Source organism: Oncorhynchus masou, chromosome 13 (genome assembly GCF_036934945.1).
Source record: "Oncorhynchus masou masou isolate Uvic2021 chromosome 13, UVic_Omas_1.1, whole genome shotgun sequence".
Lineage (NCBI taxonomy): Eukaryota > Metazoa > Chordata > Actinopteri > Salmoniformes > Salmonidae > Oncorhynchus > Oncorhynchus masou.
Genome location: NC_088224.1, coordinates 35,030,992 through 35,175,170, shown reverse-complemented (window position 1 = coordinate 35,175,170; position 144,179 = coordinate 35,030,992). Strand labels below are relative to the sequence as shown.

Genomic DNA, 144,179 nt, shown 5'->3' with positions numbered 1-144,179 from the left:
TCTGGTCAGGCTTCGTAAATGGGCATATCGCTCACCGCTCCCGAGTATACTACTCGCCAATGTCCAGTCTCTTGACAACAAGGTAGACTAAATTCGAGCAGGGGTTGCCTTCCAGAGAGACATCAGAGATTGTAACATTCTCTGTTTCACAGAAACATGGCTCTCTCGGGATATGTTGTCGGAATCGGACCAGCCACCGGGCTTCTCCATGCATTGCGCCGACAGAGATAAACACCTCTCTGGGAAGAGGAAGGGCAGTGGTGTATGCTTTATGATTAACAACTCATGGTGTGATAGTAATAACAGACAGGAACTCAAGTCCTTCTGCTCACCAAACCTAGAATTCCTTACAATCAAATGCCGGCAATTATACCTACCAAGAGAATTCTCGTCAGTTATAGTCCCAGCTTTGTACATCCCCCATCAAACGAACACCAAGACGGCTTATAGGCAAAAGCTCAAACAAGATGTACCTGTGACCAGAACCATTCAACACTGGTCTGACCAATCGGAAGCCATGCTCCAAGATGGTTTTGATCACGCGGACTGGAATATGTTCCAGTCAGCCTCAGAGAACGACAATGCTGACTCGGTGAGTGCGTCTATACAGTGCCTTGTGAAAGTATTCGGCCCCCTTGAACTTTGCGACCTTTTGCCACATTTCAGGCTGAAATTAAATGAAATATCCAATAAATGTCGTTCCACTTCATGATTGTGTCCCACTTGTTGTTGATTCTTCACAAAAAAATACAGTTTTATATCTTTATGTTTGAAGCCTGAAATGTGGCAAAAGGTCGCAAAGTTCAAGGGGGCCGAATACTTTCGCAAGGCACTGTAAATAAGTGCATTGGAGATGTCGTAACCACTGTGACTTTAAAACCTACCCTAACCAGAAACCATGGATGGATGGCGGCATTCGCGAAAAACTGAAAGCGTGATCCATTGCATTTAACCATGGAAAGGGGTCTGGTGATATGGCTGAATATAAACCGTGTAGTTATTCCCTCCGCAAGGCAATCAAACAAGCGAAATGCCGGTACAGGGACAAGGTGGAGTCGCAGTTCAATGGCAGGGGCTACAGGAAATCACAGTACAAAAAATACAAAAACAGCCACGTCACGGATACTGACGTCACACCTCCAGACAAACTAAACACCTTCTTTGCCCGCTTTGAGGATAATACAGTACCACCGTCGCGGCTCGCTAACAAAGACTGCACCCCCTCCCCTCTTCTCCTTCTCAGTGGCTGATGTGAGTAAAACATTTAAACATGTTAACCCTCGCAAGGCTGCTGGCCCAGACGGCATCCCTAGCCGCATCCTCAGAGCATGGGCAGACGAGCTGGCTGGTGTGTTTACGGACATATTTAATCGCTCCCTATCCCAGTCTGTTGTCCCCATATGCTTCAAGATGGCTACCATTGTTCCTATACCCAAGAAGGCAAAGAAAATGGATCTAAATGACTACTACCCTGTAGCACTCACTTCTGTCATCATGAAGTGCTTTGAGAGGCTAGTCATATCACCGCCACCTTACCGGCCACCCAAGACCCACTTCAGTTTGCATATCACCCCAACAGGTCCACAGATGACGTAATCGCCATCGTACTGCACACTGCCCTATTCCATCTGGACAAAAAGGAATACCTATGTAAGAATGCTGTTGATTGACTACAGCTCAGCATTCAACACCATAGTACCCTCCAAGCTCATCATCAAGCGTGAGACCCTGGGTCTCAAACCCTCCGTGTGCGACTGGGTCCTGGAGTTTCTGACGGGCCACGCCCATGTGGTGAAGGTAGGAAACAACCAACAACTACGAGACAGCCTACAGGGAGGAGGTGAGGACACTCGGAGTGTGGTGTCAGGAAAACAACCTCTCCTTCAACGTCAACAAAACAAAGAAGATGATCGTGGACTTCAGGAAACAGCAGAGGGAGCACCCCGCTATCCACATTGAAGGATCAGCAGAGGAGAAGGTGGACAATTTTAAGTTCCTGTGCATACACATCACAGACAAACTGAAATGGTCCACCCACACAGGAGGCTGAAGAAATTTGGCTTGTCATCCAAAACCCTGACAAACTTTTACAGATGCACAATTGAGAGTATCCTGTCGGGTTGTATCACAGCCTGGAACGGCAACTGCACCACCCTAAACCGCAAGGTTCTCCAGGGGGTGGTGCGGTCTGCACAATGCATCACTGGGGACAAACTACCTGCCCTCCATGACACGTACAGCACCCGATGTCACAGGAAGGCCAAAAACACGATCAAGGACAACAACCACTCGAGCCACTGCCTGTTCACACAGCTATCATCCAGAAGGTGAGGTCAGTACAGGTGCATGAAAGCTGGGACCGAGAGATTGAGAAACATCTTCTATCTCAAGGCCATCAGACTGCTAAACAGTAATCACTAGCACAGAGCGGCGGCTGCCCACATTGAGACCCAATCACTGTACACTTTAATAAATGGTTCACTAGTCACTTTACAATGCCACTTTAATAAAGTTTACATATCTTACATTACTCATATCACATGTATATATACTGTATTTTATACCATCTACTGCACCTTGCCTATGGACCTTGCCTCGCTCATCCATATATTGAAATATGTACATATTCTCATTCACCCCTTTAGATTTGTGTTTATTAGGTAGTTGTTGGGGAATTGTTAGATTACTGTTTAGATTTGTGTGTATTAGGTAGTTGTTGGGAATTGTTAGATGATTTGGTAGATATTAATGCACTGCTGGAACTAGAAGAACAAGCATTTCGCTACACTCGCATTAACATCTGCTAACCATGTGTATGTGACCAATAAAATTAGATTTGACTTTTTCACATTTTGTTGTGTTACAAAGCTGAGCAGGGGGCCTCCCCCAGGGGGGCATGGAGCTGGGCAGTCAGGACGGTTCCGGTGGAAAGCCAGGATCATGGCTGGGTCGAGGATGACCTGAGGAGGACCCAGGACCGTTCATCGGGTCCGTACCCCTCCCAATCCACCAGGTAGTAGATGCGACCACCCAGGCGCTTGGTGTCAAGGAGAGCTTGGATGGAATAAGCCGGTGCACCGCCAATGTCAAATGGCAGGTTGGAGAGGGCTGTACCTCACAGGCTTGAGGAGGTAGGCGACGGTAGGTGACAGGATTGATGAGGTGTGTTATTTTGAAGGGACCAATGAACCGGGCACTGAACTTTTTTCAGGGGTCACGACGCCAGATGTCCCGGGTAGAGAGCCACACACGTTGCCCAGGGTGGAAGAGTGCAGTAGGTCGGCGACGCCGGTCAGCGAACCGTTTCTGGGAGAGTGACGCTTGATGGAGGTGCCGATGTGTGGTCTCCCAAACCTGCTCACTCCATCAAAACCACTCGACGGCAGGCACAGTTCCGGGCTTGGTCTCCCATGGGAACACGCGGGGTTGGTACCCGAGGACACACTGAAAAGGAGTGAGATGGAGTGAGGAGGAATGCACCGGGGAGTTCTGTGCGTATTCGGTCCAGGCTAGATAGCGACTCCACTTGTGTGGTTGGTGGGTGCAGTGTTGACGAAGGTATTTCCCTATTTCCAGATTCAGATTCTCCGTCTGCCCGTTGGTTTGGGGATGGTATCCGAAGGATAGGCTGATGGAGAGGTGGGGGGGGTCATGCACTTGGCCATTTCACTTGGAACATGCACTCAGCCATTTCCATGGCATTAGTTAGATGCGGAAGGGGGATGTGTCGGCACATCTTGGAGAACCGGTCCACTACAACTAAAATAGTCGTGAAGCCTGAAGAGTCCACCAGATCCGTGAAGAAATCCATGGCGATGTGAGACCATGGTCTGTGTGGTGTAGGTAAAGGCTTGAGCTTACCGGTAAGTAGTTGGCAAGGGCTCTTGCCCATGCACAGACGAGACAGGAGAGAATGTAAGGGATGACCACCTGAACTTGCGTGTCAGTATCTCCGTGGTCCGCGTGATTCCGGGATGGTCAGAACTCAGCGAGGAATGGCACCACTGCATTTGATCCCCTGCTGATTTTGTACGTTTGCCCACTGACAAAGAAATTATCATTCTATAATTTTAATGGTAGGTTTATTTGAACAGTGAGAGACAGAATAACAACAACAAAAATCCAGAAAAAAACACATGTCAAAAATGTTATTAAGTGATTTGCATTTTAATGAGGGAAATAAGTATTTGACCCCCTCTCAATCAGAAAGATATCTGGCTCCCAGGTGTCTTTTATACAGGTAACGAGCTAAGATTAGGACCACACTCTTAAAGGGAGTGCTCCTAATCTCAGTTTGTTACCTGTATAAAAGACACCTGTCCACAGAAGCAATCAATCAATCAGATTCCAAACTCTCCACCATGGCCAAGACCAAAGAGCTCTCTGAGGATGTCAGGGACAACATTGTAGACCTACACAAGGCTGGAATGGGCTACAATACCATCGCCAAGCAGCTTGGTGAGAAGGTGACAACAGTTGGTGCGATTATTCGCAAATAGAAAAAACACAGAAGAACTGTCAATCTCCCTCGGCCTGGGGCTCCATGCAAGATCTCACCTCAATGATCTGCAATGATCATGAGAAGGGTGAGGAATCAGCCCAGAACTACACAGGAGGATCTTGTCAATGATTTCAAGGCAGTTGGGAACATAGTCACCAAGAAAACAATTGGTAACACACTCTGCCGTGAAGGACTGAAATCCTGCAGCGCCCGCAAGGTCCCCGTGTTCAAGAAAGCACATATACATGCCCGATTGATCAAATACTTTTGATACGTCCTGGTACGGAAATTTCTACATCAATGACCGTACATATCATAACGTCCTCTGTTACAGAAAATCTCAATATGGGAAACACCAGATGATTTGAAAGCCGGCCAGCCACATAAAAAATTGCAGGGGAAAGACAATACGCCTATTAATGAAATACAAATACTAAGGCAAAACACATCCTAAACAAAGTACTTTTTGGTAACTCTAGATGGAATATATTTTTAAAGAAAGTTAGACTAGGACAAACTTGCAGATAGCATTTATTTCCTGTATTAAAAATAGTCTGAATGGTCACCCATTGTTATGTTGCTCCATTTTTGACAATTATCTGTGAAGGCAGATACAAAAATGGGCTCCTAACCCATTGAAAAGCGGAATCATTCATTAATTTCACGCTGTTGAGACACATTTGTCACACTCTGTTAGCTAAAGGCATTACGCTCTGCCCTCCATTTACATTGGCTCACAGTTGATCAGCCGGCACCTGCCGAGAAGAAGAAGCTCTGAGTCTAAAGATGACTCGAACCATTGAAAATAGCTCTCTTCACCACACAAGTTGCAAGTTTTCAGAAATTTCGTTCTATATACAACCAGGCCTGGCTTCAGATGGTATGGTATTTGTTGTCTTTCAAATACTTCGGCTGCACTTGAGTGCACTTCTCTGGCTAAATGGAATAGTCCCAAAAGTACAAACACCATCAATTTGGCATTCCTGGCATGATCAATCAAATGCCCAAATATTTGAAAGAAAACTAGTAAACTGTTTGATTCTAGATCTACACACAACACTTCTGTTAGAATAAACAGAATAAGAATAACTGGGCCCAAAATCTTTCTTCTCGAGCAGGTGGCGTCTTTTCTTTTTTTCGTCTCTTCAAGCGAGGAGTGTTTGTATGGAGGTCAATGAGACGGTTGAATTTGGTTAACAAAAAATGTAATTGCTTATTTGCTTAATGTGGCTTATTTGATTGAATAGAAGTTTCATAATGATTAGGTTGTGACCAGTGTACTGATTATACAGTGCATTTGGGAAGGTGTTCAGACCCCTTGACTTTTTCCACATTTTGTTAAGTTACAGCCTTATTCTCAAATTGATTGAATTGTTTTTTTCCCACCTCATCAATCTACACACAATACGCCATAATAACAAAGCAAAAACATGTTTGTTAGACATTTTTGTTGTTGTATTACAAATAAAAAACTAATATCACATTTACATAAGCATTCAGACCCTTTACTATCAATCAATCAATCAATCGGTACTTTGTTGAAGCACCTTTGCAAGCGATTACAGCCTACAGTCTTCTTGGGTATGACACCAAAAGCTTGGCACACCTGTATTTGGGGAGTTTGTCCCATTCTCTGCAAATTCTCTCAAGCTCTGTGAGGTTGGATGGGGAGCGTCGCTGCACATCCATTTTCAGGTCTCTTTGGAGATGTTCAACCGGGTTCAAGTCCGGGTACTGGTTAGGCCACTCAAGGACATTCAGAGACTTGTCCCGAAGCCACTCCTGCATTGTCTTGGCTGTGTGCTTAGGGTCATTGACCTGTTGGAAGGTGAACCTTCACCAGAGTCTGAGGTCTTGAGCATTCTGGAACAGGTTTTCATCAAGGATCTCTCTCTCTTTTGGCAAACTCCAAGCGGGCTGCCATGTGCCTTTTACTGAGGAGTGGCTTCCATCTGGCAACTCTACCATAAAGCCCTGATTGGTGGAGTGCTGCAGAGATGGTTGTCCTACTGGATGGTTCTCCCATCTCCACAGAGGTTCTCCCATCTCCATAGAGGAACTCTGGAGCTCTGTCAGAGTGACCATCGGGTTCTTGGTCACCTCCCTGACCAAGGGCCTTCTCCCCCGATTGCTCAGTTTGGCCAGGTGGGCAGCTCTAGGAGGAGTCTTGGTGGTTCCAAACTTCTCCATTTAAGAATGATGGAGGCCACTGTGTTCTTGGGGACCTTCAATGCTGCAGAAATGTTTTTGGTACACTTCCCCAGCTCTACAGACAATTCCTTCGACCTCATGGCTTGGTTTTTGCTCTGACATGCACTGTCAACTGCGGGGCCTTATATAGACAGGTGTGTGCCTTTCCAAATCATGTCCAATCAATAGAATATCTCACAGGTGGATTCTAATCAAGTTGTAGAAACATCGCAAGGATGATCAATGGAAACAGGAAGCACCTGAGCTCAATTTAGCATCTAATAGCAAAGGGTCTGAATACTTATGTAAATAAGGTATTTCTGTTTTTTATAATTATAAATCTGCAAAAAGTTTTAACTTGTTTTTGGTTTGTCATTATTGGGTATTGTGGGTAGATGGATGCAGAAAACAATTAATTTAATCAATTTTAGAATAAGACTGTAATATAACAAAATATGTAAAAAGGTAAGGGATCTGAATGCTTTCCGAATGCACTGTAAGTATGACATGTGACATCCCGGCAACTTTGAGAAAAAACACTTTTTATCAGTGTTTTGCCTGGTCATCACAAGTTACCAAAAAGCAAACCCTACCTAATTCTACAGTTTCTCTTATTAAAATTTGATTTTAAACCTAACCCCAACCACACTGCTAACCGTATGCCTAACCCTATTTAACATTTTTATTTTCATGAATTATTACAATACAGACAATTTTGATGTTGTGCCTGTTGTTCACACGCATTTCTGCCCTCTCATTGGCTAGAAGGGTCCAAACTGATCTTGCCTCCTCCCTACTGCCTTCCATTTTTTAATACACCTATTCAGTATTAGAGCGGCCATTTGAGTATCTGGTCAATATAATGGATAATCTGTGGCATAAATCTACCTTTCCTGACCCTGAAAGAATCCATATTATACCTGGCAAAACAACCAGATGTACAGTCGTGGCCAAAAGTTTTGAGAATGACACAAATATTAATTTCACAAAGTCTAATGCCTCAGTTTGTATGCATATTTGCATATACTCCAGAATGTTATGAAGAGTGATCAGATGAATTGCAATTAAGTCCCTCTTTGCCATGTAAATGAACTGAATCCCAAAAAACATTTCCACTGCATTTCAGTCTTGCCACAAAAGGACCAGCTGACATCATGTCAGTGATTCTCTCGTTAATTAACACAGTGAGTGTTGATGAGGACAAGGCTGGAGATCACTCTGTCATGCTGATTGAGTTCTAATAACTGACTGGAAGCTTCAAAAGGAGGGTGGTGCTTGGAATCATTGTTCTTCCTCTGTCAACAATGGTTACCTGCAAGGAAACACGTGCCGTCTTCATTGCTTTGCACAAAAAGGATATTGCTGCCAGTAAGATTGCACCTAAATCAACCATTTATCGGATCATCAAGAACTTCAAGGAGAGCGGTTCAATTGTTGTGAAGAAGGCTTCAGGGCACCCAAGGAAGTCCAGCAAGTGCCAGGACCGTCTCCTAAAGTTGATTCTGCTGCGGGATCGGGGCACCACCAGTACATAGCTTGCTCAGGAATGGCAGCAGACATGTGTGAGTGCATCTGCACGCACAGTGAGGTGAAGACTTTTGGAGGATGGCCTGGTGTCAAGAAGGGCAGCAAAGAAGCCACTTCTCTCCAGGAAAAGCATCAGGGGCAGACTGATATTCTGCAAAAGGTACAGGGATTGGACTACTGAGGACGGGGGTAAAGTCATTTTCCCTGATGAATCCCCTTTCCGATTGTTTGGGGCATCTGTAAAAAAGCTTCTCCGGAGAAGACAAGGTGAGCGCTACCATCAGTCCTGTGTCATGACAACAGTAAAGCATCCTGAGGCCATTCATGTGTGGGGTTGCTTCTCAGCCAAGGGAGTGGGCTCACTCACAATTTTGCCTAAGAACACAGCCACGAATAAAGAATGGTACCAACACATCCTCAGAGAGCATCTTCTCCCAACCATCCAGGAACAGTTTGGTGATGAACAATGCCTTTTCATGATGGAGCACCTTGCCATAAGGCAAAAGTGATAACTAAGTGGCTCGGGGAACAAAACATTGATATTTTGGGTCCATGGCCAGGAAACTCCTCAGACCTTAATCCCATTGAGATCGTGTGGTCAATCCTCAAGAGGTGGGTGGACAAACAAAAACCCACAAATTCTGACAAACTCCAAGCATTGATTATGCAAGAATGGGCTGCCGTCAGTCAGGATGTGGCCCAGAAGTTAATTGACAACATGCCAGGGAGGATTGTAGAGGTTTTGAAAAAGAAGGGTTAACACTGCAAATAATTACTCTTTGCATTAACTTCATGTAATTGTCAATGAAAGCCTTTGACACTTATGAAAGTGTCACGACTTCTACCGAAGGTAACTCCTCACCCTGTTCGGGCGGCGCTCGGCGGCGCCGGTTTACTAGCCGCCACCATCACTTTTTCCTTTTCTGGTTGTTTTGTCTGTGTTCCTTTTCATACCTGGTTTCATTTGCGTTTACTTCTGTGTGTATATAGGGCACCTGTTGCCTGCCTTAGTTCGTGCAGGATTAAGCTTGTATGTATTTGCGCTCGATTATCTTTGATGTTTATTGTTTTCACTATTACGCACGTGTATGTAAGTGTAGGAACGGAGTTTGTTCCTCCGTGCGTTTTGCACAAGTTTCTGAATTGTTTTCACTATTACGCACGTGTATGTAAGTGTCTGAACTGTGGTTGTTCCTCCGTGCGTTTGCACAAGTTTCTGATTCTTCGAGAGTGTAGTTTTTGGATTTTCGTCTGTGCCATTTTTGTTTTGGTGGACTATATGATTAAACACGCTTCTCAAAATTCCCTGCTCTCCTGCGCCTGGCTCCTACACCTCTCACCGAGATGCACCTTATCACAGAAAGGCTTGTCTTTATACTTCAGTATTCCATAGTAACATCTGACAAAAAGATCTAAAGACACTGAAGCAGCAAACTTTGTGGAAATTAATATTTGTGTCATTCTCAAAACTTTTGGCCACGACTGTACAGTTGAAGTCGGAAGTTTACATACACTTAGGTTGGAGTCATTAAAACTCGTTTTTCAACTACTCCACAAATTTCTTGATAACAATCTATAGTTTGGCAAGTCGGTTAGGACATCTACCTTGTGCATGACACAAGTAATTTTTCCAACAATTGTTTAAAGACAGATTATTTAACTTATAATTCACTGTATCACAATTCCAGTGGATCAGAAGTATACATACACTGAGTTGACTGTGCCTTTAAACAGCTTGGAAAATTCCAGAAAATTACGTAATTGCTTTAGATGCTTCTGATAGGCTAATTGACATTATTTGAGTCAATTGGAGGTGCACCTGTTGATGTATTTCAAGGCCTACCTTCAAACTCAGTGCCTCTTTGCTTGACATCATGGGAAAATCAAAAGAAATCAGTCCAAGACCTCCGCAAGCCTGGTTCATTCTTGGGAGCAATTTACAAATGCCTGAAGGTACCAAGTTCATCTGTACAAACAATAGTATGCAAGCTTAACACCATGGGATCATGCTGCTGTCATACCGCTCAGGAAGGAGATGCGTTCTGTCTCCTAGAGATGAACATACTTTGGTGCGAAAGGTGCAAATCAAGCCCAGAAGAAGAGCAAAGGACCTTTTGAAAATGCTGGAGAAAACTGGTACAAAGTATCTATATCCACAGTCAAACGAGTCCTATGTCGACATAAACTGAAAGGCCACTCAGCAAGGAAGAAGCCACTGCTCCAAAACCACCATAAAAAAGCCAAACTACAGTTTACAACTGCACATGGGGACAAAGATCATACTTTTTGGAAAAATGTCCTCTGGTCTGATGAAACAAAAATAGACCTGTTTGGCCATAATGACCATCGTTATGTTTGGAGGAAAAAGGGGGATGCTTGCAAGCCGAAGAACACCATCCCAACCGTGAAGCACAGGGGTGGCAGAATCATGTTGTGGGTGTGCTTTGCTGCAGGAGGGACTGGTGCACTTCACAAAATAGATGGCATCATGAGGAAGGAAAATTATGTGGATATATTTAAGCAACATCTCAAGACATTAATCAGGAAGTTAAAGCTTGGTCGCAAATGGGTCTTCCAAATGGACAATGACCCCAAGCATAATTCCAAAGTTGTGTCAAAATGGCTTAAGGACAACAAAGTCAAGCTATTGGAGTGGCCATCACAAAGCCCTGACCTCAATCCTATAGAAAATGTGTGGGCAGAACTGAAAAAGCGTGTGCGAGCAAGGAGGCCTACAAACCTGACTCAGTTACACCAGCTCTGTCAGGAGGAATGGGCCAAAATTCACCCAACTTATTGTGGAAAGCTTGTGGAAGGCTATCCGAAACGTTTGACCCAAGTTTAATAATTTAAAGGCAATGCTACGAATACTAATTGAGTGTATGCAAACTTCTGACCCCCTGGGAATGTGATGAAAGAAATAAAAGCTGAAATAAATAATTCTCTCTACTATAATTCTGACATTTCACATTCTTAAAATAAAATGGTGATCCTCACTGACCTAAGACAGGGAATTTTTACTAGGATTAAATGTCAGGAATTGTGAAAAACTGAGTTGAAATGTGTTTGGCTAAGGTGTATGTAAACTTCCGACTTCAACTGTATGTGGACAAAAACAATACCTCAACTGCTACAAGCAATTCCCTACCCTGAAACAACCTATGCGTTAACGCCAAATGTAAAGCATCCAAGAAAGAGTCATTATTCTTAACAAATCCTGCCTGATTAAATTATTCTACTGGATGTGGTCATGAGGCGGGCTTGCGTAAATTAGACGGGGTGAGGGACTTAGGACTGAGGAGCTGGGAGACCACTTCATTACTGGAGGACGAGCTGCTCCATTTCTCACACACATTCGGTCTCTATTTATCTCTCCTTGTCCTCTCCTTCTTTATAATCACTCTCATTACTTATACGCCGTCGTCTATCTCCTCTTTCTCTTCCATCCCTCTCTCTCTCTTTGCCTGTCTCTCTCTCTCTTTCTTTTTCCTTTCCCCCTCGTGCCCTTTTTCTCCGTCTCTCATATGGTCTCGCTTTCCATCTCGCCCCTCTCCCGTTCCCCTTCCTGTCCTCTCTGGGTAGATGTGGATGATGTCGATGGGGTGGGGATGTCCTCTGAGTGTCATCTGTCAGTGTTGATTTGTGGCTGCCCCGTGGAGAGGATTAATGAGGGTTGGGATGGGTGAGGGTTGCCAGATCTGTAGGATCATTTCTGGTTCAGAAAGCCACATGTCAAACAGACTATTAACAATACATTGAAAAGGATCTGAAAAACTGGATTTTATATAGCAGTATTAAACCTGCCAATCTTAATCACTATCCTATATACATGGATTTGTGTTGGTAAGATGCTTTTGTTTCACATAAGTGAAATGCAAAGTGCCCTAAGTATTCTGTAACCAATCAATACATCGACTAGGATATAAAACCTCACAATCTAAATGTCTACTTATCTTATCTTGAACAATCTCACATTCGCTCTTCGAAGGGGAAGGCTGGGTCAAAGCTACTATCAATATAATATACAGGGATTTGCATGATTTAATATGCATTATCTTTACATACTGCAAAGTGCCCTGCCTAAATAATTTACAACCACAAACTGTACCTGGCTCGATGTACATAATACATCTCTTCTAGGGGTGAAGGTGAACAAGGACTGACTTTGTGTTAGTAAGTCATTTTATATTTGCTTCTTGCCAGGGAATATTAGCAGGTTGACTAAGCTCTCCGACATCGTTAAAATGTTTAGCTCAGTGGAACATTTCCATTCCGTCAAATCCATTTCTCTTGTGTCGAGGAAGCATCTCAGGCAGAGTTAGATTCTAGGTGGTGAAAGAAATGCAGCAGCAGGCCCATGTTGTTTACACACTACGTCCAGCACGTTGATGACGAGCGATGGCGGGCCTTGCATACGGCACACAGAAGCAATAACTGCCTCCCGTGTTTTGGCACATGCCACGTAGGCCTCACATCTCCAGCGGCAACAGATGGTCCCCTTTATTAGAGCCCACAAAAATGTCAGGAGCGTTTGCCAGGCTAATCGGACCAGCAATCTTTCTATCCATGTCATTCTCTACTGTATCAGCCGTTATAAATCAGGTAGGGTTAGACCCATCGCTCCTCTGTGTGTGTGTGTGCTGTGCCATTTAGCGAGGCATCCCCCCGGAGCCGTGCTTCTGTGGTCCTTCAGCCAAACAACACGCTCCGTCTGTTGTGTAGCTGCACCGCTGTCCAGGTGCATCGTCCTGAGTGTTAGGCCGAAACACTGACCCCCTCAAGTAGATTCCTCTTCAGCTATGTCTGGTCAAACTGCCCATCTAAGTTGGCTTTCACACCTGGTTCCATTGGAGGTCATGTTAGATTCAGGGTGTGTTTAGGGCTGTGGTGGTCACAAAATTTCATCAGCCAGTGACTGTCGAGCAAATAACTTCCGGTCTCACGGTAATTGACCGTTAGTTAACATAAACACATTTATCATCTTCTGGCTTCCACACATATCCTACAAGCCACTGATGCAGACCTTTGGAACATCTGCATTTTAAAAAGTCTAATTAATTAATGTAATATAGGCTACACCATCACAATGAATCCATTATTTATTTTAGACAGGTCTAAAGAAACATGATGTGAATAAAATGTAGTCTATTTCAGAAGAACAGAATAACATACTCTGAGTTGTGCTTATGTTAGGTACTGATCTGGCTATGCCATATGGCTGTGGGCTACACTAGTTCCATTTAGCAGATAAGATTTGCTTAGAATTTCATGGCATTATTTTGTAGTATGAAGAATACAATTGAATAAAATAGAAAGGATATTTTCTCCCAATGATTTGAGGGAGTGCGCACATGCGGCTATTCTGTATTGAACGGTTAACAACTAAACAGGTACCTCTATATGCTTAATTTAGTGTTATTTATGTAGCTTAGTCATGATACAAACGTTGGGCTATATCTTTTGATTTTCAATACATTCTAAGGCTGCATGACGCGACTCTAATGATGATTTGAAAAACGTTGCACGAAAGGCATGAGCTCTTATTTTTTGGACAGGCTGTACACACTTCATCAGTCTCTCATTCACAATTTGACAAGCACTTGGTAATGCCTCGAATTTTCCGACAGCATCCCCTTTGTGTGGCCGTAATGCCCCCCAAAAAAATCCATGCTTTTGTGGCCAGTGGCTGTTGTGCCTTTGGGCTTAATATAATAACAATCATAATAATAATAATTACCACCTTCTACCTGCGTGGTGTTTGCACCTCTCACTCACGTGGCTCTCCATCACGTGATCAGGTCTTTCTCACAGACTACAAGTGAAAAAGGACACATCCTGGACGGAACTGCGCACGTCCTTATCCAATTCCGAGGCAAATATTGAAGATATTGGAAGAACTGTCCACATTTACTTTTAGTCCGTCAACAAGACTAAAAGTAAATGTGTACTTCATTCCCATACTGACTTCCATGGGCCATCTAAGGTGGGTATCTGTCAAAGCTGGATATTTGAAAGGGGTTGTTTGTTTTGTTTGAACAGGTGTGATAGCATTTTCATGCCAAAATGAGAAGAAAGAAAAGGCAACCTAGTTTGCCAATACAAGAATGTGTTAGATTCCCAGCTGGTGTGAAAGTAATTTACACCAATTCAGAAAAGTTGGCCAATATCATATCATTTTGCCCCAGTGCACAAGGCATCGGGTTACCTTTTCAGTCGATATAGCAACTCAACCAATGATAAACCTCTGTTCAAGCAATTTGCAATGATGATAGGGAGCGTATTCACTCCAAAACGTGTATCCATTCTATTGACATCAAACAGTTGTGAGATAGTGGCAAATAAACAATTCCACAGAATCAGATGCGTCGATAAAATTTTACACAGCATAATGAATGGTAATGGTTGCTTTATTTTACATTATTTAATTTATGTGACAACACTTCTAGTGATGCCCTTGCTTGCACATCCAATTTGTAGTTCAAATTAAGTCATGCAAATCAAATCCAGGCAAGTTTATAAAAAAGTAAATACAGTGCATTCAGAAAGTATTCAGACCCCTTCATTTTCCACTTTGTTACGTTACAGTCTTATTCTAAAATTGATTCAATATTTGTTGTTCTTCATCAAACAATACCACATAAATACAAAGCAAAAATAAGTTTAGACATTTCTGCAAATGTATATATGTAAAAAAATGAAATATCACATTTACATAAGTATTCAGACCCTTTACTCAGTACTTTGTTGAAGCACCTTTGGCAGTGATTACAGCCTCGAGTCTTCAGCTACAAGCTGGGCACACCTGTATTTGGGGAGTTTCTCTCATTATTCTCTGCAGATTCAATCAAGCTCTGTCAGGTTGGATGGGGAGGCGTCACAGTGCAGCTATTTTCTGGTCTCTCCAAAAATGTTAGATCATGTTCAAGTCTGAACTCTGGCTGGGCCACTCAAGGACATTCAGAGACTTGTCCCGAAGCCACTCCTACGTTGCCTTGGATGTGTGCTCAGTGTCGTTGTCCTGTTGGAAGGTGAACCTTCGTCCCAGTCTGAGCTCCTGAGTGCTCTGGAGTAGGTTTTCATCAAGGATCTCTGTACTTCGCTCCGTTCATCTTTCCCTCGATTCTGACTAGTCTCCCAGTTCCCACAGCATGATGCTGCCACCACCATGCTTCAAAGTAGAGATGGTGCCATGTTTCCTCCAGACGTGACGCTTGGCATTCAGGTCAAAGAGTTCGAACTTGGTTTCATCAGACCAGAGAATCTTGTTTCTCATGGTCTGAGAGTCCTTTAGGTGTCATGTGCCTTTTCCTGAAGAGTGGCTTCCGTCTGGCCACTCTACCATAAAGGCCTGATTGGTGGAGTGCTGCAGAGATGGTTGTCCTTCTGGAAGGTTCTCCCATCTCCACAGAGGAACACTGGAGCTCTGTCAGAGTGACCATCGGGTTCTTGGTCACCTCCCTGACCAAGGCCCTTCCCCCCCTGATTGCTCAGTTTGGCCGGGCGTCCAGCTCTAGGAAGAGTCTTGGTGGTTCCAGACTTCTTCCATTTAAGAATGATGAAGGCCACTGTTTTCATGGGGACCTTCAATGCTGCAGACATTTTTTGGTACCCTTCCCCAGATCTGTGCCTCCACACAATCCTGTCTCGGAGCTCTACGGACAATTCCTTCGACCTCATGGCTTGGTTTTTGCTCTGACATGCACTGTTAACTGTGGGACCTTATGTAGATAGGTGGGTGCATTTCAAAATCATGTACAATCAATTGAATTTACCACAGGTGCAGTTCAATCAAGTTGTAGAAACATCTCAAGGATGATCAATGGAAACATGATGCACCTGAGCAAAATGTAAAGTCTCAAAGCAAATGGTCTGAATACTTATGTAAATAAGGTATTTCAGTTTTTATGTTTAATAAACTTGTTAAAGTGTCTAAAAACCTGTTTGTGCTTTGTCATTATGGGGTATTGTGTGTACATGTATAAGGAAAACCCTTAATTTAATCCATTTTACAATAAGGCTGTAACGTAACAAAATATGGAAAAAGTGAAGGGGTCTGAATACTTTTCCCAAATGCACTGTATATGTCCGTTCTCAAAGTCCTGTCTTGTAAATCGTCTAGAGCAATTGCACGCCTTTTTTCTCATAATTTTTTCTCAAAAGCTTAGCCTGCGAATTTGATCAACATTCAGATGTGTGGCTGCTATGTATCTGGGAGTATTAGACATCTACACATCATTAGTCCACATGCATTAAATGTACCTTGTCAGATGCACATACATACACAGTAAGTAAGTATTCGGCGCACGTGACAAATAAACCTAATTTAATATGACATGAATTCGAACCTATGGTTATTGTGTGATTTACAAAAGATTGAATCATACTCTGCCACTTGTATGTATTTGAATGTGGTGTGTGTGAGAGACAGACTGAGTGTTTCTGTGTGTTTGAGAGCAGGTGAAAGAGAGCGAGAGGGAATAGGAGAGAGCGACAATCTGCTGGTCACACTGACAGTTCCAATGTGCGCCAGAGGAAAATATACGACACAGGAGGGCAGGTGATCGCTCCTGTCACGCCCACCTGTTCCTGCGCTCTGGCGCAGATGCTGCCCGTATCCATGGAAACTATCTCCTCAGCTCAGCCATGCTTGCAGATTCTCCTCTCCGTCAAACTTTCATCCTGGCACATCAGGAGGAGAATTTCAAAAATGGACCGTCTATCCAAATACCTTGAAGGGTAAACTCTCAAATCCAGCTAAGCTGAGGTTTAGACATAGTGAGCATTACAAAGCAGCTCTGTGCTTTCATTCACACTCCATTTGCGTTTCTCCAGTTCTCTGTCTTGGCTATCTTGGTCTTTTCCTTTCTTTCTCCGAGTCAGCCCTCATTGGCCAAGCCTCCGCCATCTCTTTATGTCTTTATTTCTCACACTCATTTCTATGTTTTGAACAGATTGTTTTTGCAACTTTGTTTGCATAGCCCCAGGGTAGGTAATATTTAAAGTAAATTATTACCATTGGTGGAACATTTTACTTGGATGGGAAGATAAACAGCCAGAACTAAATCATTTGGAATGTGATTAAAGAAATACAATGCATATTTCCCTGGGAGCAAGATAGGACAAACTGTTTTCTCATTGCCCCTCGGGCTGTGTTTGACAAGCTGCCACATTCTGGCTCACTCTGTCTCCCCTTCTGGTGAGATTTATGACTCTACGGCAAATTAACGTTCTGATCCAAATACTCTTTACCGGCATAACTGTGACAGGTGAACGCTGCCAGGGCATTTACAAGTAATAATGGAACAAAGAGGAGGCTGGTGGGAGGAACTATAGGAGGACGGCTCATTGTAATGGCTGGAACGGAATCAATGGAACGTTACCAAACACGTCAAACAACGTGTTTGACACCATTCCATTGATTCCATTTCAGCCACTACAATGAGCCCGTCCCTCCCATAGCTCCTCCCACCAGTCTCATCTGATGGAACAGCATTACAAAAGCTCTCACCGCTAGCACATTTCGTTCCTTGCAAATTGTGGGAACGTATGTTTTTGGTTTAACATTGGTTGTGGGAACAAAGCCACATGTTTCCTGACTGGTAAAACTTCTTTTTTTTTATGTTCTGAGAACAGAAGTGAACATTTTGCCTGTTCTGGGGATATTTATTTTTACGTTACAGGTTGGTTCTGAGAACTTTTTCTCTGGCTCCTTGATAGTTTTCCTCTAAGGTTTTCTTATTAATGCTCTGAGAAATGGGAGTTTTTTTTAGTAACTTCCTTAAAGCTTTCACTGAATATTTCAATAAGACTTTTTTTTAAACTGCTAGCTCCTTTTGGGTGAACTTTTTTGTTTTGTTTTACACCAAGCACAGATAGGACACATGGAAATTAATTTCCTTAGGCAGTAAATCATGCAAACACATGTATTTTTTACTGTGACATGGCATCAGTGAAATTTCAACCTATAATCTTCTTAAAATCAGGTGTGGCCAATTAGTGAGTGCAGCCAACACACCTGGACACACTTAACAAGATAGAAAATAGTTGTGTTGATGCTGAGAAGGGAATGTATATGCTTTTAAATAACATTCTTAGAATGTTCACTGAATTTTACTTTTTTATGGAAGGTTCTTAATGTTCTCGGAACAATTTGAGAACATTACTTGAAATAGATGACACCTGTTGAAAACGTTATGCCGAAGTACTGAAATTCTCACAGAAGAACATTGTTTCTTAATGTTCTCTGAACTATTTGAAAACATTTTCAATGTCAAACAAGTTGAAGATTATTCCTAGAACATTACCAAAATTGAAATAAAAATAGAACTATGTTTGAACTTTTAGGAAACATTATGTTAAAGTAATGAAATACCAAGAAAATTATGTATTTTTGTCAGGTTCTTTAAAATGTGTTGAGAATGTTCCGAAGTCAAGTAACTATCCTCCACCATTCCCAGAAAGTTGGGTTGTATGTAGAATTTTTTTAAAAAGACAACCAGGCTTTTACCATGCTCTAAGAAACATATGGTTCTCAGAACATTATATGCTAGCTGGGCTCTCTTTCTATGTTTAAATGTCTTTCTAACAGTATCGCTCTTAATCTCTCTCTCTCTCAGGCCCCTTCTCTTGCCTTCCAGTCTAACAAACCGACACAATCCCCAGCTGTGATTTGCTAAATGCTGCTGGGGGGGTAAACACGACGGAAGAGACAGCCACAGCACCACCAAGTAATCCCACACTGGAAGTCTCCACGCTGTATGAATTAGGGGAGCTCTCCGCCTCCACTGCAACTCAAAGCACCAGAGAAACCAGGCTTATTTTTCTTCCTTTTAAATGGGACTGCTGGCTCTGATATAGAGCGCTGCTTGCAAATCACTTTATCAAATGACGTTGTTTCCTTTTACCATCAGGCTTATATCATTCCAGAGGCCCTGGGCTTGGACAGGCTACAGCCGGGAAAAACACAACAGGAAAACAACAATGGGATATTGTCTGCAGGGCTAGCATATTGATATAATTATACATTTTAAACTGTTGATTCTGACCAATTAAGAGTGGTTCCCAGGGCCTCCCGGGTGGCTCAGTGGTTAAGGGCGGTGGACTGCAGCGCTAGCTGTGCCATCAGAGACTCTGGGTTCGTGCCCAGGCTCTGTCGTAACCGGCCGCGACCGGGAAGTCCGTGGGGCGACGCACAATTGGCCTAGCGTCGTCCGGGTTAGGGAGGGCTTGGTCGGTAGGGATGTCCTTGTCTCATCGCGCACCAGCGACTCCTGTGGCGGGACGGGTGCAGTGTGCGCTAACCAAGGTTGCCAGGTACACAGTATTTCCTCTGGCACATTGGTGCGGCTGGCTTCCGGGTTGGATGTGCGCTGTGTTAAGAAGCAGTGTGGCTGGTTGGGTGTGTATCGGAGGACGCATGACTTTCAACCTTCGTCTCTCCCGAGCCCGTACGGGAGTTGTAGCGCTGAGACAAGATAGTAGCTACTACAACAATTGGATACCACGGAATTGGGGAGAAAAAGGGGTAAAAAAAAAAAAAAAGAGTGGTTCCCATTGGTTTCCTAATCTCTTGAAGCGGTGATTGGTGGAGGGATTCTGAGGGGACACTGATGGTACGGTCTTATTTTGACCAACCACGAAACGTTTAGGCTCCTGGTGAGGGAGGGTGAGTGCAGCGAAGATCATGTGAGAACTGAGCATCCTTCAACAATGGACTGGGATAAAGCAGAGGAGCCAGCCATCCCTCTTCTCTCTCCTTCTCTCTCCCACCCACCATCACTCCGCCCCCAGCCTGGTCAGCTTAGCCTGCGAATTGATTCCCGGTTGCTTGGGAGACAAATGACTGTTTGACACAGTCAATAAACTCAGATGGTGGTCATATGGGGCCGAAACCCGAAATAGCCTTATAAAACAGTGGCCAAGAAGAACAAAAAGTCAGGACAAATTATGATTCGCAGGAAATACCTTTGTGTCAGAAATGTCCTGAGCAGTTTCCCTTATAAAGTCAAAGAGGGGCCACTGGCTACATCTCTTGCTTAAGTTTGGGACTTTTAATTAAGAATGTTGTTGTACCCATGTGGGAACTGGGGGAGTGGAATACAGGAAACTGGCTGGGGCTGGGCATGGTGTGAGGAGGGAGGTCGTTCCCAACAGGGCAGTTATACCACCTACATTCTAATATTCAAGTTCAAGTAATGTCCTCTGTCTCAGAAACTACGAGCCACACTTCCACACTATCAAATTTCCACATTTACATCTGTGCAGCCAGTCAAATAAAATGACAGGCCATGTTAGTATATGACCAAATAGAGGAAGTCAAAACTAAAAATCTATGGATAACGATGAGTTCTGATCATTCAGTGCGCTTTCAAGTACCTTCTTCAGCGTGTCCCGAGGCTAAGAAGAAAAAGTAATGGAGCCACAAAGTACTGGCAACAGAAATGCATGTGTCTGCATGTGTCAAAGAAAACAGACAACACATTCTCCATTCCAATTAAACTCGCACCGATCAAGCATTCCCATTGACACATTCCTTTCAATCAATACATGGACGCCTCGCCCAACTAAAGACAGTTACTTTCTGGGTTAATTCCAAAATCAATAATGATATGGTGTGAGAAAATGCAAATGACAGCGCATGTCAACACCTGAACTAGCCAATTATCGAATTAAAGCGACATCCATTAACTGCACTCTCAAACTTCATATTGGAGATATTGATTGCTTGGTGGCGGTTCAGTTAAGGGGGCTGGCCAGGGAGCACTTAATTGGTTACAGATTTGAAATAACAATGAAGCGCTCGAGTACCTAATAAGGTTATCTGTATGCCAAGTGGAGTTGCCTCTGTTGAAGTTTCCCGCAACTTAAGAGTGTGTGTGTGTGTGTGTGTGTGTGTGTGTGTGTGTGTGTGTGTGTGTGTGTGTGTGTGTGTGTGTGTGTGTGTGTGTGTGTGTGTGTGTGTGTGTGCGTGTGTGTGTGTGTGTGTGTGTGTGTGTGTGTGTGTGTGTGTGTGCGTGTGTGTGTGTGTGTGCGTGTGTGTGTGTGTGTGTGTGTGTGTGTGCGTGTGTGTGTGTGTGTGCGTGTGTGAGAGTTTTCAGGAACATGTTCTGTCAGCATTTCCTAGACGTCTCTACTTCTCTCCTAGACTTTAGCGCTTGTGGAGGCACCTTTAATGGTCTCGGCAGCAGCAAGGCGATGCCAGCTGAACTTCCTGCACATCTGAGCAGAAACAGCGAGGCATCTCACACCTGCAGACACAGTCCCAGACGCATCATCTCTTTATGGGAAGAAATGTGGTAGGTTGTGGTGTCAGAATGTGCACAGGGTTTTCCCTGCTGCCATGTGGATAGGACCACTGACACACACAGAGGTGGAGGGGGTGGACTCGTTATGATTCATCCATAGCCCAACAAAGCAGAGAGCACTATTCTATTCCCACACCATATGATTCAATATTTTAACCCTTTCAACACCATTATATTTTAACACTTGCCATCTCTCGGTTAGTAGACCTACGCCCTCTTACTATTTGCAATCTCTCTCACACTATCCTGTTTCCTCCATTGTACTGTATCTTTCACAGACCTATCGCTTTGCTTGTGCACACCCTCTCTTTTTCACTCTCTCTAACTCCCTGCCATGATTTATTGTTCCCCACGCTGAAATCAGGGAGGGGACTGAGGACTTGTCAGTATGTTAGTACGTTAGTACATTAGTCACATGTGACATCTCAGACAGCACTGGCCCGATTTTGACGAATTTTGGGTGAGTGATGCGTAGAGATCCGGCATTTACAAAATGAGGCCGATTGGCCAGATGGTGGAGCTATGACAAGAGATTGAAAATGCAAACTTTGAAAGGTCACGCCCCTCACCCTGTTTGAGCTAAAGTCATGAAATTCGGTACGAAGGTCCCTCTCCTCACAAGGAAACAATGTGCCACAGGGACCCGTAAGGTCCGCCATTATGGATTTTTAGCCATTTCTCTTCCTACATTGTCATGCTGTCTGTTAAATGTGCGTTAACAGAAGTCCGTTTTCTCTCCCTCAATGTGTTGTGTGTTAATTGACATTGTGGCAAGTTAACAACTTTTCTCGCTCTGCCAGTACCATGCATTAATACACTTTTGGTCAAATTCTAGGTCTATCTGTTTATTGACTCACTCGGTCAATAAAACTTTAGCTCAAATATTATCATTCAATCTACTGGATTTAAACTGCGCATGTGAACTTAGTCCTGCATCTGGTAATTGAGACAATTAGTAAGTTGACAGGTCAATTTACAATAATGAAAAGAGTGGTTGCAAATGAAAACAGCATACACATGTGGTCTTGAAATAAGGACCAACTGGGATTGACTGCTCTCTCCAGATTACTGAAATAATGGAATCAAAATACCATTACTGCCAAACAGCAATTAGTCAGGCCACTTATTTTCACATTCTACACATATGGCTTTAATGTGCGGACATTAACGTTCAGGCAAATCTTCTGCAAGCTGGGTTTGTGACCGATTGGGAGCTATTTTCTCAGGTTTTTGATAAAACCATGTCAACATGTATGTATCTGTAAGCAATTGTAAGAAGAAAGAAAACTGGATCAAGATGAGAACAAGGCTTAAACAGTCACCCAGATCAAGAGAGAGGGTGTCCAGCATACTTTAGGTAGAAATAGGACAGAGGTCAGATGGACAGAGATTGGACTGGGAGCTCACCTCGGGCACTCTGGCTTATGTCACTGATGAGGTCATCATACTGGACGGGTCCAGTCTGCTCATTGAAGACCTTGTCTGCTGTGGTGATGTTGTCCAGCTGCAGCTGCGTGTACAGCCCCTCTGCCGTAAAGTAGTATGGCCGGTCGTCGTCTTTGTTGTCACTGAACATGAGCATGGCGTGCCTGTGCCAGCCAAAATGGCGATGCAGGCGCACCCCAAACTCGCCCAGCTTCTTGTGTGTGGGGCCCGTGTTGGTGATGGAGGTGTACATGTTGAAGCCGATGGCCGCTGCCCCGGCCGTCACCATGGGAACGTCCCAGTGGGTGGTGAAGCGACCCACAGGAGACGAAGCATAGTCGCAGCCAGGCCCGATGAAGGCCCACGGGTCGTAGGAGAACTTGAGGTCCACGGCCACCAACGGCGCCACTGAGTCGGAGCAGACTCCATCTTTGCTTTCGCTGCTGTCGTAGACGATGCGGAGGCGGTGGCCTGGCAGCAGGGTGGGTTCGTCATTGACTCGCTCCAGAGCTCTGATCAGAGCGGGTCCCACGCGAGGCCAGGCCCATGGGTATTCAGTGTTGTGCAAAGGCAGGATAGCAGCCAGTGTCACATTCTGGGGCTCCGAAAGTCCATTGAACGACAGGTCGAGTTGGAGCGGTTCGGTCCTGAGGAGCGGGAAAACCAGAAACAGCAGAGGAACTCCCAGTCGACCCTGCCACCACAGAGTTCTCGTCTTCTGCATTGCTGGGTTGGGCTCAGGCATCACCATCAACCACAGGGGGGCTGGCAGGAACAAACACACAGAGTGCATGAGGTGGCCTGTTAGTAATGATTTATAACATTATGACACCAGCCCCAACCCCCAGAGGTATTTGTGGCCTTCTAGTTTGAATGATTCTTCGGTTCAGGTCAATTCTGTAGCAGGAATTTGAATAACCACTAGATGAGGCTATCAAAGTAGTGTTGAATTTATTCTACGTCAAATATCATGGGATTTGGATGGATGGAAGACTGAAAGAATAAGGGGGAAATAGAACGAGGGGATAAGGTAAGTATCATGATATTAACAGGTTCTAATCTACTTATTTGGTGTGTGTGGATAAGACACATGCTATGATAAAGTTTGGCATTTGACTGGTTTGTGAGTGAGGCTGGCTACTAGATCTGTCACTGTATACTTAACTTATATCTTATCTAGTAATTGCATAAGTTACTTTCTTACTTGAGACACCAACAAATTAAGCATATCCCGTAGTCAACCTGTGATGTATTTGTGAGTGTGAAGCCAAAGCTAACCGAGCTGTCAGCAAAGTGCGTCCTCATCTTTGCAAAGAAATAGGCTACGCCAAGTGTTTTATTTATTTATCAGATTACCTATGCAGGGATCATCAACTAGTTTCAGCCAAAGGCCAATCATTTTTCAGATGGTCAGGTCGGGAACTTAATTAGAAATAATGTGTAGACTAAATAAATTGACCGCAAGAAGCCCAAACAGATATAACATTTGACCAAAATATAATCATTTCAAACCTGGCTTAAACTTGTATACGATCACATATATTTTTTATTGAAACTTTATTTTATCAGGGAATCATACTGAGACCAAGGTATATTTTACAGATGAGCCCTGAATTACAGAAAATACACACATAAAAATATAAATACAAAATGCATGCAGAGAGAAAAATATGGTAATTTAAAAAAAACATTCACCAGTAAAAAGATCCTCAATCAGCTTTATGATTTCTGAATATCTCTATTATGCGTGGGTATACTTTGGAGCGGATTACCAAAATTAAAATCACTTGGAGCTGATTTGCTGGTATTTTAATAGTCGTTTATGTCCAACAAATAAAAACATATAATAAAAATAAAACCTTTTTATTTATTATTTTTTTGCGCAGAAAACTTGGGGGTGGGGGCAAATAAAATAACCCCGCGGTCTGCCAAGTATTGCTTTAAACTTGACAGAATTAGCCAACATTTAATTAAAAGTACATTTTTACCTCAATATCGATGGTTATGTCTCGCCATTTTGTGTATCTCTTCCACAGATTGTCTCTGGACAGCCTATCGAGTTTCTTGGTAGAAGGTCTCCCGGTGACACTCCCAGCAACTGTCCTGTCAATGGAAGATGCGAAGCTGTAAAGACATTGCGCCTCATGAGAGGGACATTTCTTTGCGCACCACTCGCACTAGAGTGCAAATCATTGATCTCCTAACTCCTTCAATTCAGGTTGAACTGTTGTCTTCTTGAATTGCCTACTTTAAAAAAAAACCCGCAGAAACCGTTTTATATAAGAGTTATTGTATGTATGCCAGGAGCGTCTGCCAAGTAGGCTAGGCTATAAACTAAATGGTCAACATTAGGCTGTAGGAAAACGTACTCTTAGCTCTGGCTGATATTTGGGATCATTAATAACACAATAGTTAGGTGAATATCTGCAGCAGGCGACTGAATTATATCTTAATGCCTATCACGTTCGTTATTTAGAATCTGAAGCCGCTGCTTCTTAGACTAAATTCCAACACATTGTTTTGCTGTTCCTGTGAAGGCGGCGATTGTACTAGTCTCTTGTTGATTCCATTGAAGAAAAAGCTAAAAAGTCGACATCAGCTAAACATCCAAAGTTAATCGAAGACGTCCGATGAACCGAGCTTGTCATTCTTTGAGGTGCGTGCGGTGGTTTCCTCTCTCCGCACATCGCCAACATTGAACTCAACTCAATCGCACAGCAGCACACAAGGATCGATCTCTCACTCGCGCTGATGAATACGCAAGCGCTGGGGAGCTCCGGTCACAAGGGTAACCGGTGTGTGCGTGCGGCAGTGTGATATATTTGCTTTTGTGCACAGGGTTGGGAAGGGGGGGGGGGGCATATACCATTACATTACCATGTGCCATCAATAACAAGACATGTGTGCTGAATGGTTGGATGGGGAGCTGTGTCATTGCAGGCTAATTTATGCCAAAACTAACCTAAACATGATGTGTGTGTGTGTGTGTGTGTGTGTGTGTGTGTGTGTGTGTGTGTGTGTGTGTGTGTGTGTGTGTGTGTGTGTGTGTGTGTGTGTGTGTGTGTGTGTGTGTGTGTGCGTGCGTGCGTGTGTGTGTGTGTGTATTCCCAGATGCATGTAAGGTAATAGTTTGGATATCAGGGCTGGTGATCTGATTTCCAGATAAATGCTTGATTGGTTGAGCTTGGTTGATGTGCACATCTGGAACCATTGTTCCTCAATCTGAGTATGCCAGCTGAGTTGGACCTTTGCAAAATATGCATTGTAAGGTTAACTGTGATTGCATATGGTAATCCAGTCACTCCTATTATGACCGGATACTATTGTAGGCTACTGTTCGTGACTTCTGCAAATGGACTCATATCAACAAAAATGTATCGAACAATTGCCTACTACCGACTGTCACTAAGCTAGGCTAAAAGCTCTTAAGAGTGAACCAAGGTAGAGCGGAGTTTCTGCCCAACCCCCACTGACCTCGTGCATTTTAATCACATGCTCCTCTTCCTTTTCATTGTTCCACGTTTTTCCCCCCCTTCCTCTCAATTAAAGTGTGCTATTTTTGTACGTCCATTAAGCTTTTATTGCCACTTAGTCCCTCTCCCCCTCTCTCGTCTTCACTGCACTTTGTTTAATTTCACCTTGCCCCATCTTGGATCTTACATCACTTACATGCGTGCTCTGCTCGCTGACAAACAACTTCCAGATCAATAAAGGGAAAACACAAGGAGCTCGTTGGCTTCCCGGAAGCACGGCGGTGGGAAGAACGTGTGTATGCAGGGTGCCAAATGCCATGGCGGCTCATAAATCACCCGCAGTATATGTGCTGCCTGTACCTCCCACAGAGGAGGAGTGAGGTCACCACACTCCTCTTACCCCCACAGGCGTTTCCCTTGGCTAACATACGACCCTCCCCCACTGCTGTTCACCCATCTCGCCCCTTATCCTCTGGCCAAACCATCCCAAGCTGCACTCCAAAAAGGTTACAGGATATGGTTTACAAAACAGGATGGGGCACAGTGGCGTACTCCCTCTCTGCCCTGTGCCTCTTCCTGGATATTATCTCTGCCCCCCCCCCCGCATCCCCCCCCTCCCCGAACAGACCCTGCTCCCCCACATACATACTCATCCACCCCCCCTCCCTCCCTCTTCCACTAGGCCTGTGCTCTCAGGTTATTAGTCATCACACTGTTCTAACAATTATACACATGCTTCTCTCTCCCCTACATATACACACATGCACACACACACACACGCGATTAACTGGTGGAAGACCACATAATACCTCAGGATAAATAAAAGGTTAAATAAACAAATAAAACATCATGATCCCAGTATCGTACACACTAACGTAAAGACATAGGACCAAAAAACTCCACAATTCCTTCATGTTTTGCTTTACTCCCTCTCTTGATGACTCTTTCCCTGCACTCCCACTAGCATTTCTTGCCCAGAGCATATCATGTGATGATGCCTCACCTCTCTGGGTCCTCTTCCTTTCTCTTGGTCTCTGTCCCTTTGAACCTGCCGACTCACACTGTTCCAAAGCTGCTAATAGTCTCAATGAGTGAAATGACGAGCCGAACATCGCTGTGGTGGCAGAAATTGATGTTGTTAGTGTGTGGTCGCGCACACACATTTGTGGGTGTGTGGGTGTGAGAGAGTGCCTTGATCTTACTATAGAAGAAAATTAATTTCTGGCTACTTGCTTCAATGATTCTGACATGATGGAGCTTCACTAATGAGGCTTTTCTTCACTATGTTTGTGTGTGTGTGTGTGTGTGTTTGCCTGTGTGTGGGAGTAAGCTACAGTCTAGTAAAAATCATCAGCTGACACCACCCAAAAAAAATATTTTTGTAGAGGTGCTGACTAACAGAGAGTAATCTGTATGAAAATAAAGAAAGTCAGAGACTTTCCTAATCCTAACCAACATAACTTAAATTTAAATGACATTTCTTAAATTATAGGGAGTATATACAGTACTAGTAAAGACATTGAGAACGCCTACTCATTCAAGGGTTTTTCTTTATTTGGATTATTTTCTATATTGCAGAATAATAGTGAACACATCAAAACTATGAAATAACACATGGAATCATGTAGTAAGCAAAAAAGTGTTGAAACAAATCTAAATATATTTTGTTTTAGTTTCTTCAAAGTAGCCACCCTTTGCCTTGATGACAGCTTTGCACTCTTGGCATTCTCTGAACCAGCTTCATTAGGTAGTCACCTGGAATGCATTTCAATTAACAGGTGTGCCTTGTTGAAAGTAAATGTGTGGAATTTCTTTCCTTCTTAATGCGTTTGAGCCAATCAGTTGTGTTGTGACAAGGTAGGGGTGTTATATAGAAGATAGCCCTATTTGGTAGAAGACAAAGTCCATATTATGGCAAGAACAGCTCAAATACTCAAAGAGAAATGACAGTCCATCATTACTTTAAGAGATCAAGGTCAGACGATATAGAACATTTCAAAAACGTTGAAAGTTTCTTCAAGTGCAGTCGCAAAAACCATCAAGCGCTATGATGAAACTGTCTCTTATGAGGACCGCCACAGGAAAGGAAGACCCAGAGTTACCTCTGCTGCAGAGGACAAGTTCGTTAGTTACCAGCGTCAGAAATTGCAGCCCAAATAAATTCTTCACAGAGTTCAAGTAACAGACACATCTCAACATCAACTGTCAGAGGAGACTGCGTGAATCAGGACTTCATGGTCGAATTGCTGCAAAGAAACCACTACTAAAGGACACCAATAAGAAGAAGAGACTTGCTTGAGAAGAGACTTGGCCAAGAACCACACCAACCACCCGTATCTGCAGATACCGGTGCCACAGCACATTGACTCTGTACCTGTACCCCCTGTATATAGCCTCACTATTGTTATTGTACTGTTGCTCTTTAATTATTTGTAACTTTTTATTTGTTATTCTTATTTTTTATAATTATTTTTTAAATGTAATTGTTGGTTAGGGCTTTTAAGTAAGCATTTCACTGTAAGGTCTAACACCTGTAACACCTGTTGTATTCGGAGCATGTCTTACTAATACAAATTGATTTTAAACACGAGCAATCGACATTAGACCAGTAGAAATCAGCAGCAAGGATCAAATGCTCAAATGCATTTACAGAACTTCTGATATTTTTTTTTGCCTTCGTATCAGTGAATACAAAAGTCACTGAATTCTAAATCACTCCAGGTATACTACCTATGTTGTTGCTATGGCGTCTCAAGAGAGACAAACCGCAATATTGCGGCCCACCCACTTGGGAGCCAGGCCCACCCACTGGGGAACCAGCCCCGACAAATCAGAACGAGTTTTTCCCCACAAAAGGGCATTATTACAGACAGAAATACTCCTCAGTTTCATCAGCTGTCCAGTTGGCTGGCCTCAGATGATCCCGCAGGTGAAGAACCCGGATGTGGAGGTCCTGGGCTGGTGTGGTTGCATGTGGTCTGCAGTTGTGAGGCTGGTTGGACGTACTGCCAAATTCTATAAAACAACATTGGAGGCGGTTTATGATAGAGAAATGCACATTAAATTCTCTGGCAATAGCTCTGGTGGACATTCCTACAGTAAGCATGCAAATTGCACGCTCCCTCAAAACTCTGTGGCATTGTGTTGTGTGACAAAACTGCACATTTTAGTGGCCTTTTGTCCCCATCACAATGTGCACCTGTGTAATGATCACCGTGTTTAATCAGCTTCTTGATATGCCACACCTGTCAGGTGGATTATCTTGGCAAAGGAGAAATGCTCACTAACAGGGATGTAAACAAATCAAATTTGAGTGAAATAATATTTTTGTGCATATGGAACATTTCTGGGATCATTTAAGCTCATGAAACATGGGACCAAGACTTTACATGTTGCGTTTATATTCTTGTTCAGTATATTTGCAATTTTGACGGTATAATATAATTTCGATGAATGTATTGGTTTTGTGAAGGCAACTACATTTTGAAAACACATTTACTGTTTTTGCAAAAGGGCCACAGAGTTCTGTGTCTCGTGAAATCTGTTTTGAAAATCGACAACATTGTTCCAAAGAAATGTTTGCACGTGATTGAGGAAAAACTGTTATAGATCTGTCATATAAATGGAAAAAAAAGAGCAGTCCACACAGAACCTATACAGAGAAGTGTGGGGAGTGGGGACTAACCTACGGCCTTAATTAATGCTAGGGAATGTACCACACGTTCAGGTATCCCATGGAAACCATCTTGGCTTAGCTGAAAACGGACAATGACATATTAACCACATTCACCTCTCCTTTGGTAAATACCGTATGTAGCAAGACCTTTCACTTTCCCATCCATTCATTTCCCCACCTCATTGAGTCCGTGCAAGATAATTGCAACTAATTAGGAACAAAACACTGTTATCCATCGCAAATCGTCACTGGGCAGAAGCTGATGTAAATGTAAACCAAAAAAGCTACAAATAACAGATGTCCAATATGAATATAAACACACTGCAGGCCTATGCAATATGTATATGTCGTAGGATGCAACAAGTCAGTTACAGCAGTTCATTTGCTGACTTTTTCAGACTCTTTGCCCTCAATCAGAGGAGGCCATAGCCTGTAGGAGGCATCACAGCTGACAAGCTCAACTAAACTATGCATTTCTGATTACAGTTAGACCCCAAGAGGGAGCGCTGGAAACTGCCGCGTCCCGTAAGGGTGACTTGTTGTGCTATGGGTTTGTGCAGCTGCAAACCATGGGTAATCTGTGGCACAGCAGTACAAGTTCCTGGTAGCAGCTGGAATCGTTGAATTTGAGAGAAGGCAGCCAATTGCACAAGGCTTTGATCACTTTCCAGAGGGCATGGAGACAAGAAGTGTGGACAAGAAACAGCGAAACGAGGAGTGATATTGAGATAGCGAGGCTGCCACATTCGAGCTGTTATGTAGCAAGCAGTGAATTCGGAAAGTATTCAGACCCATTAACTTTTTCCACATTTTGTAACTTTACATTCTTATTCTAAAACAGATTAAATTATTGTTTACCCTCATCAATCTACACACAATACCCCATAATGACAAAGCAAATGTATTAATAATAAAAATGAGATACCTTATTTACATAACTATTCAGACCCTTTGCTATGAGACTCGAAATTGAGCTCAGGTTCATCTTGTTTCCATTAATCACCCTTAAGATGTTTCTACAACTTGATTGGAGTCTTCCTGTGGTACATTCAATTGATTGGGCATGATTTGGAAAGGCGCACACCTGTCTATATAAAGTCCCACAGTTGACAGTGCACAGAGAAAAATCCAAGCCATGAGGTTGAAGGAATTGTCTGTAGAGCTCTGAGACATGATTTTGTCGAGGCACAGATTAGGGGAAGGGTATAAAAAAGATTCTGCAGCATTGCAGGTCCCCAAGAACACAGTGGCCTCCATCATTCTTAAATGGAAGAAGTTTGGAACCACCAAGACTATTCCTAGAGCTGCCCGCCCAGCCAAACTGAGCAATCGGAGGAGAAGGGCCTTGGTCTGGGAGGTGACCAAGAACCTGATGGTCACTGAAAGAGCTCCAGAGTTCCTCTGTGGAGATGGGAGAACCTTCCTGAAGTACAACCATCTCGGCAGCACTCCACCAATCAGGCCTTTATGGTAGTGACCAGACAGAAGCCACTCCTCAGTAAAAAGGCACATGACAGCCCGCTTGGAGTTTATCAAAAGACACCTAGACACCTAAAGGACTCTCAGACCATGAGAAACAAGATTCTCTGGTCTGATGAAATCAGGATTGAACTATTTGGCCTGAATGCCAAGCGTCACTTCTGGAGGAAACCTGGCCACATTCCTACAGTGAAGCTTGGTGGTGGTGGCAGCATCATGCTGTTGGTATGTTTTCAGTGACAGGGACTGGGAGACTAGAACATTTCTACAAACCTGTTTTGCTTTGTCATTATGGTGTGTAGATTGATGAGGGGGAAATTTAAAAAAAAATCAATTTTAGAATAAGGCTGTAACGTAACAAAATGTGGAAAAAGTTGTGGGGTCTGAATACTTTCCGAATGCACTGTAAAGTGACAACAGTACCTGCCATGGACACTTCCTTGCTGCTTTGAATGTTCAAAATCATAGTGTAAGAACACTTTTAAAGCCTCAAAATATAAGATTATCCAACTTTCAAAACAAGTAATTTTTGGCTAACTACAGCAGTCAACTAGTTAGTTAGCTGCTTGGCTGTCTGGCACATTCACTAATTTGTTTGTAAACCATAAACACGCTAGTTAGCTACCACATTTTCTTGTCAAACTGCCAAATAACAGTCTAAAAACCACTTGAGGCCAAATAAATCAGATTTGACTGTTCAGACACATGGTCAGGAATCAGATTTAAATCTGACTTAAAACCACTTACAAAGGTGGTTTGAAATGTGACTTAACAAAACAAAATAATAGTATGAGTCAATCAAACTGTATGCATGCCCGGGTTGCAGTGAAAGGGTGCAACCAACCAATCAAAAGACACAGTTAATTGGTTGCCCTTTAGCCAGTTTAGGAAATTTCAGACTGACACCAGACATGGTTTTGATTTGACCCTACTTTTGAATAGTAACATTTTCATCATTAAATTCCTAATTGGTCAAGATGAAAACTTTCGTACTGTACACGGTGATCCAGAGGAGAAGAGATGAGAAATCAGTCATTCAACTAAAGACTGAGAATAAAGTTACAGTTTTTGGAATAATGTTGTTGATTTTCAAAACAAGAGTTCACAAGATACAGAACTCTGTGTTCTTTTGCAAAACAGTACGTTTATTTTCAAAATGTAGTTGCCTTCTTGAAACAAATGCATGAACCAAAACTATTATACTGTCAAAATTGCAAATACATTCATAAATACAACTGCGAGCAGCAATGAATGGGGTTCACATGATGACGGATAGGACACAATATTAGTTGGATAACAAAGCAAGCACCCTAACATGTAGGAACTAACCTCCTTCATGTGCAATCTGTAAAAGCATGACCATGTTTATCAAATCCACAAGGATGATGCAAGTGAAGTTTAGTCTAGTGCTGTAGGTTGGTTCTTTGAATGGAGCAAGTAATCATTCTTAAAGTCATTACTTAATGTATCGGGTTTGTATAGCAATTCTGGGGTCAATTTGACTAATGGTTTATGTTAAGATTTGTGAAATATTTTCAGTATTATTTTCACAATATTTCACATTGTTCATCTGCATAATTAAAATTTAACATTCATTTGCACGAGACAAAGTCCACTGGATCAATAGTTATTGCTGTAGTATCCTATGGTGCCAATGACATCTATATTGCCACCAACTGGTCTGGTGCAGCCATCTATGGTTGCAGTGACTTTATATTCACACAGCTTCTAAGGAAATATACATACATTTTAAATACCAAATGTCATGGCCCCATGTCCATCAGTTCTGTTCTTATAGCCCTGTCGTGATATGGTGCCATCTAGGGGTATAGTGTTTGCCGACTTTGAATGCAGAAACTAATCATTCTTAAATTCATTAGAGGCTAATTAATTGAGTCTATATACCAAATCTGGAGTCAATCTAACTTATGGCTTATGGAATAAGGTGCATCTATAGGTGAAGGTGTGTCTATAGGTGAAAGTGCATCTATAGGTACAGTGCAATAATATTTGAATGCAGCAACAATTTTTTCTCCCAAAACCATTAAGGACTGATGTAGTGATTCTACATACAAAATCTGAGAATCTGACGCATGGATCAATGAGAAGATGATTGCAGAGGATTTTGAGCATCAGCGTTAATAGTTTCCTTATTTATTTATTTTTAAACACCAATGCCATACATGGTTCATCGTGGTGATGGCTTTGGTGACCCTAAAGAGTTTCATGTTGATAGGCCATTGTGGAGTGGATTTACATAGCTGTTCTCAAACTAAGTTTAGAGATGTACCAGAGATGTGCTATTTGGTTTTCCAAAATCTATCTAGGCGGACCTTATGGGTCCTTGAGGCAAATTTGTTCAGCATGAGGAAAGAAACCTACATACAAAGTTTCAAGGTCAACGGGTATGAGGGTATAAGTGAGACTGGTTATAACAGCACCACACCATCTACAGGCCAATCGGTACCATTCTTTTTGACTAAGTTGTTCATTTACATTTTAGTCATTTAGCAGACACTCTTATCTAGAGTGACTTACAGGAGCAATGAGGTTTAAGTGCCTTGCTCCAAGGCACATCAACCGAGTTTTCACCTAGTCAGCTCTGGGATTCAAACCACTGACATTTTGTTACTGGCCCCAACGCTCTTAACCGTTGGTCTACCTGCCACCCTAATGGCCTCAAATTTCTGTGTGCAAAATTAGAAAAAAAGTGAACAAATCTATGCTTGAGTTATTTGGCCATGTACATTAAAAAACAGAGAATAAGTAGGTTTCACAGCTTCACTGTGAACCCCTAAAAATAACATGAATGCCTGCAAAAAGATTCATGCAACCATACTTATCTATTGAGTCCAAGTTACTAAATCATGATGATCAAAATTAGAAGTCAACTATCCAAAGGTACAGAATTCTGAGCAATTACTCTCATTTTATGTATATTTAACCAAACAATTCCGTACACATCAAAACAAATACTGAAAATAGTTGTATTTAATGTTTTGCAAAAAGCGGTCTAAGAGACACATAGAACGTCTGATCATTTTCTTGCTTTCGTACCTGAGATGCTGAGAAGAACTGTAATACTAGAGAGGAGTCAAACATACATGTGTGTCTTGAGACAACAGGGATATTCTTGGAGTTAGGTTCCCAGGTATTGATGAGGAAATGTTGGCGCTATTGATGGGAAGAAAGAGCAACTGTCTAGAGATGTTCTGTGTGGGAGGAGACAGGAGGTACTATTGATTACAAATAGCAGACGAGCTACTGCCTAACAGGGCTTAGAATAGAGAGCCCCACCACCCTCCTCCCAACCACTGGTCCAAGTCTGATGTCCTCCTCATGGGTATAAGGTCAGTATTTGGTATTGGGGAAATTAGGATCAGGGGCAACTTCTACATCAAGTTCCTGACCCTGAAGATTATTTCTACTCATGTGGATGACAAATATGTTGTTTCTCGTTTAGCGCTAAGCTAATGGCCAGTCGACACACTATTTTCATCTGGACAAAGTACAAATTAGCATCACCGTGGTGTGAAGCATGGGAATTATGGATGTGACATATGTAGATGATAAGCATCAACTGTGTGGCCAAAATCAAATGGAGGACATGCGTCAATGTCAAACCCTCATGTCTCAGACAAGGTTACTGTCATGTGATGGTAGTTCAAAAACAATGTTGTTGCACATTTAACCATTACTACCTTGGCCTAAGTATATAGGGTATTGGGTAAAAGTACTGTAATTAACCAAGCAGATTGTAAAGATCAACTAGGCACTTTGTTTAAATGGCACCCTTACCAGTCACTCATTTATGGCCATTTGCTATGACTGCAAGCTAATGATGTAGATTTCACATTATGAGACTCCGACAGCAGCTGCATGTCCTTCCCGTTTCATTTCAATTACTATCATTGACACAGCGCCATTGAAAAACTGTTCCCTCTGAGTGAGAGACGAGATGAGTCACCAGGACAGTGATTATAGAGAGGGGGGTGTCGAAGTTGACTCCTGGAGGTTTTCATCCTCTGAATTAAGAGTCTGATCTGGACCTGAGATATTGAAAGATTACATTACGTACAGTATGTAACCAAGGTTCTCTGAAGGAACAGGTGAGACAACGCTCACTCTATGGGAAATAATGCTGGAAAAACGTACTGTATATAAGGCTACATGGGACTAAATGTCCAGTTTTGCGGACTAATGTCCAGGGTTTAAGCCAATGACAAGACTGATTGTACCATCATGCTGCCTCCAAATGCTCTCTAGCAGTCTGAGAACACTTGTTCCTATTTTCTGCACTATTTTAATAAGTGTCTGAGTGAGGGTGATGCATCTAGGCTACTTTCAGCTCACAATTGTGTCGATCTTCACAATCCCAGCCATTGAGTACACTGAGATTTTGTCCCGCTGACAACTCATTTCACGCCATGTGAATTTTTCCCCCGCTGACAATCAGTTCATTTCCAGTCCTTTATAAGGTTCCATTAACCGAGCGAGATATGAATTGGTATGAGTTTCAAGGGAAATTATTTTCTCAGCAGGGAAATGTCGGCTCAAACAATAATTTTTTCTGATATCGTCATTGTGATTGAGGTGCTTAATCCATGTCTTTCCTCTGTTCCTGGTGTCATTGGAACAGCTGGGCGCCCCTGTGTGACTCAATAGGATCCCAGATTCCGAGTGCCAGTTTTATTCGACTGAGTAAATTGCGTCTCACTCCTATTCAAACATCCCTGCTTATCTCCTGCTGGGGGGGGGGGGGGGGGGAATAGGCTGTTCCAGGCAATTGCTTCAGAAAGGAGGGAAATGGAAAGTGAACAAGATGTGGCATTTACAGATATGGCTCAGTTGTTAGAAAATTGGAAGGAAGATGTCATGTTTGTTTGAAAAGGAGCTGTTGAGGGATCTATGCAATACAATAAACTATGATATAGCTAACTGTGACAAACTAAGTTTGAAGGAGCTGGTTGTTGAAGGCTGAAAGACTGTTCTATAAGACCTGGGCTTGGAGAGTTAAGGCCTAACCCGTTTATAAGATAGGATGACTAAACTATAGTGCTTTACCACCACACTGTCTCTGTTTAATGCTAAAACATAAATGTCTTTATAATCAGCATTGGGAAATGTAGGTTTTTGTACATTTTACATAGCAAAGTCAGGGGTTAGTCCCGACTGGGGCCTGAACCCATGCTACTGTCAACCCAACACCTTAGCTGTAATGCCAAGAGGTTAGAATGTCTTGACGATCTCACTGTTAGGTTAATAAGATCGACTGCATCAAAAACAAGACCACTTGGAGGCCATCTCGAACAGACACTAATTCACTGCAACGAAGTGTCTAAATTAATTCAGTCAACACACCATTGGATGGACTTGAGCCTTTATATGTAAGAATACAATCCAATATCATGAATATCCTGTTTCGGATTAAATTCTTGAGAATAGCATTAGATTTGGTAAATGATAAGATCATGGTACAGAGTGTAATGAGCTACCTTTAGAATCGTAGGGTTGATAGATAGACCATAAGTGGGATTTCAGCAACAGTCACTTGAGCTTGGCTGCAATACGCTGATGCCATCTACAGGCATGCAATGCTACTTGTGGCTGGTCATCAATTGTTCTAATGTTATGCAGTCTTCAGAGTTACCTCATTAGGCCCTATTGTATTACTGTAAGTCCTATTTCTATTGTGATGGCTACAACTTTTTTTTTTTTAAGAAGAGAAAAGATGACACAGAATTAGAATAATAGAATGGACATTAACCTTGTCAGGGAGTTTGTCAACTATGGTTTACCAGTCCTGTGATAAATTCTTCACATTCATTGTTTTACACAAATCTTATCTGCACTGCATGCGAGTTAGCTTGCTAGCCAGACAGTTTTAAGAGGAATTATTCAAATGATTCCTTAAATGTGTCAAATTAACTGCCAATATGCCAACATTCCATTCAAACAATGCAGTCAACCCACAGCCATACATCGGCTGAAATCAGTTGATGACAGGACTTAGACAAGCTGTAAATGCAACAAGTACTGATATAGTATCATATAATAGCACTCACAGCTTTCCAAGAAAACACAAATCAGACATGTATGGTCTGTTTACATATATTTAAAAGACTATTTATACAGAAAATGTGTATAAAACCCATATAAAACTGTATTTATAAATGACATTTTGAGTTGACTATTCCATTACACACTTTCAAATACATCACATGCATTGCTTTGATTTCCTGCATAAGTAAAAGCAGGAAACACACTACCTATGCCTCTACTGCTTTTCAATTCCAATTAAGACTGGTTTTGGATTTCTCCCTGACCAAGATGGCTGCTATTTTCACCCCATTATGGAACGTTGAGGGAGGTTTTAGTGACAGAGAGCCACTCAAGCATTTTAATAGGATATGTTGAGTCCAATCAAAAGATCCAGGTATTTTCCAATGCCAACTTAAGAGCATTATTTGGAGACGTTTGGTTATTAGCAAGGTAACCAAAAACAATAAGCCTACCTATAACTGATACCAAGTCGTCTAACACTTGCATCAATTAAATCATGATCCTTATTCAGTGACGTGTTTATGAGTTTTGATATAAAAAGTTTTTCACAAGTTACATGGCATCTTATGATCAGATTGTTTTGTTGGCAATTATGTTTTGAATTAAATGCTCCTCTTACCAGTAACCTCTCAAATTTGTACTGCAAAACAGCATTTAAGTTTAACTGTGATCCAATAAATTAAATACTAAAAAAGGTTTGTCAAATTTAGGGTACCTAGACTGGAAATGATCTGTGGAGGTAATTACACGACCAGATCTAACCTCTGAAAATGAAGTATGTCTTTTCACAAGCATGGGGCCTACATTTTCTATCCAGCCAGGCACACATTTGAAAAAAAATAATTGAAAAAGTATGAATTACTGTATTTACGTAAAGAGGCATTACATTTTATATAAAAAAAAAGCTGTTTAATTTAGTCATCATTGCTGCTACAAAGTAAAAACCAGACAAAGACACGGAATACAAATAGATAGCAACACCCATCCCTTTCTGGAAAGGCTGTGAATTTCATTTTTGTTGATGGCGTTGAGGGACCAGTAACAGTCTATGCGAGTCTCTCCGTCCAGTGGGAGAACTTTGGTCCAGGTCGTTGCAGTCAATTCATTAGTGGACATGAACTTCATTGAAGGACAAAGGGGCGAGTGAAGGGTCTCAAAGGGTCAGGGGTAAACGTTCATTTAAAAAGATGTGGCACAGGATCCTCTAGATGGCGACAAGAGGGGGGGGGGGGGGATAAAAAGTTGTTAAGCCTCAGATCACATTGTACGGGTAAAAGAGTGAATTGGATCCCACCATGAACAACATTTGTTACTCCCCGTCACTTGCAACGCTAATGGTGCTGCCCGTCTTCCATTAACCAATTGATCATTGACCATTTTTTTTTCTTCCTCAAGAAAATATCTGGCTCCACCATCACTGCGGACAGGGTTAGAATTGAAGCCGAACTTCAGGTGGTTCTCAAAGACAAAAGAATGTCCTTCGTAAACCCTGTCGTATTATACTCTGTAAAGCGGAGCGGATTTCGCAGAATTCTCGCCTGTAACAGTGATACAGCAGATGGCTCCATGCACTATATCGCCGGCTAGTCTCTGGCTGGTGAGTTGTTCATGTGTGGCAGCTACATAGCTTACTGTGTTATGACTTGGCATTACAGTGATATATTTCCATAAACAAAAAAATTATGTTGATTTTTTAAACTCTTAAATACATTAATGGGATTTGCTACTAGCAACTAGGCTAATTTATAGAACGTTACATTAATGTGCTAACTAAGCTACTGTTGGAAATGTAACAATAAGCTAGGCAGCTAGCCTGGTAATGAGCCTGGTTTTCTGACTGGCTACTGGTACCTGGCAGCTCACTGATGGCGCATCACTTTCCGGGTTCTTCCTCACTCCTGTGTCTCCATGCTTTCATCCTCGACATCTCCTCCTTCCTCCAGCGCCTCATCCTCCTCTTCCTTCCTCTCTGGCGGCTTCTCGTAGGCCTTCTCAGAGGGTGTGACGATCACGCCGTCCCATGTGGACATTTCCGAAGCCAGGTCTGGGGGGGTGAGGTATATTTGTTTAATATTTACTTTGAGAAAAAGGGTGTGAGTGAGAGCGAGAGATGAGGTACTCACAGCTGGCATCACCCTCCAGGCCCAGGATCTTCCTGTACCCTCCATGAGAGAGGACCCTGACCAACGTCTGAGCAGTGAAACAAACCATGTCCTACAAAAAACAGACACACACTTTCAACTAATATACCTATGTGAATCATCTGACAGTAATCCTAACGAAACACATGATCATGGGTGATTTAGTGCTGGGCTGGAGCAAACCCTGTCACCAGGACCAAGGTTCCCCACACCTGTACCATGAAGGCAGCTAAAGCGAAGATATTACCTGCTGCTCGAGGGTCATAACAGTGTGCACCCGGAAGTTTCCACTCTCACAGGGGTCAGTGATGCCCACTGAGCCTGGCAGGAAAAGTCCGGCGGCCAACATCTGTAGGCAGCGTCTGAAACAAACAAACAAACAAATTAACAAACAAAAAATAATGAAGGCACCGCCAGAAAGTATCACAAAGTCATGTTTTGGAAATGAGACAGTCAACAAAAGACACCTACAGTTGAAAAACAACTGACTGAGGGAATGAGAAGACTCACCTGTAAGCCACATTGAGTGACAGGGGCTGTCTGGAGGGGTTGTTCATGACCGCAGAATGACCCTGAGCAGAAACACTTAATTCCTTATTCATTCCTCCTTTAGTTATGCAGTGATAGATACAAGCTTTCAGTTAGGGACAATACAATAGCAAAGACAGAGAATCACAAAAAACATAACATATAAGCCAGGTGACTTGCTCGGTGTGTGGTAATTCGCAACAAAAAGCTAAATCATCCATTATCGTGCCTCACAAGTATTACATTCTAATGGTTTACCAGTAGTTGTGCTAATGGTAGGTGTGGTGTCCCCACCAGTAGAACTGAACATTAGCATAACTATGATGAATGCAGTGGGCTAACTACGATCACATGTTAAGTGTTGAGTCGTGAGAATGGGGGATGTAGTGCCCTAACCGGTACATCCAGTAGAACTATGGTCAGTGCAATGGACTCACCAGTAGATCCAGGATCCAGGGGGTGAGAGGTTCGAACCCGGGGAAACGCACCCTCAGATCCTTCAGCAGGCGAATCAGCACTTTCACCCTAAATAACAACAATAACCAGGACACGAGTTGAACGCTTTAAAGAAGATAAGTTCGTCAGCGCTTTGCTGTATTGGAATTTACAATGCACACAGGATAATAAAAGGGACAAAATGTCATTATGGCTGAAACATTTAGGATAAAAAGTCTCCCTTTATTCCTCCTTTACTTGTGAGAAATATTGAGGATGTGAAAGGTTCAAGAAAAAAAGGAGACGAGGACCTATTCTGTATACTTCTGGCCCTTCTTTGGACACTGTGTTAACAACCCTCCAGGCAAGCTTCAATGCCATACAACTCTCCTTCCGTGGCCTCCAATTGCTCTTAAATACAAGTAAAACTAAATGCATGCTCTTCAACCAATCCATACCTGCACCTGCCCAACATCACTACTCTGGACGGCTCTGACTTAGAATACGTGGACAACTACAAATACGTAGGTGTCTGGTTAGACTGTAAACTCTCCTTCCAGACCCATATCAAATATCTCCAATCCAAAGTTAAATCTAGAATTGGCTTCCTATTTCACAACAAAGCATCCTTCACTCTTGCTGCCAAACATACCCTTGTAAAACTGACCATTCTACCAATCCTCGACTTTGGCAATGTCATTTACAAAATAGCCTCCAATACCCTACTCAACAAATTGGATGCAGTCTATCACAGTGCAATCCGTTTTGTCACCTAAGCCCCATATACTACCCACCATTGCGACCTGTACGCTCTCGTTGGCTGGCCCTCGATTCATACTCGTCGCCAAACCCACTGGCTCCATGTCATCTGCAAGACCCTGCTAGGTAAAGTCCCCCCTTATCTCAGCTCGCTGGTCACCATAGCTTCTCCCACCTGTAGCACACGTTCCAGCAGGTATATCTCTCTAGTCACCCCCAAAACCAATTCTTTCTTTGGCCGCCTCTCCTTCCAGTTCTCTGCTGCCAATGACTGGAACGAACTACAAAAATCTCTGAAACTGGAAACACTCCCACATCTCCCTCACTAGCTTAAAGCACCAACTGTCAGAGCAGCTCACAGATTACTGCACCTGTACATAGCCCACCTATAATTTAGCCCAAACAACTACCTCTTTCCCTACTGTATTTAATTAATTGATTAATTTTGCTCCTTTGCACCCCATTATTTTTATTTCTACTTTGCACATTCTTCCATTGCAAATCTACCATTCCAGTGTTTTACTTGCTATATTGTATTTACTTTGCCACCATGGCCTTTTTTTTGCCTTTACCTCCCTTATCTCACCTCATTTGCTCACATCGTATATAGACTTGTTTATACTGTATTATTGACTGTATGTTTGTTTTACTCCATGTGTAACTCTGTGTCGTTGTATGTGTCGAACTGCTTTGCTTTATCTTGGCCAGGTCGCAATTGTAAATGAGAACTTGTTCTCAACTTGCCTACCTGGTTAAATAAAGGTGAAATAAGAATAAAATAAATAAAAACATCATTTGAGACACATACTGAGGAGACATCGGTTTGAGAGGCTAAACAGGCTGAGAGGTAAAAGACCTTTTAAAAAAGGTGCCTTACGTAGATTGGGAGGCGTTCTCCTCAAACCAGCGGGCATGGCGGATGGCGGCCAGAGCACTCTGCAGCACCTTGATGTCCACTGGGGAGAAAGAGACCATGTCACCGACACCATGATGACCACTTACAGCACCATTGTCTAGCTGAAAACAGATACTACATCTACATTAAAAAACACAAACACAAGCTGCCTCCAGTCTACAATGAATGCTTATGGCATGCACGACAGAGAGCTTTGTGCCAATCACAGTGCATCTACCTGAGTGTTTTGACTTCTTTTTATGTAGCTCTATGAGTGCAGTTATGAGGGTAGCTCATGTTTACATTCTATCACATTGTACTGTGTGTGTGTGTGTGTGTCTGAATGTACATACAGTGCAGTTCGGGGTCCAGCTTGCGCAGGTTGGGGGGAACAGTGGTGATGAGGATTTTCACTGTTGCATCGGCAGAGCTGATCTCAAAACCTGTCTCATTCGTCAGCATGGAGAGAACTAGGGCAAAGAGGGAGTCAGTTGGCAACATTACATCATAACCACTGAAGATGTAGAATACCCTGTATCCTATTACACAGTATGCCTACATTATCCTTGTATTTACACTTTTGAATGAATTCGTTGCTAAAACAACATGGCACGACCTATCAACAAAGGTAAATAGAAGCAGAATTTATGCTATTGAAAGCTAAATCGAACTTCAGTGACTGATGTTGCAATGTGGCTACATGAAAACAAACGCAGCTGTGTAATATCGGTCACCTTCAGCAGGGTCTTGTGTGCGAAGGGTCTCCACCACTTTGTTGCCGAGAGCCGCAACAGCCTCCACTGCAAGAGACAACTTTCATTATGGGGGCTCAGTACAACCAATAGAGACAATTTCAAAATGGCTGCTATGGGAAATACAGCCCAGGATGAGGAGTGACTTATATTAGGGCGGCAGGTAGCCTCGCGGTATTAGGCTAGTAAACGAAAAGTTGCTTGTTCGAATACCCAAGCTGATAAGGTAAAAAAAAAAAAAAAACCTGTCCATGTCCCCTTGAGCAAGGCACTTAACCCTAATTGCTGCTGTAAGTTGCTCTGGATAAGAGCTTCTGCTAAATGACTCAAATGTAGATGTATTATAACCCAGCAATATTGCAAAATGCTGTGCAGCAATCAACGTCGTTGACATTTGAAGACCAATCAAATAATGTATCAAATGGGCTTTGCTTTGTTGGCACACACACAGAACTCACGCGTGGGCAAGATCTTGAGGATGACCACCAGGTCAGCGACATTGTGTCCCGTTGTCATGGTGCCTTTCTTGTATGAGCCCACCTGACGTACCTCTTCAATTTGCTGGAATGAGAGGAGAAAGAAATTCCCATTGTTATTGTACATGGTTAAATATGTTATCCAAGATACAGATACATTTCGGCACGTTATTCTCCACTAAGGTCTGGAACTCACCACTTCAAAGTTGCCGGGGGCGACGATGAGGTTGTCGATGACGTTGTTGATCTTGGTGACCAGGGACAAGATAGAGGACTGAAAGGGGGAGCAGAGAGTTTGCATGTAGTCAATGGAAATAAGCATAGCGTAGGAGTGTGTTGTTTAACACATAACCTAAAGGAATATGCTGATGTGTGCATACAACAGCTTGAGTTAAATTATCCAGCAAGTGTGGTTTGAGTGAGGTTGACCGAGTGAGAGTAGTGCGTTGAATGTTTGAGAGAGAGGTCTGTGTGCGTGTTCTCCACCTGCTCTGCGGGTGTGGGGCTGAGGTCCTGGTTCCTCTTCAGCAGACACTCGCTGAAGGCAGTCTCATCCGCTGCTGCCTTCACTCTGGGGAAGGCCATCTCACACTGGGGGAACCAGAGAGACAGCTTAGCACTGTCCACTCGGCATCCCTATCTGCGCTACTGTATTACTTTGACAAGATCCGTGTAGTTTTGACTAGAGCATTAGACTATTCTGTATGAGTAGGTGAGCTGATCTCCATCGATTACAGTCTGCCTGTACAGTCTGACTCAGGAGAATGAGACAATGAGAAATGGTTGATTTCAATGAAAGTGAGCTACATGCTGCACCACTGATATGCTCTCTTCAAAATAACCATTGGTGCAAGAGCTCATGTATACGGGAAGGATGCTTGACATAAAGTGGCAAATACTCACCACATAGAAGTCAAAGGGAATGTGGGGGACAAATGGCCGATACCTGAAACAAGGGGCCAATAAACATTGACGCATCTTATATTGCACCAGACATTCAGATACAGATACAGAGGTGGTGAGGGCTCTAGGAGTGTGGTGCCTGGAAAACAACCTCTCACTCAACGTCAACAAAACAAAGGAGAGGATTGTGGACTTCAGGAAACAGGAGTGGGTGCACCCTTAAATCTACATCAACGGGACCGCAGTGGAGAAGGTGGAAAGCTTCAAGTTTCTTGGCGTACACATTACTGACAAACTGAAATGGACCACCGACACAGACAGCATGGTGAAGAAGGCGCAACAGAGCCTCTTCAACCTCAGGATGCTAAAGAAATTTGGCTTGTCACCTAAAACTTTTACAGATGCACAATTGAAAGCATCCTGTCGGGCTATATAACCGCATGGTACGGCAACTGCACCGCCCGCAACCGCAAGGCTCTCCAGAGGGTGATAGGTCTGCCCCACGCATTACCGGGGGCAAACTACCCACCCTCCAGGATAGCTACAGCACCCGATGTCACAGGAAGGCCAAAAGGATCATCAAGGACATCAACCACCTGAGCCACTGCATGTTCACCCCGCTATCATCCAGAAGGTGAGGTCAGTACAGGTGCATCAAAGCTGGAGCTGAGAGACTGAAAAACAGCTTCTATCTCAAGGCCATCAGACTGTTAAACAGCCATCACTAGCACATTAGAGGCTGCTGCCTATAGGATTAGACTAGAAATCACTGCCCACTTTAGGGAATGGAACACTAGTCACTTAAATAAGGTTTACATATCTTGCATTACTCATCTCATATGTATATACTGTATTCTATACTATTCTACGGCATTCTTAGTCACTTAATATTAATTCCTACTTAGATGTGTGTATATGTTGTGTAATTTGTTGGATATTACTGTACTGTCGGCAGTATGCGACCAATAACATTTGATTTGACATTCTTCTATGAATTTTAGAAAAGTTACCTCAAAGTTACCTCATGAACCTTACATCTCATTGGCCTAAATCATAAATGGGACTGATTAACTTTACAGTTGTGGGCATAGTAAATCAACTATTATGGCATCACACAAAACTAAAAGCAGGCATGCTCAATTTGAAGTGGTATACCAATATTATTATTCTAGCAACTGGCTGACTAGCTACTCACCCTTGCACCAGTCCACCGCGTGACCCGAACCGGCCACCCCGGCCCCTGCCCCTATCGCCTCTGGAATTGGTTACATTATCAATACAGTAGTTAGTTGGGTGATAGCAATTACCACATTAACTCATTTGCTGAAGAGGCAGCAGCAGCTAACTAGCTAGCTGCTTCCATAGCATGGCTAACGGGGCTAGCTACTGACTGTTCATTCATTAATTTTACCAAGACATAACAATGCACATCTAGCTAGCTACATAATCATACATTAACAATGATATTTGATGGATAGCTTTGTATATAGGTAACTAACTAGTTAGCTACCTATCAGTAAAGCTATGCTACAGGCCACCTGGCTAACAAAGACGGCTAGATGTGAAGAAAAAAAGGCTAGTTGGGCTAACGTTAGCACGCTACACGTTGCTAGCTAATACAACCTCCCCTCAACCACCCCTTTAAATTCCACCTGTCTACACATCTTTTACAGTTGGATACTGTATAAATATAATCTAACATTGTGGTTTTATCAGATGTATGAAACTACCTCATCGCGTAAGACGTTTTGATGTTTTAATGTAGATGTTCACAGAAAAATCACCAGCATCCAATGCCGGTCAGGCAGACTACTAATGGAGTCAGGGTTGCCAGGTCTAGATAAAAAAAAATTCTACTCCAATTACCCGATACCAGTATATAAGGCCTGAAAACTACCCACCACAAAAAAAAGTTCGCAGAAAGAAAGGACACATGTATCCAATAAATCCCTTTCCTCATAACGTTATCGAACGAATTAAGATGGAATATCGACGTAACTTGTTTTGATACAGGCTAAGAAGCTATATTCGGTTTTCCATCAAAATACAAATTCTTGCGAGTTTAAAAATATGTCACAAGAGAAAATATCATTTGCCTTTCTTAACACCCCTGATAATTTTCCATCAATGGATGTCGATTTAACTTGTTTTGGCTGCTTTAATTAAGCAATAACTCAAAGGAGGTGTGGTATACAGCCAATGTCAACAGTGAAGAGCCGGGATGCTGGCCTTCTAGACAAAGTTCCTCTATCCAGTGTCTGTGTTCTTTTGACCATATTTTATTTTTATTGGCCAGTCTGAGATATGGCTTTTTCTTTGCAACCCTGCCTAGAAGGCCAGCACCCCGGAGTTGCCTCATCACTGTTGACGTTGAGACTGGTGTTTTGCGGGTACTATTTAATGAAGCTGCCAGTTGAGGACTTCTGAGGCGTCTGTTTCTCAAACTAGACACTAACGTACTTGTCTTCTTGCTCAGTTGTGCACTGGGGCCTCCCACTCCTCTCTATATTCTGGTTAAAGCCAGTTTGTGCTGTTCTTTGAAGGCAGTAGTACACAGTGTTGGACGAGATCTTCAGTTTCTTGGCAATTTCTCGCATGGAATAGCCTTCATTTCTCAGAACAAGAATAGACGGATGAGTTTCAGAAGAAAGTTCTTTGTTTCTGGTCATTTTGAACCTGTAATCGAACCCACAAATGCTGATGCTCTGATACTCATCTAGTCTTAAAGAAGGCTAGTTTTGTTGAAGGAAAAGTGAAGGAAAAGCAGCCAACAAGCATGTGTGGGAACTCCTTCAAGATTGTTGGAAAAGCATTCCAGGTGAAGCTGGTTGAGAGTATGCCAGAGTGTACAAAGCTGTCATCAAGGCAAAGGGTGGCAACTTTGAAGAATCTCAAATATATATACACTGCTCAAAAAAATAAAGGGAACACTTAAACAACACAATGTAACTCCAAGTCAATCACACTTCTGTGAAATCAAACTGTCCACTTAGGAAGCAACACTGAGCAACAATTTCAATTGCAAATGGAATCGACAACAGGTGGAAATTATAGGCAATTAGCAAGACACCCCCAATAAAGGTGTGGTTCTGCAGGTGGTGACCACAGACCACTTCTCAGTTCCTATGCTTCCTGGCTGATGTTTTGGTCACTTTTGAATGCTGGCGGTGCTTTCACTCTAGTGGTAGCATGAGACGGAGTCTACAACCCACACAAGTGGCTCAGGTAGTGCAGCTCATCCAAGATGGAACATCAATGCGAGCTGTGGCAAGAAGGTTTGCTGTGTCTGTCAGCGTAGTGTCCAGAACATGGAGGTGCTACCAGGAGACAGGGCAGTACATCAGGAGGTCGTAGGAGGGCAACAACCCAGCAGCAGGACCGCTACCTCCGCCTTTGTGAAAGGAGGAGGAGCACTACCAGAGCCCTGCAAAATGACCTCCAGCAGGCCACAAATGTGCATGTGTCTGCTCAAATGGTCAGAAACAGACTCCATGTGGGTGGTATGAGGGCCCGACGTCCACAGGTGGGGGTTGTGCTTACAGCCCAACACCGTGCAGGACGTTTAGCATTTGCCAGAGAAGACCAAGATTTGCAAATTCGCCACTGGTGCCCTGTGCTCTTCACAGATGAAAGCAGGTTCACACTGAGCACATGTGTCAGACGTGAAAGAGTCTGGAGACGCCGTGGAGAACGTTCTGCTGCCTGCAACATCCTCCAGCATGACCGGTTTGGCGGTGGGTCAGTCACTGTCCAGGAGTTGGCGGATGCTTTAGTCCAGGTCTGGGAGGAGATCCCTCAGGAGACCATCCGCCACCTCATCAGGAGCATGCCCAGGCATTGTAGGGAGGTCATACAGGCACGTGGAGGCCACACACACTACTGAGCCTCATTTTGACTTGTTTAAAGGACATTACATCAAAGTTGGATCAGCCTGTAGTGTGGTTTTCCACTTTAATGTTGAGTGTGACTCCAAATCCAGACCTCCATGGGTTGATAAATTTGATTTCCATTGATAATTTTTGTTTGATTTTGTTGTCAGCACATTCAACTATGGAAAGAAAAAAGTATTTAATAAGAATATTTCATTCATTCAGATCTAGGATGTGTTATTTTAGTGTTCCCTTTATTTTTTTGAGCTGTGTATATTTTTAATTTGTTTAACACTTTTTTGGTTACTATTCCATGTGTTTTTTCATAGTTTTGATATCTTCACTATTATTATATGATGAAGAAACTAGTAAAAATAAAGAAAAACCCTTGAATAAGTAGGTGATCTAAAACTTTTGACCTGTAGTGTAGGTGTCTTCATGATGACAATCTAAATAGCCTACCTACAACTGGTAAAAAAAAGTTGTCACGAAGTTGCAACGCTATCTCAATACACACACACCTTCCGCCCCTCTCCCCACCATTCACCCACTCAGTAACAGCCAGCTCACTGCTTAATAGTCAGCAGCTGCAGGTCACAACGAAATATATAAAAATATGCTACCTGCGACCAATAGTCTACATTTTCACCCGCGACTTCGTTTTCAAAGTGGCCCAAATTTAAGAAAACTGCGGACATGGCAACCCTGGATGGAGTACTGCTACCGACGGAAGTCAGAACCCAAAATGGAACTCATTGTTGCTGGTTACAAAGGCACAATGTCAACGTGTAGACTGCCATCAGAAAGACTGAATAAATATCCAGGATCTTCTTAACGCCGACTGGGGCAGAGTGGCGCAACGGAACCGTGCTGGGCCCATAACCCAGAGGTCGATGGATAGCAACCATCCTCACCTGGGCGTTTTCTTGAATTTTGACAATATGTTTTGCTTATTCTCTTTATTTAGATTGATGTTCAAATACATAGACACTAAAACCATTTTACAAAAAGTATGACGGGTTAATTGACAAGTCACAATCTAGATGGCAATGAGTTTTCATTTGCATTCTTTCACATTGAAGTTAAATTTATCAACTAGGTTACTCAAATACGAAGCAATTTGCCTACTAATTACAGCTACACAATAATCCAACTTCATTGCAAATGTATGAAATTGTCCTCTTTTGATGAAGTCAACCCTTGGCTGGAAGACCAGATGCTGCTGGAAGTGTTGTGTTGGAGGGCCAGTAAGGACATACTTCTACCCTCATTGTAAAAAAAAAAAAAAGGCGACCCCAATGCCCCCTATGTCAAGCTCATACACTCCCCTGCCTATTTATTTGGACAAAAAACCTGGATTTGAGATCAAAGGTTAAAAGGTTTTGTTTTAGAGTATTTTGATACATATGTTGTAGCTTTAGAAATGAAAGCACTTGATGTATCTATTCCCCCTATTTGAAAGTGTCATAATTATTTGGACAAATTCACTTATTGTGTTACATTTAGTAAACCTTTTACTAAATGTAATACACTATAATTTGTCCAAATACTTATGACACCTTCAAATGGAGGGACTATGCTGGAGTATAGACAAATTAAAGGTTTTAGCTTCACTGTCCAAATAAATACGTAGGGGAGAATATATTGAAATGCGTGGATATTCTTATCTATTCAAAATCACAGACATGCACTTTTATCAACAAGATCTACCAATAAGTAGACCATTAGGCTTTCAACAAAGGTAATTTATAGTGTTGTTTGGGTAGTAACCCTGTAATTATTCAAATTATGTATTAACCGTTACATATTAATTGCTGTGTGATAAAGCTTTGAGTTGAGACATTTTAATTACAGGGACTGTGTTCATGAAAAAACAAAACACTAATCTCAACTACAATGCAATGTTGCACTATAGAATAATTACAATTGCTACAGAGGAACTTATGGTATTGTTAAAATATAAGATCAGAAGTAGAATTAACTTGTACTTAGGTCCTTTACAAATTGCACTACATGACCAAAAGTATGTGGACACCTGCGCATCAAATTCTGAAATCATGGGCATTAATTTGGAGTTGGTCCCCCCTTTGCTGCTATAACAGCCTCCACTCTTCTGGGAAGGCTTTCCACTAGGTATGGAACATTGCTGCGGGACTTGCTTCCATTCAGCCACAGGAGTGATGTTGGGCGATTAGGCCTGGCTCGCAGTCGGCATTCCAATTCATCCCAAAGGTTTTCGAAGAGGTTGAGGTCAGGGTTCACACTGTTGTACCGCTCCGTTATTTGTCTGTTTGTGGCCCCCATTAGCTTGCCATACTCTGACCTCATCTACAAGCTCCCCCCCCCCACCCCACATGACTGCCGCTGACTGGATGTTTTGTTTGTTGCACCATTCTCTGCAATCCCTCGACACTGCCGTGCGTGAGAAGCCCAGGAGGCCGGCTGTTAAGGAAATATTGGATCTGGCACTGACAATCATACCACGTTCAAAGTTGCTTAGGTCACTCATTTTTCCCCATTCTAACTCAGACGAACAGTAACTTGATCCCTGTCTGCTTTATATAGCATCCATTTTCGGGTAAGGGATGGAGTACCCAAAAAGCTGGCCAGTGAGTGTATGGTGATTTAACCAAGTGCTCGCAGTGTATTAGTCTTGAGAGAACGTGTGATGGAACCAATACCCAAACAACTACTATGTTAAAAGAAGATGAACGTTTATTCTCTATTCTATGACAATAACCAGTTGGAAGGAGAGGGAATTACATAGCATTTGGAGTTTAGTTTCATCCAGATGGACACAATCTGAAAACATTTTCACTCACTTTACGAGTGGTGTACAACAACCTGTTTTTTTTATAGACCATCTCAAATTCTTACAATTGACACGGGGGGGGGGGGGGGGGAGACCACTCGTACACCTTTGCAACTTGGATTGAAATATATAGCATCTCGTGTAGTTGCTTATTTGGTATGACAAGCATCCATAAAATGCTGTTAGGGGAGTTTCAACCAAAGACAGCAACATATTTAAATTCTCCAGGAGCAAAGCTTAAGTTGGTGGCGTTAAATAGAATAAAAACACAATATTTTTCGAGAATTCCCCTTGTAATTTTCATTTGATTTTTCTACTCGAGAGTCAAGTCCTTGTACACTTCTGCTAACACAGTAAAAGGAGCATCCAATACTAAATACAAATCCTAACATAAAAACATGGCAGTAAAAAATAGGTTTACGAAATATAAGAAGTGGATGCTAGTTAGACATGATGGAGCTAAAGCACTTTTAACCATATGGAAATAGACGCAAAGTTCGGTAATAGTCCCAATTCAGCTTCAAAACAGATTCTGCCAAGAGATTCTGGTCCAAAAAGCAGGCATTTCAGGAGCGTTGATGATGTTGGTTCTTTAAGTCTGCTCCGGTCAGTGTCGTCCATTCAAGTTTAAAAGATCTTTGCATTCTTCATGCACACACAGGAAAAATGTTTCAAACTGTGCCGGTGCGAGTCTACTTTGTACTGATACTGATAGAATGGTCAAGTCCACATTCAGGAAAAAGTTCAATTTCGAACAGTTCTCTTCATAGGCCCACAATTTTAGAACAAGTGTGTTTGTATGCATGTGCGTCAGTGAATGTGAGTTGTATATTCAAGCAGAGGTTGTGATCACATCACAAAGTTTTGCCATGTAATGTGAGACAGTGCACAGAGTTTACGTAAGTGCGTTTATCATTACATTTGTTTGGTGTAATAGTACTATACAAGCTTCTCTCTGCGTCTTTCATGTTATCAGCACTGTCTCAGTGTGGGCCTGTTGAAGGAGTCCCTACTCTCGCGGTGGAGGTCCTGGTTCACTCCATGCCCTCTGGGTCAGCCTGGGCCATGTACGCGTCCAGCTCAGCGTCCAGGTTGCCCTTGGTCTTGGACATATAGGCGTCAAGCTGGTTGTCCAGCTGCTCGCGGGTCATTCCTGGGCCACCACCCCTGCCGCGGCCTCCTCTTCCACCCCCGCGACCGCGGCCACCACCCCTGCCAGCGAAGCCACCACGCCCACGCAGACCACCTCGTCCTGGAGGGAAATATGGTGGTCAACACACCCCCCAAAAAATGTTTAAGATGGAATCACAATGCGTTAACAAAATGTTTGCTGTATAAGTGTTCACGTAAACAAGAATCTTGAGGTAGACTGTGATGTGTCAATTTACAGATGAAATGAATCCGAACTCTGAATCCAGTTCCTTACCCCTGGCTCCCACTCCTCTTCCAGCTCCTCTGCCAAAGGCACCTCCACGACCAGCAGCCCCTCTTTGACGCATCCCCCTACGAAGGGCCACACGGCCTGGACCCCCTCTGCCACGCATCTGGCCCATGCCTGGGGAAAGGCGATTCCCTATCAGGACACAACAAAGGAGGAGTTAACTAGTGACTTAGTTTACCACATTTCAGTTTAAGAACAAAGTTGTCAAGTGAACACAAACTTTTTATATGCCCATCATTGACCCACATCTCAGCCACCAACTTAACTAAAGCAGCTTAAGTATTCAAATTCTATGAACGGGTAAAACATGTTACGCATGTAATTTATACTCCAACTTGTTTTACGCCATGACAGACAGGTTAGAGCTGTTTGCCGCGTGCCTTGCCCATGTATTCTCAAGTCACTTCTGTTCTAACTAGGCATGGGGTATTCTGACTGAATAACAATTTGTTCTACAGTGAAAGTGCACTAATATCACTTCAAATGCTATGACCAACATTTTCTTTCTTTTTTAAAACCTGAAATGCCACAGTTATGCATTATATGCAACATATATGTGACCACGGTGCACATCTTGTATCTGCACCATTACATTTTAAACTGGGACGTATTTAAATGAATTTCACTTGAAGTATTACTGTTATTTTTTTGTTGTTGTCTAAATTGAGTACAAAATCCCCAATCCCCTCCACCGGGAGTGTGTAGAAGTGGGTGTGGGGTGACTGTGGATAAGCAGGGGCAGTGCAGCTGTTAGATTTGTCACCACATGCTCAGTAGTACAACAGGTGCCGGACAAACCAGGACAGCAGGGGGTTTATGGATGGTGGAGTCACTATGATTGTAAATAGTAAACCAGGGGGCGAAGCAGGGTAGCCTAGTGGTTAGAGCGTTGGACTAGTAACTGGAAGGTTACCCCCGAGCTGACAAGGTACAAATCTGAATCTGTCATTCTGCCCCTGAACAGTTAACCCACTGTTCCTAGGCCGTCATTGAAAATAAGAATTTGTTCTTAACTGACTTGCCTAGTTAAATAAAGAAAAAAATATATACTATGACAGATCCACCTGGACTATTCCATTCAATTCAGCAGGGTGTATTTGCTCAAGCTAGTTTACAGATGAGATCATGTCACTCCTTAAAATAATAAAGTTTGCCTTTCCCCTGTGCAAAAAAGTACAAGTCATACTGAAAAGCCTGGACATCACTGTGGAAAGTATATTCCAGTCCCAGAGTAGAACATTTCAGAGAAATCATCAAATGTCTCATCAAATGTCTTTCAACAATTTATGAAGCCAACGTTTTCAGTTCTAACATTGTAGCAGTAGGTTTTGCTGTGTGGTACCAAATGCTCACCTCTCAGAGCCATAGCGCCCCTCAGAGCTCCTCTGCCGCGGCCTCGCAGGCCTCCTCTTGTCATCCCCCGCATCCCTCCAACAGCGAATCCCCGGCCGCCAGCACCCCCCCGCATCAAGGCCCCGATGGGCCGGCCCAGCCTGGCCTGGATGTTGCTCTTCCCCAGGCGCTGCTTCAGGCTCTGGGAAGGTTAGGTGGGAGGTTGATACCAAGTGGCAGGGATAGGGAGGTGTTGAACTCTTGTGCTGCATTTGTCAAGTTGTCACTTCAGTGCTTGACCCAAACACTCAGCCATTTATGTGATCTGTATATTAACCTTTGCTCTATGGTGCACTCTAGGTCTGCATCAAGCATTTCCTAATATCTATTGATTAAGTGTAGCCTTTTTCCTGTATCCGATCTCCTTCTTACACATTTGAAGAACATGGCCTGTTTCCGGTGTGCCATTCCCCTCGCAATCTCACCTGTTTACCGTGCTTCAGATATCTCCCCATTTGGCACTCTCAATTAATCTTTCCCCGATTCCTCCTCAAAATGCACTGGAGAAGAAGGCCCGAGAGAAGGGACTTGGGCCATCTCCTCCAATACTGTTGAGAAGGTGAGGAATTGCAGAAAGAGTAATTGAGCTGGATCACCTGGTCTCACCTGCTTGTGGTGCAGAGCAGCCTGCACAGAGGGCCTGTTCTCCATTTGCTGGGCGAGGCGGCGGTTGCGGGCACTGGCCATGTGTTGCTGCTGCATGGTGGCTCGCACACTCACCGCTGTCGGCGCCTTGTTCTTCAGCATGGTAGTGAAGCTTTGGAGGGGAGGGGAGCGGGACAGAGAAGGGGTAAAGGAGGGAGAGAGAGAGAGGATACGGAGGGGGAGGGATGGTTCCAAATCAAGTCATTTCTCATACCATGGACACGGCCACAGGAGCTGTGGCGTGTGTTATGAATGCCCCGCTTGTTGGCACCTCACTCTCTTTGTTTCGCTCTCTCTCATTGTTAAGTATTTGACAACCCAAAATGCTTTCTGGAAGCAATTCAGCACATAAAATAAAAAACAAAAGTGGAAAGATAGAAAAAGCAGAAGAAACACTGGAACAGATGGGACAGATTGGAAGACAAGAATGAGAAAGGCAGAAGAGAAAACAGAGAGAAAGGAAAGTGGATGACAAGAGAGGAGAGTGATTGCCACTTACAGGCCTCCATGCCACCCTGTTTTGATGGCATCAGCCCGCGAAAAAGGCCTGGCAGAGGTTGGAGGCCCAGGACTGGAGGGGTATCTGGCAACCCAGCCACTTACAGCCCGGACCGTGCCTTGTGCTCACACCACACATATGAGAATAGGAGGAAAAGGGGGAGAGAAGAGCAAGGAAAGGGGGGGTGGTCACGTCCGGGCTAGGACTGGGCACCTAGTCTCACAGAAAGACTTCAGAGCACAGAGAACTGAAAATGAAAGTGGTAGCAAAGAAGAGGAAAAGGACACAAAATGGCTAAACAGTAATTTAGTTGAGAGAGAGTTGTGTGTGTAGAGAGAGGGTGGGAGAGGAGCGGGAGGGTGAACCCTCCCCTTTTCGTTGGTTTGGTGTCTCCTCTCCCATATGTACAGTATATTTTGGGACTGCACCAATGTGTGACACACAGAGAGGAGTGCCGGGGCATATCAGGAGTGCGGCCTGTGCCCATTCTCGGCCATCGCCTTACCAAGCATCACTGTTACCCTCTCTCCTTGGGTCTAAGTGTGCGCTGCTCACACAAAAGGCACTCCAAACTTCTAATGTCAGCAAACAGTGAATATGGCATGCATTTTGAGTGAGCAGCGCACACGTCTGCCCCGGGCAGCCTAGCGTCCATGTCTGGTCCCCAACAGTGGCCTTCCGTAGTAGAGCCCACTAGGGCCGTCTGTACCACTTTTTCGACCTTCGCCTCGCTTAGTGCTGTCAGGGTGCGTAGCGCGTCTCACCGCTCATTCAGGGACTGCTTGGTGGTGCTTTTCAGCACAACTTTTTGGGAGGAGGGAGCACTCATTTTGACTTCACTGGAACTCCTTGGAACCAGCAACATATGAGAGGGAAAGAAAGGGGTAGGGAGGGTGGGGTAGGTAAAATTCAGAGGTGCCAGGGGAGGGGAATTGGTTAGAAAAACAATTTCACGAGCCAGGAGAAGGAAATATACCAGTGTTGGTCATTCCATTTGTGCATAACCATTCAAGGTCGTAGGTAACGTTACTAGCTAGTTTCATAATAATCCATTATATTTAGCTGGCAAAATGGTCAGCTTAGTTAGTAGACAACTAGCTTGCGTTTGACTAGTTCTGGTATGCAATTAGCTAGTATCCTTTCATTTACCAACTAACGTTAATGTTGGATAAATCATTTGAAGAAAAGACGCAAAAGGGCCGCGCCACGGGCTCGAAATAAACATATCACGGATTTTCCCGAAAGGCACAATATACACGTCCAGTTCATAAAACAAATGTAGCAAATGAGTAGACTTCACTGCTTCGGAATGCCAACGAGAGACGGGGCAACTACGAAAGCTAGCTAACTACGTTTACTAGCTAATGAACGAAGTAGGCTGTGACTGTGCGAAAAGCAATAGGAGCCTGTAAACTGAAGTTAAGGCTGGCGTCCTATCGAGCCTGCAAATTATTCGCCAACGTAGCTAGTTATGAAATATCTAACTAAAAACAGTCAACATTGTCTCAAACAAGTCCAATAGTCGATTATTGGTAAACTCACTTTGATCGTCGCTTGTTTTGCCGATACTCGTGTATCACTTTGCTAGCAAGCTCCTTAGCTTGAGCGATAGACCAGTTAACGTTAGCAGCGAACGTTAAGCTAGTTACAACCGACAGATCTGGATCCACTACTCACTAGATGTTTTATTTCACCTTGCTCTTACGGATACTACTAAAATACAAACTACACTAGCTAGCTACAGTGATTAAAACAACATATACTTAAAACAAATATATAAACTGAGGCCAGCCTATTCTCCCTCTCTCCTTTCCTTTCCTTTCCTTACAAAATGGTGCTAACGACCTGACGACGGAAAATGGAGAGGCTTTACAGCTACGTCACAAAGCTACTTCCTGGCGTGCTTTACGTTTCTTGTTATCACTTCTGGTTCTGGAAGAGGAATGGCTGCCCTAGCTGTTGTGGAGACTCCCTCAGGCAAAGATGCAATTGCAGAGGGACTGCTTGGCCTCTTGAAACCAGCTGTCCAACAGCTTGATTTTCATGTGCACTCAGTGAGGTGGGTAGCTGGCAAGATTTTTGCTTCAACTTCAATTGTGCTTGCTAGATACTGTTCCCTTCAATCACAGCTCGTTAGCTTGCTAGACACATATGGTGCGTTCAAGACAACTCGGAACAAACGAGGTCAGATTTCCAGGTAGAAAGTCGGAGCTCTGAAAAGTGTCCCGAGTTCCCGACTTGGAATTCCGTGTTGCTTGACCGTTCAAAAGAAATAATCTCAGTTGAAGCTCGGTTTTCTTCCGATAGTCTCAGTCGTTTTGAACGAACTGAAATCGAAGTCGGAGAGTTCCCAGTTGTTTAGAATGCGGCAATAAACTAATTCCATCATCATGACAGTCCCGTGATCCAGCCCCTCCTTCCCTTGTAAATCAAATGAAGTTGTATTTGTGACATGCGCCGAATACAAAAGTTTAGACCTTACAGTGAAATGCTTACCTACAAGCCCTTAACCAACAAAGCAGTTTTAAGAACGTGTTAAAGTATTTACTCAAATCAACTGAAGTTAAAATAATAAAATAATATATTTATTTATTTATGGAGCAACAATAAAATAACGGTAGCGAGGCTAAATTAACTTTTATTTGATATACAAGGGGTACAGAGTGAATGTGCGGGGGCACAGGTTTGTCGAGGTAATATTTACATGTATGTAGAGGTAAAGTGACTATGTATGGATAATAAACGGAGAGTAGCAGCAGCGAAAAGTCCAGATAGCCATTTAATTAGCTGTTCAGGAGTCTTTTGGCTTGGGGTTAGAAGCTGTTAAGAAGCCTTTTGGAACGAGACTTGGCACTCCGGTACTGCTTGTCGTGCAGTAGCAGAGAGAATGGTCTATGACTAGGGTGGCTGGAGTCTTTGACAATCTTTTGGACCTTCCTCTGACACCGCCTGGTATAGAGGTCCTGGATGGCAGGAAGCTTGGCCCCAGTGATGTACTGGGCTGTATGCAGTATGCACTACCCTCTGTAGTGCCTTGCAGTCAGAGGCTGAGCAGTTGCCATACCAGGTGGTGATGCAACAAGTCAGGATGCTCTCTATGGGGCAGCTGTAGAACTTTTTGATGATCTGAGGACCTATGCCAAATCTTTTCAGTGTCCTGAGGGGGAAAAGGAGTTGTTGTGCCCTCTTCACGAGGGGCTTGGTGTGTTTGGACCATGATACTTTGTTGGTGATGTGGACACCAAGGAACTTGAAGCTCTCAACCTGCTCCACTTCAGCCCCGTCGATGAGAATGGGGGCGTGCTCGGTCCTCCTTTTCCTGTAGTCCACAATCATCATCTTTGTCTTGATCACGTTGATGGAGAGGTTGTTATCCTGGGAACACTCTGCCAGGTCTCTGACCATCTTCCTATAGGCTGTCTCATCGTTGTCGATTATCAGGCCTACCACTGTTGTCGTTGGCAAACTTAATGATGGTGTTGGAGTTGTGCTTGGCCATGCAGTAATGTGTGAACAGGGAGTACAGGAGGGGATTGATCACGCACCCCTGAGGGGCAGATGTGTTGTTACCTACCCTTACCACCTGGGGGCGGCCCCTCAGGAAGTCCAGGATCCAGTTGCAGAGGGAGGGGTTTAGTCCCAGGGAGGGAGATTCCCTAAAAACACGCCACTTCGATAGAGAAACATTTTATGTAAATTTGAATGCACAGAGATACCGTGACGAGATCCTGAGGCCCATTGTCGAACCGTTCATTAAGGATCTGTACAGAATTCCTAGAAGCTGAAAACGTCCCAGTTCTTCCATGGCCTGTATAGTCACCAGACATGTCACCCACTGAGCATGTTTGGGATGCTCTGGGTCGATCTGTACGACAGCATTTTCCAGTTCCCGCCAATATCCAACAACTTTGCACAGCCATTGAAGAGGACTGGGACAACATTCCACAGGCCACAATAAACAGCCTGATCAACTCTATGCAAAGCAGATGTGTCACGAGGCAAATGCATGAGGCAAATGGTGGTCACACCAGATACTGACTGGTTTTCTAATCCATGCGCCTACTTTTTCATTTTATTTTTTAAAGATATCTGAAGCATGAATGTGTGTGTGAGTGCATGTGTGCTAAGGTGTGGGGAATCAGAGCAGGTGGTCAGTCCAGTTCAAGTGTTCAGCAGTCTGATGGCTTGTAGATAGAAACTGTCTCTGAGCCTCTTGGTATCAGACCCCGTGTTCCTTACCATCAGGCGGACTGTTTCGGGAGTGAACAGCTCATGTGTGGGGTTCTTGATGGTTCTGTGGGCATTCCTCAGGCACCGTTTTGAGTAGATGACCTAGATGGGTGGGAGCACAGTCCCAGTGATGTACTGGGCCGTCTTCACAACCTGTTAGGGGGCCTTGCGGTCAGGTCCAGTGTGCCTGGCAGTCTGGCTTTAATTTGAGCTGTGACCAGCCTCTTCAAGCACTTCATAATGACTGGGTGATAGTCATTTGGCCATGTCACCTTGTTTTCCTTGGGCACTTGGATGACGGTGGGCTCCTTGAAGCAGGTGGGGACCACAGCCTGGACAAGGACAGGGACAGGTTGAAGATGTCTGAGAATACGCCTGGCCGTCCTTCCTGGATTGAATAGAATGTGTTAAGCTCGTCTGAGATGGACACTCCAGTTGGCATCACACAGCTGGATTTGCCTTTGTAGTCCGTGATAGTCTGTAGTCCTTGTCCCATGTGTTGCGAGTCTGTGCTCTCTAACATAAATTCAAGTTTGAGTCTGTATTGTCTTTTTGCAATCCCTAATAGATTTGTGGAGCTTGTACCTGCTTGCCCTGTACATGTTGCTGGCCACCGAGTCATCGTGGTTCGTTCTGCTGACATTGAATGCTGCAGTACGAGCTCTCAGAATGGTACGGATATCTCCGTCCACCAAGGGTTTTTGTTTGGGGTATGTTCGGATTGTTATTGTGGGTACATCATCAACACATTTCCTATTGAAGCCTGTGACTGACAATGTATATTCCTCAATGTTGATGGATGAGTCCTGGGTGGATGAACATATTCCAATTAGTATCCTCAAAACCGTCCTGCATCTTTGAGTCTGCTTCTTCTGTCCAGTGCCTCACTATTCTCTGTGTTGGTAGCTCGGTTACATACTTTTTCATAGCAGGCTAGGAGAACGTACACAGCAGGTTAAGATAATTAACATAGCAGGTTAGGAAAAGGGTTAAGGTGAGAGAAAATGCTCTCCTAACCTGCTACGAAGAATCAATTGTCTCGAAGTGTCCTGTTTTTATGGAGGGACATTCTGAATGTGTCCTTTCCTCATTCATTTGTTACCTGCTGTAGGCCTAGGCTAGCTATGAATGTCTTCTGCAGTAACCACTCGGTCTGTTGTAGTAGTCATGATTTGTTACTTTACTATATTTCTGTATTTATAATGCTATTGTGTTTGTTTTTTTGTTATAGGGAAAGCCAGGTGGAACTACGAGAACACATAGACAATCTAGCCACAGGTAAAACTATTCACTTTTACATGCTTTATATGCACTCCCGGGGGAACAGGGAAGTGGACGGGTGCCAGGTTAATGCACTTGACCTTGTGAAAGAAAGCCAAGCCCATGAAAACCCCTGTGTGAGACAGGCAGAGGCTGTTGTGATGTGACTAGTATAACCACAGGTTTCGAAGCTTGTGTGTAAAGGCTTGTACAAGCTCCTGTGCTGCCTGGTTCTCATGAGGTCATAAAAAATACATTGCTTTTAATTATATACAGAATCAATCTGACAAATTTGAAGACATGAACAACAGCTGAATACCTTACCAAAATGACTGCTGCCTTATCCATTTTCTTTGAGATTAGCCAATCATCCTGTCGGTCATCCTCATCTCATCCTTTCATTTTTAGAGCTGTGCAGGATAAATGAGCACCAGAAGGTGGTGCTAGACCTGGACCCCTATGTGAAAAAGCTGCTGAATGCAAGACGCAGGGTGGTGCTGGTCAACAACATACTACAGAATGCTCAGGTCAGTGGCTCAAAGCAAGAGCTTGGATGCTTTCTTTCTTTGCCTGTGCAGTGTCTTATACTATTTTGTGGGCCTTCTTTTACTCCTGTCCTTATATCTAACACTCTATTTGTATGTGTGTCACTGTCAAATTCAGTGATGTGGTGTTCATCCCATGTATCTATACCTTAATTCCAATGGGCATGGCAATTCTGCTTTGTTCGGTGCCTTTTGAATTCATGCCGCTCAGGTGGTATTTTATGTCAAGCTACTGACTTTCAATGCTCACTTGAGTTTCACTCTTTCTCCATCTCTCTAGGAACGGTTGCGACGGCTCAATCACAACGTCGCCAAAGAGACAGTGCGTCGGAAGACCGTGCTGGAGACCTCCGGAGCGTTCACGCCTCAGTCGCCCAGTAAACCATGACCAGTAAACCATGCCCCACTCCTCAGCTTGGAAAAAACTGCTTAATAACAACACTGAGCTTGTCTGCCTGTGTCCTGGACTGAATAAAGTTTTCACGAACTCTCCACTAGGGTTGGGCAGTATCCAGATATTCATACCGTTCTTGTACCATACCAGGAAATACGGTATTAGTCAGTGCACACAAGGGGCACTATTATTTTCAAACGTATTCAAATGTTTACGGGGGGTTGGGGTCCCAACAAGTTACTAGTGACAAGTTCTCTTTCAATTCTCACAGATTAAAGCAATACTCAGTTTACCTGCTTAAACGCCAACCTCACATCTCTGCTTTGTGCTATTGTAGCAACGTGTACGTGTCTTGTGTAGTCACAAACTACTATTTTACAATAAGCCAAAGGCAATTAGAATCAGGGGTGCTTTGCTTCAAAAACGTACACAACTTGATCAAATGTTAAGATTGCGCAAGCTAAAATTGGAATCGGAAATAATAATCTTATGCAAAGAAATGTGTTTACACTGCTGGAGTGCTTTGGGCCTACTGGTTTTTACAACCCTCTCTCTTTCCAGAATATGTGTATGGATGCCTCTGCATTCCATTCAAAGCTATGGCCACAGGGTGAAGGGTGAAGTATTTTTGTCACCGTGGACTAAGTAACTAGACCCGGCAGGAAAAAACAAATGTAGTGCAGGAAAATAAAGATGCAAGGAATGTACGGAAACAGAGCCGTCACTGTTTCACGCTTCGAGCAGCAACTGATATGCAACCCTGCCTAATATGGTTTGTCAAAACTTTTTTTCTCAGTGTCGAATCTAATTTTATTGGTCGCGTACACATATTTTGCAGATGGTATCGCAGGTGCAGCAAAATGCTTATGTTTCTAGCTCCAACAGTGCAGTATTACCTAACCATACAAAATATGTTAATGACAACTTCTGTACTTTAGTTGCTATTGAATAAAACAGAGAAGCATCACCCTTTTTTTGGTCTGTATTATGAATTGCACATATACTACAGTTTATACACTTTAACAGAGTATAAGAAAACTGTCTTAGTACTACTGTCATTACATGGTTGTATGATGTGTGTGTAGACAATCAGAGCAAATCTGTACAATTATTTGGGTTCTATGGGAGTGGTCTGACTCCACAATGAAATGTGTTATTGTAGTCATATTTACTTTAAAGTTTTAATTGGTTCAAGATGACAGATCAGTATCAAAGTGAAAGATGAATGGTGGGGAGCCAGTATCCTTCTTCTCAACTGTTTTCAAGCATTTTGACAGTAAAACTTAAAGGACACCTTAAAAAATGCGATTTAATTCAAATTCTGCTCTGTAATTCTAATCACAAATCTCAACCAACTCTGTCTTTCTCACAAACAAACCTTGTGTGGTGTATAAAACTCATGTTTATGTGGGTATACTGATCTTAAATAATTGTGTTGTCATGCCATGAGAGACAGCGTTTTAGGATACTCCGATCAATTTATTAGGTACACCACCTTGTTCCCGAAAATGGATTGCTCCTACAGACAGCGAGTAACATGGCCGTGGCTTGCTGTATAAAGCAGCCATGAAGCATTCAGTTACTGTTTGAATGAAAGTTAGAATGGGTAAAACGAGTGACCCACTGTAAACGACTTTGAATATGGTATGATCATCGGTGCCAGGTGCACCGGATTCAGTCTCTCAGAAACGGCTGCCCTCCTGGGCTTTTCACGCATTACTGTGTTTATGTTTTACTTAAAAAGGTGGAACAAAGTCCAGTCCTGTGGGCGAAAACAGGTTGTTTATGAGAGAGGTCGAATAACAATGGCAAGAATTGTGCAAGCTAACAGGCGGGCCACAAACAGACAAATAACGTCGCTGTACAACAGTGTTGTGCAGAACGGCATCTCGGAATGCATAACTCATTGAATCTTGTCATAGATGGGCTATTGCAGCAGACGACCACACCAGGTTCCACTCCTATCAGCTAAAAACAAGAAGAAGCCGATCCAGTGGGCACGCGATCACCAACACTAGACAATTGAGGAGGGGAAAAACATTGCCTGGAACTTGACAGTGAGTTCAGTTTACTTAAGTGGCCTGGCCAGTCCCCAGACATTTACCCAATATAGCTTCTTTAGGATGAGCTGGAACTATTATCCCTGTGAAACGTTTCCAACACATTGTAGAATTCCCCCAAAGAATTCAGGCTGTTCTGGAGGCAAAGGGGGGGGGGGGGGGGGGGTCCGGCTCAGTATTAGATGGGTGTACCTAATAAACTGTCCGGTGAGTGTATATTGACCATCAGTGACATCACTGATTGTGATCATTTAGGACCAAAAAGACAATAAACTGTTCAACCCTGTTGTTAGAACAATGGGCTATGTTTTTTATTATTTATTATTGCTCTAGCCTGCTCCCATATCTTTTTGTGCTTTCTTGTCAGTTCCTATGGTCATTGTTAGCCAACAAATATGAGATCGAGCTAGAATTGCTCCACCTCTCTTTTTAAAAAGTCCTTCGCCTGAATACCTTTATCAGCATTGCCCTCTTGCATAATTGGATCAGTGATAAAAATGCAAGGTATGTCTGCCTCCAATGTCAATACTGAATGTTTTGTAATGAGAGAAGGGGGGTTGAAGGTGACCCCGTTGGGTTTGAGCTAGAGTCGGAGGGAATGTGAGAGAGGGATATGAGAGAGGGGCAGAGGTCAAGAGGGGAAGGCTTGTGGAAGAGGAATTGATCAAAATGGTTTGGGTGAGGCCCGAGTTTTAGTTTTATGGTGGCGTCATCTTAGGTTGGGGTAGTTAGAGAGAAAGGGAAAGGCTGAGACAAAGTGAAGATGTACACTGACTGTACAGCCCGTGGTATGTGTTGCAGATCAGGCCTGACTTTCTTGAATATCCCTGGATTTCCCTGAACATGGATTGGGAGAGAATTTGTGCAGACCGGTATGTATGGCACTTTCAATGGAGAGTTAGATAGAGTTTCACGACAGTTCTTTGTGCCTATAACTCTATTGTATCTTAGAGAAAAGCTGAAGGGGGCTCGATCCTCAATCTGCGGTGCAGAAGCAATCGTTTAATGACCTATACCACAAAGCCTGAGGCTCAGGTAGAGGTAGTAGCACTCACATATGCCACGCGAGTGGCACTGCTTATCACAGAATGTTATACAACACTCAAGTGTTTTAATACTATATCTCTTGACACAATGATGAAAATAATCATGGCCTCTTAAACCTTCAAGCTGAATACTGGACCCTATTCCAACTAAACTACTGAAAGAGCTGCTTCCTGTGCTTGGCCCTCCTATGTTGAACATAATAATCGGCTCTCTATCCAACGGATGTGTACCAAACTCACTAAAAGTGGCAGTAGTAAAGCCTCTCTTGAAAAAGCCAAACCTTGACCCAGAGAATATAAAAAACTCTCGGCCGACATTGAATCTTCAATTCCTCTCAAAATTGTTATAAAAGGCTGTTGCGCAGCAACTCACTGCCTTCCTGAAGACAAACAATGTATACGAAATGCTTCCGTCTGGTTTTAGACCCCATCATAGCACTGATACTGCACTTGTGAAGGTGGTAAATAACCTTTTAATGGCATCAGACCGAGGCTCTGCATCTGTCCTCGTGTTCCTAGACCTTAGTACTGCTTTTGATACCATCAGTCACCACATTCTTTTGGAGGGATTGGAAATCCAAATTGGTCTACACGGACAAGTTCTGGCCTGGTTTAGATCTTATCTGTCGGAAAGATATCAGTTTCTCTCTATGAATGGCTTGTCCTCTGACAAATCAACTGTAAATTTCGGTGTTCCTCAAGGTTCCGTTTTAGGACCACTATTGTTTTCACTATATATTTTACCTCTTGGGGATGTCATTTGAAAACATAATGTTAACTTTCACTGCTATGCGGATGACACACAGCTGTACATTTCAATGAAACATGGTGAAGCCCCAAAATTGCCCGCGCTAGAAGCCTGTGTTTCAGACATAAGGAAGTGAATGGCTGCAAACTTTCTACTTTTAAACTCGGACAAAACTGAGACGCTTGTTCTAGGTCCCAAGAAACAAAGAGATCTTCTGTTGAATCTGACAATTAATCTTACTGGTTGTACAGTCGTCTCGAATAAAACTGTGAAGGACCTCGGCGTTACTCTGGACCCTGATCTCTCTTTTGAAGAACATACCAAGACTGTTTCAAGGACAGATTTTTTCCATCTACGTAACATTGCAAAAATCAGACTTTCTGTCCAGAAATGCAGAAAAATTAATCCATGCTTTTGTTTACTTGTAGGTTAGACTACTGCAATGCTCTACTTTCCAGCTACCCGGATAAAGCACTAAATAAACTTCAGTTCGTGCTAAATACGGCTGCTAGAATCCTGACAAGAACCAAAACATTTGATCATATTACTCCATTGCTAGCCTCCCTACACTGGCTTCCTGACAAGGCAAGGGCTGATTTCAAGGTTTTACTGCTAACCTATAAAGCATTACATGGGCTTGCTCCTACCTATCTCTCTGATTTGGTCCTGCCGTACATACCTACACGTACGCTACGGTCACAAGACGCAGGCCTCCTAATTGTCCCTAGAATTTCTAAACAAACAGGTGGAGGCAGGGCTTTCTCCTATAGAGATCAATTTTTATGGAATGGTCTGCCTACCCATTTGAGAGACGCAAACTCGATCTCAACCTTTAAGTCTTTACTGAAGACTCATCTCTTCAGTGGGTCATATGATTGAGTGTAGCCTGGCCCAGGAGTGTGAAGGTGAACGGAAAGGCTCTGGAGCAATTTTTTATTTTTTATTTCACCTTTATTTAACCAGGTAGGCAAGTTGAGAACAAGTTCTCATTTACAATTGCGACCTGGCCAAGATAAAGCAAAGCAGTTCGACACATACAACAACACGGAGTTCCACATGGAGTAAAACAAACATACAGTCAATAATACAGTATCAACAAGTCTATATACGATGTGAGCAAATGAGGTGAGATAAGGGAGGTAAAGGCAAAAAAAAATGAACCACCCTTGCTGTCTCTGCCTGGCCGGTTCCCCTCTTTCCACTGGGATTCTCTGCCTCTAACCCTATTACAGGGGCTGAGTCACTGGCTTGCTGGTGCTCTTTCATGCCGTCCCTAGTAGGGGTGCGTCACTTGAGTGGGTTGAGTCATTGATGTGATCTTCCTGTCTGGGTTGGCGCCCCCCCCTTGGGTTGTGCCGTGGCGGAGATCTTTGTGGGCTATACTCGGCCTTGTCTCAGGATGGTAAGTTGGTGGTTGAAGATATCCCTCTAGTGGTGTGGGGGTTGTGCTTTGGCAAAGTGGGTGGGGTTATATCCTTCCTGTTTTTCCCTATCCAGGGGTATCATCGGATGGGGCCACAGTGTCTCCTGACCGCTCCTGTCTCAGCCTCCAGTATTTATGCTGCAGTAGTTTATGTGTTGGGGGGCTAGGGTCAGTTTGTTATATCTGGAGTACTTGTCCTGTCTTATCTGGTGCCCTGTGTGAATTTAAGTATGCTCTCTCTAATTCCTTCTTTCTCTCTTTCTTTCTCTCTCTCGGAGGACCTGAGCCCTCGGACCATGCTTCAGGACTACCTGGCATGATGACTCCGTGCTGTCCCCAGTCCACCTGGCCGTGCTGCTGCTCCTGTTTCAACTGTTCTGCCTGCGGCTATGGAATCCTGGCCTGTTCACCGGACGTGCTACCTGTTCCAGAACTATTATTTGATCATGCTGGTCATTTATGAACATTTGAACATCTTGGCCATGTTCTGTTATAATCTCCAACCGGCACAGCCAGAAGAGGACTGGCCACCCCTCATAGCCTGGTTCCTCTCTAGGTTTCTTCCAGGTTTTGGCCTTTCTAGGGAGTTTTTCCAAGCCAACATGCTTCAACACCTGCATTGCTTGCTGTTTGAGGTTTTAGGCTTGGTTTCTGTACAGCACTTTGAGATATCAGCTGATGTACGAAGGGCTTTATAAATACATTTGATGGTACAAATGGTACATTAAAACAGAATTGTACTGACTCTTCAAGAGCATCCTGACTGGTTGCATCACTGCCTGGTACGGCAACTGCTCGGCCTCCGACCGCAAGCCACTACGGAGGTGAGAACATACGGCCCAGTACATCACCTGACCCAAGGTTCCATCCATCAAATTGAATTGTCAAAGACTCGAGCCACCCTAGTCATAGACTGTTCTCTCTGCTAGCGCACGGCAAACGATACCGGACCGCCAAGTCTAGGTCCAAGAGGCTTCTAAACAGCTTTTACCCTCAAGCCATAAGACTCCTGAACAGCTAATCAAATGGCTACCCAGACTATTTGCATTGCACCCCCTCCCCTTCTACGCTGCTGCTACTCTCTGTTTTTTATCTATGTATAGTCACTTTAATAACTAAATACATGTACATATTACCTCAATTACCTTGACACCAGTGCCCCCGCACATTGACTCTGTATATAGCCTAGCTATTGTTACTTACTGCTGCTCTTTAATTATTTGTTATTCTTATCTCTTACATTTGTTTTAGGTATTTTCTTAAAACTGCATTGTTGGTTAAGGGCTTGTAAGTAAGCATTTCACTGTAAGGTCTACAACGGTTGTATTCGGCGCATGTGACAAATAACATTTGATTTGATGGTTGGTTTAGAAAAAAAAGTTATCACACCCTTTCTAGAGTTCAGTAGATCAAATGTATTACCCAAGACAAGTGGAGTACTAATTGCCCCATTTGTCACCATGGTACCTTGTTGTCTGTCATTGTTATCCATGCCCCTTCAGTTTCACTCTAAAATGACCTTAGAGTTAACAAATGAGGGTCAAATCAAATCAAAGTTTGTTTGTCATGTGCACCTTGCTGGGCGCAGAATACAACAGGGAAATGCTTAGTGGTGCAAAAATAATAGGGACATAATAAACAATACAATAGTCATCAAACTTGGGGTGTTGTGTAGGCCTACTTGGGCGACAGGTGGCCTAGTTGTTAGAGCATTGGGCCAGTAAATGAAAGGTTGCAAGATCGAATCCTGAGCTGACAATGTAAAAATGTGTCGTTCTGTCCCTAAACAAGGCAGTTAACCCACTGAAATAAGAATTTGTTCTTAACTGACTTGCATAGTTAAATAAATGTACAAAATAATGATAATAGCCTACAACACACATCACTAGTCATTAGCAGTGTGGAAGGGTAGAGGGGCGTGGTAATCTCCGCGGCGCCACTTTAAAAAAACAGTCGCGTTGATATGTCAATCTTTCACCGTGAAAGCCTCGTCACTATTGGCTGAGAACCGCCGTCCCTTTGAGACCGGAGGCCCCATTGGCTGGTGCTCAGCGAGACACTCACGCGCACAATATCTTCCTTCTTTTGTTATTGTACGGAGCGCGAGGTTTCTGGGCGCTAGCAGGATGCACGAGCGGAGACAGCAAGGCTGATAGTCATATCGACAGGGATAGAAGCAGATAGCCCCTTAGGGGAGGAAGGAAAGTCGGATTACTAGCTACCTCAGTGCACCACATTCACCACTATTTCACTTCTTACTCTTCAATACTCCGGCTGATGTGTAAGTATAGTTAATTTATCAAAGTATGCGGCTTTTTCACGTCACGGGAGCTCTTCATTCTCCAATCATACTAAATAAGATATGGATGAGATTTCTGTACCCGGTCCTGACAAGCAAAATAGCTTGATTACTCGCTAACGTTAGTTGTATCAACCAGGCATGTGTCTGGGGAGTGTGTCTGTGTGTCTTGGTTTTTATGATATGCTTAAAATAAGCTGCTTTTATTTCGAATGATTTGGTCCTGCAGTGATTTCACTGGCTGCATGACTGTCTAACGTTAGTCTGCATTGGCGATTATTTTTTCGGAAAGGTAGTTGATATGACATTTTGCCCTCTATCTTATCAACTTCTGATGTTCTATTCAAATATGCTACTGTAATGAGTTGCATTGTAGCGCCGGCTTTCGTATGATTAGATTGATACAATGCCGAAAGCGTTTTATCATCCCTACCAGGATTTCTTAAAATGTTTAGACGTTAGACGGTAGCCTAGATTTGGTGACGCGTAATGACCAAATATGGTGTGGCAGTGTTTACGTCTCCGCGGAAGATCCTAGTAAAAAGTGAATGTATGGCTTGAAAATTGGTCAGATTGAGTTAGAATAATGCATTGTAAGGGTCGGCCAAGAAGGTTACAACAGCAATGCTGTGTTTTGGTTGTAGTCTATTTTTTCCATGTAAGGATCCTTTCCATTCCATGAGATGAGTTTATAGTCAAGTGCAAGTGTACCAGACACTGCCATAAAACAGTACATCTTAAATTGGCAAAGCATATTTGGGCGCTTACAACTGTTATGTTATAATAGGTTCACTACTATGGTCTAAAGATACAGTATATCATGTTAACATGAAATGTAACAGCAACACATTATACATGTAGGCTTATAAGTGGATGACAACCTTGTGCTCATTGTTATTACATTTTAATAATATTTTACCTTCAAAATGGGGCAGCCCTAAGAGGGTACTTTTGGCCTAGAGGAATAGTGTCAGAACAGAATTGTAGTCCTTTCTTCATTAGTTGCTCACTTGATAATTTTCTAGTTATATACCTATTAATTGTGGGGTAGGCCCTAGTTTAGTACAAATCTATCATATACCCACAGAATGACATCTCTATGCCAGGCTATCATTCTTTTCTCAGACTGCCCTTATTGTTGGTCACCTGTTGCATGGATTCACTTCTGAATACTTTAATTTTGCTTTATGATTTAGAGCCTTTCTTAAGCTTGGTTTGTAGTCGGTCTTACGACAGGTTGATCAACAGTCCTTAGACCAGTGGTTACTAACCAAACTGGTCGATCTCCAAGGCATTCGTAGTCGATCGCCAAACATTTTTCACCCCCGAAAAATTATTAATGCTTGCGTTCCTATTTTTTTTCCCCTCATGCTGTTGGCGGTAGGTGCACTAGGTAGGCGAAATGTTCCCATTTTGAACCAGTCTGAAGGTACAAACTCTGCTTTCCCTGCGGGCCCGGAGAGCAAATCATGTGCACTCAGATTACAGTGTCTGCCGTAACGTAGCAGACCCAAAAGAAAGACAGCAAAATGTATACTGTGAGATTTCAACACTTTTAAAACCATGACAAAAGACAGACGCCAACGAATACAGCAAAGAGCTGCTGTTTTTATGAGTGAGTTCACTTTAAGTTCTTAGTCAGCACTGTCAACACTTTTTATTTAACACTTTTATAAGCCATAAAATGCCTGTTCTTCCCACTTCCACTCGCGCTGCAACCAGCACTGCAGATGAAATGATTGAGTAGGAAAGTGTATCGATATGCTTGCATTATTATTATTATCTTTTTTAATATTGAGAAACATTTCACTTTCTCTGCTCATAGGAATAACAAACTGAATTTGTGCATGAGGCAGAAATAATGTGGTGCGACTCGAGTTTTGCCATCAGTGTAACGGATTTCCTCCTCTTCGTCTGAGGAGGAGTAAGGATCGGACCAAAGCGCAGCGTGGTAAGTGTTCATGATGATTTTAATAAAAGAAAGCACTGAACACTGAATCAAAACAATAAACGATGAGGTGAATTTATAAAACCGAAACAGTACCGTGTGGTCCAAACACTCACACGGAAACAAACACCCACAAACCAAAAGTGAAACCCAGGCTACCTAAGTATGATTCTCAATCAGAGACAACTAATGACACCTGCCTCTGATTGAGAACCATACTAGGCCGAACACTGAAACCAAACATAGACTGCCCACCTCAACTCACGCCCTGACCATTTAAACAAAGACAAAACAAAGGAACTAAGGTCAGAACGTTTTGGTCAGTGTCAGGGGAGGAAAGGGAGAGCGGAGGGATGTTGATAGGCAGACCCTCAGTCTGCTGCTCTCTCCCTCCACTGAGACTGACCATCAGATGAAGAAACATACTTAAATGTATGCTCACTCAGAATACAACAACTGACCTATTACCGGTGTTATCATATAACCGACCTCAAATTTTGAAATATATTTAAAAACAATGGTCAGAACAACAATGCATTGGCAAGGCAATTCAAGCAAAGCCAATATGCATTGGTAATGTATTGGGCCTATAGCCTACTGCACAAACCTCATTGCTACAGTACTGTTTTCAATGGGTTACTGTTGTATAGGTTTACGTTTTCTAAGTCATGTTAAAAAAAATCTGAGCGGGAGTTCTCGGCTGGCATTTTTTTGTTGTGAATTTTACTCCTTTTTCTCCCCAATTTTATAGTGTCCAATTGTTGTAGTAGCTACTATCTCGTCTCATCGCTACAACTCCCATATGGGCTCGGGAGAGACGAAGGTTGAAAGTCATGCGTCCTCCGATACACAACCCAACCTAGCCGCACTGCTTCTTAACACCGTGCGCATCCAACCCGGAAGCCAGCCGCACCAATGTGTCGGAGGAAACACCGTGCACCTGGCAACCTCGGTTGGCGCGCACTGCGCCCGGCCCGCCACAGGAGTCGCTGGTGTGCGATGAGACAAGGACATCCCTACCGACCAAGCCCTCCCTAACCCGGACGACGCTAGGCCAATTGTGCGTCGCCCATCGGACCTCCCGGTCACGGCCGGTTACGACAGAGCCTGGGTGCGAACCCAGGGTCTCTGATGGCACAGCTGGCGCTGCAGTACAGCGCCCTTAACCACTGCACCACCCGGGAGGTCTCGGCTGGAATTTTGACTCAGAAAGGGATCTTGACAGGGCCTTCCGAGTGACGCAGTGGTCTAAGGCACTGCATCACAGTACTAGCTGTGCCACTAGAGATTCTGGGTTCGAGTGCAGGCTCTGTCGCAGCCGGCCGCGCCCAGGAGAACCATGGGGCGGCGCACAATTGGCCCAGCGTTGTCTGGGTTAGCGGAGGGGTTGGCCGGCAGGGATGTTCTTGTCCGATTGCGCACTAGCGACTCCTGTGGCGGGTGCACGCTGACACGGTCGCCAGATGTACAGTGTTTCCTCTGACACATTGGTGCGGCTGGCTTCCGGGTTAAGTGGGCATTGTGTCAAGAAGCAGTGCGGCTTGGTTGGGTTGTGTTTCGGAGGACACGCGTCTCTCGACTTTCGCCTCTCCCAAGTCCATACGGGAGTTGCAGTGATGAGACAAGACTGTAACTACCAATTGGGTACCACGATATTGGGGAGAAAAAGGGGTAACTAGGAAAGTGATCTTGACTCAGAAAAGGTTAGTGACCACTGCCTTAGACCTACTGTAAACCATCATAGCTTTCTCTTCAACTGAGACTTTCCCCTTTCCACAGAGCCCTCAAATCCACTCATAATATCACCCTCAACCTCTATTGGAGCAATGACTTCAGAGTAACACTAACCTAGTCCAGTGTAACCCCCTTAACCCCTGCCCCTAGACACTTCTCAGTTTTGTTCAGTGTAAGAGGACAGACACACCAGGTTTTTTGATGGTGACATACACCATTCTCTATGACTGCTTTCAAAAAAACGACTATCAAAGCAGTGCTATCCTGCTCTCGATAAGCTTTTAACTACAACACCAACTCAGTAAGCCTGGCCTATACAGTATATCCTGAATAACGAAGACATGCATCACTTGATATGAATAGGACAGGCATTTTTGTAATGTGAGGCACATTATAGTGACTGAGTTTGTCTTTTTATGGATGTTCTATGTTGAAGAAGCTGTGTCAATGAATTTTCTTCATGAGAGGACACACACACACACACACACACACACACACACACACTGGTAGCCTGAGACTTTCTCCCACAGCTTGAAGCCATGTTGTTGTGCGAGCATGTTTCCAAACGGACAGATATTAAGATAATGAGAGGAGAGGGAGAACAGAGTCACTTCCAGTCAGATTAGCCACGTAGATGCAACAGGTTATGATAGCTCTCATGGCAGAATTAGATTACCTCTGGCGCGTATTAACAGACAAACAGAGCAAGGCTGCAGTTTTACTACGGAGTTCCTGATAGTGACATGTTGGCTTTATTGGCCTAACAGTTCAGAAATGAGCTTACATAAGATCAAGCATTTCTTTTTAGACATTACCTTTTTAGATAGTACCTTCCTGTTTTCTCCTTTCTTTTTTTGTGCCTCCTGAACTCAGGCATGGTAGGGAAGGTATGTTGATTAGTGAGTATGGGGGGGTTCATTTAATCAAATTCACATTGCACGAGTAGCACATAAACATGTTTTCCCCCTTTTCAAATGAAACTGTAGAATGGTTAAGGGCAGGCTACTTTAAAGTACCAGGTACATTCCCCTCACAGGTAGATGCCTCCCGGTGTCACGTTCTGACCTTTATTTCCTTTGTTTTGTCATTATTTAGTATGGTCAGGGCGTGAGTTGGGGTGGGCAGTCTATGTTTGTTTTTCTATGATTTGGGTATTTCTATGTTTCGGCCTAGTATGGTTCTCAATCAGAGGCAGGTGTCATTAGTTGTCTCTGATTGAGAATCATACTTAGGTAGCCTGGGGGTTTCACTGTGTGTTTGTGGGTGATTGTTCCTGTCTCTGTGTTTGCACCAGATAGGGCTGTTTTTGGTTTTCCATGTTTATTGTTTTGTAGTGTTCGTGTTTATCTTTTTTTTATTAAACATTAATCAATATAACCACGCTGCGTTTTGGTCCGCCTCTCCTTCACCTAAAGAAAACCGTTACACCCGGCTAGACCAGGGTTGCCAAGTTGGATCAAGCTCATTCTGGGAGATTATAATTGTTAGTATGTACAGTACCAGTCCAAAGTTTAGACACATCTACTTATTAAAGGGTGTTACTTTATTTTTTACTATTTTCTACATTGTAGAATAATAGTGAAGACATCAAAACTATGAAATGACATTAAAGGGGTCCCACAAGGTTCCATACTTGGTCCATTACTGTTTACTCTCTACATAAACAATATCGGTGACGAGATAAAGTGTAAAATTAATCTATATGCTGATGACACTATCATGTACTCTATTACTCCAGCGGCTGACCAAGCATTATCACAATTGGTGACTGTTTTTAAGATATTACAAGGGTCTTTTATTCAGCTGAAACTTGTTTTAAATGCAAAGAAAACACATTTTATGATTTTTAATAGGTTCAAAAAGTTGGTTGGAAATACACTTGCACTTAAGAGTTTAGATGGCTTTCGAATTAATCAGGCCTCTGCATATAAAATGCTTAATGATATGGTTGGATGATAAACTGTCTTTTAAAATGCATATTGATGAACTTTGTAATAGGCTAAATATCAAGCTACGCTTCCTTTATAGAAACAGGACATGTTTGTCCTCTACAAATAGAAGAAAAATTGTGCAAGCTACTTTCATTTCTGTTATAGAGTATGGGGATATTATCTACATGCATGCTATGGCATTCACACTTAAACCTCTGGATGTTACTTATCATTGCGTACTTAGGTTTATTACGGGTGCTAGCTACAGAACTCACCACTGTGTTTTATATAACAATGTAGGTTGGACTTCGCTGTCCATGGGACGAGAACAACGTGCTCTCGTGTTTGTCTATAAAGCACTTCTGAATAAACTACCTTCTTATTTATCATCACTCATCTACATTACAATTATAATTCCTCAAAACAGGTCTCAAGCATGGATTACACTTGAGGTCCATGCGATCTCCACAGAGTTGCGTATGGCTGCCTTTTCCTGTTACGCTCCTTGCTTATGGAATAGCCTGCAGACTAAACTTAAACTTGATACTCTTGTCCCCCTTGCCCATTTTAAACATTTATTGGAGGATTTTTGTATTACTTGTAAATGCTTCGGGTAATGCAAGTTCTTGTGCTGTTAGGGGAATAACCTGTGTGGAAATGTAACAATCTGCTGCTTTTGTGTTATTTGTGATCGTTTTGTTTGTCTTGTGTAGTTTCTTAATCATTGTACCTAAACTGTATGTGTAAACATGTGTACGCAGGGTCCAGCTGTAAAAGAGACCGTGGTCTCAGTCTGTGTTCCTTGTTGAAATAAAGGTATAATAATATGGAATCATGTAGTAACCAAAAAAGTGTTAAACAAATCAAAATATATTTTATATTTGAGATTTTTCAAAGAAACCACCCTTTGCTTTGATGACAGTATTGCACACTCTTGGCATTCTCTCAACCAGCTTCACCTGGAATGCTTTTCCAAGCGTCTTGAAGGAGTTCCCACATATGCTGAGCACTTGTTGGCTGCTTTTCCTTCACTCTGCGGTCCAACTCATCCCACGTCGTAAAAACTAAAAGCACAAGCCTTGATACACAACTTCCCTACGTTTTGTGTGTGTGTCTGTATGCGCTAATGGTGTGCACTCATGTCTGTTCTCATGAATGCAGTATGGGTTATGAAGGAGTTATGAAGTCCTATTGTAGGACACTATTTTGAATTGTATGCCATAACAGTATCACAATGTTGTCATTAACATGGCATAACAACTGAATGTCAAGTGACAAGACAGTGTCATTTTACATGCACCTGAACCTTTGTGACAAGTGTAATTAACATATGTAAAGGGTTATCATTATGCCAATCACTGACCTCTCCATCTTCCCTCCCATGGCAGCATCATGTCGGTAAACGCCCCCAGCAGCAATGACGCCTGCCTGAGCATCGTGCACAGCCTCATGTGCCACCGGCAGGGTGGCGAGAATGAGGGTTTCGCCAAGCGTGCCATCGAGAGCCTGGTGAAGAAGCTCAAGGAGAAGAAGGACGAGCTGGACTCGCTCATCACCGCCATCACCACCAACGGTGTGCACCCCAGCAAGTGTGTCACCATCCAGAGGACCCTGGACGGACGCCTGCAGGTGGGTCATACAGTAGTAAAAAGAGAGGGACTTCCTCATTTTGAGTTGCCCTCAGAACAGCCTCAATTCAACAGGCTGTGGACTCTACAAGATGTCGAAAGCGTTCCATAGGGATGCTGGCCCATGTTGACTCCAATGCTTCCCACAGTTGTGTCAAGTTTGCTGGATGTCCTTTGGACCATTCTTGATACACACAGGAAACTGTTGAGCGTGAAAAGCCCAGTAGCGTTGCAGTTCTTGGCACACTGGTGCGCCTGGCACCTACTACCTACCATATTTTATTTTATTTTTTATTTTACCTTTATTTTACTAGGCAAGTCAGTTAAGAACAAATTCTTATTTTGCAACCTTTCGGTTACTAGTCCAACGCTCTAACCACTAGGTTACCCTGCCGCCCTGTTCAAAGGCACTTAAATCTTTTCTCTTGCCAATTCACCCTCTGAATGGCACACATACACAATCCATGTCTCAATTGTCTCCTTCATCTACACTGATTGAAGTGAATTTAACAGGTGAGATCAATAAGGGATCATAGCTTTTACCTGATCAGTCTATGTCACGGAAAGAGCATGTTTTGTACACTCAGTGTACATGAATGAATACACAATATACAATTGATACTATATAGACATATTCATAGTGCAAAAGCATTGTGCAAAGTCTATAGGATAAATTATATATTTTGCACATTTTGTTTTGTTACAGTCGGAATTTAAAATGTATTAAATTGAGATGTTTTGTCACTGGCCTACACACGATACCCCATAATGTCAAAATAGAATGATGTTTTATTGATTTATTTGTACAAATATTTGGTCACTAGGGTCCTATGTATGGTGAGCATTGCTGGATAGGAGATGTTATTAGCAACGTCGGCTGTTTTATGAGGAAATGTCAGATTGCTCACTGTTTGCTACATAACAGCAGACTCTGTAGTATATACTGTTATGTTATAATAGGTTCACTACTAGGGTCTAAAGATACAGTATATCATGTTAACATGAAATGTAACAGCAACACATTTTACATGTAGGCTTATAAGTGGATGAAAACCATGTACTCATTTTTATTACAGTTTAATAATATTTTATTATTAAAAGCTGAAAAGCTTAAATGTATTGAGTCAATAAGTTTAGGGAAAGAGCGATACCTAGTCAGTTGTACAACTGAATGCCTTCAACTGACTCTGAATCAGAGAGGTGTGGGGGGCTGCTTTAATCGACATCCACATCTTCGGCGCCCAGGGAACAGTGGGTTAACTGCCTTACTCAGGAGCAGGACGACAGATTTTTGCCTTGTCAGCTCTGGGATTCGATCCAGCAACCTTTCGTTTACTGGCCCAACGCTCTAACCACTAGTATTGACTCAGTTGTGTAAATACTTATATAAATGAGATACTTCTGTACTTCATTTAGGGCTGGGCGGTATACCATATTTAACTATATACCGGTATTGTTGCACAGACCGGTTTGAGTTTTTACTTTGAATTTCAGTGTTTGGTTTGTTAAATGTGATGCGCAACTCCGACACGTGTAATGTCCAATTTGATAGTTTACGCAATTTTCTAGTTCAGTCATCTCTCTCCTAACCACACCAAGTCCTGCCTCCTGTCACTCAAGGAGAGATCAGTTGCACGACCACGGACTCACAAGCACTTTATTGCTGTTTATTCTTCATGGTCAGATGGATGCAAAAATGTTGGTGACACGCTGCTTTCCATAAGCGTTCCATAATTACTGTACACTATTAGTTTGTGTACCTTGTTGTCTGCAAACTCCTGTTTGTTATTTTGTCTTTTTTTAGTAAGGTTGCTAAAATAATTTGTGTTATCCGCTAATGCTAATCACTAGTTAGCTGGCTAGCTAGCTTGCTAAATGTGAGTCAGAGCAAACATAGTCTGTTAGGTAATACTGCCGGTTACCAGTGCTGATCTAGGCCTAGATAAGCATGTTTGTGCAATGGCATCTTAACAGAGAGGAATAGGCAAAGCATGAATATGTTGGCTAGCTTCATGAAGTAGGAAAACATGTAATGTAACATACAGTGCCTTGCGAAAGTATTCGGCCCCCTTGAACTTTGCGACCTTTTGCCACATTTCAGGCTTCAAACATAAAGATATAAAACTGTATTTTTTTTGTAAAGAATCAACAACAAGTGGGACACAATCATGAAGTGGAACGACATTTATTGGATATTTCAAACTTTTTTAACAAATCAAAAACTGAAAAATTGGGCGTGCAAAATTATTCAGCCCCCTTAAGTTAATACTTTGTAGCGCCACCTTTTGCTGCGATTACAGCTGTAAGTCGCTTGGGGTATGTCTCTATCAGTTTTGCACATCGAGAGACTGACATTTTTTCCCATTCCTCCTTGCAAAACAGCTCGAGCTCAGTGAGGGTGGATGGAGAGCATTTGTCAACAGCAGTTTTCAGTTCTTTCCACAGATTCTCGATTGGATTCAAGTCTGGACTTTGACTTGGCCATTCTAACACCTGGATATGTTTATTTTTTAACCATTCCATTGTAGATTTTGCTTTATGTTTTGGATCATTGTCTTGTTGGAAGACAAATCTCCGTCCCAGTCTCAGGTCTTTTGCAGACTCCATCAGGTTTTCTTCCAGAATGGTCCTGTATTTGGCTCCATCCATCTTCCCATCAATTTTAACTATCTTCCCTGTCCCTGCTGAAGAAAAGCAGGCCCAAACCATGATGCTGCCACCAGCATGTTTGACAGTGGGGATGGTGTGTCCAGATGAATGAGCTGTGTTGCTTTTATGCCAAACATAACGTTTTGCATTGTTGCCAAAAAGTTAAATTTTGGTTTCATCTGACCAGAGCACCTTCTTCCACATGTTTGGTGTGTCTCCCAGGTGGCTTGTGGCAAACTTTAAACGACACTTTTTATGGATATCTTTAAGAAATGGCTTTCTTCTTGCCACTCTTCCATAAAGGCCAGATTTGTGCAATATACGACATATTGTTGTCCTATGGACAGAGTCTCCCACGTCAGCTGTAGATCTCTGCAGTTCATCCAGAGTGATCATGGGCCTCTTGGCTGCATCTCTGATCAGTCTTCTCCTTGTATGAGCTGAAAGTTTAGAGGGACGGCCAGGTCTTGGTAGATTTGCAGTGGTCTGATACTCCTTCCATTTCAATATTATCGCTTGCATAGTGCTCCTTGGGATGTTTAAAGCTTGGGAAATCTTTTTGTATCCAAATCCGGCTTTAAACTTCTTCACAACAGTATCTCGGACCTGCCTGGTGTGTTCCTTGTTCTTCATGATGCTCTCTGCGCTTTATCGGACCTCTGAGACTATCACAGTGCAGGTGCATTTATACAGAGACTTGATTACACACAGGTGGATTCTATTTATCATCATTACTGATGATCCTCACTGAACTTCTGGAGAGAGTTTGCTGCACTGAAAGTAAAGGGGCTGAATAATTTTGCACGCCCAATTTTTCAGTTTTTGATTTGTTAAAAAAGTTTGAAATATCCAATAAATGTCGTTCCACTTCATGATTGTGTCCCACTTGTTGTTGATTCTTCACAAATAAATACAGTTTTATATCTTTATGTTTGAAGCCTGAAATGTGGCAAAAGGTCGCAAAGTTCAAGGGGGCCGAATATTTTCGCAAGGCACTGTATATTTAGGATCACCTGGAAACACTGACCAACACTTTGGTCCCTACCTTGACAATAATTTTTCACTCACTTAATTCGTTAACATGACAGACAACAATGCATTAAAGGTGCAGCCCACTATATTCCAACTATAGAATTAGAATAATCATTATATTTCCATGATTCCAACAGTTCACCAATTAACTCACCCTAGATTTCCTTGCCCACGTCATGCTGTGTGGCACAGTATGGAAATTATAATAAAAGTGCAGAAAATGCAGAAAATTATATTTGTTTGGATTCAACAGTATAAATGGATATAGCCCATTTTGTATTTATTAAGGATGCTCATTAGCTACTGCCAAGGAAAGTTACTTACATTGTGTCTTCCAACGCCTCTGGTATAATGTCCACTACCGTTCAAAAGTTTAGGGTCACTTAGAAATGTCCTTGTTTTTGAAAGAAAAGCACATTTTTGTCCATTAAAATAACATCAAATTGATCAGAAATAAAGTGTAGACATTGTTAATGTTGTAAATTACTATTGTATCTGGAAATGGCAGATTTTTTATGGCCCATTATCAGCAACCATCACTCCTATGTTCCAATTGCACGTTGTGCTAGCTAATCCAAATGTATCATTTTAAAAGTCTAATTGATCATTAGAAAACCCTTTTGCAATTATATTAACACAGCTGAAAACTGTTGTTCTGATTAAAGAAGCAATAAAACTGGCCTTCTTTAGACTAGTTGAGTATCTGGAGCATCAGCATTTGTGTGTCGATTACAGGCTCAAAATGACCAGAAACAAAGAACTTTCTTCTGAAACTCATCAGTCTATTCTAGCTCTGAGAAATGAAGGCTATTCCATGTGAGAAATTGCTAAGAAACTGAAGATCTCATACAACACTGTGTACTACTCCCTTCACAGAACAGAGCAAACTGGCTCTAACGAGAATAGAAAGAGGAGTGGGAGGCCCCGGTGCACAACTGAGCAAGAGGACAAGTACAATAGAGTGTCTAGTTTGAGAAACTGATGCCTCATAAGACCTCAACTGGCAGCTTCATTAAATAGTACCCGCAAAACACCAGTCTCAACGTCAACAGTGAAGAGGCAACTCCGGGTTGCTGGTCTTCCAGACAGAGTTGCAAAGAAAAAGGCATATCTCAGACTGGCCAATAAAAATAAAAGATTAAGATGGGCAATGGAACACGGACACTGGACAGAGGAAGATTGTTAAAAAAAGTGTTATGGACAGATTAATTTAAGTTTGAAGTGTTCGGATCACAAAGAAGAACATTTGTGAGACGCAGAAAAAATTAAAAGATGTTGGAGGAGTGCTTGACGCCATCTGTCAAGCATGGTAGAGGCAATGTGAGGGTCTGGGTGTGCTTTGGTGGTGGCAAAGTGGGAGATTTGTACAGGGTTAAAGGGATCTTGAAGAAGGAAGGCTGTCACTCCCATTTTGCAACGCCATGACATACCCTGTGGACGGCGCTTATTTGGAGCCAGGTTCCTCCTTCAACAGGACAATGACGCAGAGCACAGCTCCAAATTATGCAATAACTATTTAGGGACTATTTAACTATTTAGGGAGTGGACAGCACAGTCACCAGATCTCAACCCTGTTGCTCTGTTGTGGGAGCAGCTTGACCGTATGGTTCGTAAGAAGTGCCCATAAAGCCAATCCAAATTGTGGGAGGTGCTTCAGGAAGCATGGGGTGAAATCTCTTCAGATTACCTCAACAAATTGACAACTAGAATGCCAAAGGCTGTAATTGCTGCAAATGGAGGATTCTTTGATGAAAGCAAAGTTTGAAGGACACAATCGTTATTTCAATTAAAAATCATTATTTATAACCTTTTCAATGTCCTGACTATATTTCCTATTCATTTTGCAACTAATTTCATGTATGTTTTCATGGAAAACAAGGACATTTCTAAGTGATCCCAAACTTTTGAACGGTAGTGTACATTTTCTTAAGAATTATGACAAATCAGCGACACATTGGTAGGGATTAACTGAGCTGGGCTTGGGTCATTGATAATCATTGTCTCAACGCAGCCTTATAATGCTGTGAAACGATCCAGGAACCCAAATGATTTGGGTGGAAAACAAGCTTTGTTTCAATAAGGTATCTAAATTGTCAATAAATGTTACACCCTCAGAGTTGCAATAGTCACGTAGCCAGCTATGGAAGGCTAAATGTCTGCTGGAATGTTCAAAGCCATGATTTAGGGAGGGCACAGGGCCAGATATTATGGTGTGTTTGTTGGTGTAAATCATAGACCCATTCATAATGTCATTGAATTCCACATGAACTATGATCGACAGAGTTTCCTGCTGCAGGTTTAAAATGTTTTGGCGCATCTTATTGATGACTTGTACTCCGTTTTTATTCCAGTTACTGAGATGTTTCTCGCCATTGAACTGCCCAACACAACGGCCGGAGAAGGGGATGGGGAAATCTGCCCATTCCTAACCCTCACATTAGTGGAACCTTTCACGAGCCCACGAGAAGCAGGATAGTATACGCCTGCAGCTCCTGGCGATAGATCCAGACCTCCCACAGCAGGCAGTGCCCCATCAGATCCAGAGAGATGGAAAGGAGCTGAACTCGACGACAAAGACGCTGCTGGAGTCAGCGTAGTTGGAGTCAGCTCAGCCGTCGCAGACACAGGCAGTCCCAGCGATTAAAAACGCAGGTAGATCAGGCACGAGGGCTGCGAATATCAGTCCTCAGGGTAAGACCCAGATGCAGACAGTTCAAAGTAACAGAAGTTTATTACAAAAACGGGGGGCAGGCAAACAACAGGTCGAGGGCAGGCAGAGGTCAGTAATCCAGAGCAGAGTCCGAAATGTACAGAATGGCAGGCTCAGGGTCAGGGCTGGCAGAATGGTCAAAAAACGGGCAAACTAGAGAGAAAACAACAGGAGTACGGGAAAAACGTTGGTAGGCTTGACGAGACAAGACGAACTGGAAACAGACAAACAGATAACACAGGTATAAATACACAGGGGATAATGGTGCAGATGGGCAACACCTGGATAGGGGTGGAGACAAACACAGGGTGTGACAGCGAAGCTATTCCTCATGATAATCTTCTCCGGACCTCTTGCAGACACTCCAGTTCACTTAGCAGCATGCCGCTGCCTTTGGTTTCCACGTTACTCGTGACATGGGACCAGCGCTGATTGGAACAATCCTCTTGCTGATCTTCGTCTACTCCGCTATAAGATGGAGGATGAGAAGCAGTTGGAGATGACTTCCTTGACAGGCAGGCTCCAGGTAGCACAGGCCATTCGGATAGGGACAGCTGACAAGGCGGGGATACATCCATGAAGCCCGAGTGGCATCCAGCCACAGGTGTTGAGAACGAGAAAGTTTGCGCAGAATTGAAATTTGCTTACTAAGGATAGCCATCTTATTCCTGTAATCCTCCGCAAGCAAACAATTGCTGCACTGTACTCCTGGACAAGAGCATAATAAACACAGCTTCTACCGTGCTGGAAACGTTTGTTAGCTATTCCAGGCGAAGCAGGCTCCATTGCAACCAAGCTAGCTAGCTGGCTAGTTGATAGCAGGTTTTGACACAAACACTTATGAACAAATAAAACAAAATCGAACTTCGAAAACAACTGGACAAAATAACAGGTCGAAGCGCAGGAGGTATATGAATTTGTGATGAGTTCATGGCAGGAAATCGCTTATAATTTATCTGTTGCAACCTAGGGGTCATGAACTACTCAGAAAGCATATTTAGAACTTTTATTATTCAAAAACATAAAATACTGTCAAATACTGGCATTTCATCTTCAATAAATGTGCAAACATTTCTAAAAACATGTTTCACTTTGTCATTATGGAGTATTGTGTGTAGATAAAAAATAAAAAATAATAATTGAATTCTGGCTGTAATACAACAAATCATGGAATAAGTCAAAGGGTATGAATACTTTCTAAAGGCACTGTATATTGACACCTGCAGACTGGTCACCTTTAGCACACATAGAGAAATGTAAGTAGTACACAGTACAGGCCTATTGATCCTCGGCAAAGTGTAAAAAATACAGTAAACCTCAATCTTGCATTATGATTTAATTTGAAACTTGTCTTTAACAATGTTTGATATGAGGAGGCTAACACGACTCAGGATAAGACCCAGATGCAGACACAAGAGGCAGACAGGTTGAATTACAAATGTTTATTACAAACAGGGGGCAGGCAAACGGCAGTTCCAGGGCAGGCAGAGGTCGGTAATCCAAGAAAATGTAAAACAGGGACAGAATGGCAGGCTTAGGGTCAAGGCAGGCAGAATGGTCAGAACTGGGAGGACTAGAAAACAGAAACTAGATATACTGGAATACGGGAGAACACGCTGGAAAGACTTGACAAGACAAACGGGCAATAGACCAACAGAAAACGCAGGTATAAGTACACAGGGGATAATGGGGGGAAATGGGAGACACCCGGTGGGGGGTGGAGACAAGCACAAGGCAGGTGAAACAGATCAGGGTGTGACGGAGCCGATTATTTAACTTGAGTTTAATAAACGGAGCAATACATAAATAGACCATTTATGTATGTCATGCCACATGGTCATATGTAGCCCAATGTGAAATCTCAAGGTTTCTTCCTACCAACTGTAGGGAATTTTTTTTTGCCGCTGTTGCCCTGGTTTTCTCTTTTGAGAGTTAGGCCCCGGTTTCTGTCAAGCACTTGCTGCCAAACACATGTTGGAGATATTCTGCTGAAAGACATGGACATTTCTGAATGATTTGTATGATGACGGAAACCTCTTTTATAGACTATGCCTGTAACGAATGTTGGCTAATGTTACATGGCAACAGTCAAATGATGAGTTGCTAATTTATGCAGATGCAATAAGGTTTCAGTTACTTAAGCCTTGCTAATGGTGGCTAATGCTGCAAAGTTACTAGGCAGCTGACTACTCAATGAGTGTGTGTGTGTGTGTGTGTGTGTGTGTGTGTGTGTGTGTGTGTGTGTGTGTGTGTGTGTGTGTGTGTGTGTGTGTGTGTGTGTGTGTGTGTGTGTGTGTGTGTGTGTGTGTGCGCACCCACGGTGGAACTAGAGAGAGGTAGTTAATTCAATACGCCCTGGCAGAATAAATCCTAACTGCTGAGTGAAGACATCATGCCTCACCTTCTGTGACCTTCTCCCCAACAAAAGAGGGAGGGGAGAGAGCGAAATAGGGAGAGAGAGGGAGAGCTGTGGAGACATAGCTGTGGACTAGATCAGGCTTCAAATGTCTAATGCCTTTGCTCACAGTCACATGTAGATCCATATCCTCTCTTTCTGTCACCCACTCTCCCCTTTTCTGTCTCTCTCTGTCTCTCTTTCTGTCACCCACTCTCCCCTTTTCTGTCTCTCTCTGTCTCTTTCTGTCACCCACTCTCCCCTTTTCTGTCTCTCTCTGTCTCTTTCTGTCACCCACTCTCCCCTTTTCTGTCTCTCTCTGTCTCTTTCTGTCACCCACTCTCTCTCCCCTTCTCTGTCTCTCTTTCTGTCACCCACTCTCCCCTTTTCTGTCTCTCTCTGTCTCTCTTTCTGTCACCCACTCTCCCCTTTTCTGTCTCTCTCTGTCTCTCTCTGTCACCCACTCTCTCTCCCCTTCTCTGTCTCTCTTTCTGTCACTCACTCTCCCTGTCTCTGTCCCTTTTCTCTATCACACACACACACACACACACGCCTGCATGACCGCACGCACGCAGGCACACACACATACAGTGCCTTGCGAAAGTATTCGCCCCCCTTGAACTTTGCAACCTTTTGCCACATTTCAGGCTTCAAACATAAAGATATAAAACTGTATTTTTTTGTGAAGAATCAACAACAAGTGGGACACAATCATGAAGTGGAACGACGTTTATTGGATATTTCAAACTTTTTTAACAAATCAAAAACTGAAAAATTGGGCATGCAAAATTATTCAGTGGGGATGTGGGGATTCTGGGGATGTGCATCTTCAATATGTAACCATTGTTCCTCTTTAGTGCATTTAACAATATGTCGCAAGTAAAAGCCTTGGGTGGCGAGTTGATACAATTCCAAGTCTGGAATGTTAAAACCACCATCAGACTTAAGGAGATGTAAAACTTTCCTTTTTATTCTATGAGTTTTATATCCCCATATAAAGTGACCGAGTATAGATTTTATAATATAGAAACTTTGGGAGCCATGCCATTCTAAAGATGTTTATTCTATCAGTAAGATTTATGGGAAGATTGTTCCATTTAAATAGATCTGCTTTCATGTTGTTGAGTAATGGGATAAAGTTAACTTCTTGACGCACCCATCCCTTTAGTGGGATCATTTTCATCAACACCCCCTGAATTGCAACGCGCCAAATTCAAATTAAATTACTAAAAATATTTAATTTTCATGAAATCACAAGTACAATATAGCAAAACACAGTTTAGCATGTTGTTAATCCACCTGGCGTGTCAGATTTCAATACAGCTTTTCGGTGAAAGCATAACAAGCATTTATGTAAGAACATCTCTCTCAGTAGACAAAATAGTAGATTGGTCACGAAAGTCAGAAAATCAATAGATTAAATTGCTTACCTTTGATGATGTTTGGATGTTTGCACTCACAAGACTCCCAGTTACACAATAAATGTTCCTTTTGTTCCATAAAGATAATTTTTATATCCAAAATACCTCCATTTGTTTGGCGCGTTATGTTCAGAAATCCACAGGCTCGAGCGGTCACGACATCGCAGACGAAAATTCCAAATAGTATCCGTAATGTCCACAGAAACATGTCAAATGTTTTTTTATAATCAATCCTCAGGTTGTTTTTAAAATATATAATCAATAATATATCAACCGGGACTGTCACTTTTTCAAAAGGAGAGGGAGAGACAATGGCTGGCCCACTCTGTTGCGCAAACAAAACTCTGCGAACACCCAGCTATCCACTGACGCGATGTTATCTTTCTCGCTCATTTTTCAAAATAAAAGCCTCAAACTATGTCTAAAGACTGTTGATACCTTGAGGAAGCCATAGGAAAAGGAATCTCGTTGATATCCTTTTTAAATGGAGGCAAGGCATCCAAAGGAACAGAGAGCTTTTAGGAAAAACAGCACTTCTGGGTTTGATTTTACTCAGGTTTTCGCCTGCAATATCAGTTCTGTTATACTCACAGAAAATATTTTGACAGTTTTGGAAACTTTAGAGTGTTTTCTATCCTAATCTCACAATTATATGCATATTCTAGTTTCTGGGGCTGAGAAATAGGCAGTTTCAAATGGGTATGTCTTTTAGCCAAAAACCAAAATACTGCCCCCTACACGCAAAAGGTTAAAAGCATCCCAAATTATGTCAGGGGTCGGCTTTTCTCTGTCCTCTATGTCTCCATTTGTAATGGTAAAGGTTTAAAAAAAAATGTTTACGTATTTAATACATTTCGGGTCTTGGAGATGTGCTCTGTTCAGTCTCTGTCATGCCCTGATCTGTTTCACCTGTCCTTGTGCTTGTCTCCACCCACCTCCAGGTGTCACCCATCTTCCCCATTATCCCCTGGGTACTTATACCTGTGTTTTTTGTCTGTCTGTGCCAGTTTGTTTTGTTCATTCAAACCTACCAGCGTTTCCCTTGCTCCTGTCTTTGCTGCAGTCCATGTTTTCTAGTTTCCCGGTTTTGACCTTTCCTGCCTGCCCTGACCCTGAGCCTGCCTGCCTGCCATCCTGTACCTTAGCTTCTACTCTGGATTACCAACCTCTGCCTGACCTGACCCTGAGCCCGCCTGCTGTTCCACTGCCTTACACCATCTCTAGATCATTGACCCCTGCCTGCCTCGACCTGTCGTTTGCCTGCCCCTGTTTAAAGAATAAACATTTGTTTCTTCAACACTGTCTGCTTTTGGGTCATACCTTAAAACGTGATAGTACGAACTGGCCATGACTGACCCAGAAAACTAGTACCAGCTCCGCGATGCCATCTCCTCTCAAGGAGCCTCCATTGGTAGGCACGAAGGGTTGCTTCGCGGTCTGATGGAAGGGTTCTAGAACGTGGCCGAACGTCACAACTTAGCATTGGACACATTGCGGGAGCAATTCCGTGGGCTGTCTACTAGACAGCCTACCCTCAGTAGCCCGGCTGGTAGCAGCTCCATCACTCCGGTTTCCCGGGAACTCCACTTACCTCCCCCGGAGCGCTTTGATGGAGAGTCGGGCACCTGTCAGTGTTTTCTCGTCATGGAGTTGCAGCCTTCCTCCTTCCTTTTGTCCGGGAGGGCCCTCCCCTGGGCTATGGCCGTTTGGGAACAACAGTCTGGAGGGTTTCGCGGCGGAGGTGAAAAATGTCTTAGAGGCTCCGGTGTCTGGGAGAGAGGCTACCTGGAAGTTACTCCAGCTTCGGCAGGACTCTCTCAGTGTAGCAGACTATGCGGTGGATTTCCACACGCTAGCAGCGGAGGGTGCCTGGAACCCGGAAGCGCTGTTCGACACATTCCTGCACGGATTATCGGAGGAAGTAAAGGACGAGCTTGCAGCCCGGGAACTACCGACGGATCTCGACTCACTCATTGCCTTATTCATCCGGATCGATGGACGGCTGCGGGAATGTAGGAGGGAGAAGAAGTCTGATTGCGGTTGAACGGGTACGCAGACTTACCACCCAGAGTTGTCTGTATTGTGGTACTGCCGGTCATTATGTGTTTACCTGTCCCTTCAAGAGACCTAGCTCATTTGTAGGAATGAGTACTCTGGTGTGTCTTAAGGACAATTTTGCTTCTCCCCTTTCTCGCCCCCCTCTCCATGCCACCCTGCTGTGGGGGTACCTGTTCAAGTCTCTCCAGATACTCATAGACTCGGGGGCTGATTTGAGACTTATGGACGTTACCCTGGCGTCCGAGGTGAGTATCCCCACTCGACCTCCATTCCCATGGATGTTAGAGCACTGGAAGGGCGCTCTATAGGCCGGGTCACCCACCATACCAACCCCGTCAACCTACGAGTGTCGGGAACCACAATGAGACGATCCAATTCCTGCTAATTGAGTCTCCGCAGGTTCCCGTGGTATTGGAATTCTCTTGGCTCTAGTGTCACAATCCCTCGATTGACTGGTCTATTAGTGCCATCATGGTCTGGAGCCCGTTCTGCCACACTCATTTCCTGAAGTCTGCTCTGCCTGCCCAGGGACGCCTTCCGCTAGCCATGCGGAGTACCAGGACCTCCGGGAGGGGTTCAGTAAGGCCCGGGCGACTTCGCTTCCACAACACTGACCGGTATCCAAGAAGGTCAAGCAAGATGCGTTTGCCTGCTCTGTTAAAATAATAAACTTTAGTTTCTTCAACACTGTCTGCACCTCTCCATATTCTGTCGCGAAGTGTATTTTATTGCTGTCTGTCTAACTTGTCGAATGTGTGATTTAGATCACCTGCTAAAATACTAGTTCCTGTCTGGATTTGATCGAATATAGCTTGAATTCTATCTAAAACACCAGATTTGCCCCAGGGGGATATACAATGAAATCAAGTTATATTTGTCACCATGAAAGGTACAATTCAACATTAGAAAGCAGCCTTTTTGGTCCGTGTTCTGAGGTATAATGGAAAAGGGTTCTTATTTATCAGGATGCCTACACTTTTCAAGAAGTTAAATGAAAATGATTATATTAAGTGCCAAATAAAGTAACAGGGTTGACCCGTAACAGGGTTGAAGTTTTCATCTTAAATCAGTCAAATCAGCATATGTGCAAAAACATTTTTTTTATGCCCCCATGCAGTCTATTTTAATTTAAATAATAAATAATCTATGTATGTCTAATAAATCACTATGTGTTTATTTCATGAAAATAACTCCAAATATATTAGCTATTTATTTCCCGGAGCCTCCTTTTGCCTTTGAAATGTTCAGTCTCATCATGTGGGCGTGTTGATACAATTTTTATATATTTACATACACAGCCCTGATTGGCGGATAAGATTGTCTAGACTCTAAAGCCTACTCCACTTACCCCTTCAATGTAGGAGGATACATATGCAAATAAAAGGTCATTGGTCAGAATAATCAGATCAGATTGCAATGTCATGATGTGGGCCAAAAACTCCATCCCACCCGAACAGGCTGAAATTCCGAGCCTAAAAAAGAGTGTTATTTCAAACTCATGGTGTGGAAATATCATTAAAAAATAAGTAAAATCTAGTTTTTGACTGCAATGCCTCTTTTAAAAAATGTCTAGCCCAGTTAAGAGATGTAACATAAACCCATATACTAGTTTTGATCGAATAGGGCCTTGTATCACTAACTCTCTCTCCACCCTCCCCCTCACTCCAGGTTGCAGGGAGGAAAGGCTTCCCCCATGTGATCTACGCTCGATTATGGCGCTGGCCAGACCTACACAAGAATGAGCTAAAGCACGTCAAGTTCTGCCAATACGCCTTCGACCTCAAATATGACAATGTGTGTGTCAACCCTTACCACTATGAGAGAGTGGTTTCGCCCGGCATTGGTAGGTCTGCTCAACAGCTTAATGGGATAGTTCACCTTATATTGCTTAATGCCTAATGGTGCAGATGTTTCTGATATGTACTGTAAATACTATGTTTTCTGTCATAACATTACAAATATTACAGTAGCTAGGTTTCAATCCAACTGGCGACAGATTTTCATGCAAGTTTTCTAAAATCCGCTTAACAGGAGATTTATTTCCATCAAATGGACTTTTTGTGGATAAAAATCTCTGCGTGATGAAATTCCCATGTACATAATAAAAAATACAAGTTAAATGGGTTTGCAACGGATTTTCAATTCTACTGATGGTTTAGTCAAACCAAAAAAAGTTGTGCCCACTCTGGTCTTGGCACTTGTGCTCTAGCCAACAACTTGCAGATACAGTGCGGGTAGGCTACCTACATGATGAGATTATTATGGATAAGAGCGAGATTATTTTTATTTGACAAATGGCAGCCAAGCATCGATCATCATGTCACCAGAATTAGACCCTCAATATTTATTGGAAAGTAGAATCAAGCTCATCACCGTGCACTTTCACCACCCTGTGAAGTTCATCATAATTTATTTAATCTGTAGCCTAATAATCTGCAAGCTTTCCCGAGTCGTAGTGGGAGGACCACACAACATATCACAGCGTGACTTCCCAAGTTTACTTCCATGTGATGGTTATTGTACACTACATTACCAAAAGTACATGGACACCTGCTCGTCTAACATCTCATTCCAAAATGATGGGCATTAATATGGAGTTGGTCCCCACTTTGCTGCTTTAACAGCCTCCACTCTTCTGGGAAGGCTTTCCATTAGATGTTGGAACATTGCTGCAGGGACTTGCTTCAGGTCGGGCACTGTTGTTGGGCGATTAGGCCTTGTCGGTGTTCCAATTCATCCCAAAGGTGTTCGACGGGGTTGGACCTCGACTTGTGCACGGCGGCATTGTCATGCTGAAACAGGAAAGGGCCTTCCCCAAACTGTTGCCACAAAGTTGGAAGCACAGAATCTTCTAGAATGTCAGTGTATGCTGTGGCATTAAGATTTCCCTTCACTGGAACTAAGGGGCCTAGCCTGAACCATGAAAAACAGCCCCAGACCATTGTTCCACCTCCACCAAGCTTTACAGTTTGCACAATGCAATGGGGCAGGTAGCATTCTCCTGACATCCGCCAAACTCAGATTAGTCGGTCGGACTGCCAGATAGTGAAGAGTGATTCATCACTCCGGAGAACGCGATTTTACTTCTCCAGAGTCCAATGGCGGTGAGCTTTACACCACTCCAGTCAACACTTGGCATTGCGCATGGTGATCTTATGCTTGTGTGTGGCTGCTCGGCCATGAAAACCCTTTTCATGCAGCTCACGACGAACAGTTCTTGTGCTGATGTTGCTTCCTGAAGAACAGACGCTTTTTATGCACTACGTGCTTCAACACTCGGCGGCCCTGTTCTGTGAGCTTGTGTGTCCTACCACTTCGCGGCTGAGCCGGTGTTGCTCCTAGACGTTTCCACTTCACAATAATATCACTTACAGTTGACCGGGGCAGCTCTAGCAGGGCAGAAATTTGACAAACTGACTTGGAAAGGTGGCATCCTATGACGGTGCCACTTTGAATGTCACTGAGCTCTTCAGTAAGGCCATTCTACTGCCAATGTTTTTTCTATGGAGATTGCATGGCGGTGTGCTCGATTTTATAAACATGTCCACAACAGGTGAAATCCACTAATTTGAAGAAATGTCCACATACTTTTGGCCATATCAATATTTTGTATAAAAGCGCTTCCACCGCCATTTCTCACATAATTAATTTTACCGACACAAAAAGATCCCACCTCGTGTAGTGTATTTTTTAAAATGTTTACATATGGAAAGTTTACCGACATTTGCTGTTTCCATCAGGCCGGTCGTGGCATTTTTTATGTAACATACTTTACTTTACTCGCATAAAGATATTTATTTATGTGAATGATATTTGGACTTCATCAGAATTTGAATTAATTACAAATGATAAGCATATCATTGCAGTGAAATTGCAGACATTTACCCCCTATTTTCTCTCTCGTATTCTCTCTTTTTCTTTCTTTCTTTCTTTCTTTCTTTCTTTCTTTCTTTCTTTCTTTCTTTCTTTCTTTCTTTCTTTCTTTCTTTCTTTGCTCCCCCCTCCTTCTTTCTTTTGTTCTCTTTCAAAGTTGGTCTCAGTCTCCAAAATACAGGTGAGTGCACTATCACAGTACTCAGGAATTTACTGCAGGCTTGTTAAGTATAACAGTATTATTTTCTCTTCATCTACAAACATTCCTCTTTCCCTTCAGCCCTATACCCTTTTCATACTATAGAGCCTAGCCACAACAAGCCAAGCTGCACTGTGCTGGTCTGGTTAAGAATCCACCATAGTTGCTGGAACTGTGCTGGAAAGGACAATGTGAAAAGAAAATATCCAAGCCAGCAACTTATGGTTCGGCTTGGCACAATAGTGTGAAAAGAGTACTATTGTGGTATGCCCATGTCTCACTGGCTTGGATGCCAGACTGTTTCTGCATTCATCAATTCTTTATAGTTACCCAGCCAAAAATGACTTGTATTCATTACAAAGCATTGCACTTTTTAATGTTTATAATTGCATAAATGCATTTACAATGCATTACACACAGGTGGTTGATACAGGTGTTCTTCCTGTTAATACAGGTGGTTAATGCATTACACACTGGTGGCTAATATACTTTATGCTATTTTATGCTAAAATCTTTATTTTATTCTACTGAGCTATTTACTTTATATTTGTATTGTAATATTGTATTATTTCTTATTGTTGTTGCATTGTCGCGAAGGAACCTGCAAGTAAGCATTTTGTTGGACGGTGTATATGTGTATCCCGTACGCCTAATAAAACTTGAAACTAATAACAATGTTATACCATGTTGTTGGTAGCCCTCTCTCCTCTAGGCCCCCCTGGGAGGCTGATCAAGGAGGAGTATATTCATGACTGTATCCAGATGGATATGCCACCAGGCATATCCCCCCACCCAGGGGCGCTCAAGCTACAGCCTCCGGACCACTACGGCCAGCCACTCCCGCCTCTGCAACTCCCGCCGGAACCGCAGCGGGCCCCTCTGCCCATCACCCTCTACCCCAACATGCCCCTCTCGCCCACAGGTAAGACCAATAGGAGTTTTACTCCCATCCAACATAATAACGGGAGCTGGACAAAAATAAGTTACAATACGTAGAAAAAATGGAATGTCTGCTCCTGTTTGCTGCTCCCTAAGGTGATCTTTTAATAAAGCTTAGGGGATTGTTTGACAGATAGGTGTTAACAAAGATGTCCACAAGTGTTCTGTTTCTATGGGTGTCACTGCGTCATCCTGTTTTGTGACATTTGTTTATCGATTGCTGCCTACCTATTGATATTGACAACACCTGGTAGCTCTTCATGTGTGTGTGTGTGTGTGTGTGTGTGTGTGTGTGTGTGTGTCTCTCTCTCCTCTCTAGTGTCCGGCTCTATGCTGCCTCTCCAGGGAGGTCACAGTGAGGGGCTCCTACAGATAGCCTCTCCTCAGGGTCAGGTCATGACCCCTATGACCCCCACGCCGCCCCCCTCCACCCCAACACACGGGCTGCCACACGGGCCACCGCAGAACCCCCAGCCACCCCAGCCCCCGCCTGGTCAGAATGGATACAACAGCTCCAAACACACACAGTCACAGGCTGCGTTCCACAGTTAGTACTGCCATATGGTTCACACACACACACACACACACACACACACACACACACACACACACACACACACACACACACACACACACACACACACACACACACACACACACACACACACACACATACACACACACACAAACACTCAGGGAGCCAAACACAATTCATTTAAACGGCATGATAAATCATCATACTGTATTTGGAAACTGTAAAAAAATTTTTTTGTAAAAATGCGAAATGGTAGTTTGCCAGATTTATGGCTTGAGCTTGTGCCTGTTGTTAATTTGTATTTATTGTTTTGTAATTCAGCAACTTGGACAGGTAGTAGCACAGCCTCCTACACTCCTGTGGGACCCCAACAACAGAATGGGCGTGGCCACCAACAGCCTCCTCTCCACCATCCAAACAGCTTCTGTAAGTTTGGCAGTTACAGTAAGTCACAATATGCCCAAAATGTGTCTGTATGTCTTCTGAGGTGCTTTTTTGGGGGACACTTAGGAATAGTGTATGTTTGGTTACCTGTGTCGTTTCCTTGTTCACCTTCTAGGGTCTCAGCATCATGGCTCAGCCTCATTTCCTCCCCCTGTGTCCAATCATCCAGGTAAGACAACATATATGTACAGTATATATAGATGTATAGATGCAAACGCATGCACGCCCACTCTGCTAACCACATTATTGTCTGTGCAGGGCCAGAGTTCTGGTGCTCCATCTCCTACTTTGAAATGGATGTGCAGGTGGGGGAGATGTTCAAGGTGCCGGCTAGCTGCCCGGTGGTGACGGTGGACGGCTACGTGGACCCCTCAGGGGGCGACCGCTTCTGTCTGGGCCAGCTAAGCAACGTCCACCGCACCGACGCCAGCGAAAGAGCCAGGTCTGTGCTCCTCTAGTGCCATCTCTATATCAATAAGCATGTTAGTTCCTACCTTGCCACAAATGTCTATTTTGAATGTGTCTGTTGAAATGTTGATTGGTATACCTATGCCTTTGTGTAAACTGTGTATATGCGTATATCTCTCATTCATAATCATGCCATGCCTTGTCTCTATCTGTTTGTACCTGTGGCAGAAGACCCATTGTAGCAAAATGTGACTTCTGTTATTGACTGAAATATAACACTTTAATACAACTATATTCACTTGTACTCATTATCTTGATCTCTCCCTCTCTCTCACAGGTTGCACATAGGTAAAGGAGTGCAGCTGGAGTGTCGTGGCGAGGGAGATGTGTGGATGCGCTGTATGAGCGACCACGCCGTGTTTGTGCAGAGCTACTACTTGGATCGAGAGGCAGGTAGAGCGCCAGGCGACGCAGTACACAAGATCTACCCCGGCGCCTACATCAAGGTGAGAAACACAATGACCTCTGTTTGTTCTCTTTGCAGTTGTTTGTCCTCTTGATGACCTTCTCCCAATAGGAGTTTGACTGGACGCTGATGTCTCTCTGTAGGTGTTCTGACATCAGACTGTTCTGTCCTCTGTAGGTGTTTGACCTGAGACAGTGTCACAGGCAAATGCAGCAGCAGGCAGCTACAGCGCAGGCAGCGGCAGCAGCTCAGGCTGCCGCCGTGGCAGGCAACATCCCTGGGCCAGGTAGCGTTGGAGGCATAGCCCCTGCAGTCAGTAAGTACAATATATGAGATGCACAGGCTTAGTGTGTTTTATTTTCATATTTTTCCAATTAGGCTATTGTGAATTTATAGCCTCTGTTGAAGTGGTATTCTTTTGATGTCACACCCTGGCCTTAGTTTTCTTTGTTTTCTTTATTATTTTGGTTAGGTCAGGGTGTGACATGGGGTTTTTATGTGTTTTGTCTTGTCTAGGGGTTTGTATGTTTCCTGTGTCAGTGTTTCTGCTACACGGGACTGTTTCATTGCTAGTTCACTTTATTATTTTGTTTATGTGTTCATGTTCAGTTTTTCTTATTAAAAACCATGGACACCTACCACGCTGCATATTGGTCCGATTCTTGTTTCACCTCTTCAGAGGAAGAGGAGGAAATCTGCCGTGACATTTGAATGAGAATGGGTCCAAGTATTGACCCATGTGGGACACCACATTTGTCTTCTAATTTATACCTCATAGGAATGGGCACAGTTATTCAAATATTTTAATATCCAAACGGACGTTAGTATTCGATTACTTGAAGGAGTATTAATTTTTTTGGTAAAAAAAATAAATATAGCCCTATTTTAACAATGAAGGCTTTTTCTCAATTAAATAAAATGATCTATGTGACAATGCTACACACAAAGATATACCATGACATGTTATATGCTTCATTTAATAAAACAACAAACAAAAGTCGTACCTTATAGCCTATACAGGTTATACACGTGGTGTAGCTTGTTGTTGTTGTTGTCAGTGACTTCATGTGTAGCAAGTGAAGTGGGAGATTTCCAATCACCACCAAATGGAATTACAATTACGGAATTAAGTTGGCTAAATGAGAAGTAGAAGGCTACAATGATCAACCAACAGGTAGGCTGTTGTTTAATATGAATGGAGTTGTTGTAGATAAGGACAGGGAGAGCAGCAAAATAGCCTCAATTAGCCTTGCTACTTTATCTAGCTAGCTGGCTAACTTAGCTGGCTACTGTAGCTAGCTAGCATCTTTACATTGATTTGATGCAGTCAAGACAGGTACTACCAGATGGTATGATAAATCACCTATAAAGAGACAAGTTTGTCTAACAGCGCGAGTCGGTTTGGCTACTTTTTTCTCTCCCTCCATACCACACGCATGGACTGTCACACACACAGGCCCCTGCTCCTCTTCTGCCGATTCAACAAACAAGCAGTGCGCAGCGCACTGGCTCTCTCCCAAGTCACACAAGCAATTCCACATGAAGTTTCCAAATCATTTATGTTTTCTTCAAAAAAAACTATATTTTGACTATCTGGATATCCGAGAGAAAAATCGTGATATTATTTGAATAGTGAAATCATTTAAAATGCCCATCCCTAATACCTCACTTCCTCTTTCTTCCAGGTCTTTCTGCAGCAGCAGGGATAGGTGTAGACGACCTCCGGAGGCTGTGTATCCTGCGGCTGAGCTTTGTGAAGGGCTGGGGCCCTGACTACCCCCGGCAGAGCATCAAACATACCCCCTGTTGGGTGGAGGTACACCTCCACCGGGCTCTGCAGCTGCTGGACGAGGTACTACACACCATGCCCTTGGCCGACCCAGGACCTGCTAACTGAGTAAAAGGAAAGAGGATCAGTTAAAAATCCATACTGGGTTAAAAACGTACAATCTCACACACGCACACACACACACACACACACACACACACACACACACACACACACACACACACACACACACACACACACACACACACACACAGCAGTAAAAATTTATGTTTTTGTCATACCCGTGATATGCTGTCAGCCAATCAGCATTCAGGGCTCGAACCACCCAGTTTATAAAGGCTGATACAGATTGATACATGCACATACAACCACATGCATGTTTCTGTTCTATATAACGCACACAATGTAGAGCTACTCAAAGCCCCACAAGGGCTATCCTCGATCTCTCCGTCACACACAGACACACACTCAAGCAGCCAACAATTACTGCACTCTCCTTAACCACTTGTACTGTCTCCCACACGCCCATGCAACCACTAACCAAACCTGTGGGCATGCAGATATAAAACTACTGATGTCCTGATCATTCTTTCCATGTTTTGTGAACATTAATTATTGTTTCACAGCACAAACACTACAAAGCAGCCTTGACCCCTGAATTACCTTTCATTGAGGTTCTATATTATAGTATAAACAGGTAACATTAGTGAAAATGTATAGTAATGTATGTTTATTCTTCTATTCTCTACAGAAATAGAAATGCACTGTAGAAATCTAGGGATGCTTTTCAGAGATCCAGTGTTCTGACATGATACAAGCACTTTAGTACTCCTCAAATGCACACACAATCCACACTTGCTCATTTCCTTCTTACATGTACACACACACACACACACACACACACACACACACACACACACACACACACACACACACACACACACACACACACACACACACACACACACACACACACACACACACACACACACACACACACACACACATCAGAAATCCAGAGATGACCCAAACCCAGGCGGACTAAAGATCTTGACCTAAATAACTCATGAACAATTTGTCAAACACAAATCTCACACTACAAAATCAGATTTGGATTCGGATGTTAACCTAGAAGATGTACAGGGTTTTTGGTAAATCCAGACCAATAGAACAGATGCTTTATATCAGTGATTAGAACCTGGGTCACAGAACCAAAATGTCTCGGAACTGTGAAGAACACCAGAGTGATGGAACCAGCGTCCTAATTAATCTAGCCAGCCATCCTTTTGTCATCTCTGTGTGTGTGTTGTGTTCTCCTGTGTGTGGATCTCAACTCAAATAGTTAGTCATTCTTATCTTGTTAGCCCTATAATAACACAGGGCACTTTTCTCAAGCTAATTTATTTTCTTACCAAAAGGTGAAAAAAGCCAAAAAAATGTAAGCTTTAAAATAGTGGTGTGGGTATTTGTGATGAAGCAGTACAGTGTATGTAACCAAACAGTTTGCCACACTGCGGAACTCACCAAAGCCAGAATACCTCATGATAACAGTGTAAACCCACAGTTTGTCTTTCAGCCAAAACCTCAGACGCTCAGTATTTTCTCTTGTAAGTTCCTCCTTAAGGCGTCCGCATGCTTCCCAGCCGAAACAGTTTGTGCATATATTATGACAACATTTTGTGAGGTTTCTGTTTGTTTTGGACTTCGGTAAAGAGTTTTTTCAGCTGTTCGGGTACACAAATGTTTTTCTCGAGGCCAGCCGACGTTCAGGAGCCGAAGTCTGTGCTCTGATATCGGAGTAAATAGTCCGAGTAAATTTACGAACGCATGGTTGTCACTCAATGAGAAACGACTTGTTTTCATGCTAAATGTTTCCTTGAGAAATACTGCACCTTAGTTAGATGTAAAATTCCACGACTAAGATCTCCCATGCAAAAATGTCAAAATGAATGACAGATTTCTTGAGTTATCTTAGATTCATTCTAACTTCTGAGGAAGTGTATACTGGGCAAACAGTACGATTGACACTTTTTTCTCATTTTTCAAGGGAGTATGCGATCACACTCTTTCGGTTCGCCTAGCCAACTTTGGCTAGCCGTCAGCCGAACTGAAGCATGCTGACGCCTTTAAAGCCTCATATCACACTATGCCTTTCACCAAATTAATATACGATGGAATATGGAATAGACCCACAATGAAGCCTTGGGGAACACCAAGACATGATCCCGGCAGTTATACAGTAGTTATTAGGCTTTAAAAGTTGAAATCCAGTGACTCGTGGGAATAATGTTTTGAGAAGAAACCCAACACAACTTGTAAAAATATAATTGTAATAGGATGCCCCAACTTTGGATACAATGATTAATTCTCAATCAGTTTAAATTAGGCCATAATAAAATCACGTATACTGTGACAAAATATTAAGAACACCGTCCTAATACTGAGTTGCACCCCCTTTTACCCTCAGAACAGCCTGAACTCGCACGGACATTAGCTCTACAAGGTGTCAAAAGTGTTCCACAGGGATGCTGGCCCATATTGATTCCAATGCTTCTCTCAGTTGTGTCAAGTTGACTTGATGTCTTTTGGGTGGTGGACCATTATTGATACGCACAGTAAACTGCAGGTGTCCTTAATGTTTTGTACACTCAGTGTAGGTCACTTTGGAAAACATCAAATGTATCTTTGGAATGAAATATAACTTTCCTTTGCATTCATTTCAATCAGGTACCCTAGTTTTGGTAACGATCAACCTCAAGCCTACTGAAGTGCAAGTTATGACCGATGTTCTAACATTGATGCATAATACGACATGCAAGCTCATCATTTAAGACAGCAGCCGGAAGAAGTAGGCTAGGCTTCATGATGTTGCGTTGAAAAACCTGGACTGAATGCAAACCGTCACTCTATCCAGGGGCAGGAACATGAGTGCTTTTATTGGCTCCTTCCTGTGCTCTGGTGCATTTGATACATGTGCCTTTCCGTTCTCCAAGTCAGGCTGTTTAGGGATGTACTTCACAGATGCTAGGGTTTATGTCGTCCATAAGTGGGACATCTCCAAAGCATGACAATTTCATCCAGTTGGAATGTAATTTCTACTAAGCCTACATGTTGGCAACATACCCTATGCTCAAGGTCAAAAAGGTAAATTCTTTCCCCCATAGTTATCAAATCAGAGGTGTCCATTTATAATCACTGTTTGTGATTTGTGCTTTTAGTTTTGGTCAAAGTAGATGATACCCCTCACAGTGGATTGTAACACAGACAATACTTTGTCTTCCTTTGTCTGTAGATATACAGTACCATGATATATGGGTTGTCATATCGATAGGTTTATCCCTTCTGTTGAGTGTGTTGGTTGGGTGGGAAATGGAAATGGAAAATAACACAGCTCAGGTGCTTTGTACACGTCACTGAGTTTTGCTGACCAATTTGGGCAATGCAGCAATAAGAAGTGAAACGTGTTGAGCTCAACAGCCCCTGAGTTAGATTGAGCACAACATATAGTGGTTCCCTCAGGTACTGTGTTACAGCTCCATTGTAGGTGTTATTACATAACACTTTATTATTGCATCAGGCTGGTTTTGGATTAATACTGTTTGACAGTTATAACTCAACTATCCATATAGCCCTTGTGGTGTTATTTAGCCTTGCTGAAATATTATGTTACTAAGGTGTCTAATGGAATTGGAAAACTTGTTGCCCTTTGAAACTGCCCATGCACTCCACACACCTATGTCACAATTGATTTCATTATTTGTCACTTAGGCTCCACGTGTCTGGGAGTGTTACGTATTCAGGGATGAAGAGAGGTTTAAAACTATTGTTGCTCCATCTATGGCTCTGCTTATCATAGTGCTATATCTACCCAACTACATTTCTACTCAACCAATGCTTTAACCATTGAAAATAGGGTTGCAAAGCTACCTGTAGTTTACCAAAGTTACCAGAATCCTTAGTAATTTTGGTAATTAACAGAAAATATATGGCAATCTATTGTAACTTTGGTCATTTATACTTGATTAACTTTAAAAACATTTTTATTCATATATAGTATTCCTGTTTCTTTACATCTGTATCCATATTGTCCATGAGTTTCTTGTATATAGACCATACGGTTCAAGAGAAAATAGTCTTATTAATGAAAAATCAACAATGGCATTATTTAGATTTAACTCTGCAACTCTTCCAACTATTGACTTTTGTTTTACAACCGCCACCAGTTTGATGCAAAAACATTGACAACAAATACATATTGACATAGTAAAATATATATATATATATATATATATATATATATATATATATATATATATATATATATATATATATATATATATATATATATATACACTACCAGTAAAAAGTTTTAGAACATCTCCTCATTCAAGGGTTTTTCTTTATTTTTTTACTATTTTCTACATTGCAGAATAATTGTGAAGACATCAAAACTATTAAATAACAAATATGGAATCATGTAGTAACCAAAAAATTGTTAAACGCATGAAAATATATATTATATTTGAGATTCTCAAATAGCCACCATTTGCCTTGATGACAGCTTTGCACACTCTTGGCATTCTCTCAAACAGCTTCACATGGAATGCCTTTCCAACGGTCTTGAAGGAGTTCCCACATATGCTGAGCACTTGTTGGCTGCTTTTCCTTCACTCTGCGGTCTGACTCATCCCAAAGCATCTCAATTGGTTGAGGTCGGGGAATTGTGGAGGCCAGGTCATCTGATGCAGCACTCCATCACTCTCCTTCTTGGTAAAATAGCTCTTACACAGCCTGGTGGTGTGTGGGTCATTGTCCTGTTGAAAAACAAATGATAATCCCACTAAGCCCAAAGCAGATGGGATGGTGTATCGCTGCAGAATGCTGTGGTAGCCATGCTGGTTAAGTGTGCCTTGAATTCTAAATAAATCACGACAGTGTCACCAGCAAAGCACCCCCCTACCATAACACCTCCTTCTCCATGCATTACGGTGGTAAATACACAAATGGAGATCATCCGTTCACCCACACCGCGTCTCACAAAGACATGGCGGTTGGAACCAAAAATCTCAAATTTGGACTCCAGACCAAAGAACACATTTCCACCGGTCTAATATCCATTGATCGTGTTTCTTGGCCTAAGCAAGTCTCTTCTTCTTATTGGTGTTCTTTAGTAGTGGTTTCTTTGCAGCAATTCAACCATGAAGGCCTGATTCTCCTCTGAGCAGTTGATGGTGAGATGTGCCTGTTACTTGAACTCTGTGAATAATTTATTTGGGCTGCAATTTCTGAGGCTGGTAAATCTAAGCAACTTATCATATGCAGCAGAGGTAACTCTGGGTCTTCCATTCCCATGGCGGTCCTCATGAGAGCCAGTTTCATCATCGCGCTTAATGGTTTTTGCGACTGCACTTGAAGAAACGTTCAAAGTTATTGACATTTTCTGTATTGACTGACCTTCCCAGAGTTGCCTCTTCACTTTTGACATTGAGACTGGGGTTGTGCAGGTACTATTTAATGAAACTGCCAATTGATGACTTGTGAGGCGTCTGTTTCTAGACATTCTAATGTACTTGTCCTCTTGTTCAGTTGTGCACTGGGGCCTCCCACTCCTCTTTCTATTCTCGTTAGAGCCAGTTTGTGCTGTTCTGTGAAGGGAGTAGTACACAGCGTTGTACGAGATCTTCAGTTTCTTGGCAATTTCTCGCATGGAATAGCCTTCATTTCTCAGCACAAGAATAGACCGACAGGTTTCAGAAGAAAGGTCTTTGTTTCTGGCCATTTTGAGCCTGTAATCGAACCCACAAATGCTGATGCTAAAGAAGGACAGTTTTATTGCTTCTTTAATCGCAACAACAGTTTTCAGTAGTGCTAACATAATTGCAAAACGTTTTTTTAATGATCAATTATCCTTTTAAAACGATAAACTTGGATTAGCTAACACAATGTGCCATTGGAACACAGGAGTGATGGTTGCTGATTATGGGCCTCTGTACGCCTATGTAGATATTCCATTAAAAATCAGCCATTTCCAGCTACAATAGTCATTTACAACATTAACAATGTCTACACTGTATTTCTGATCAATTAGATATTTTAATGGACAAAAAGTTGCTTTTCTTTCAAAATCAAGGACATTTCTAAGTGACCTCAAACTTTTGAACGGTAGTGTATATTTATACATGTAAATATATTTCACATCATATTAAACATCAATGGTATTCACTAAATTTATTGTTTATATTTAGGACAATGTTTTACAGCTTATATTTTACATTTGATAAGGCTACACAGAGGGCCAGAGATAAATACAGACACCTGTGATAATCTGAGTGACTCAAAAGGGCCACCTGATGTCTTGTGATAATTTTAGTATCTTACAATCATTCAAAGATAAAAAAAATTGGGTAGTTTACTAGTAAACTGAAGGTCTCCAGTAATATACCCTCCCTTTGCAACCCTAATTGAGACCCATGCCATGTTCCTCTGCATTTGACCACATTCAAACTGATACCTGTCACAAAGAGAACGTGAGTGAGATGACGGTCACTCAACAGGAATCATACATCATTCCATAAATAAATGAACTATTTCCTTTTAAAACAGAAAATATATAGACAATATGTTGTCAAGTGTGAAATGACTCAATTTGGCTATTTTATGGATATTGTTATTTCTATTATTGTTGCAATTGTAATTATTTTATTGTAAAAAAAAACGTGCTGCTCTTGTAATGTTGACTGTACACCCAAGTGAAATAAAAAATACAGCATTGTAATTTTAATACAAACTTTGTTTTGTCATGTATTGACACTGTTTAAATTACTTTTCATGTTAATTTAGTTACAATATTCAGGTTCTTCATGTCCTGTGGAATGGAATTTGAGGAGAGACTATTATTCTAGTGGCCATAGGCTTGCTACTGTTCAGGTTGAACACTGGAGGGCATTCTTTCTCTATCCAGCCATACCCTTTCCCCTTTCCCTTTTAGTAGTAGCAGGAACTGTTGACAGACCGGGAAAAACACACCACATGTAGCATAATCCTTCAGTTCCTTAGGGTATCCATCATTAACTGAGTTTATGCATTGGGAATAGATTTTACATTCTATTCATCCTATTTACTTTTTAGTATAGCCTTTTATATATTCTGTTCCAAACAACTATACATAACCTAGGCTATCCTATATTAGTCAATGCCACTCATATTAGCATTTTTTCACTTCAATGTTTCATATTGTGTAACTAAATTGTGATACTGTTATGGCATACAATTCAAAATAATGTCCTACCATAAGGACTTCATAACTATTGGGTTCTAACTGGAAATATACTTATTCCTATCACTATATAAGAACGTACTGGTTACGTTACGTATGATAACGGTTTATGTTCTGTGTCAATGAAGCGTGAATAAGGAATGTGTATGGAAAGTTACTGAGGGAGGCAAAGGGCAACCGTCTCTGATAAGGCAGGCCAGCTGCGGAACTAGGGGGGAGCGAGGAATTTGGCCCGAGTTCAAGTCAACAGAAGAAGTGAGAAGAAACCTCTGGGTGGGGGGCCAGAGAGGCCCACCCCAACGACTCTCCTACTACAGTCCTATCTCACACACATACACTTCCAAGCCCGTGAAGGTTCTAGCATCAGGCATGGCCATGACTACACTAGTGAGAGGAACCAATTAAGTTCCTGCATAGCAACAGAGATGTATTGGCTGTCTAGATGTGTAAAGAGTTGACCTCGCCAAGTAGGAGGTTATAAATATATGTGCTTGTATAATCATATCTTGTCTTTGCAGCTGTATGACCCAATGGGATGAATAAACTTGGCTTGATCTTTTGCAAGTCGTCCATTTGAGGTATTACTAATGGTTCTGAACCTAACAACCCATTCATAACCCAAACATACTGCATTCATGAGCACAGACATGAGTGCACACCATTGGCACGTACAGACACACACAAAAGGGAGGGAATTTGTGTATCAAGCCTTGGGATTATAATTGATATGACTTGCTTGCATCGATGCAGGCTTCAATGGAGAGTATGCAAAGAAATATGACGCAACCACATAAAAATACGATGCAGAATGTATTGAAATCAATGGTGGCCATCATTTGAGCTGAAGCGAGAGAAAATACACTCTGACGTCAGAATGAAATGTTGCCTATTCACATCTCATATGTTGTCTGACTACAATATTTTATCTTGGTACGTTAATAAATACATGCGGTGTTCATTTTGGCGTGTTTATCTGCCTACGTACCATAGATCACAACCCCATAATGAGTAAATTGGGCTAACTCGCTAGCTACTACTGTTAGCTACCCACAAAGAATTGACATCAATCTTGCATACTATTAGTTTTTAGGTCATTTAGCCTGTTATACTATCTGGTTAGCTTCATTATTACGATTTGCATATAGCTAGCTGATAGTTATGAAGTAAAATGGTTGCTTTGTGTATGTCTTCTTTTGTCTTTATTACCATTGTCCTGGCTGGAAGACGGTTCAGTGAACGGGTAAGTCCATAGGTCAATAGGGCTAACTGGCTAGCTAGCTAGCCACGGAAAATGTACAGCTTCCTGGCATAACATTAGTTTTAGGTCATTTTTGCCTGTTTCACTAGCTGGATAGTTAGATTTTTGCAATTCACATATCTAGCTGATAATAATGAAGTAGAATGTTTGCTTTGTGTTTATCTTGTTTTGTCTATTGTTGCCATTGTCCTGGCTGGAAGAAGGTTCAGTGAGTTTATACAATGGGTTGGGCTAACCCTGAATGCTGATTGGTTTAACCACATTCCAGCCGATGTCTATTCCACAAGGTACCACTGGCTAAATCTATGATGTTAAAATGCCTTTTCATCAGACCAGCCAGGCAATTTATAAACTTGATCTCCACTATAAAAAGCATCTATACATTATCTCACATTTCTATTAGTCTAACATTTAGTTTTCAACAGTGGAGATTTGTATAAACCTTGCTGTCTGTCTCCAACATTTGCAACATTGTTTCAATAATTAAATTCGATCTCCTGCTGTCCCATAGTAATGAACATGTCGGGATGAGACAGACAGTCATGTTTGCTTTGTGTATATCTGGTTTTGTCTATTGTTGACATTGTCCTGGCTGGAAGAAGTTTCAGTGAGTTTATACAACGGGTGGGTCTAACCCACAAGTTACCACTGGCTAAATCTCCTGCTGTCCCATAGTAATGAACGTGTCAGGAGTCGGGACGAGACAGACAGTCACGCAGCGTTTTTCAGCCAGTCGAAATCATGAATCAGCTGGCATAATCTTTTATGGAAATATACAAAGAAATGTCAATTGAAAGAAGGTAAAACAAAACAAAGTGCAGCTAGTTTGCAGTCTTTCCAGCTTCAGTTTGAAGTGATTGTGTTAACTGTGTTGTTGGCTAGCTCCTCTGAACAACAGTGTCCCGACGAGAGGACATTTCTATGCCGAGGGTAACTGCGCCTCATTAGCTCATTGTTATGGATGTGTCCAAATAAATGTCACTAGAAAACTGCTAAAACAATTGGAGCTACTGTTGTTATTCTGTCTGCACTGTTTGATGTGACTAATAGTAAGTCATCCATACAAGAACATACTCAAGAGAATGCACTCGGAGTATGAGAGTGTGGTGCACGGTAGTATGCATATTGAGAAACAGCCGGGTCTCCTACACATGTGTTCCTCCCCCGTGTCCCTCGTCTCCCCCTCCATATCCTGTAGAACGATGCGTGGTGTGGAGGCGGGGCTGGGAAGCGGCAGAGCCAGCAGTGGTCACTGGGGTCACCTTCACTGACATCACAGGAAGTACTTCCTCTATGTTTCCAGTGAGGTCAGAGGAAACAGCCCTATCTCAACACTGGGACAGGTGATGTTCAGATTCCTCTATGGGTACAAGCTGTCAGAATTCAAACTAAAACTATTGATGTTCCCTTTACTTCACATTTCTCAATGGCAACCATGTTTAGTGTCAAGTTATCGACCAATAGAAATCGTCAAAATGTTACGAGGCTCTAAAATCAGCTTTAGAGACTTAAGGGAGGCTGTATCACATCCGGGCGTGATTGGGTGTCCCATAGGGTGCCCAGCGTAGGACAGGGTAGGCTGTCATTGTAAACTAGCTTGCCTAGTTACATAAAAAAAATAAAAAGGGAGGCCAGTGGAGGACTTTGAGGAAGAGTTTGCTGCTATTTGCAACTATTAATTTTATATGACATCTACATACAATATCCTCACTGTGATTACATTTGACATCTTTTCAAAGATATCAGTTTGTCTCTGTGAATGGTTTGTCCTCTGACAAATCAACTGTAAATGTCGGTGTTCCTCAAGGTTCCGTTTTAGGACCACTATTGTTTTCACTATATATTTTACCTCTTGGGGATGTCATTTCGAAAACATAATGTTAACTTTCACTGCTATGCGGATGACACACAGCTGTACATTTCAATGAAACATGGTGAAGCCCCAAAATTGCCCTGCCCTCGCTGGAAGCATGTGTTCAGACATAAGGAAGTGGATGGCTGCAAACTTTCTACTTTTAAACTCGGACAAAACAGAGATGCTTGTTCTAGGTCCCAAGAAACAAAGAGATCTTCTGTTGAATCTGACAATTAATCTTAATGGTTTTACAGTCGTCTCAAATACAACTGTGAAGGACCTCGGCGTTACTCTGGACCCTGATCTCTCTTTTGAAGAACATATCATTACTGTTTCAAGGACAGCTTTTTTCCATCTACGTAACATTGCAAAAATCAGAAACTTTTTGTCCGAAAATGATGCAGAAAAATTAATCCATGCTTTTGTCACTTCTAGGCTACTTTCCAGCTACCCGGATAAAGCACTAAATAAACTTCAGTTAGTGCTAAATATGGCTGCTAGAATCCTGACTATTCATATTACTCCAGTGCTAGCCTCCCTACACTGGCTTCCTGTCAAGGCAAGGGCTGATTTCAAGGTTTTACTGCTAACCTACAAAGCATTACATGGGCTTGCTCCTACCTATCTCTCTGATTTGGTCCTGCCGTACATACCTACACGTACGCTATGGTCACAAGACGCAGGCCTCCTAATTGTCCCTAGAATTTCTAAGCAAACAGCTGGAGGCAGGGGTTTCTCCTATAGAGATAAATTTTTATGGAATGGTCTGCCTACCCATGTGAGAGACGCAAATCGGATACCAGCTGGAGCTTCTCCCCTGACACATAGACATCTGGCTCAGTGGCATCAGTTGCCCTCTTTGTGAAGAACATGCAGACTGTTTTTTTCACATTGAGATGCCAACATGAGTCTCTGAGCCACTTTGTAACCTGGACCACTACAGTAGTGAGTTCTTGTGCAGCCTGTTGTTTGCTCTTTGCTTGCACATATATCACTGTATCATCTGCATACAATTAAACTTCAGACCCAGTACAGACAGAAGGCAGATCATTAATGTACAGGCTGAACAGGAGAGGCCCCAGTATTGACCTTTGGGACACGCCCACATCATAGCTGAGAGTGATTAAATCACTCTGACACACTGGGTTCTACCTTTGAGGTATGATTTCATCCATCTCAAGGCATCAGAGGAAAAGTTGAACTTGGAAAGTTTGGTGATGAGAACCTCATGGTTGACAGTATCAAAAGTTTTCCTAAGGTCTAGAAATACAGCCCCAACAACTCCACCTTTGTCCATCTTGGACTTCACATTTTCCAGAAGAATAAAGTTTGCCATTTCTGTGGAGTGTTTTGTTCTGAAGTCAAACTGCATGGAGTGTAATGTGAAGGGGCTGTTGTTGAGGTGGGCAATCAGTTGTTCTGCTACACACTTTTCAGTAACCTTCGACACCACAGGTAGTATACTAATGGGCCTATAGTTACTCATGTCAGCAGGGTCACCTGATTTAAAGATGGCCGTTATTATGGCCGACTTCCAGACCCTTGGAAACACCCCCTGACCAATAAATGTGTTGGTGACCTTAGTAATTGGGCCAATGAGTGACTCTTTGTAGTTTTTAAGAAAGGTAGAGTCCAGCCCAAACACATCTTTGGCTTTAGAGTTCTTTAGTGAGCTAATCACCTTGTTCACCTCTGACTCAGAAACCTCCCTTATGATGAAGACAGGTTGAGTGTCATTCACTAGCACTGAGCCCAACAAACCAGTGGAGGGGTTCTGTGTCAGTACCTTGACAGAGTCCGCAAAGTAGGAATCGACTGCATCCTGTGTTATACTGTCTCTTTTTGCAGTGTTACTATGATCTTTCCCTGTAACTTATTTAGATTCTCCCTTTGCTTCACCAATTATATTGATAAATGTTTGCCTTGGCCTGTCTGATGTCTTTCATCACCTTATTTCTCAGCATGGTAAACGTACATCTGTCATGTTCTAATTTGGATTGTAGGGCTGTTTTTAGAGCATGATCTCATTCTTTCATCAGTATCCAGATTTCTCTATTTAGCCATGGAAGAGTGCTCTTTCGGCCAGGTTTGGATTTGATTTTCTTTAGGAAGGCATTTATTGTAGTCTGGATTGTGTATAGAAAAACCTGACTATCAGCTTCCACATCTGTGTAGGACAAGAGATCATTCCAGTTAATTCCCTTAATTGCGTTTCCAAAATAATTTAATTCACTGTTAGGTATTCTGAGCTGATCAGGCTTTCTAACAGTAGAGGTTAAACCTGTTCTTGGAAAGCTTTCTGGCTGTATGTGTCAGATTATGATCAGACAGCCCAGTAACCATATTGAATGATTTATTCACACTGGTTTATTACGGAACACCAAATCAATCTGTGTTTTAGAACAACAAGTCAACCTGGTCGGCCCTTTAACCAGTTGTGTAAGTGTAACAGTACAACTTTAATCCGTCCCCTCGCACCTACCAGGGCGCAAACTAGGGACCCTCTGCACACATCAACATCAACAGTCACCCACGAAGCATCGTTACCCATCGCTCCACAAAAGCCACGGCCCTTGCAGAGCAAGGGGAACCACTACTTCAATATCTCAAAGCGAGTGACATCACAGATTGAAATGCTATTAGCGCGCACCACCACTAACTAGCTAGCCATTTCACATCCGTTACATAAGGTCAAAGGTATTAGTGCTCCCCGTTTGAGGGTTTTCTTACAAGACTTGTCTTCATAATTAGTGTTAAAATCTCCCATTAAGATGACCTCTTTCCCAAAATCACATTCCCTAAGCATGTTATTAAACTGATCAAAAAGCACACTTTTGGTGGAAGGTGGCCTGTACATTCCGATAAGGGTAAAAGACATTTGGGGAGACCGTGTAAAGTTCAGGCCAATACATTCTAGTTCATCATCACATGACCAATCAATTTGTTTACATCGGATATGTTCTTTAATGTAAATCATCAGACCCCTTCTCTTCCTTCAATCCTGTCTCTCCTGAAGACATTGTAGCCAGGCAAAATCAAAGCAGCAGATGGAGAGTTTTTATGGAGCCGTGTCTCTGAGAGGCAGAGGAAGTGAAGGTTGGAGTCTGTGAGAAGATGTTGAATTGTATCACTTTTTGGGATGGCACTGCGAATGTTCAAGTGCCCCCCTAGTAGTCTCTTGGGTTTAGCTCGCGGGTCCCAGATTACTTGAGAGTTATTGACATATTGAAAAAAGTTATATTTTCTGTGTTTAGGCCGTTTTGATTTAGGGGCAGTTCAGTAGTGCAATTAACTATCCCTTCCGCTTGCACTGGATGCGGGGAACTAAGTAAAAACATGCGTGGGTATCGCGTATAGCGACTTGGATATGTTTGGAGTGCTAAATGTAATCTTGGACCCGGATGACTCGAGAGAAATCATGGGACCATAGCGCTCACCCACGTCCGCGGTGATTAGAGGACGCGGCCATCCACTGCTTTCAACTCCGGTGAGTATCGCTTACTTAGTGGTGTTCGGCCCAGGGTTGAGTTGCACATCCCCGGAGAGTAGTGAGTTTCCAATATATGTTGGGCTTGTGCTTGTTACTCATAAGCGATTCATTCGAATAGGGAGCGAGGTAGACTTGGCCATTGTGCAGAACATTATGGTATGGTGTGTACTGTCCGCTCTTGTGGAACGGTGAACTAATGTGTTTGTCTGGGGTGGTGGCATTCCCGGACAGTAGATTCATCCCAGCAAGGACGCACTGAGATTATCGGTAGAGAAGCTACTTCATTGACAATCTTGGCAATGTACTGAAGATAAAACGCATACTTGCGCTTTAAATCTTTGCATGAGTCACTTAGCTGGTGTCGGTGTACACCGGCTTTAGATAAAATAACAGCATGTTGAGGAGAAGCGGCACCTGCCACACCACCCTCTCGTCCGTCTGCTATTGATAGTTTCCAACAATCTCACAACTACCAGACTGTTGTGAATTATTGTAATGTTTGTTTGTTTCAATTAATCCCGTAAGGGATGGGTTGCCAATTGGCGATTTGACGCGAAAATAAAATGTGATTGATACATACATTCATTCACAGGTTTGCGACGGGCCATCTATTGCTGTTCAACAGTTCTGATCAATGCAACAGATAACACCTTAGCAAAAATAGACAATTTTATATTACAATTGTAACATCTAAACGTTACAGGTTCTAGGCCCAATATTAGGGAAACAGTACAGAGATATAAATAACAAGCAAAGTTTATTATACCTTAAAGGATTAGATTTGCTTGTTTGACACAAACATACACCGAAATTAGTTACTTTTGGTCCTGTAGTGTATGTGGACACTGCACATGAGGATCTTAGGCTTGTGTGCGGCTGCTAGGCCATGGAAACCCATTTCATGAAGCACGCAACGAACAATTGTTGTGCTGACATTGCATCCCAAGTCATTGTGCCCCGTTATCCAATACACATATGATATAGGCTACTGCACATTACACACGACGGGAAACCATAAAAGCCCGTAGGTCTAGCTAGCTATATGCTCTCTTGGGTAAATGAATGAAACTAGCTCCAGTAGGCTAAAACATGATAAAGCAGGGAGAGAACATGCAATTCTGGTGCAACCCATGCGGCCTACAATGTTATAGGCTAGCGAACTGGATTTTAATTTTGAAATATAATAGGGTCTATTTGTATAATTTAGTAGGCTGACGAATATATCTTTCATAATATTTCCTCCAATGTTATTAGCCTTCCTCTTTCTCTCTTGTTGCTTCATTCGTTACTCACTTTCAACAGTTAAGTTAAATAAGTTCTGTTGTCTTCATCCTTGTAATGACATCCTTTTAATAATATGAACTAGAGTTAGATGTAGAAGGCTTTCCCTTCTCTTCAAGAAGATTGAATGGTTATGGATCTGAATAAATAACTTTTAGCTTATCCATAATAAGCTTCTATCATTAATTAGCTACATATAAGGCTAATACTACATTGAATTAATTGCCTGAAAAAGTTGGCTAGGACATCTATCTATCTAACATATTTCAATACATTGGCTGAGCGAGGAAGGATCTAATTCAGTATAATAGGACTTTTTGGCACCTTAAGGCAAATTAGCATTCCACTTTGTCACAATTTGAATGGAGGATGGAGAGAAAGACTGGAAAGCCAGATGGAGATGGGCTGATTAGACATGCATTCAGTCTTTACACCTATTGCTGTAACAAATGCAGGCCCACCCCTTCAAATTAGTGGGTTCAGCTATTTCAGCCACACCTGTTGCTGACGGGTGTAAAAAAAATTGAGCACACCAGCCATGTTGCTCCTAGACGTTTCTGCTTCACAATAACAGCATAACGGCTCAGCCGAAAAATGGTAGGCCACACAAGCTCACAGAATGAGATCGCAGAGTTCTGAAGTGCGTAGCATGTAAAAATCATCTGTCCTTGGTTGCAACACTCGTCACTGAGTTCCAAACTGCCTCTGGCAGCAACGTCAGCACAATAACTGTTTGTCAGGAACTAAATGAAATAAGTTTAGATGGCCGAGCAGCTGCACACAAGCATAAGATCACCATGAGCAATGCCAAGTGTCGGCTGGAGTGGTGTAAAGTTTGCCACCATTGAACTCAGTGGAAACTTGTCACAATTCACCATCTGATGGTTCGACGGACGAATCTGGGTTTGGCGGATGCCAGGAGAATGCTACCTGCCCGAATGCCCAGTGCCAACTATATAGTTTGGTGGAGGAGGAATAATTGTCTGGAGCTGTTTTTCATGCTTAGTTGCAGTGAAGGAAAATCTTAACGCTACAACATACATTGACATTCTAGACGATTCTGTGCTTCCAACTTTGTGTTTGGGGAAGGCCCTTTCCTGTTTCATCATGACAATGCCCCTGTGCACAAAGCGATGGTCCATGATACAGAAATGGTTTATCGAGATCAGTGTGGAAGAACTTGACTGGCCTGCACAGACCCCTGACCTCAACTCCATCGAACACCTTTGGGATGAACTGGAACGCCGACTGCGAGCCAGGTCTAATCGGCCAACATCATTGCTTGGCCTCACTAATGCTCTTGTGGCTGAATGGAAGCAAGTCCCCGCAGCAATGTTCCAACATCTAGTGGAAAGCCTTCCCAGAAGAGTGGAGGCTATTATAGCAGCAAAGGGGAGGACCAACTCTATATTAATTCCCATGATTTTGGAATGAGATGTTTGAGGAGTAGGTGCTCATACTTTTGGGCAATAAATCTCGGTAACCAGGTTCCCACGATTTAATTCTAGCCCAAACGGTTTGGACGCTGCAAACAGAAATACAAGCTAATTGATTGATAAAAGACACCTTGTACTAGAGAGATTTACATGGTTATTAAAACATCACGCCCGGTGTAAGCCTACACGGAACACAGCCTTTAATTTTAGTGTTACTAAAATCCCATATGGGAGAAATGAATGGTGGAAAACCAATTGAAACCATTACCCTGTTTGTCCTCTAGGTTCTATTGGCGTTATCACTCCTACTGTGGTACTCATATACACACACACACCTCTCCTACCTCCCCTCCAACTTCTCCCAACCTGGAGTCAGGGGTAAACGTAAAATAGTACATCTAAATCCGGTACACTCCAATTAGTATAACATGTTACCTTTTGTATGGTGTGTATTAATTTGTGAATGTCCATCATCCATTTCGTAAGAGATGTTATGAATTACAGTTCATATGATGTTACGAATAGCATATTGCAAATAGCATAGCATATTGAGAATAGCATGTTACCAATGGCATATTGTACAAATGTCAGTTCACAAAATATGTTAGAAATTTGCAAAACGTATGATATGTTATGGATTTTAATTTGTTGTGGCTAACGTTAACTAGTCAAGGGGTTAGAGTTAGGGGTTAAGATTAGGCGTAAGGTTAAAGTAGGCTAACTTGCTAGTAGTTTCAAAGTAGCTAGTAAGTAGTTGCAAAGTTGCTAATTGGGATGGTAAACGTTCACGTAATATGCCAACCCATCCAACCCGACAAACCACCCTACTTTCATATTTAAGTAACCTTCTGTCTTATGTAACCATACCACACGTAACATATGTGTTTAAGTGTCCCTGAATTATGTTTACTATGTTACGTATAGTCTAGGAGACCCAGGCTGCTCTTCCCTCCCTCTATCCCTCCCTGATGGGCCAACAGTGTAGTTGTCATGCTGTCATTCAGTCTGTGACCTGTTGTAACAATGCGTTACCTGATTCTATTCATTCTGGTCTGCTCTGGAACTCTCCTGTCTATTACACTCATAGACTACTACCAACACCAAAGGTACGTTTGTATTTTTTATTTTTTTAAATCTTTATTTAACTCGGCAAGTCGGTTAACATTCTTATTTACAAAGACTGCCTACTCCGGCCAAACCCTCCCCTAACCCTGAGGACGCTGGGCCAATTGTGCGCCGCCCAATGGGACGGTTGGCCGGTTGTGATACAGCCCGGGATCAAAACTGGGACTGTAGTGACTCCTCTAGCACTGCCTTAGACCGCTGCGCCACTCAGGATCCCAAAATGCCGTGTGTGTAATGGAGAAATTTAAAGAGGGATTTATACTGAATAAAAATAAATGCATAACAATTTCCAAGATTTTACAGAGTTAAAGTTCATATAAGAAAATCAGTCAATTGAAACAAATTCATTAGGCCCTAATCAATGGATTTGCCATGACTGGGAATACAGATATGCATCTGTTGGTCACAGATGCCCCCAAAAAAGGTAGAGGCTTGGATCAGAAAGCCAGTCAGTATCTGGTGAAACCACCATTTCCCTCATGCAGCCTGCCTATACCATAACCCCACTGCCACCATGATGCACTCAGCAAACCGCTTGCCCACACGACGCCATACACGTGGTTTGCGGATGTGAGGCCGGTTGGACGTACTGCCAAATTCTCTAAAATTACATTGGAGGTGGCTTATGGTAGAGAAATTAACATTTGATTATCCGGAAACAGCTCTGGTAGACATTCCTGCAGTCAGCGTGCCAATTGCTTTCTCCCTCAACTTAACATAAATGGCATTGTGTTGTGTGATAAAACTGCACATTTTAGAGTGGCTTTTCTTGTCCTCAGCACAAGGTGCACCTGTGTAATGATCATGCTGTTTAATCAACTTCTTGATATGCCACACCTGTCGGTGGATGGATTATCTTGGCAAAGGAGAAATGCTCACAAACAGGAATGTAAACATTTGTGCACAACATTGGAGAGAAATAAGCTTTTTGTGTGCATGGAACATTTCTGGGATCTTTTATTTCAGCTCTTGAAACACGTTGCATGTATAATTTTGTTCCGTTTAGTGATCAACACAATGTTTAGCATATTTGGACTTTCTGTAATACATATAATTTCCAATGTTCTGTTTGTGACACTCAGGGTGCGTGTTCATGGTCACTAGATTTGAAGCTGAATGTTATGAATTATTCTCGTATCTGTTGGTAATGCTTGATGCCAGACTGGATGTAAAAGGGCAGAGGATGCAATGATTATTCACTATTATGTTGTATTGATAACAATGTTCTGTGAACACTGTGTGATTCTGTTGCAGCTGACAAAAGTCACTATGTTTTTATTAATATTTGGTGCTGTCTAATTAGGATATGATGGGCCTGCCTCCAAGGTGCCAGTTAGAAAAAAATTCTGCTTCTGGCTGCATCACACCTGGCCATGATTGGGAGTCCCTTAGGGCGGCGCACAATTGGCCCAGTGTCGTCCAGGTTTGGCTGGGGTAGGCCGTCATTTTAAATAATAATTTGCTCTTAACTGACTTGCCTAGTTAAATAAAGGTTACATTTAAAAATGTTGTGCTGGTGGTTTCTCCCTGTTGCGACTTGTAATAAACCAGATAGATCTTTGATTGACTTCACCAATGTCTGCTCTCCTCCCACTGGGCAGAGAAGTCAGTTGAACATCTAGTTTTGATTTACATTTGGATGAGTTGTCAACTAACGTGAATTCAATGTGAAATCAACAAAACAAATCACCATACCATTGGATTTAGGTTAAAAGTTGGGTGAAAACAAGACACTTCCCTGATGTTGATGACTTTTTGCAAATCTGTTTTCCACATTGATTCAGTGTCATCACATTGCATTTTTGTTGAAATTACATGCAAACAACGTTGATTCAACCAGTTTTTGCCCAGTGAGCTTTATGTTGACCTGAAAATGAATGTGTGTGTATACTTTATTTATTCCAGAGGGGAAGTTTGACAAACTAACAATTTGTTTGTGTGGTACCCTGCGAACCATGACCCATTTTGTATTTTACATGATTCAAAAGTAATGGTCTGTTGCCCATGTTGTGCATGATTGCTGTTCATACAAATCAAATCAAATCATCAAATCAAATTTTATTTGTCACATACACATGGTTAGCAGATGTTAATGCGAGTGTAGCGAAATGCTTGTGAAATGCGAAAGGACCTGTACACTGCTAGACATGATCGCCTTGTCGACCTGGTTATATTGTCAACAAAGCAGCAAGACAGAATTATTAACCCAAGTTTTCAAATTATACATCTTCCCAAAGAAACAACCGGTAAAGGAATCTGTGCATTAGAACAACTGCATAAATACACCAATTTCACGTTTGCATGTAAAAACAGAACCACAACTGCTGCACATGCTTTCACTGTTTTTGATTAGCCTACCAAAAGTGATATTTTTAGAATGAGCAGTGAGCAGCCAGGTCCCAAGTGCATGGCCACACAGAGGGAAAATGCAAACAAGCGACAACTGAACACAAATGATCTAACTAAGGGACATACTAGCATAATGTCACAAGCATGATGAGCTCGCAGTGATGTTTTTGTCCTACCAGATCCGTGAGAATGTCCTAACAATTGTATCCCTCTGTACTTTTGCCTGTCAGTGGATGTTCAGGTCCCAGGGTACTAATGACTGTAATGATTATGTGTTTACAAGTTCATTGCAATTTCCTCTTTAGCGCCATCTGTTCAGTACCTGATAAAGCAGACCCAGAAGACCTGGGCCTTCATTTCAACACCCCCCAGGAAGGTCCATTTTAATTTGTGCTGTGAAAATATGGTGAAATGCTGCAATCTCATTGCTGCAGTCACCCCCTATAGCAAGCAATGTAATAGCTGGCTATGCAATCCAAGCACTGAGGGACAGGCCAAACACCTGGAGCCGCTGATAGCAGAGCAGTAGGTAACTGAACAGCTTGTTTTGAACAATAGATTTTAGAAACCGTAAAATGTATACAAATTAACCACACTTCTATGAACATTTTAAACATAATCCTTGAATTATATATTTTGTAGACCACATTTTTTTTTTAAATTGTTCGGGGGAATCCCTGTCAAAACCGGATGCAGTTTTATTGCCATCATTGTCCAATTCATAAATGTTGCCTGCTCGGCCCTCGATTTAGCTCGAGGGAGCGAGTGAAGAACTTTGTTCACTTGTGGGGTCGATATGACCCACAATTCAATGCAAACTGTAGTCACGTGTCAAACTCAACACCCGCTGCATTCTAAACACGTAAAAGACACACCCTCAGCCCCCAAATGAAGTGGACACTTGTAGGGCGAGGGAAGAATGAATGAATTTTAAATGTACCACCTTTGTCCGGAAATTCATCACTCAACCCACGGTTGTGTTTTTATCATCAGTCTACGCACAACACACCACAATGACAGTGCAAAAACATGAAATATGACATTTATATAAGTATTCAAACCCTTTACTCAGTACTTTGTTGAAGCACCTTTGGCAGCGATTACAGCCTCCAGTCTTCTTGGGTATGACACTAGAAGCTTGGTGCACCTGTATTTTGGGGAGTTTCTCCCATTCCTCTCAAGCTCTGTCAGGATGGATGGGGAGTGTTGCTGCACAGCTATTTAAGTCTCTCCAGCGATGTTAGATTGGGTACAAGTCCGGGCTCTGGCTGGGCCACTTAAGAACATTCAGAGACTTGTCCTGAAGCCACTCCTGCATTGTCTTGGCTGTGTGCTTAGGGTTGTTGTCCTGTTGGAAGGTGAACCTTCGCCCCAGTCGGAGGTCCTGAGCATTCTGGAGCAGGTTTTCATCAAGGACCTCTCTGTACTTTGCTCTGTTCATGTTTGCCTCGATCATGACTAGTCTCCCAGTCCATGCCGCTGAAAAACATCCCCACAGCATGATGCTGCCACCACCATGCTTCACATTAGGGATGGTTCCAGGTTTCCTCCAGATGTGACACTTGACCTTCAGGCCAAAGAGTTCAATTTTGGTTTCATCAGACCAGAGAATTTTGTTTCTCATGGTCTGAGAGTCCTTTAGTTGCCTTTTGGAAAACTCCAAGTGTCATGTGCCTTTTACTGAGGAGTGGCTTCTGTCTGGCCACTCTACCATAAAGGCCTGATTTGGTGGAGTGCTGCAAAGATGGTTGTCTTTCTGGAAGGTTCTCCCATCTCCACAGACAAACTGTGGAGCTGTCTGAGTGACCATCGGGTTCTTGGTCACCTCCCTGACCAAGGCCATTCTCCCCTGATTGCTCAGTTTGGCTGGGTGGCCAGCTCTAGGAAGGGTCTTGGTGGTTCCACTTCTTCCATTTAAGAATGATGGAGGCCACTGTGTTCTTGGGGACCTTCAATGCTGTAGATATTTTTTGGTACCCTTCCCAGATCTGTGCCTCGACACAATCCTGTCTCGGAAATCTACGGACAATTCCTTCCGCCTCTTTTCTTGGTTTTCGCTCTGACATGCATTGTCAAGTGTGGGACCTTTTATATAGACAGGTGTGTGTCTTTCCAAACCATGTCCAATCAATTGAATTTACCACCGGTGGAATCCAATCAAGTTGGAAGAAACATCTCAAGGATGATCAATGGAAACAGGATGCACCTGAGCACAATTTCAAGTCCCATGTTTGTGCCATCGTGTGCCTTAGTACCACAATTTGTAACTTATTTAAATTGTTCTTACACTTGTATGTTGACTCCATAAGGATTTGAAGTTCTGGCAGACTTTTCTTAGCGGATGTACAATCCTCCCCAATTGAATTATTAAGCCCCAGAGTAAACAGAATTGTACACTCGATCACAAACGAGGGACTTACGTTGCTAACTTCCCTTGCTTGGCTAATTGTTTGGACCTATGGCAAAGATGGCCACGGGGATTCCCCCAAGGGCATAATTCAAGTGTGTGTGTCTTTTACGTGTTTGAAACGCAGCCACTGCTGCATTTTCGGCGTGTCAGACAAAATTATGACGCTAGCTTGCTAACAAAAATATATATATGAGATTTGATATTTGCTTTGGAAAATTGCCTTATTCTTGTAGTGTGGGCCTATAAAACATAGCTAGATTCATCAACATTTTGGGGGGAATTCTGAAATTTATTGGAATAAATGACCAAACTATAAAACTAGCGTGCAAGCTTTGGGTAGGTAGATACCTGACAGGTGTGCTAGCTAGCTATGTTAGCTTTCTAGGTACATTAATAGGTTTCAGCTCAACTTCAAGATTTCCACCAAGGACGTTGCCTCACCGATCATCACTCTCCCTCACTTGGGCAAGGGACATTTTGAAGTATACTCGGATGTGATGATGTAAAACGTAATTCAAGGGCTGAGGGTTCAGGGCTGAGGGATGGCCACTTTGAGTTTGGACTGCATGTCACGCCCTGGTCGTAATATATTGTGTTTGTCTTCATTTATTTGGTCAGGCCAGGGTGTGACATGGGTTTATTGTGGTGTGTTTTGTCTTGGGGTTTTGTGGGGTGTTGGGTGTGTGGCTTAGTGGGGTAATCTAGCAAAGTCTATGGCTGTCTGGAGTGGTTCTCAATCAGAGGCAGGTGTTTATCATTGTCTCTGATTGGGAACCATATTTAGGCAGCCATATTCTTTGAGTATTTCGTGGGTGATTGTTCCTGTCTCTATGTTTGTTGTCACCAGATAGGCTGTATAGGTTTTCGTTCCGTTTGTTGTTTTTGTATAGTTCGTTTTTCATTCGTCATTAAACATGTCTCAAAAATACCACGCTGCATTTTGGTCCGCTTCTCCTTCGACAGACGAGAACTGTTACACTGCAGCCATTATTTTGTTTGGCCACCATCAGAGGACTCTTCCAATGCGTTCTTGATGAAAAAACATACCCATACTTTCTAAGTTCTCATCTGCGTTTTCCCCTCTGGGCTGGGATGTTTTTTTGCTGTTCAAATAAGTGGTTGAATGTCCATTGGCGTCTTGTACACCCCACTCTCTAACCCGGAGCCGGATTTCTGCGTTCTGCATAATTGTCTTTTCATATTAAACCTTTTATAGACTAGTTTACAACCTTATCTAGTCATAAAGCATTTCTGTGATTTGATCATTTAGCCATATCAGAGTATTGATTTATGTGTGTGTTGCAGAGATGGGTTCTTGGACTCTGTCCAGAAGAGGTTGCAGTGCAGAAGACTGCGAGAGAAACTGGTGACCATGACTACTATGAAAAAGTAAGTGGGGCTTTGATTATTTGATTAAAAAAATCTATTTTTTAAAATCTCCATTATCTAATTCCACGATGTCAGCTAATCTTCCTGGGGTTCAAGTGAGAGATTCTACGTAAGATGTTCTTTACTGGAAAGTCTGATCAGATCAACCAGACAATCCATCCTGATCCAACAAGTTCACCATCTATCTATATGTCAATTTATAGTGTGTGTGTGTGTGTGTGTAACAACATCTCACGGTTTGAATTCAGCATTCTACGTTTGTCTAAACGTCATAATTTGACGGTTAAGTTTAGGAATGAATTCCGATTGGTTAAGTGACCTTTTTATGAGGGTGGGCTAAATCAGTGTCACAGAGGGTTTCTTGGCAGTCTTAAACAAATCTACATTGAAACAAATGTATACACCTCACACATGGTATGGGCCCAGATATAGAGTGTATATATGAAATGTATTCAATTCTGAGTTTACATCCCAATATTATACTTTTATATGTGTCACAGATGGCTGAAATATAACCAAACCATTTCACATAGAAACACTTGATTTGCGGCTTTAAAAAAAATAAAAAATGTCATTTAACTATGAAATTATGAAAAGGTTGAGGGCGGTTTGGTCATTTGACCGCAGGAAAGGGTTTTAAGGGTTAAGGTTTGGGAGAGGGTTAAAACAGTAACAACTCGAAGGTTAAGTTTAGGTATTAATTCCAAATAGTTAAGGTTTGGGATAGGGTAAAAAAAATTACAAACGAATGCCTACCACTGGGATAAAACCCACGATTCTCAGAGCCAATGACGCAAGACTACTTGATAGTAAGTGCTCACCGCTGCCCCTAGTGGCCGGTATTGACGGCATCTCCCGACGTGGTGGGAACGTTGAATATTGCATTGGAATTGGAGTGACCTGGCGTGTTTGTGTGTGTCAGAGTGGACATTGGCCTGTTCTCTCAGGAGGTGAGAGGGCTAATGAACTGTCCCTGGAGACTCAACCTCACACAGAGAACTACACAGGTGAGACACACACCAGTGGAGCCTGGTGGGAGGAGCTATAGGAGGACAGGCTCATTGTAATGGCTGGAATGGAATACATGGAACTGTATCAAACACATGGAAACCACGTTTGACTCTGTTCCAATTATTCCATTCCAGCAATTACAATGAGCCAATCCCCTATAGCTAACTCCCACCAGCCGCCACTGACACAGTTTTCACACACACCTTGCTCAGTCTTGCGATCGTCTCCAACAAACTTCCTGTCCTTCCCTCCCAGGACAGAGTTGTGGTCATGCTGTAACGCTTCTGATAGGCTGACGGTGACCAGACAGAACACAAATCAGAACCAGAGTCTGACTTATGATGCAGAGAAGTGGAGGAAGAGAAAGGTGGACCAAGCACTATGGGACATGCTGCCTCAGGTGTTTGTATGGGTTAGCTCTTCTATCCTTGTGAGGACCTAAAGTCCCCACAAGGTTAGTAAAACCAGGACAATTGTCCCTCATGGGGACATTTCCCACGTCCCCATGAGGACAAAGGCTAATTAAGGTTTAGGTTTAGGGAAAGGGGTTAGGATTTAGGTTTGGGTTAGTGTTAGTGGTTATGGAAAATAGGATATTTAATGGAAATAAATGTTATGTCCCCCTTGAGGATATAATAACAAAACGTGTGTGTGTGTGTGTGTATAGACCGTACCCTGGAGTAAAGGTTCGTTGAGTCGTTGTGCCGTGGTGGGAAGTGGAGGAATCCTGCAGAACAGCAGCTGTGGAGCGGAAATAGACAATGCTGACTATGTCATCAGGTATCAGCAACAACATTCACAAATCAATCAATCCATTATTGGTAGTTATCTATAGCAATGTAATGCAGTTGTGTAATGTTCAAAGTTAATTTTTTTAATTACATTTTTTTTACCCCTTTTTCTCCTCAATTTCATGGTATCCAATTGTTAGTAGCTACTATCTTTTATCATCGCTACAACTCCCGCACGGGCTCGGGAGAGACGGATATTCTGTGAATCTTGTTTTATCCTATCGAAACCGGCACCTCTTTCTGAGTCCATCACTAGTTTGTATATGGCGCTCTTATTCAAATCAAATGAAATCAAATTGAATTTGTCACATGGGCAGAATGCAACAGGTGTAGGACCATACCGTGAAATGCTTACTTTACAAGCCCTTAATCAACAATGTAGAGTTAAAAAAAAATTATTTAACAAAATATTAGCTAAAAAAGTATACAATAAATACTATATATATTTTTTATATATAAAGTAACATTAAAATAACAATAACCAGTCAATATACAGGGGGTGCAAAGTCATTGTACGAGGGTACAGGTTAGTTGAGGTGTAATATTTAGATAGGGGTATACAGTTATTTGTTGTGTTGATGTAATGTGGTGTGAATGTTGATGTGATCTTGTGTGAATGTTGTGTTGTCGTAGTTGTTTCTAATGTTGTGATTGTTTTTGTTGACAGGTTAAACCTGGCTCCTATCAACAAGAGTTATGACGTGGGAGTAAAGACAGACCTCATAATGGCCAACCCTTCCCAGATCAATAAAAGGTATATACTCTATCAATACACATGATCAGATACAGACAAAGAGCTCTATTTTTATGTCATCTGACCGAAGCACTGGTTTCCATCCCAGAGCAAATGCTGTTTTATAAAAACTCCAGGAAGAACCTCAGCCACACTATATATAGTGCATTCGGAAAGTATTCAGACCCCTTTTCATGCATTTTGTTACGTTATTGCCTTATTCTACAATGGATAGCTTTTTGCTTTGTTTAAAAAATATATTTTTATTATCAATGACAGATCCTCTGCAGATCCTCTGCAGATCCTCTCAAGCTCTGTCAGGTTGGATGGGGAACGTAACCGCACGGCTATTTTCAGGTCTCTCCAGAGATGTTGGATTCGTTTCAAGTCCGGGCTCTGGCTGGGCCACTCAAGGACGAGACTTGTCCCGAAGCCACTTCTGCGTTCTGGCTGCGTGCTTAGGGTCGTTGTGCTGCTGGAAGGTGAACGTTCACCCTAAAGAAGGTACAGTGATGCCGGAACGTTGGTGATTTACCCAATAAATGGCTGGGAGTTTATATATATGGAGTGTGCGACTCTATATTTTTATAGTTGGGAAGGTGAACCTTCGCCTGAGTCTGAGGTCTTGAGCACTCAGCAGATTTTCATCAAGGATCTCTCGGTACTTTGCTCTGTTCATCTTTCCCTCAATCCTGACTAGTCTCCCAGTCCCTGCAGCTGAAAAACATCCCCACAGCTGATGCTGCCACCACCATGCTTCACCTTAGGGATGGTGCCAGGTTTCTTCCAGACGTGTCACTTGGCATTCAAGACAAAGAGTTCAATTTTGGTTTCATCAGACCAGGGAATTCTGTTTCTGGTCTGAGAGTCTTTAGTTGCCTTTTGGCAAACTCCAAGTGGGCTGTCATGTCCCTTTTTACTGCGAAGTGGCTTCCGTCTGGCCACTCTACCATAAAAACCTGATTGGTGGAGTAATGCAGAGATGGGAGAACCTTCCAGGAGGACAACCATCTCCACAGAGGAACTCTAGAACTCTGTCAGAGTGACCATGGGTTCTTGGCCACCTCCCTGACCAAGGCCCTTCTCCCCTGATTGCTCAGTTTGGCTGTGCGGTCAGCTCTAGGAAGAGTCTTGGTGATTTAAAACTTCCATATAAGAATGATGGAGGCCACTGCTGCTGAAATGTTTAGTGAACCCTTCCCCAGATCTGTGCCTTGACACAATCCTGTCTCGGCGGTCTAAGGACAATTCCTTCGACCTCATTGCTTGGTTTTTGCTCTGACATGCACTGTCAACTGTGGGACCTTTTTATATAGACAGGTGTGTGCTTTTCCAAATCATGTCCAATCAAGTTGTAGAAACATCTCAAGGATGATCAATGGAAACAGGATGCACCTGAGCTCAATTTCGAGTCTCATAGCAAAGGGTCTGAATACTTATGTAAATAAGCTATTACTGTTTTTTTTTATCTAATAAATTAGCAAAAAATGTCAACCTGTTTTCGCTTTGTCATTGTGCAGTATTGTGTATAGATTGCTGAGATTATTTATTTAATCAATTTTAGAATAAGGCTGTAACCTAACAAAATGTGGAAAGAATCACGGGGCCTGGATACTTCCCCCAAGGCACTGTACTTGGTAATAAATAGAATAGTGCAGTTGTGAAATGGCAGCAATTGTATGTTGTAAGGTGCATGAGTCTTTGGATTGGGTATATAGCATTCTGTGAATTTGGAGATGTCTTTGGTTGTACTGCTGGACTGTAAATGATAGAACAGTCCACCGTGTCGTTAAAGGCTTTCTTTAGAAGTTGATATATTGTGCTGCCTTCTGTAGTGAGGACATCCGAGTGTGATAGTTAATGTAGCTACCAAGTTAGCTAGCTTGGATAGGGATCTAATCTTTTACCAGGCAGAGGAATGAACGGTAGTTACAACGTTTTGACAAGACAATGTAACTAACATTGCTACCTTTCTGGCAAACGGCATGAATAGTTTTTATTTCAATGTAAAATCTAAGAATTATACCTAGTGTATACATGTTTTACCTGTTCTGAAGACATTGGAAAATGGAATAGATTTATCTTCTTTTCAATCTTGTCTGTGAACTGTTATTACATCCACTACAGTTTCAAATTTGCAACAGCCTAGACTGTTCAGGACGTTGACACTACGTCATTCCCAGCCGACTACCCATGAGAGCGGGCGTTTCTTGGAAATTGTGTTCAAATCTAGAATAAATCTGCCTTCTTGTTAGAGCTGTCCCTACAAAACATCTGTACACACGTAGTTACCCAGTGCAGCTGTAATTGACCACAATTAATTAGCACCCTCTCTAAGGCTAAGTGTCATTATCCTCACAAGGGATAATCCTCACAGGGGTGCTAATAATTTGACCCCTTTTGAGAATCTCCTAACGACTCCCCTTGTTTTTCCTCAGATACCCTGACCTCCAGCGGAACCCTGGACCACTGATGGAAGTCATGTCAGCCTATGGCCACACCCATCGGCTTCTCCACGCCTTCTCTTTTGGTTTTGGGACCTCCCCCTGCTTCAAGGTGAGCTTTTACCATGAAATAAGACTAGGTAGATGCCTGCTACCCGGCTCCTGCCCGACAGGACCCAATGCTATATGCCTGTTAAGGGCTGGACCTTTTTTTCCCCCATCAATAACTAGCATTTTTAAGAACAAAATTGATAACTAACATTTGGATCCTGGGAGAGGAGGGTAGATGTTAATGATGTCATTAATCAGTCTTTATTCTTTTCCAGGTGTACCACGCCCTCCGTAAGGCCTGCACCCAACAGAAAGTGGTGTTCTTTCACCCAGACTACCTGCTTAAACTGGACAAGTTCTGGCGTCACCGCGGGCAACGAGCCCCACGGCTCTCTACTGGTATGATGCTGGCCAGCACTGCTCTGGAGATCTGTGAACAGGTATGTGTGTGTGTGTGTGTGTTGCCTCAGTAGAGGTTCCTGTCCAATCTGAAGTTTCCATGTCCTTGTGCAGGAGGAAAAGGAGGAAAACATTGAATAGGACCGGCACAAGCACACACCCTTGCCTCACACTAGTGCCTACCCCAAAGGGTTCAGACTCCTGACCGCCAACTGTTATCCTGGCCATCATCCTCTCATGGAACTGACACAGGATGTTCACACATTTCCCAAGGCAGCCAACCTGCATGAGGGCCTTCCAAAGGAGTTCACGGTGTACTGTGTTGAAGGCTTTGGAGAGGTCCACAAAGCCGATGAGTAGGTGTTTCTGTTCACTGCACTTTTCCTGAAGTTGGCGTGCATGGAAGATAATGTCCACCGGGCTTCTGTTCTTTCTAAAGCCGCACTGGGTCTCCAGTAGGAGCTGCCACAAAGCTGGAATCTGAACAAGTACTTGAGCTTCAGTACGTGGATGATTGTGCTCATCACACCCCAGAAGCTCTACAAGCCACCCTCACAGCAGCTGTACAGACAGCTACAACTGGGCCGTTCTGCAGGTGGTCAGAAAAAGTGTCTGAAGGACCACTTGAAGACTGTGTGGGATAAACCCTGGACTCCCTCTGGACTGTTGCGGCGGACCGTTCCACCTGGTGCCACGGACCATTCCACCTGGTGCAGCCTCTGCCATCAAGGAGTGCAGTTGGCTCAGGAAAAAAAGGACTGAGTGTCGCCTGGCGAAGTGACAGAGAAGACATATGACCATGGCTGCACCGGCCTCAACGACAGCATGCATCCCGCATCGGATTATACAGTCATTAGCGTAGTCACAAGCAGTAGAGGATGCGATTTACTACCCTAAGAGATGAAGTGTATGTGTGCGTACGTATGTGTTTGTATATGTTTCTAAGTCTCTATCTGTCAGGTTCATCTGTATGGCTTCTGGCCCTTCCCTCGGGATCTATCCAAAAATACTTTGCCACATCATTACTATGACAACGTTGGTCCAAGTCACTTCATGCACGCCATGCCTGAAGAGTTCCTGCTGCTACTACAACTCCACAGCCAGGGGGCACTACAGCTACATGTTGGACCCTGTACATCCTAATAAGCAGACGGTCAGGGGGCCAGAACATAATTATAATAATTTTCACAGTGCAAATTGACCACAACTAAGCCCAAAAATAGGTTATATTTGAAAATAACAATCATTCCAACAATCATAACGTGTCTTTTTTAAGCTCCAAAAAATCTCAAGGGCCACCTGTTGCCGACCCCTGCCCTACACCCTAACCCCTTCAACTATAACCTGCATTTTTCTATTTATTTGTTTTATTTAGCCTTATTTTAATGGTGAGTTGACTGATAATACATTCTCATTTACAGCAACAACCTGTAACCCCTACACCACTACAACTCCAAAGCCAGGGGGCACTACAGCTACATGTTGGACCCTGTACACAAGCATAAGCGAAACAAGCGGCTGTCAGGGGGCCCCCGAAACAACAATAATAACTGTCGGGGTCTCAACTTACAGTTGAGAGTTAGAATAGTACATGTTTTTGTTAGGGCTCTATTCAATCCATATCCCAGAAATTCAGCATTACAGCGTGATTGAAATTTAAATGCAATGTTCCCACATTAGCGGAGATTGCATTTACGGTAAACACTGCAGATGTTGGCTCAATAGGAAATTAGCAATACAGATTCAATGGAGACCTTAGTCTTGCCAGTTATCTAAACTGGTTGTCATCATGGCCTAATACCGATCGGGCACGTGCCCTCGGGCCCTGACCTCCAAAGGGCCCCCATTGACATTGTTTGTCACTCCAATATCATTAACATGAAAGTCATTGCGAAAAATAGTATTGCAGGAAATGTGCTTTAAAACTGCAAAAAATGTTCTCTACCCTATGGCAAAAGGGGTAAAATTCCAGGACATTAGCTTTAAAACGGCAAGAATTTAGCTCTGCCCCATGGCAAATTTTGTAGAATTGCATGAAATGTGTTTTTAAAATTCAAAAGTTTTATCACCTCCAATGACAAAATGTGTAGAACTACAAAAAACATGCAGGGGCCCCCCAACCAAATCTTGCTTAGGGCTGGCCCTGCCTGTACACCCTAACCCCTTCACCATAACTCTGTTAATACAACTCCACAGCCAGGGGGTGATACAGCTACATGTTGGACTGTCTGTAACATACATCCTAAAGAGTTTTATATACATTGTTATTAGTATGCTGTGGTTTTATATTTTATGGAAAACATTAAAATGTTATACTACTTTTTGGATTTCCTTCATGTATGGTTTTAATTAATTTATCAAATTATTTATACACTCCCTTGAGTGTGTCACCACAGACCCTGGTTCGATTCCAGGCTATATTGTGATTGGGAGTCCCATAGGCCTGCGCACAATTGGCCCAGCATCGCTAGGGTTTGGCCGGGGTAGGCCGTCATTGTAAATAAGAATTTGTTCTTAAGGGGGCTGAATAATTTTGCACGCCCAATTTTTCAGTTTTTGATTTGTTAAAAAAGTTTGAAATATAATGATAAATGTCGTTCCACTTCATGATTGTGTCCCACTTGTTGTTGATTCTTCACAAAAAAATACAGTTTTATATCTTTATGTTTGAAGCCTGAAATGTGGCAAAAGGTCGCAAAGTTCAAGGGGGCCGAATACTTTCGCAAGGCACTGTATACAGTTGAAGTCGGAAGTTTACATAACTTAGCCAAATACATTTCAAATCAGTTTCTCACAAATCCTGACATTTAATCCTAGTAAAACTTCCCTGTCTTAGGTCAGTTAGGATCACCACTTTATTTTAAGAATGTGAAATCACATTAGAATAATTGTTGAGTGATTTATTTCAGCTTTTATTTATTGACATTGCCAGTGGGTCAGAAGTTTACATACACTCAATTAGTATTTGGTAGCATTGCCTTTTTAAATTGTTTAAATTGGGTCAAATGTTTTGGGTAGCCTTCCACAAGCTTCCCACAATAAGTTGGATTAATTTTGGCCCATTCCTCCTGACAGAGCTGGTGTAACTGAGTCAGGTTTGTAGGCCTCCTTGTTTGCACACGCTTTTTCAGTTCTGCCCACAAATGTTCTATAGGATTGAGGTCAGGGCTTTGATGGCCATTCCAATACCTTGACTTTGTTGTCCTTAAGCCATTTTGCCACAATTTTGGAAGTATGCTTGGGGTCATTGTTAATTTGGAAGACCCATTTGTGACCAAGCTTTAACTTCCTTATTGATGTTGCTTCAATATTATCCACATCATTTTCCTTCCTCGTGAAGCAATCTATTTTGTGAAGTGCACCAGTACCTCTTGCAGCAAAGCACCCCCACTACATGATGCTGCCTCCCCATGCTTCACGGTTGGGATGAGGTTCTTCGGCTTGCAAGCCTCCCCCTTTTTCCTCCAAACAACATAACAATGGTCTTTATGGCCAAACAGTTCTATTTCTGTTTCATCAGACCAGAGGACATTTCTCCAAAAAGTACGATCTTTCTGAATGTCCCCATGTGCAGTTGCTAACCGTAGTCTGGATTTTTTTTTATGGCGGTTTTGGAGCAGTGGCTTCTTCCTTGCTGAGCGGCCTTTCAGGTTGTCGATATAGGACTTGTTTTACTATGGATATAGATACTGTTGTACCTGTTTCCTCCAGCATCTTCACAGGGTCCTTTGCTGCTGTTCTGGGATTGATTTGCACTTTTCTCACCAAAGTACGTTCATCTCTAGGAGACAGAACATGTCTCCTTCCTGAGCGGTATGACGGCTGCGTGGGCCCATGGTGTTTATACTTGCATACTGTTGTTTGTACAGATGAACGTGGTACCTTCAGGCTTTTGGAAATCGCTCCCAAGGATCAACCAGATTTGTTGAGGTCTACCATTTGTTTTCTGGCTGATTTCTTTTGATTTTCTCATGATGTCAAGCACTGAGTTTGAAGGTAGGCCTTGAAATACATCCACAGATACACCTCCAATTGACTCAAACGATGTCAATTAGCCTATCAGAAGCTTCTAAAGCCATTACTTAATTTTCTGGAATTTTCCAAGCTGTTTAAAGGCACAGTCAACTTAGTATAGGTAAACTTCTGACCCACTGGAATTGTGATTAAGTGAAATAATCTGTCTGTAAACAATTGTTGAAAAATGTACTTGTGTCATGCACAAAGTAGATGTCCTTACTTGGAAAAACTATAGTTTGTTAACTTCTTTGGGATAGGGGGCAGTATTTTGACGTCCGGATGAAGAGTGCCGAAAGTAAACTGCCTGCTACTCAGGCCCAGAATCTAGGATATCCATATAATTGGTAGATTTGGATAGAAAACACTCTAAAGTTTCTAAAACTGTTCAAATAATGTCTGGCGAAACCCCGAAGACAAACCATTAAAACAAATTCAGCATACCACTGATTTCAATGGCTGGCACTTTTATAATAGGGCGAAATCTTCCCCGATTGCATTTCCTAGGGCTTCCCCTAGATGTCAACAGTCTTTAGAAAGAGTTTCGAGCTTGTTTTTGGAAAAATGAGGGTGAAGTTGTAGTTTTTCTAAGTGGCTCCCATTTTGGCTGTAGTGTTTCCAAGCGCATGGTCGAGAGAGCGCGTTCTTTTTGTTTATCTCCGGTAAAGACAGCAACCACTCCTGTCATAATGAAGTGCTTTGAGAGACTAGTCAAGGATCATATCACCTTCACCTTACCAGCCACCTTAGACCCACTTCAGTTTGCATTCCGCCCCAACATGTCCACAGACAACACAATCGCCATCATACTGCACACTGCCCTATCCCATCTGGACAAAAGGAATACCTATGTAAGAATGCTGTTTATTGACTACAGCTCAGCATTCAACACCATAGTACCCTCCAAGCTCATCCTCAAGCTGGAAGCCCTGGGTCTCAACCCCACCTTGTGCAATTGGGTCCTGGACTTTCTGACGGGCCTCCCCCAGTTATTGAAGGTAGGAAACATCTCCACTTCACTGACCCTCAACACTGGGGCCCCACAGGGGTGTGTGATCAGCCCCGTCCTATACTCACTGTTCACCTTCGACTGTGTGGCCATGCACGCCTCCAACTCAATCATCAAGTTTGCAGACGACACAACAGTAATGGGCTTGATTACCAACAACGACGAGACAGCCTACAGGGAGGAGGTGAGGGCACTCGGAGTGTGGTGTCAGGAAAACAACCTCTCACTCAACATCAACAAAACAGAGGAGATGATCGTGGACTTCAGGAAACAGCAGAGGGAGCACCCTCCTATCCACATCGAAGGGACAACAGCGGAGAAAGTGGAAAGTTTTAAGTTCCTCGGTGTACACATCACAGACAAACTGAATGGTCCACTCACACAGACAGTGTGGTGAAGAAGGCGCAACAACACCTCTTCAACCTCAGGAGGCTGAAGAAATTTGGCTTGTCACCCAAAACACTGAAAAACTTTTACAGATGCACAATTGAGAGCATCCTGTCGGGCTGTATCACAGCCTGGTACGGCAACTGCACTGCCCTCAACCGCAAGGCTCTCTAGAGGGTGGTGCGGTCTGCACAACGCATCACCGGGGACAAACTACCTGCCCTCCATGACACCTACAGCACCCGATTGTCACAGGAAGGCCAAAAACATCAAGAACATCAACCACCCGAGCTACTGCCTATTCACACCGCTACCATCCAGAAGGCGAGGTCAGTACAGGGGCCGAGAGACTGAAAAACAGCTCACGGCCATCAGACTGCTAAACAGCAATCACTAACTCCGAGAGGCTGCTGCCTACATTGAGACCCAATCACTGGCCACTATAATAAATGGATCACTGTTCACGTTATACAATGCCACTCTAAATAATGCCACTTTTAATAATGTTTACAGAGCTTACATTACTCATATCACGTGTATATGCTGTATTTTATACAATTTATATCGCTCATCCATATACTTACTTGTACATATTCTCATTCACCACTTTAGATTTGTGTGTATTAGGTAGTTGTTGGGGAATTGTTAGATATTACTGCACTGTCGGAAGTAGAAGCACAAGCATTTCACTTCACTCGCATTAACATCTGCTAACCATGTGTGTATGACCAATAAAATGTTATTTGATTTGGAAAGTGAAGGGAGTTCAAGCACACATACTGCAAAAGAATCCACTGGCCACATACTCACCTTGTGCCTCCATAACTCTTAATCTTGTGGGTGTACATGCAGCTTAGTCGTGCCCAGAATTATCAACCTTTTTTGGCTGTGTGAATCGTCTTTATAATCTGTTCAATGCCAGCCCAGAGCGATGTGCCATTCTAAATGAAAAGACTGGCTGCTGTCTTAACCGCCTTTCAGGCACGCCTTGGAGTGTGTCGTATTGCTGCGGTCCGACCAGTGGCAACTCATTTACTATCATCAAGGCCCTAGACATGCTTCTTGCTACCTGCAGTCTAACAAACGAAGCCAAATCTGAGGCAAAAGGTCTGAAAAGCATCTTCATGTCTTTCAAGGCAATCTTCCTGCTCACTTTCTGGGTAAAAGTTTTGCAGTGCATTGATAATAGAAGCCTAATTCTTCAGTCAGGAAATATTTCTCTGGACATGGAAGCAGCTCACATTAAGGCACTACAGGAAGAAATACAGGCTCTGTGTAATCAATGGGACGTTCTTCTGGCAGAAGCCTCCACGGTAACATTTTCAGCTTTCAGGAATTGTGTACAGATTCGTGCGACATAGGGTCATGCATGATCATGCTGAAACATGAGGTGATGGCAGCGGATGAATGGCACGACAGTGAGCCTCAGGATATTGTCACGGTATCTCTGTGCATTCAAATTGACATCGATAAAATGCAATTGTGTTTGTTGTCCGTAGCTAATTCCTGACCATACCATAACCACACCGTCACCATGGGGCACTCTGTTCACAACGTTGATATGAGCAAACCACTCACCAACACAACTCCATACACGTGGCCTGTGGTTGTGAGGCCATTTGTACGTACTGCCAAATTCCCTAAAACAACATTGAAGGCGGCTTATGGTAGAGAAATTAACCTTCAATTCTCTGGCAACAGCTCTGGTGGACATTCCTGCATTTAGAATGCCAATTGAACCATCCCTCAAAACTGAGATATCTGTGGCATTGTATTATGTGAAAGATTTGCACATTTAAGAGTCACCTTTTATTGTCCCCAGCACAAGGTGTACTTGTGTAATGATCATCATCACACTTTACATGTTGCGTTCATATTTTTCTTCAGTATAAAAATTGAAGAGAACAGGTCGCAAAATTGACTCGTGATACACCTTTATGCACTTCAGGAAGTTCAGACTTAACCTCAACAATCACGAAGGCCTGAGTTTTGTCACTAAGATCATTATGAAACCATGAACAGGCGTCAGATCTCAGGCCTATCGAGGAAAACTTCATCAGTAAAATATAATAATCAACAGTATCAAAAGCTATCGACAGGTCCACAAACAAAGCAGCACATAATTTCAGTGTCTAAAGCATTGACAAGATCATTAACAATTAAAGTGGTTGCTGTAATAGTGCTATGGCCAGGCCTAAACCATTATTAGTTTACATTCAAAATACACTTCTCATAAAAAAGAGCAAAGTTGTCTATTGCTAGCAAAGCATCCAGGACTTATTTTTTTGTAAATAGCCTAAAAGAAAGGCTTTAACAAAAAAAAAATTCTCCCGATCAGCATCCAGCCCAGTCTCATTGTGAATAGGCTTAGAGGTTATTTCAAAGAGATAGCCCGCTGAAATAAAATGGTGATTAAATTCATCAATGATGGCATTGTTTTCCGCAATGAGGCCAGTGTCTGGATTAATGTGTTGTGGCAGAAAGGAGGAAGTAGAACCCTTCAGGGATTTGACAGTTTTCCAGAATTTAGCTCGGTTCCAATTACAATCCGAAAGAGTGGTTACAGAATAATCAGATTTAGCTTTTCTAATTCCTCGCCTTGACCCAAGCATCATCTCTTTTATGAATGACTTCTGATAATTCCCTAGTGTAAAAGGCATCCAACCTACCTTTAAACCTTTTTAAGCAAGATTATCCACAATAGTATTGAAGACATCTCCAAAAAGGCTCAAAGCTAAAATCAGGATCAGGGATAGCTGAAATACAATCAAAGTCACTAAAATCAAGATCATGTAAAAAAGCCTGTTCACTTAAGTTTTTTAAAGTTCTTCTTTGTGATGACACAAGGCTTTTTTTGTATTCTCACATCTCTAACACAAACAACTGGGCAATGGTCACTACCATCTTAGGTGAAGACACCAGTGGAAACATATTTCTCTGGTGTATTCGTTAGAATGAGATCAATCTGTTTACTTTGAAGGATCTTTAGGGTTGGGCTGTGTAGGCTTAGTCACCAGCTAGGTTAGGTTTGGATCATTACACGTGTCTTTTAGATTGTCTGAAGCCTGTATTTCACAATCATAATTTAGGTCACCCAAACTTCTGATTTAGTCAAAGACAACAGCAAACTACATAACTCCTTGAGTGCACAAAAGTTAGCCGAGAGAGGACGGTAGACCCCTATAACAGTTATGCATAAATGTTTCCCCAGACAAAGGCTTAAGGATTGTTGCTCACATTTGTTGGCAAGGTAAATGGATTTCAGTAAAGACACAGAGAATAAAAAAGAAAAAAAGAATGGCCACTCCACCCTGTCTGTCAGCTCTGAACACATTGTAACCCTCAAAGTTAATATCAGAGTTCAGAATGTCCCCAGAGATCCAAGTTTCAAACAAATCCAGAAATGCTGGTGTTATCTGCATAGCCAGATCTTGATGTAATCCAGTTTAGGAAGTAAGCTCCTAATGTTAAGATGCATCAACCCAAGCCCTTTACGATGTTTAAAGCCACATGAAGTCTCCAACTCAAACAAGCTATGTTCAATAGGCAGTTGCATCATGTTTGATATTGATATAGTTGGTTTGGCTATATGATTGCATAGAACTGCACAATTTGGTCTATCCCTATTCGTAATAGAGGAGAAAGTAGAAATTGGAATTACTTTTTCAAGGTTGGCATCAAAGGGCCTGAGGCCGCAGCCAATGTCAGTATGAGAAACTCTCAGAGTAATCAATGATGGAATGTTATAAACTGACTAACATGGGCTTTGGTTGCTATCGTGCAACAGCCCATGCCCTCTATGTGATTTGAAAAACGAGGGGGTATTCAAGTTTATGGAATTCACATTTGACCTAATAGTACCGGGTGAGTAGACCAAAGTGGGCTTCTCTTTTGAGCTAACAAAATATCTTCTGGGCATCAGAACAGCGATTATTCCCCTTGAACTGGAAGAAGCTTTTTCCTTTAACGAGTCCGACGAGAAAGATATACTGTTTTCCTGGGAACAGGTCCAAATCCCCGTCATTTGCGCGAAGAAAAGACGGAGGAAATGGGGGTTCAGATCAGGCTGACTTCTGAGAATCCGTAGGCGAGCGAGTCAACTCCCAAGGTCCATCCGTTCTACTAGCTAACGTGCAATCATTGGAAAATAAAATTGATGACCTACGATTAAGATTATCCTACCAACAGCACATTAAAAACTGTAAAATCTTATGTTTTACTGAGTTGTGGCTGAACGACGACACGGATAATATAGAGCTGGCGGGATTTTCCATGCACCGGCAGAACAGGGAAGAAGCTACGTCTGGTAAGACAAGCGGTGGGGGTGGGGGGGGGGGGGGGGGGGTGTGTGTCTATTTATAAATAACAGCTGGTGCATAATGTCTAATATAAAAGAAGTCTTGAGGTATTGCTCGTCTGAGGCAGAGTACCTTATGATAAGCTGTAGACCACAATATCTACCAAGAGAGTTCTCATCTATATTATTCGTAGCCGTCTATTTATCACCACAGACTGATGCTGGCACTAACACCACACTCAACCAGCTGTATAAGGCCATAAGCAAATAAGAAAATGCTCATCCAGAAGCAACGCTCCCAGTGGCTGGGGACTTTAATGCATGCAAACATAAATCAGTTTTGCAACATTTCTACCAGCAGGTCACATGTGCAACCAGAGGAGAAAAAAACTCTAGACCACCTTTACTCCACACACAGAGATGCATACAAAGCTCTCTCCCACCCTCCATTTGGCAAATCTGACCATAATTCTATCCTCCTGATTCCTGCTTACAAGCAAGAACTAAAGCAGGCATTACCAGTGACTCGCTTAATACGGAAGTGGTCAGATGACGCGGATGCTATGCTACAGGACTGTTTTGCTAGGACAAACAATATTACGGAATACAACGTGAAACCCAGCCACAAGTTGCCCAGTGACGCGAGCCTACCAGACGCGTTAAATGCCTTTTATGCTTGAAAGCACCAGCTGTTCCGGAAGACTGTGATCACACTCTCTGTAGCCGATGTGAACAAGACCTTTAAACAGGTCAACAGTCACAAAGCCGCGGGGTCAGACGGATTACCAGGACGTGTTCTCAAAACATGTACGGACCAACTGTCAAGTGCCTTCACTAACATTTTCAACCTCTCCCTGACCGAGTCTGTAATACCTACGTTTCAAACAGACCACTATAGTCTCTGTGCCCAAGTAAGCAAAGGTAACTTGCCTGAATGATTACTGCTCCGTAGCACTCACGTTGGTAGCCATGAAGTGATTTGAAAGGCTGGTCATGGTTCACATCAACACCATCATGCCGGAAACCCTAGACCCACTCCAGTTGGCATACTGTCCCAACAGATCCACTGATGACGCAATCTCAATCACACTCCACACTGCCCTTTTCTTCAAATTAGCCACCCTTTGACTTGATGACAGCTTTGCAAAGGGTGGCTACTTTGAAAAATCTCAAAAAATATATTTTGATTTGTTTAATACTCATTTGGTTACTACATGATTCCATATGTGTTATTTCATTGTTTTGATGTCTTCACTATTATTCTACAATGTAGAAAATAGTAAAAATAAAGAAAAACCCTAGAATGAGTTGGTGTGTCCAAACCTTTGAATGGTACTGTATGCCATAAGGCGCTACAGAGGGTAGTGCGTACGGCCCAGTATATCACTGGGGCCAAGCTTCCTGACATCCAGGACCTATATACTAGGCAGTGTCAGAGTAAGGCCCAAAGAATTGTCAAAGACTCCAGTCACCCAAGTCATAGACTGTTCTCTCTGCTACCACATGGCAAGCGGTACTGGAGAGCCAAGTATAGGACAAAAGGGCACCTTAACAGCTTCTACCCCTAAGCCATAACTGCTGAACAGTTAATCAAATGGACACCCCCCCCTCCTACTGCTGCTACTGGCTGTTTATTATCTATGCATAGTCACTTTACAAATGACCTTGACTAACCTGTACCCCCGCACATTGACTCAGTATCGGTACCTCCCGTATATAGCCTTGTTATTGTTATGGACTTTTCTTGTGTTACTTCTTGATAGATTTTTTTTTTAACTTACTTTAGTTTATTTAGTAAATATATTCTTAACTATTTCTTGAATTGCATTGTTGATTAAAGGCGTGTTAGTAGGCATTTCACAGTAAGGTCTACACCTGTTGTACTCTGCACTGGAGACAAATACAATTTCACTTGACACACAAACACACACCTCTCCTCCTTTCCCCTCAGACTCTCCTCCCTCCCTCTATTCCCTCTCTGATGGACAGACAGTGTAGTCGTCTTGCTGTCATTCAGTCTGTGACCTGTTGCAACAATGTGTTACCTGGTTCTATTCATTCTCCTCTGCTCTGGAACTCTCCTGTCTATAACGCTCATAGACTACTACCAACACCAAAGGTACGTTTGTAATACTGTGTATGTGCGTGTGTGTAATGGGGACATTTAAGAGTGATTTAGTTTCGAGTGATCAACACAATGTTCAGCGTTTTTTTGACTTTCTGTAATACACATTTCCCGTGTTCTGTTTGTGACTCTCAGTGTGCGTGATCATAGTCACTAGGCTTGAAGCTGACTGTTATGGATTATTGCCTTATCTGTTGATAATGATTAATGCCAGACTGGAGACACAATAACTGAAGACACACTGATTATTCACTGTTGTACCGTATTGATGGCGTTCTGTGAACACTGTGAGATTCTGTAGCAGCTGACAGTCACTACCTTTTTATTTGGGTTTCATACAAGCCTCTCGGGCTGGTGTTTACATAACATTCTTGCGATTTCGGCACAGAGCCATGGGGGGCGAGAAGGTTCCAGCTCTGTCCTTTGACTGTTGATAGATATGGATGTCGGGCTCAGGGCCCAAGCTACCAATGGACTGTCATGATTATTTATTTACCAGTTCATTGCGATTTGCTCTTTCGTGCCATCAATCCAAGCACTGGGTGGCCGGTCTGCTGATGGCAGAGCAGTAGGTAAATGAACAGCTTGTTTTGAAACCATAAAATGGGCACAAATTAACCACACTTTTATGGACATTTTAATCATAATCCTTGAATTATATAATATACACTGAGTGTACAAAACATTAGCAACACCGGCTCTTTCCATGACATAGCTTACACCTGGATTCACCTGGTCAGTCTATGATCCCTTATTGATGTCACCTGTGAAATCTAACTAAATATTAGGAAGGTGTTCTTAATGTTTGTACACTCAGGATGAAAATATATATATTTTTACATATTTATATTTTTTACTTTTTTGATCAAATCACAAGTGGGGCACCGCCCCTAACACCCTAATGGACGGGCCACCATTGCTCTGTTATATGTGCATGCTAGGAGCACTGATTTGTGACCGACCGGATCGATTTGGTCTTATGTAGCAACATTTGAAATTGTATTTTTTTTAAAAATTGGATTAAAGTAGACTAGAAAATTGTATATGTAGAATAATGGTATATCATACACTACAGTTGAGGAGCAATGGGAAAGTTATTCTGATTTGATAGTTGCGAAAATGGCTTTTGAATGTTTTGGTACACCTACTGGAGAACTCTTCTTTGTCTACACCCATTCTGCATCGTTCACACACTCTTAAGCTTTAGCCCCACCCATCTCTTTAAGGGTTGATCCTAACAACAGCAGTCAAGCACCCAAGCTAACTGGCTAACATTGGCTAGCTTGCTTGCTACTTCCAGACACAAATGAGAGAACAGCTCACTCTGACCATTTTACTCGCCCTAACAGAGCTGGTTAGGCTATTTTGATGTTTTCCCGGGTGTTGGTGACTGCAACTGTGTTGCTGGCAACAATTTACGTTTTTTTGGCAACGTTTACTGACAGCGGACATATTCAGCGGGTGTTGAGAGTTTATAAATGCATCAGTTATTCTGCGCTCTGGCACACTCAGACGAGAGTTCTCTGAAATTGGAGTTGATAACCAGAGCAAATTTATCAGCTGTGTCTATCAACATTCTATTGAAATGATTAATTGCATGGAGTATTTTCTTAAGACATGTAGCTAGCTAGCTAAACAATGAACCATAATCCCAACTCATGATGTTACTACCCTGCATGAATCTGCAGGTAGCTAACCAACCAGGTTCAATGTTAGCTAGCTAACATTAGGCTATAACTATCAAAGCAAATGGCTCTGAGTTATGAATAATATTACTACACAGATCATACACATAACGTTAGCTAGCGAGCCAGTAAGCCAGCTAACGTTAGCTAGCTAGCTAACAGTATACTTTCACAACTTTCAGACAAAATTAGAAAGGTGTAATATCTGAAATGTAGCTAGCTAGACTTTCTCCATCTCTGTCACGGATGCCATGGTTGCCCTTAGTTTGAAGATGTAATCCGGAGACAGGTGTTTTCTCCATCTCCTTAGCTTTCATACTCTAATTCCACTGATTTTAAAACTCAGTCCTCCAGAAAGTGGAGCAACACTTATGCAGTTCTACTACATGATACATATATTTTTTAAATTCCACGTCGGACAGGATTACCTACACATACTGACCAGCTCAAATAGACAGAAGCGCTTAACATGGCAGACCAATATGAACTCATCTCTCGGCATGTCCAGCCCACTCATTATCTCAACCAATCATGGCTAGTGGGAAGGCTGTTTTTTTCTTCTGTGGCTTAACCAACTAGGTTCGTAATTTAACAATTTAATTCATATTTACAGATGGCATACAAGTTTGCTATTAAGACACATGAAAGTTCACATGTTCCAGAATGCATTTCTGCCAAAAAACGCATTTACGTTGAAATGGCTCTCCTGTGAAGTAGTTATGCGCGACATACGCCTAGTTTCCTGAATTGAGTCACATTTGGCAGTCTCGGCTGTGTACATAGGCTTACGTTATATGGCCTCCCGATTGCAGGCCTGCCAAAGACTAAAGCAAAGCAATTGGCTAGATACTTCTCTGTTTCAGCTGTTATGGGCACCCAAGCTGTTTGGAGAAGGTGCTTTCTGTATCCTTAAGTGTCCATGCATACAACGACCTTCAAAATGTTTAAAACCTTCTGGAATGTAATGTGATTTGTGGATACAAATCAATTATTTAAAGTTTGTATGTGGTCTCTGTTGATCACAAATCTGTTAGCAAAACGAACAAACAAATTGTTTAGAATTCTTCAACGTAACCATTAACAATGATAAAGTATAAAAAATCTCAAGATTCAGAACTTTTTACCCAGATTTATACAACTTCCTGAACTAAGATGGCTTCCAAGTCAGGTGATCTGTAAGGTGACCCGTTATCTGACTCTATAAAACATTATTTGGTTTAGCAGCCATCAGAGGACTTTCTTCCAGTATGCGTTCTTGACGAAAAAACATACTCATCAGTGTAGGCTGGTGGGAGGAGCTATAGGAGGACGGGCTCATTGTAATGGCTGGAATGGAAAATATGGATCATATCAAACATATGGAAACTACATGTTTGACTGGGTTCCATTCATTCCATTCCAGCCATTACAAATGAGCCCTCTGTGCTGGGATGGTTTTCGGTGCTAAAATGGTTGAATGTTCATTGGAGTCTTGATAACTGTGTGTTTGCATGAGCACGTGTGTGTGTTGCAGAGATGAGTTCCTGGACTATGTCCAGAAGAGTTTGCAGTGCAGGAGACTGAGAGAGAAACTGGTGACCATGACTACCATGAAACAGTAGGTAGAGTTTAGAATTTTATTAGGATCCCACCATGATGTCAGCTCACACCATGATGTCAGCTAATCGAGCGAGAGAGAGAGGTGTTGTTTCTCCCTCGCTTGACTTGCTCTTACTATGTTCATGCTAGTGCATGTAGTTCTGATCAGATCAACCAGACAATCCATCCTGATCCAACAAGTTCTCCATCTATGAGTCGTGTGTCTGTGTGTAACAAGATCTCATAGTTTGACACGGTCTGATTTCAGTATTCTATATTTGTCCACGTTTGTCCAATCTGAATGAATGCCTAAACTGAAGTTCAGGGCTAAGGTTTGGGTTAGGGAATAAAAAATATTTTAAAAATGAGCATCCGTCATCCGCATTGCTGCAAGACTACTTGATGGTAATGTGAGCTCAATATTGCAGCTAGTGATCGGTATTGAAGGCATCTCCTGACATCGTGGCGATCTGGACGAACATCAAACATTGCATTGGATCTGGAGTGACCTGGCTGGTGTGTGTGTGTGTGTGTGTTTGTGTGTGTGTCAGAGTAGACATTGGATTGCTCTCTCAGGAGGTGAGAGATCTGATGGACTGTCCTTGGAGACTCAACCTCACACACAGAGAATTACACAGGTGAGACACACATACACCACACCTTACTCAGTCTTACGTTTATCTCAAACAAACATAATGCCCCCCCCCCCCCCCCCCCCCCACAGGACAGAGTTGTGGTCATGCCGTAACGCGTATGATAGGCTGATGGTGACCAGGCAGAACACCATTCAGAACCAGAGTCTGACCTACGAGGTAGAGAGGAGGATGAAGAGAAAGGTGGACCAAGCACTATGGGAGATGCTGCCTCAGGTGTGTGTGTGCGCAAGTCTTACATTTCTCCGAAAAATGTATCACACGAGCGTGGTTTACCAGCATGGTGTGTGTACCCTGGAGTAAAGGTTCGTTGAGTCGTTGTGCCGTGGTGGGAAGTGGAGGAATCCTGCAGAACAGCAGCTGTGGAGCGGAAATCGACAATTCTGACTATGTCATCAGGTATCAGCAACAACTCTATCTATCTATCTATCTATCAATCAATCAATCCATTGTTGGTAGTAATCTATAGCACTGTAGTTCTGTTGTGTAGTGTTCAACTTTGATGTGATGTGTGACTGTTCTTGTTTATAATCTTGTGTGAACGTTCTGTGGATATTCTGGGAACGTTGTGTGAATACTGTTGTTTATAATGTTGTTTGAAAGTTATTTCTTCCTATCGAAACCACTACTTCTTTCTGAGTCCCATCACCAATTTGTACATGGCGCTATTTTCAGTTATTATTTGTAATGACTCTCTGAGGTCATTAAAGATCCCGTGGCACAAACCGTAAGAGTAGGGGTGTTAACCCCGGTGTCCTGGCTAAAATTCCCAAACTGGCCCTCATACCATTCACGGTCACCTAATAATCCCCAGTTTACAATTGGCTCATTCATCCCCCTCCTTTCCCCTGTAACTATTCCCCAGGTCGTTGCTGTAAATGAGATCGTGTTCTCAGTCAACTTACCTGGTAAAATAACGGTAAAATAAAACAATTGTTGTGTGAATGTTGTTAGGTCGTGTATGGTTGAATAATGTAATGTGAATGTTGTCGTTTACATTGCTGTTTCTGATCGTAGTTGTTTGTACTGTTGTGTGATTATTATTGTTGTTGTTGACAGGTTTAACCTGGCTCCTAACAACAAGAGTTATGACGTGGGAGTGAAGACAGACCTCATAACAGCCAATCCGACCCAGATCAATAAAAGGTATATACTCTATCAATACACATGATCAGATACAGACAAAGAGCTCTATTTTCATGTCATCTGACTGAAGCACTGGTTCCAATCATAGTGCTGATGCAGTTACCAGTCAGTGCTGCAGTATGGTCAGATGACATGAAAAAGAAGCCTACACAGAAAAGTAGCTCATACCTCCAGTAAAATACAGTGGTGGATCTTTGATGTTATGGGCCTATTTTGATTCCACTGGTCCTGGTGCCCTTGTTCGGGTCAACGGCATCATTAACTCTACCAAGAATCAGGACATTTTAGCCAAAGACCTGGTGGCCTCTGCCAGGAGGCTGTCAGCCTAGGCAAAAAGTGAATCTTCCAGCAAAACAATAATCCCAAGCACTAATCAAAATCCACAAAGAAATAATTAAAGCGGCAATATGTAATATTTTGTCTTTTGTTTCTTTTTAAAATCTCTAGTTGTCATCCAATGTGATTCAACAGTAACAATATTGCGCCTTCCTGTCGGTTTGGATTTTCATGCCAGATTTACTGCTGCGCATAATCAATGACAAGTTTTTGGAGGCGGTGCCAGCTCAGACAGATTCAAATGGATATGAATGGGACGTCGATGACAATATAGCAAGGACGGGTAGCACACAACCTGTCCC

General features: G+C 42.7%; 5 protein-coding genes and 2 pseudogenes across 9 annotated transcripts in view; 4 read left to right on the top strand and 3 right to left on the bottom strand.

The window, feature by feature from the left end:
* Positions 1-25,738, bottom strand: part of LOC135552152 (atrial natriuretic peptide receptor 1-like) — a 115,828-nt gene extending 90,090 nt beyond the window's left edge. Inside the window, exons 1-2 of the mRNA XM_064983595.1 lie at positions 24,936-25,738; positions 22,930-23,712 (exon numbers count right to left, since the gene is read on the bottom strand). Of these exons, the coding sequence (XP_064839667.1) occupies positions 22,930-23,698 (769 nt within the window). The 5' untranslated portion in view covers positions 23,699-23,712; positions 24,936-25,738. The remainder of the gene's footprint in view (positions 1-22,929; positions 23,713-24,935) is intronic.
* An 11,205-nt stretch (positions 25,739-36,943) lies between these two features.
* On the bottom strand, positions 36,944-46,367 carry LOC135552151 (interleukin enhancer-binding factor 2 homolog). The gene is made up of 15 exons (XM_064983594.1): positions 46,258-46,367; positions 45,723-45,782; positions 44,528-44,570; positions 44,111-44,215; positions 43,821-43,898; positions 43,607-43,709; positions 43,131-43,196; positions 42,750-42,866; positions 42,379-42,457; positions 40,745-40,832; positions 40,290-40,351; positions 40,027-40,141; positions 39,762-39,852; positions 39,490-39,682; positions 36,944-38,842 (listed from the first exon to the last, which is right to left on the bottom strand). The coding sequence occupies exons 1-14, from the start codon at positions 46,260-46,262 to the stop codon at positions 39,531-39,533; spliced, it is 1,164 nt and encodes a 387-aa protein (XP_064839666.1). The 5' UTR covers positions 46,263-46,367; the 3' UTR covers positions 36,944-38,842; positions 39,490-39,530.
* Positions 46,368-51,089: 4,722 nt separating this feature from the next.
* Positions 51,090-57,058, bottom strand: LOC135552149 (chromatin target of PRMT1 protein-like). Of its 2 annotated transcripts, XM_064983590.1 has the most exons (6): positions 56,728-57,058; positions 55,950-56,033; positions 54,648-54,798; positions 54,003-54,183; positions 52,635-52,781; positions 51,090-52,460 (listed from the first exon to the last, which is right to left on the bottom strand). In XM_064983590.1, the coding sequence occupies exons 2-6, from the start codon at positions 56,012-56,014 to the stop codon at positions 52,243-52,245; spliced, it is 762 nt and encodes a 253-aa protein (XP_064839662.1). In that variant the 5' UTR covers positions 56,015-56,033; positions 56,728-57,058; the 3' UTR covers positions 51,090-52,242. The 2 variants fall into 2 exon arrangements, with proteins under 2 accessions (XP_064839662.1, XP_064839663.1); XM_064983591.1 differs by lacking the exons at positions 55,950-56,033; positions 56,728-57,058 and adding an exon at positions 55,691-55,943.
* Positions 57,059-57,100: 42 nt separating this feature from the next.
* Positions 57,101-62,581, top strand: LOC135552150 (SNARE-associated protein Snapin-like). The gene is made up of 4 exons (XM_064983593.1): positions 57,101-57,244; positions 60,647-60,693; positions 61,084-61,202; positions 61,501-62,581. The coding sequence occupies exons 1-4, from the start codon at positions 57,129-57,131 to the stop codon at positions 61,606-61,608; spliced, it is 390 nt and encodes a 129-aa protein (XP_064839665.1). The 5' UTR covers positions 57,101-57,128; the 3' UTR covers positions 61,609-62,581.
* A 6,443-nt stretch (positions 62,582-69,024) lies between these two features.
* Positions 69,025-101,607, top strand: smad10a (SMAD family member 10a). 4 transcript variants are annotated; one of them, XM_064983588.1, is made up of 12 exons: positions 69,025-69,172; positions 76,192-76,432; positions 90,365-90,539; positions 92,727-92,750; positions 93,466-93,690; positions 94,027-94,200; positions 94,564-94,686; positions 94,802-94,855; positions 94,945-95,128; positions 95,432-95,600; positions 95,738-95,876; positions 97,246-101,607. In XM_064983588.1, exons 2-12 carry the CDS (start codon positions 76,196-76,198, stop codon positions 97,455-97,457), a joined length of 1,716 nt encoding a protein of 571 aa, XP_064839660.1. In that variant the 5' UTR covers positions 69,025-69,172; positions 76,192-76,195; the 3' UTR covers positions 97,458-101,607. The 4 variants fall into 4 exon arrangements, with proteins under 4 accessions (XP_064839660.1, XP_064839659.1, XP_064839658.1 ...); XM_064983587.1 differs by having other exon boundaries at positions 94,027-94,254; positions 94,564-94,668; XM_064983586.1 differs by having other exon boundaries at positions 94,027-94,254.
* Positions 101,608-114,968: 13,361 nt separating this feature from the next.
* On the top strand, positions 114,969-128,821 carry LOC135551413 (alpha-2,8-sialyltransferase 8F-like; annotated as a pseudogene).
* Positions 128,822-142,623: 13,802 nt separating this feature from the next.
* The window catches only part of LOC135552146 (alpha-2,8-sialyltransferase 8F-like), a 9,113-nt pseudogene continuing 7,557 nt past the window's right edge, over positions 142,624-144,179 (top strand).

Coding starts and splice junctions, on each gene's coding strand:
- smad10a (XM_064983586.1), top strand. CDS start 76,196: ATGTCGGTAAACGCCCCCAGCAGCAATGACGCCTGCCTGAGCATCGTG. Junction 95,129..95,431: donor GACGCCAGCGAAAGAGCCAG/GTCTGTGCTCCT, acceptor TCTCTCTCACAG/GTTGCACATAGGTAAAGGAG. Junction 95,877..97,245: donor AGGCATAGCCCCTGCAGTCA/GTAAGTACAATA, acceptor TCTTTCTTCCAG/GTCTTTCTGCAGCAGCAGGG.
- LOC135552151 (XM_064983594.1), bottom strand. Junction 42,458..42,749: donor GCTGGACCCCGAACTGCACT/GTATGTACATTC, acceptor CTTTCTCCCCAG/TGGACATCAAGGTGCTGCAG. Junction 39,683..39,761: donor CCTGGAGGGTGATGCCAGCT/GTGAGTACCTCA, acceptor TCACCCCCCCAG/ACCTGGCTTCGGAAATGTCC.
- LOC135552150 (XM_064983593.1), top strand. CDS start 57,129: ATGGCTGCCCTAGCTGTTGTGGAGACTCCCTCAGGCAAAGATGCAATT. Junction 57,245..60,646: donor TTTCATGTGCACTCAGTGAG/GTGGGTAGCTGG, acceptor TTTTTGTTATAG/GGAAAGCCAGGTGGAACTAC. Junction 61,203..61,500: donor ACATACTACAGAATGCTCAG/GTCAGTGGCTCA, acceptor CCATCTCTCTAG/GAACGGTTGCGACGGCTCAA.
- LOC135552149 (XM_064983590.1), bottom strand. CDS start 56,014: ATGAGTGCTCCCTCCTCCCAAAAAGTTGTGCTGAAAAGCACCACCAAG. Junction 54,184..54,647: donor CTGCTCTGCACCACAAGCAG/GTGAGACCAGGT, acceptor TAACCTTCCCAG/AGCCTGAAGCAGCGCCTGGG. Junction 52,461..52,634: donor AAGAGGAGTGGGAGCCAGGG/GTAAGGAACTGG, acceptor ATTTCCCTCCAG/GACGAGGTGGTCTGCGTGGG.